Source organism: Hyla sarda, chromosome 8 (assembly GCF_029499605.1).
Source record: "Hyla sarda isolate aHylSar1 chromosome 8, aHylSar1.hap1, whole genome shotgun sequence".
NCBI classification, from domain to species: Eukaryota; Metazoa; Chordata; class Amphibia; order Anura; family Hylidae; genus Hyla; species Hyla sarda.
Genome location: NC_079196.1, coordinates 229477521 through 229599416, shown reverse-complemented (window position 1 = coordinate 229599416; position 121896 = coordinate 229477521). Strand labels below are relative to the sequence as shown.

At 44.5% G+C, this 121896-nt stretch overlaps 3 protein-coding genes across 3 annotated transcripts; 1 reads left to right on the top strand and 2 right to left on the bottom strand.

Moving 5' to 3' along the window:
• Positions 1–5233: 5233 nt before the first annotated feature.
• On the bottom strand, positions 5234–64502 carry LOC130285365 (transmembrane protease serine 9-like). Its single transcript, XM_056536725.1, has 11 exons — positions 64421–64502; positions 56671–56866; positions 56288–56566; positions 52101–52266; positions 49698–49946; positions 30607–30721; positions 27589–27781; positions 22706–22977; positions 20959–21125; positions 18158–18383; positions 5234–5685 (listed from the first exon to the last, which is right to left on the bottom strand). The coding sequence occupies exons 1-11, from the start codon at positions 64500–64502 to the stop codon at positions 5594–5596; spliced, it is 2037 nt and encodes a 678-aa protein (XP_056392700.1). The 3' UTR covers positions 5234–5593.
• A 2807-nt stretch (positions 64503–67309) lies between these two features.
• On the top strand, positions 67310–76163 carry LOC130285364 (serine protease 33-like). Its single transcript, XM_056536724.1, has 5 exons — positions 67310–67355; positions 71870–72080; positions 72477–72748; positions 73064–73233; positions 75927–76163. Exons 1-5 carry the CDS (start codon positions 67310–67312, stop codon positions 76161–76163), a joined length of 936 nt encoding a protein of 311 aa, XP_056392699.1.
• Positions 76164–79332: 3169 nt separating this feature from the next.
• LOC130285363 (uncharacterized) lies at positions 79333–119578 on the bottom strand. The gene is made up of 11 exons (XM_056536723.1): positions 119536–119578; positions 116403–116513; positions 112762–112987; positions 107833–108104; positions 105217–105386; positions 102248–102522; positions 96169–96452; positions 87276–87471; positions 86845–87119; positions 83691–83860; positions 79333–79772 (listed from the first exon to the last, which is right to left on the bottom strand). Exons 1-11 carry the CDS (start codon positions 119576–119578, stop codon positions 79494–79496), a joined length of 2301 nt encoding a protein of 766 aa, XP_056392698.1. The 3' UTR covers positions 79333–79493.
• Positions 119579–121896: the final 2318 nt, after the last annotated feature.

The window sequence follows — 121896 nt, the reverse complement described above, 5'->3', positions numbered from 1 at the left end:
GGCCAGTGCACCAATAATTGGTGCATGTCCCAAACCTACCCTATTTAGTTCTGGCACGTCTTCCTTTTCCCTGCCGGATCTTTTCTGATCCCTTGCTACGTTTACTGACCTTGCTCCTGTTCCGCTTGCCTTCTGACCTCCTGCTACATGACCAGACCTTGTTTCATTACTGCCTGTCCTGACCTCCTGCCAGTCTTGACTATGTCTGTGCCTCATCCTTCCAGTGCCTTGTTATACCTCGGCTGCCTGTGGGGATGAATCGTATCAGGGGTAGCGACCTGGGTGCCGCCTGCTGCAGCAAGTCAAACCCGCTTTGCGGCGAGCTCTGGTAAAAAACAGCGGCACCTTAGACTCTGCTCCAAGGTAGGGCCCACGCCATCCTCACAGGTCAGTGGATCCACCTACCTCAGCTGTTACAACCAACCGGGACAGGGGCCCCAAAACAGCCTCATGGTCTCCACTATGGTTGGACAGATCTGAGGTGTAAAGATGTCCTGTAGATGAGTTCTGGGGGGTTCAGGTGACCTATTAACCCAGCATGGAACTGGTCCAAATGTTCTGATAACTGTGAAGACCCCAATGTTCTCCCAGTATAATGTGGTTATGTTACCTACCTATGTTCACCAGAAGTAGTGCCCGTGATCTCCTCATTCCTGCGGTGTGACGGCTCCGAAGAACATGAGATTCCTCACACCTGACACTTCTGTTCTCATCTTGCTTCATAGAATAGACATTATTTAGGCCGTAGAGTAATTCGAGTCCTCAGAATCCTCTCCTTCCATTGGATGGTGCCTCTGGCACCGAAGCAATGAGGTAACACATGAGTTTTGTGTATGAGATGAAATATTAAAGAGGTCACCATGATCCTTCTATACATCAGAACCTGAAGACAATGTGAGGAGCTGTAGATATATCTCAAGTCTATCATGGACCCTATGTATGAGCAGCACATGAAAATGGTTAAAGGGGTATTCTGATTTCTCCAAGAAGCAGACTGGCGCATGGTAGGGCTATAGCAAAAACAGCACTGTACTAACCTTTCCCGCGCCGGTGCTCTGGGTCACCCTAGTATCTACCTGATTTTGTGCTGTCCCGGCGCTCCAGGTGATATACCCATTATACAGTAATTGGGCCAATCATTGAAGCTGACATGTGATCGAAACGTCATCAGGGGAGGTGGGACAGGATATAATTAGGCCATATAGACACCAAGGTGGACTGACGTGCAGGTGCTGGAGCAGACGAGGTGAGTACGGTTCAGTTTATTATTATTATATTGCTCTATAATGCATATTGGAGAGCTCTCTAAAGGGGGGTACTCCACCCCTAGACATCTTATCCCCTATCCTTCGGCTGTGGCACCCCAGACATCCGGTGCACGGAGCCAACTTCGCTCTGTGCCAGATGACTGGTGATGTGAGGCTGAGGATCATGGCATCATGCCCCTCTCATGAAGTCACGGCCACCCCTCCTCAATGCAAGTCTATAGGAGGGGGCATCACAGCCATCACACCCCCTCCTTTATACTTGTATTGAGGGGGGGTGGCCTTGATGTCACAAGCCTTTGGCACTGCACCCGACGCTCTAAAATGAACGCCAGGTGCAGCAGGGAGATAGGGGATAAGATGTCTAGGGGTGGTGTACCCCTTTAAGATTGGGAATGGCTGTATATTGGATCTGTTTTGTACATATAAAATGTCTTTATTTATATATCTGAAATGCATTACATCACTCACATCCCTCCCTGTCCCATTTTGGATTCATCTATTGGAAAAAAAAATTCGGAGTGTGGGCGAAAATGCGGAAATCATACAAACTTCGTGTATATGTTGTTCTTAATGGGATTTGACTCCAGCGCTGCATGGAAACAGCACTAACCACTGAGCCACCATACTGCTTCCTGTATAGAGCTTTATTACGGTCCCCGCTGGGGATTCATATTGTTCCTCTCTAGGCCCTTGATTTTTGTGGGAAGTGGAAAAAACTAAACAAAATACATTTAAGTATATCAGATTTGTCAGTCGGACAAGATCAGGCCCAATATAAATAAGGCTGGGGTCACATATGTCAGGCATCCAGCATAGGTGAACTCAAGGCAACCGATGCCGCAACTGATGCCAACATGCATCAATTGTCATCAGTTGTATGGCATTTGGCATCCATTGTTTCTGGATGCCAGACAGGGCAATGCAGCAAGCTGTGTTCTCCTGCCCGGTGCCGCCAGGCACATCCAACCATTTGGTGTCAAAATTGAGATGCTAGATGATTGTGATCTGTCCCATTCAAATGAATGGGATCAGTTCTAGCATCAGTTTGCCCCCCTGCACACCAAAGGTAAACTATGCCGGAAAATTGATATATGTGAACCCAGCCTAAGAATGTTGCCAAGTTCTGACAGCAAGAAGAGATCTTGTAAGGGAGGAAGAATTGCTACTTCCTCTGGAGTATACAGCAGCTGGTAAGTACTGGAAGGGTTAATATTTTTAAATAGAAGTCATTCACAAATCTGTAGAACTTTCTGGTACCAATTGATCTGAATTTTTTTTTTACACTGGAGTACCCCTTTACATTTTTCCCCTGTTTTTGTCTTCAGAGAAGCTTAAGATGCTGTCTGTCTGTCTTCTAGGCATCTCAGGGCAGGAATGTGTAATTGATAATGTTTTAGTCATTGCAAAAAAATAAATAAAGCAGACAAAAAAAAACAAAAGGTGGAGAAATAGTTTGTTTATTTTTTTTTTACACTGATACATTGTTACATGTCACATGGAAAAGAAGAAAATCCCCATCCCCGCTTCATGAGAAGACACTGCGTTCATCCAGAAGAAGCAACAATACAACCAGCGGTGAGACCAATAAGGTGAGACAAGTAATAAGAAAGTAATAAGATATCACGGATCTCTAGTCTGCTGCCGGTATAAAAAGTAATGTCAACACTGACAACAATCTCATTTACTTGTGAAACAAGGACAAAATCTGATTATGGCTTCTAAATGTTCTTCAAAGAGAAGTAAAAGATATGTGACAAAGGCTGTGAATCATGGTGATGTATAAATCATGGTTAGCAAAGCATTATAGTGAGCTGTGAATCAGGGAGCACTGAATAATCATGGTGATGTAGAAATCAAAGTGATGTATAAATCATAGTGAGCAGAGCATTATAGTGAGCCGTGAATCAGGGAGCACTGAATAATCATGGTGATGTAGAAATCAAAGTGATGTATAAATCATAGTGAGCAGAGCATTATAGTGAGCCGTGAATCAGGGAGCACTGAATAATCATAGTGTTGTAGAAATCAAAGTGATGTAGAAATCATAGTGAGCAGCTAGTGAGCCATGAATCAGGGAGCACTGAATAAGCATGGTCTTGTATAAATCATGGTGAGCAGAGCATTATAGTGAGTCATGCATAAGGGAACACTACAGTAAATAATGGTGATCTATAAATCATGGTGAACAGTAAATCATGGTGATCTATAAATCATGGTGAACAGTAAATCATGGTGATCTATAAATCATGGTGAACAGTTAATCATGGTGATCTATAAATCATGGTGAACAGTTAATCATGGTTATCTATAAATCATGGTGAACAGTAAATCATGGTGATCTATAAATCATGGTGAACAGTTAATCATGGTTATCTATAAATCATGGTGAACAGTAAATCATGGTTATCTATAAATCATGGTGAACAGTAAATCATGGTGAACTGTTTATCATACTGATCTATACATTATTATAATCTACAAATCATGGTGATCTATAAATCATGATTAACAGTAAATCATGGGGATCTATAAATCATGGTGAACAGTAAATCATGGTGATCTATAAATCATGGTGAACAGTAAATCATGGTGATCTATAAATCATGGTGAACAGTAAATCATGGTGATCTATAAATCATGGTGAACAGTAAATCATGGTTATCTATAAATCATGGTGAACAGTAAATCATGGTGATCTATAAATCATGGTGAACAGTAAATCATGGTGATCTATAAATCATGGTGAACAGTAAATCATGGTGATCTATAAATCATGGTGAACAGTAAATCATGGTGAACTGTTTATCATACTGATCTATACATTATTATAATCTACAAATCATGGTGATCTATAAATCATGATTAACAGTAAATCATGGGGATCTATAAATCATGGTTAACAGTAAATCATGGTGATCTATAAATCATGGTGAACAGTAAATCATGGTTATCTATAAATCATGGTGAACAGTAAATCATGGTGATCTATAAATCATGGTGAACAGTAAATCATGGTGATCTATAAATCATGGTGAACAGTAAATCATGGTGATCTATAAATCATGGTGAACAGTAAATCATGGTGAACTGTTTATCATACTGATCTATACATTATTATAATCTACAAATCATGGTGATCTATAAATCATGATTAACAGTAAATCATGGGGATCTATAAATCATGGTGAACAGTAAATCATGGTGATCTATAAATCATGGTGAACAGTAAATCATGGTGATCTATAAATCATGGTGAACAGTAAATCATGGTTATCTATAAATCATGGTGAACAGTAAATCATGGTGATCTATAAATCACGGTGAACAGTAAATCATGGTGATCTATAAATCATGGTGAACAGTAAATCATGGTGATCTATAAATCATGGTGAACAGTAAATCATGGTTATCTATAAATCATGGTGAACAGTAAATCATGGTGATCTATAAATCATGGTGAACTGTTTATCATACTGATCTATACATTATTATAATCTACAAATCATGGTGATCTATAAATCATGATTAACAGTAAATCATGGTGAACTGTTTATCATACTGATCTATACATTATTATAATCTACAAATCATGGTGATCTATAAATCATGGTGATCTATAAATCATGGTGATCTATAAATCATGGTGAACAGTAAATTTTGGTGAGCTGTATATCATAGTGATGTATACACAATAATGATCTACATATCATGGTGATGTTTCCATAATGGTGAGCAGTAAATCATCAATGATGAATGATGGAGCACTGTAAACCATTGTGTGAATCATGTTGAGATGAAGACATTTGGGGTTCTTAGTGCACATTCTGGGACCACCTGATACCACAAGATGACCTTGTACAGATGGGTCCTTACCCCTCACAGTACAATAGAAGACTTAATGTAGGTTGGAACCATCTTTATTCTATACGTTATGTATACGGCCGGGGGCAGGTGGGAGGAGATGCTGTAGACTTACACAATATATAAGAAGATCACATATAAAGGCAGAATACACATAGCAGAAATGTAATAAAAGGTAATAAAGCACAATGTTTGCTATAACTCGGCAGGTGCTCATTTAACCCTTTGTTAGCTTTTAGCAGATTATTCCCCATTATTTTCTCTTTGTTGCTCACTGTGCTGTTGACAAGGTGTAAATCACGGAGATGAATAAATCATGGAGGGTCATAAATCACGATGATGAATAAATCATGGAGGGTCATAAATCACGGTGGTCCGCCATCATTCCTTTCATGTTCTCGTGACTCGGTTACATATCAGGTGACTGGCGATGGTTATATCAACACCTTGTGGAGCACATGACCCTATAAAGCCCAAGAGGACCACAAGGTGCAGAACATCACAGAAAAAGTCAGTACGACCAAGGTTCCTTGTCCAACCCAGAGCGGAGAAGATGCTGAAAATAGATAAAGTCAATGGGGCTGATATTAGACGTAGTAACAGAGAACAGGTCAATGGTAGAACATTAAGAACATTCTTGTAGAAAAGAGAACTCAATAGTACAACAGAATTACTGCTCACAGGGGGTATACAGTCCAAAGGCCCAATGCCTGCCTCCTCAGCTAAAACAGGTAAGCACAAGGCGTACACAAGAACCTTCACAATATTCTGTAATAACAGTCTATGCTGCACTATATAAGACAGTGGTCTCAAACTGTGGCCCTCCAGATGTTGCAAAACTTTAAATCCCAGCATGCTCAGAAAGCCATTGGCCCCTATAGAAACCCAGACACCAGACGGGCCACCTAAGTAAATTCAGATTGCAAACCCCATAATTAACTAAGACTCAAGAATTGACCCAAATTTATTTCATAACCCTCACCACACCTCAAAATGAATTCAGACCCTAGACCAGGCCCCCTAACAAATACAGATCCCAAATGAATTCAGTGTGGATGAAAACCCCCAATGCCTGCCTCCTCAGCTAAAACAGGTAAGCACAAGGCATACACAAGAACCTTTAAACTTTTCTGTATTAACAGTCTATGCTGCACTATATAAGCCAGGACACTCAAACTGTGGCCCTCAAGATGTTGCAAACCTTCAACTCCCAGCATTACTGGAGAGCCAAAAGCCTGTATGCCTTCTCCAGAGGACCGACACTGTCCTTAAAAAGTAAATCAAGGCTTCCCTCTCATCTCATCCCTTTGTGCAGTGGTCTCAGACTGTGGCCCTCCAGATGTCGCAAAACTTCAACTCCAAACATGCCTGGACAGCCATTGACTGTCCAGGCATGCTGGGAGTTGAAGGTTTGCCACATCTGGAGGGCCACAGTTTGGGACCACTGATCTACAGCCATATAATACAGGTGGGTATGAATAATAAATGAACAGATGAGTAAAATATATAGTAAACTTGGGTCACATATTCTCATACATGAAAGCACAGACTGCTGGGAATAGAGATGAGTGAATTTTTGAAAAATTTGATCCAAATTTGATTCGCCAAATTTTCGGAAAAAATGTGGTTCGGTCTGAATTTATTTGCGGCAAATCTGTATTAAAAATGGCTATTTCTTGCCTACATACAGCCTCTATAGGGGTGTAGAACACTTTGCTGTGTCCTAAAACGCATATGGAGTGTGCTGGGGTAGTGAAATAATACTGTTATTCAGAATAACATGCAGATTACCGGCATCGCTCATGGAATCACTGCCGCAGAGCAGCACAATGACAGAGCCTGGTGGTGGCATCAGTGTCAGGAGAACATATAGTGACTGAATGACACAGCGTGGAGGTGTTGGCAGCATGAAGAGACCATATAGTGACTGAATGACACAGCGTGGAGGTGTTGGCAGCATGAGGAGACCATATAGTGGCTGAATGACATAGCGTGGAGGTGTTGGCAGCATGAGGAGACCATATAGTGGCTGAATGACACAGCGTGGAGGTGTTGGCAGCATGAGGACACCATATAGTGGCTGAATGGCACAGCGTGGAGGTGTTGGCATCATGAGGAGACCATATAGTGACTGAATGACACAGTGTGGAGGTGTTGGCAGCATGAGGAGACCATATAGTGACTGAATGACACAGCGTGGAGGTGTTGGCAGCATGAGGAGACCATATAATTGCTGAATGACATAGTGTGGAGGTGTTGGCAGCATGAGGAGACCATATAGTGGCTGAATGACACAGTGTGGAGGTGTTGGCAGCATGAGGACACCATATAGTGGCTGAATGACACAGCGTTGAGGTGTTGGCAGCATGAGGAGACCATATAGTGGCTGAATGACATAGCGTGGAGGTGTTGGCAGCATGAGGACACCATATAGTGACGGAATAACATAGCGTTAAGGTGTTGGCAGCATGAGGAGACCATATAGTGGCTGAATGACACAGCGTGGAGGTGTTGGCAGCATGAGGACACCATATAGTGGCTGAATAACATAGCGTGGAGGTGTTGGCAGCATGAGGACACCATATAGTGGCTGAATGGCACAGCGTGGAGGTGTTGGCAGCATGAGGACACCATATAGTGACGGAATAACATAGCATGGAGGTGTTGGCAGCATGAGGAGACCATATAGTGGCTGAATGACACAATGTGGAGGTGTTGGCAGCATGAGGACACCATATAGTGGCTGAATGACACAGCGTTGAGGTGTTGGCAGCATGAGGAGACCATATAGTGGCTGAATGACACAGTGTGGAGGTGTTGGCCGCATGAGGAAACCATACAGTGGCTGAATGACACAGCGTTGAGGTGTTGGCAGCATGAGGAGACCATATAGTGGCTGAATGACATAGCGTGGAGGTGTTGGCAGCATGAGGACACCATATAGTGACGGAATAACATAGCGTGGAGGTGTTGGCAGCATGAGGAGACCATATAGTGGCTGAATGACACAGCGTGGAGGTGTTGGCAGCATGAGGAGACCATATAGTGGCTGAATGACACAGCGTGGAGGTGTTGGCAGCATGAGGAGATCATATAGTGGCTGAATGACATAGCGTGGAGGTGTTGGCAGCATGAGGACACCATATAGTGACAGAATAACATAGCGTGGAGGTGTTGGCAGCATGAGGACACCCTATAGTGGCTGAATGACACAGCGTGGAGGTGTTGGCAGCATGAGGAGACCATATAGTGGCTAGTTGCACAACACACTGACTGATATATTTCAGCCTTTGAATACTGTAGTAGTTAGTTGTTTGAAGGAACTTAAGTTTTATACTGGAGTACCCCTATTAACCAGCGGTTCCCTCCCAACCATGGTGCCTTCAGCTGTTGCAAGCCACATGGACTGATATTTGAGCGCTAAAAAGGGCTTTTTTGGGTGCTGTCCTTAAAGCAGATGTTACACTAGTGCTTTAGGAGTAAACTGGACCCTGAATACACCACCTAGCAGCAACCTAGCTATCGCTTTCCCTATACAGCAGGAGCAGCTTCTCTGACCCTCCAGTTCCTAAGCCTGCAGCATGCTGAATCAGGGTAAAATGGCATCCGTGCAAGAGGTAGGAGGGTCTGGAAGGGAGGGATATAGTGACTTAATGACACAGCGTAGAGGTGTTGGCAGCATGAGGACACCATATAGTGGCTGAATGACACACAGCGTGGAGGTGGCATCAGTATGAGGAGACCATATAGTAGCTGAATGACACAGCTTGGAGGTGTTGGCAGCATGAGAAGACCATATAGTGGTTGAATGACACAGTGTGGAGGTGGCATCAGTATGAGGAGACCATATAGTGGCTGAATGACACAGCTTGGAGGTGGCGGCAGCATGAGGAGATCATATAGTGGTTGAATGACACAGTGTGGAGGTGGCAGCAGCTGCATGAGGAGACCATATAGTGGCTGAATGACACACCGTGTGGAGGTGGCATCAGTATGAGGAGACCATATAGTGGCTGAATGACACAGCTTGGAGGTGGCGGCAGCATGAGGAGACCATATAGTGGTTGAATGACACAGTGTGGAGGTGTTGGCAGCAGCAGCATGAGGAGACCATATAGTGGCTGAAGGACACAGCATGGAGGTGGCAGCAGCATGAGGAGACCATATAGTTGCAAAATGAGACAGTCTGGAGGTGGCAGCAGCATAAGGAGAACATATGGCGGCAGGATGAGACAGACCTGGAGGTGGCAGCGGCATGAGGAGAACATGTGGTGGCAGTGTGAGACAGCCTAGATCTGGCATCAGCAAGAGGAGAACATATGGTGGCAGAATGAGACAGCCTGGAGGTGGCATCAGGAGTCCTAAAAGTGACCCGGGGACAGAGTGGGGCGGTGGGTGGCAATACCAGTACCCGGTGACAAAGGTGGGTGAAAAAAAAAAGGATAACTTGGCATCAGATGTGTGGCAACAGGCAGGTGGCAGGATCAGAATAGTAGCTGAGGCAGGTAGGCAGAAGAAAACAGTCTCTTTTCTAAAAGTGTTAGTGTGCACAAGTAAGTATTGAGGATATGCATTACGTAAAACATAACTTTTAATAATATTCTTAGGATTAAATATATGTACCCAAATTTTTTTTAAATCAAACAAAAGGAAAGTTGTGCAAAAAACACCATGTACTACTGACACCACCAAGTATTGATGTGATGCAAAGACCTCTAAAAGGTGGAAGGGAATATTATCCATTGTAACCGGTGGGAATAAAAACTTCCCCTGTAAGCCCCTACTCTGCCATTATTAATTCCCTTCTTGGCAAGTGTTACTCGCCCTAAAAAGGGCAGCACCACACAGGTACCTCTCCCTATTTCTACCTACAATCACTGCCATTTCCCACGGTTTTTAGGTGGAAATAGGGATTGGTTCCTGTGTGGGGCCGCCCTTGTTAAGACAAGTAACACTTTCGTCGAAAAGGAGGAAGGGAACAACGTATTATCCACTGTAGCAGGTGGCGGTAAAAACTTCTCCTGTAAGGCCCGACTCTAGCCCTATTAATTCCCTTGTTGGCAAGTGTTACTCACCCTAAAAAGGGCAGCCCCACACAGGAACCTCTCCCTATTTACACCTAAAAACCCTGGGAAATGGCAGTGTTTGTGGGTGGAAATAGGGAGAGGTTCCTGTGTGGGGCTGCCCTTTTTAGGGCGGAAAACCGTTGCCAAGAAGGGAATTAATAGTGTGAGAGTAGGGCCTTACAGGGGAAGTTTTTACCCCCACTGGTTACAGTGGACCATACGTTGTTCCCTTCCACCTTTTAGAGGTCTTTGCATCACATCAATACTTGGTGGTGTAGGTGGCACATGGTGTTTTTTGCCCACCTTTCCTTTTGTTTGATTTAAAAAAATGCTGGGTCCATATATTTTATCCTAAGAGAATTTAAGTTTTAGTTAATGCATATCCTCAATACTTACTTGTGGTCTGATGCGGAGCTCACGTATGAGCTGACACTGGTTCACAAGTTACACAGGGGAGTCCCCCTATCCGCTTGGATCATCAAGAAATCGGTGATGGCTTTTCTCTGTTCGTATAGTCTGTCCAACATATGGAGGGTGGAATTCCAACGTGTGGAAACATCTCAAATCAGACTATGTTGGGGGATACCGTTCTGACGCTGCAGCTCAAGGAGGATGTGCTTTGCGGTGTACGAGTTGCTGAAGTGCATGCAAAGTTTTCTTCACATTGTTAGGATGTCTTGCAGATGGGGGAAACACTTCAGGAACCGCTTGACAACCAGATTGAACACGTGTGCCTTGCAGGGTGCATGGCTCAGCCTTCCCAGTAGCAGCGCAGACAAGATTTTCTACCCCTTGTCAGTTAACATGGTTCCCATTTCCAGATTTTGTGGAGTAAGCCATGCTCTGATTTCTTAACGAATGACTTTTAGCAGTTCCTCCCCTTTGTGACTCAGTTCGCAAGGGCAAACCATGTGAAGAACAGTGTAACACAGCCGTGCCCTGCACACATGGTATGCTGAAGGGGCACTGAGACTTGTCCTCGTAGTGGAGGCTGAGGACACGGTGGAGGATGAGGAGGCAAAGTCGCCCACTGTCACAGGACCAACTGCCTGAGAGCGTGGCCTGTCCAAGTTGCTGTAAAGGGTGTGCAGGAACCACATTAACCCAGTGGGCCGTAAAGGACATGTATTGTCCCTGACCATAGTTCCAGCTCCACACGTCGGCGCTGCCGTTTACTTTGGTGCATGCTGACAGGCTCAAGGACTGGCCCACCATCTCTTCCACAAAATTGTGCAGGGCTGGTACTGCCTTCTTCGCAAAGAAATGACGGTTTGGGACTCTCCACCTCGGCTCGGCACAAGCCATCAATTCCCTGAAAGGTGCAGAGTCCACCACTTGAAAAGGGAGGGACTGCAGCACCAGCAACTTGGACAGGAGCACATTCAACTTCTGCGCCATTAGATGAGTGGGCGCATACTGTTGTCTCTTGGACATGGCTTCACGGATGGATTGTTGGCGGAATGGATGACTAAAAGCAGGAGCAGCAGGAGCATCTGGAGCGACAGAAGGAGGGTATGACACACAGCTCCCTTCAGCTGAGGTGGTGGAGCCTTGCAAAGAGGGAGCGGCTGGCCACTGGGTGATGCAGCAGGCTGGACCACCACATCTGAGCCACCGTTCCCAGGCTGCTTTATGGTGACGCTGCATATGTTGATGCAGGGCCGTGGTGCCAACATTGGGACCCGGGCCACGCTTCACCTTCTGCCGACATATCTTGCATGTGACCATGTTAACCCCCGCCGGATGCCTTATGAAAAACTGCCACACCGCTGAGTAGCTTATTTTCCCACCACCAGTCCGCACTAATGGACTGCTACTGCCACCATCTCCAGGAACCCATGTTCCACTACCTCCCGGGAAGGTAGGCTGCCGCAAAGCCTCCCACGTCACTCTCCTCATCACTACTTTGCCGCCTAGCGGAGCAAGCGGCACATGTCTCCTCCCCTTCTTGGCTGTCCAGTAGCTGCTGACTGTCCTCTATTACATCGTCCTCAGTAAATAGTGGAGCTGAACCCACAGCATAAGATACTTCGCTAGGATAGGGAACAGCATAGGACAAAGGCAATGGGAGGACACGGACTGCTCCCGGGCCATGCCAACTGAGGGTTGTGTCTGAGGAACCCACCAACTGTTGACTGGGGGTGTCAGATGTCACTTGTGAAGATGTGGATGAGCGTATTAACCAATCGATGACGACAGATGGGTTGCTGGCCTCTCGCTGCGACACCTGCTGCTGCTCGCCCCTAGTCTGCTGCGACACCTGGTGAATTTAGGTCTCTGCCACTCCTCTTCTCTGCCTGACATACTTAGTGCGCATATGAGGGGAGTACAATGCGCTCCACTACGCTTAAACAGTATTTGTCTACAACACCAGCAGGTGTGTACTTTTGTTTGGCCTTTCACAGTATCTAGGCCCTTAAGACTTTAAGAGCACCCCTCACCTACGGAGTGTAAGGAGTTAAGTGGCAATACATATTATTACCACTTATCTCCACAGACCATTAAAGAGTGATACAAAGCAAATATCTGTTTACTATGTAAGAGCAGGGACTCCCGTCAAAATGACAGAAGTCCCTGCTCTGTATCTAGTTTAAGCAGCATTCACACCACATTGTGCGCCTCCATGACACAGATCTGGCGGGAGGAGCTTAAAACCACTTGCTGGTGTCTCAATATCTGGAAGCGTGCCGGAACCCATTCAACCCAATGACCCAAACGGAGTCACGTACTGACTCTATTCGGGACATTTTCTGACCGTATCCGACTTTTGATCTGGACTGAAAACTGTAGTCTGCTGCGGTTCTCAGTCTAGGCAATAAGTCAGGTACGGTGGGAAAATGACCCGAACAAAGTCGCAAGGTGCCTCTGTATGGGTCATTGGATACATCGGCAGGTGATTTTGAGATTGTCCCGCAGGATCTGTGCCACAAAATGTGGTGTGAATGCACCCTTAGTCTAGCGTAGTGCACCATAGAAAATATGTACTGAGCAGTAGGCATACATTGTTTACCTCTTGCTTAATGTTAGGCGTTAGGTAGTGACACATAGTTCACACCTGCTTACTGTAAAGGAGCAGGAAAACCTGTCAAAATGACAGGAGTCCCCTCTCTTCTGCAGGGTACAGTAAACAAGACACCTGCTCCTACGTTCAGACCCAGACCAGCATTTTCCTCTGCAGCCTCTAGAGGTCACTAAATGGTCACTAAAGACCGAAGAGAAAGACACCCATCCGGGCTAGGTCAGGTCATGGGTCATATTTTTAAAGCAAACACCACACCCTGGCCAGATTACACAAATCCAAAAGCAAATTACAAAAAAAAAAAAGGATTTTTAAACAGATTTGATTATTTTGTTTGAAAATTTTAGAATTTATTTGATAACAGTTTTTTTTCTTCAAATCAACTGGTTCCAGATTTGTAAATTATTTCTATAAAAAAATCTTAATCCTTCCAGTACTTATCAGTTGTTGCATGCTGCACAGGAAGTTGTGTAGTTTTTTCCCATCTGACCACAGTGCTCTCTGCTGACACCTCTGTCCATGTCAGGAACTGTCTAGAGCAGGATAGGTTTGCTATGGGGACTTGCTGCTACTCTGGACAGTTCCTGACATGGAGGTGGCAGCAGAGAGCACTGTGGTCAGAATGGAAAGAACTACACAACTTCCTGTGGAGCATGTAGCAGCTGATAAGTACTGAAAGGTTTAAGATATTTTTAACCACTTAAGGACGCAGGGCGTATCCATACGCCCGTGGGAATTCCGGTCAGCAGGCATCCCGGCATATCGCCCAGGGGGGTCATTATGCCCCCCCATGTCGGCGATCGTCGCAGATCGCTGGACAATTCAGTCCAGCGATCTGTGGCGATTCCCGGTCAATCGGGTCTCCAGTGACCCGGTGACCCGGAATTACTGGCTGTTCGGGGCCGTCTCTGACGGCCCCGAACAGCCAGAGCCTGCAGGGGTGAGGTGGCACTGGTGCCACCTCACGATCGCCCTGATTCGTCGGCCGGATTACCGGCCGACCAATCAGGGCGCCTGCTGCGGGTGTCACTCCCGCACCCGCTCCGCCCCTCTTCCGGAGGGCGTGAGCGGCTGCGGGAAGACGACCCCGGGTGCTGGGGACCCCGATCCCCGGCGTCCATGTTGGGATCGGGGCCCCAGGAGCGACGGCGGCGGCGAGGGACAGCCTGCGATGGAGCAGCAGCAGGAGGTGAGTTACAGTTAGCAAAAAGGGCATGCTGGGAGCTGTAGTTATGCAACAGCAGGAGGCAGACCACCACAACTCCCAGCATTCCCTTATGGGCATGCTGGGACTTCTGGTTTTGCAACAGCTGGAGGCACATTTTTTCTATGTAAAAGTGTACCTTCAGCTGTTGTATAACTACAACTCCCAGCTTGCACAAACAGCTAAAGTGCATGCTGGGAGTTGTAGTGGTGCATCTGCTGGTTGCATAACTACAACTCCCAGCATGCCCGTTGGCTGTCGGTGACTGCTGAGAGTTGTAGTTTTGCAACAGCTGAAGGCACACTGGTTGTGAAACTTAGAGTTTTTTTTTTTTTACCTAACTCAGTGTTTCACGACCGGTGTGCCTCCAGCTGTTGCAAACTACAACTCCCAGCAGTCACCTTACACCATGCACCGTACATGCTGGGAGTTGTAGTTTTGCAACAGCTGGAGGCACACTGGTTTTGAAACACTGAGTAAGGTCACAAACTCCGTGATACATAACCAGTGTGCCTACAGCTGTTGCAAAACTAAAACTCTCAGCATATACAGTCTGTCAGCGCATGCTGGGAGTTGTAGTTTTGCAACAGCTGGATGTCCCCTCCAATGTGAATGTACAGGGTACACTCACATGGGCGGAGGCTTACAGTAAGTATCGGGCTGCAAGTTTGAGCTGCAGCAAATTTTCTGCAACAGCTCAAACTGCCAGCGAGAAACTACTGTGAACCCCCGCCCGTGCGACTGTACCCTAAAAACACTACACTACACTACCACACAATAAAATAAAAAGTAAAAAAACACTACATATACACATACCCCTACACAGCCCCCCCTCCCCTCCCCAATAAAAATGAAAAATGTCTGGTACGCCACGGTTTCCAAAACGGAGCCTCCAGCTGTTGCAAAACAACAACTCCCAGTATTGTCGGACAGCCGTTGACTGTCCAGGCATGCTGGGAGTTTTGCAACAGCTGGAGGCACCCTGTTTGGGAATCACTGGCGTAGAATACCCCTATGTCCACACCTATGCAATCCCTAATTTAGGCCTCAAATGCTAATGGCGCTCTCACTTTGGAGCCCTGTCGTATTTCAAGGCAACAGTTAAGGGTCACATATGGGGTATCGCCATACTCGGGAGAAATTGGGCTTCAAATTTTGGGAGGTATTTTCTTCTTTTACCCTTTTTAAAAATGTAAAGTTTTTGGGAAAAGAAGCATTTTAGGTAAAAATTATTATTTTTTTTTACATATGCAATAGTCGTGAAACGCCTGTGGGGTATTAAGGTTCACTTAACCCCTTGTTACTTTCCCCGAGGGCTCTAGTTTCCAAAATGGTATGCCATGTGTTTTTTTTTTTGCGGTCCTGGCACCATAGGGGCTTCCTAAATGCGGCATGCCCCCAGAGCAAAATTTGCTTTCAAAAAGCCAAATGTGACTCCTTCTCTTCTGAGACCTGTAGTGCGCCAACAGAGCGCTTTTCACCCCCATATGGGGTGTTTTCTGAATCGGTAGAAATTGGGCTTCAAGTTTTGGGGGGTATTTTCTGCTTTAACCCTTTGTATAAATGTAAATTTTTTGGGAAACCAAGCGTTTTAGGTAAATTTTTTTTTATTTTTGTTTACATATGCAAAAGTCGTGAAACACCTGTAGGGTATTAAGGTTCACTTTACTCCTTGTTACATTCCCCGAGGGGTCTAGTTTCCAAAATGGTATGCCATGTGTTTTTTTTTTGCTGTCCTGGCACCATAGGGGCTTCCTAAATGCGGCATGCCCCCAGAGCAAAATTTCCTTCAAAAAAGCCAAATGTGACTCCTTCTCTTCTGAGACCTGTAGTGCGCCAGCAGAGCACTTTTCACCCCCATATGGGGTGTCTTCTGAATCTGGAGAAATTGGGCTTCAAATTTTGAGGGGTATTTTCTGCTATTACCCTTTTTAAAAATGTAAAACTTTAGGGAAACCAAGCATTTTAGGTAAAAAAGTTTTTTGTTTTTTTTTACATATGCAAAAGTCGTGAATCACCTGTGGGGTATTAAGGTTCACATTACCCCTTGTTACGTTCCTCGAGGGGTCTAGTTTCCAAAATGGTATGCCATGTGGTTTTTTTTGCTGTTCTGGCACCATAGGGGCTTTCTAAAGGTGACATGCCCCCCAAAAACCATTTGTCGCTCCTTCCCTTCTGAGCCCTCTACTGCGCCCGCTGTAGACATAGACATATGAGGTATGTGCTTACTCGAGAGAAATTGGGTTTCAAATACAAGTAAAAATATTCTCCTTTTTACCCCTTGCAAAAATTCAAAAATTGGGTCAACAAGAACATGCGAGTGTAAAAAATGAAGATTGTGAATTTTCTCCTTCACTTTGCTGCTATTCCTGTGAAACCCGTAAAGGGTTAAAACGCTTACTCAATGTCATTTTGAATACTTTCGGGGGTGCAGTTTTTATAATGGGGTCATTTATGGGGTATTTCTAAAATGAAGACCCTTCAAATCCACTTCAAACCTGAACTGGTCCCTGAAAAAAAGCGAGTTTCAAAATTTTGTGAAAAATTGGAAAATTGCTGCAAAACTTTGAAGCCCTCTGGTGTCTTCCAAAAGTAAAAACTCATCAATTTTATGATGCAAATATAAAGTAGACATATTGTATATGTGAATAAAAAAAAATTATTTGGAATATCCATTTTCCTTACAAGCAGAGAGCTTCAAAGTTAGAAAAATGCAAAATTTTCACATTTTTCATAAAATTTTGGGATTTTTCACCAAGAAAGGATGCAAGTTACCAAAAAATTTTACCACTACGTTAAAGTAGAATATGTCACGAAAAAACAATCTCGGAATCAGATTGATAACTAAAAGCATTCCAGAGTTATTAATGTTTAAAGTGAAAGTGGTCAGAATTGCAAAAAATGGCCGAGTCCATAAGGTGAAAAAGGGCTCAGTCCGTAAGGGGTTAAATAGAAGTAATTTACAAATCTGTTTAACTTTCTGGAACCAGTTAATTTTAAAAAAATAGTTTTTTACTGGAGTACCCCTTTAATAATCCTGGTCCCTACTATGCCTGTGGACTGTGATACTTTATCACATATCTAACTTGTTATAGTCAATCTGACATTTTAAATGTTTTATCATTTTAGGTCTAAGTGTTCAGACCCCGACTGATCATGAGAACAAAACAGGAGAAGTCTGTGCTTAGCGTGTCCTCCCCTGACTTTGTGTCACATGACCTGAACGGACTTACAATGTAAGTCTATGGGGCCGTCCACAGAGCAGGGGGGAAGCACACAGCAGCCTGCTTCTCTCTTGCCTCGTTCTCATCATCCGTCGGGTCCTGAACACTCAGACATTCGTGATGAGCGGCAGGGGCCATATTCGAATTTACGATATTTTGCGAATATATGGATTAATATTCGTCCTATGTTCGCGAAATTCGCATATTTGCTATGTTTGTTAAAAAATCGTAATAAAATTCACATAGTGCGCATGCGCGATAAAATCTGTCACCTAAAAGAAGGGAGGGATCAGTGTCCTCTGACTGGAAGTGCCGATATTTGCATATTCACATATATCTGCATATACGCAAGAAAATTATATATTTGTCATTGCGAATATATATCGCTATATTCTAAATAATAACAAAATCGCGAAGTGCCGATATTCAAGGTAAAAATTAGCATTTTGAATATTGGCGCTGAACACTATCAGACATGTCCCTACTGTACGTACAACCTCTGAAGTCCATGTTACCTGGGTCGGAGACGTAGTTGAAGCAGCCCGCTCTTGTTGAAGGGACGGTCGGCACAGTTGAGAACACCACATCCGGCACATACTGCTTAATCCAGTTCTGGTAGATCGCTACACGAGAATAGACTCCAGGACGGAAGGGGACGCCACAGTCTTCTCCCCAGCTCACAACGCCGGCCTGGTACCAGACGTTTTGTATATTACATACTAGAGGTCCTCCAGAGTCGCCCTGTAAAAGACAATTGTCGCTCATGTGGTTAGTGGGGATACGGACCTTATTCTCATCCTTTCCAACAACAATCAGACTCTGTTCACACTACGGAATTTCTGGGCGAGATTCTGAAGGCACCCAGTGGCGACTGAATCAGTCATGAATAGGACCGCGCGGACAGTGCCTTCCCCATAGACGGCAATGTCTGGGACACTAATTCCACCTAAAGAATTGTCAAGCTTATTATTTTGGTGCCAGAATTTCAACAGTGGATTATCTGCCGCTGACATCGCGTAGTGCGCACCGTGTAGCGGAATACCACTGCCGCAACAGGAATTCCAAAGAAGATTTATTCCCAGACAATTCAAGTCGAATTCCACTTTGAAATTTTACTCCATAATGTGAACCTAGTCTAAAAGTCATTGTTCTTATTTTTTATCCTACCCTTTCAGTACTTATAAGATGCTGTATGCTCCACAGGAAGCGCTTTTCTTTTTTAATTTCTTCCAGTATGACCACAGTGCTCTCTTCTGACACCTCTGTCCATGTCAGGAACTGTCCAGAGCAGGGGAGGTTTGCCATGGGGATTTGTTCCTGCTCTGGGCAGTTCCTGACATGGACAGAGGTGGCAGCAGAGAGCACTGTGGTTGGACAGAAAATAACTACACAACTTCCTGTGGAGCATACAGCAGCTGATAAGTACTGGAAGGATTAAGATTTTTTAATAGAAGCAAATTACAAATCTGAATATACTTGTGGTGTCAGCACCAGTAAGTATATTGATACTGTGGTTATAGATGTCTTGCGGTGCTGAGAACGGTATACGGGCTGTCAGTGCTATAGTTACATTAACCTTATATTTTTTATTTATGCAGAGTGATATGCCTTGCTGTTACGTGAGATGGTGAAAATAATGTATTTGGATTTTTATTCACTTACATAGTCGGTGTGGCAATCCGAATATTTTTGGCTTCAACTTCAAGCCTTTGATGTGATCGTTGTGCTCGTGTTTGATGCGATGTCTAAGGTGGCGCGCGCCAGGAGACTGCTCCGGCCGTTGGCGTCTACAACTGGCAGTTTGCGCTCCGGTGGGATAGTTTGAATGACCTAGGGCTGATAGTGATGTCACTACAGTACCCAGTATGGGTCAATCTTTGATCCATACTGGGTACTGTAGTGACAAATAAGTGAATAAAAATCGGAACAGCAAGGCATATCACTCTGCATAAATAAAAAATATAAGGTTAATGTAACTATAGCGCTAACAGCCCGTATACCATTCTCAGCACCGCAGGACATCTATAACCACAGTATCAATAATACAGTGACCCCCGACCTACGATGGCCCCGGCATACGATAATTTCAACATACGATCACTCTCAGAGGCAGCATCAACATACGATGCTTTTGTATGTCGGGGCCATCGCATAAACGGCTATCCGGCAGCGCAGACTGCTTCAGCTGCCACCGGATAGCCGTTTATAGTGCCCCGTGTGGTCCGGTGATGGTCTCCTACCTTTCCTCAGGGCTCCGGAGCGTCCTCTTCAGGATCCCCTCCATCGCCGGCGCTCTCCATCGTCGTCATCACGTCACCACACACGCAATCCCGTCATGCAATAAGAGCGGCGTGCGTAGTGACGTGATGACGGCGACGTGAGAGCGACGATCCCGGGCAGCAGAGACGTTCCGGAGCGGCAGGGACATCACGGGGACGCGGCGACAGCGATGAAGCACAGCATCCAGGGCAGCTGTGACGAGCAGTGACGGTCCGGAGCGGCGGGGACAGGTGAGTACAACTTCCTATACTTTACATTGCACGGATCCCTCAACATACGATGGTTTCAACAAACGATGATTCATTTGGAACGGATTACCATCGTATGTTGAGAGACCACTGTACTTACTAGTGCTGACACCACAAGTATATTCTGTATATCCAGTGCAAAGATGAAGAAAAATGGAGCACTCACCCGATCTTTAGTGTAGAAAACTTATTTATTGCATCAGATAAATCTTAGCGTTCTCATGGAGTGCGGGAGAGCGGACAGGAACAGGGGGGTGGGGAAGTGGGATGGGCATTGCCCATCCCACTTCCCCACCCCCCCTGTTCCTGTCCGCTCTCCCGCACTCCATGAGAACGCTAGGATTTCTCTGATGCAAAAATAAGTTTTCTACACTAAAGACCGGGTGAGTGCTCCATTTTTCTCCATCTTTGCACTGGATATATATCTTACCTTTTATGCGAGCACCGGGAGTTTGATGAGTATTCCCATATGTGAAGTAACAGTGCCGGGTCCTGTGTTGGACTGACAAGTATATTCTGTTTTATTATTATTATTCTTACTACTTAGTGGCTCCGCAGGGAACCACTAATGTGTGTCTGAGCAGCTGCCAGTAATCCCATAAGCGCCAGCGTTCACAACCTACTTGTAGTGCACCTAGACAATTTACAAATCTGTTTTACTTTCTGGCTCCAGTTGATAAAAAAAAAAAAATATATATAGTTTTCCCACTGGAGAACCCCTTTAAATTTAAAGTGAACAGAGTCTTTAGTATTTCTACCACTTATAGAACATCTCCTTAGATACTTACTTGGCAAGAATCCTTTTTTCCATCAACGAACCCAGCACAAATTTCGTAGTCATGGATCACGACGGTGCTGGCATTGTAGGGTGAATCCACGTGGTACAGCTGGTCACATGTCTTATAGTTAATGAGGGGGACGGACACCTTCTGGAGGATGCCATTAGAAGGAGATGCTGGAAGACAGACCATCACATTATCATTTACAATTGATCTATAGGTTGTGGTATTTATCTACAAGATACATTTATTTATATCGTTATATCAACTACCTTAAGAACTTAAAGGGGTACGCTGCCTCTAGACATCTTATCCCCTATACAAAGGATAAGGAATAAGATGTCTGATCACGGCGGTCCTGCCGCTGGGACTCCTGTGATCTCCGTGCAGCTGGGTTCCCGTTTCGGGGGTTATGACGTCACACCGCTCCCCCTCCATTCATGTCTATGGGAGGGGGCGTCCCGCCCCCTCCCATAGACATGAATAGAAGGGGTGTGGTGTCACAGGGGGTGTGGCGTGACGTCACGACCCCCGCTGCAGGAACCCATCGTTCTAAACATACTGTTTAGAATGCCGGGTGCTGCAGTGAGATTGTGGCGTCACGAATACAGAGGGTTAATGCCATCTGCCCCTAGGGTAATAACATCTGCCCTCATCACACTCTCATCACAAGTATATGGACAGAGGTTGTAATGGGGACCTCCATAGAAGTAGAATAGCATAGATAAGTGTCAGCACTTCGAAGGTGGTGGTGCACATGGCGGTAGGTGCATGTAAAAAAGTCAAGGTCCCAGCACCCATCAAGTTCTCCTTGAAATGTTGTTTATTGACCTCTCACAAATAAAGGTTTATGGGGCACGTTTTGGCAGATACCAATGACAACCGAAGGCAAGGTGCTTCACCAACACTGATCCTGTATTCCCTTGTATGTGAGATGAACAATGTTTTTTGGAGAACTTGGTGAGTGCTGAGACCTTGACTACCCCGGATGTAGGGACCTGGGAAATTGCACATCCTCTTGGAGAGGAGGGTTGAAGATGATGAACCCACAATCCCTTAAAGGTGATCTGCAGTCCAAGACACTTATACATTATCCTCAGTATCGTGTCTGTCACGCCCCCTCCCATAGACTTGCATTGAGGGGGTGGGGTGTGAAGTCACACGGGGGGTGGAGTCTTGACATCATGATACTCAGTCCCCGTGGTCGGGAGGCATAAGACTTGGAGCCTCCAGCGCTTCCTTCAGTGCTCACAGGTGGGTGCTGCATGCTAGATTATGGGGGTCCCCCACTATAAGACATCTTATCCCCTATCCTTTGGATAGGGGATAAGATGTCTTAGGGCCGGAGTACCCCTTTAATCATATTATGGTGTCAGAAAAGTGAAATGCCCTTAGGGCCGATGAGATGGCACGGTTTGAGAAGACTTGGCAGCCTTGGGTTGCCTATCCACATGCTCCCGATATGTCTCCTTATCTTTCCCTGTGAGTTCTTTGCTCCCTATACCTTCTCGTTGCTAGGTAATAGTACTATGACAGTACCAGACCCTTCCCTGAACCTACCCTGGCCCTATGTTCAGGTCCCTGACGTATGTTTTACAGTTGTTGTTTTTGTGCTGTACACATTTGTATTACATTGTATTTATTGTATTTTTATGCCTTTCTTGTGCTTTTCAATAAATTTCTCTTTTTTTGACACTAAAAATAATCTAAGCAAACAGATCTTGTCCGTGTATAGGAATAGAAAGAAGAGACTTACAGGCATTCTCGGTGGCCCCCCAACCGGTGACCCAGCAGTAGTAGCCGCAGGAGAAGATGGAGGACTCGTCCGGTAGGCGGATTGTTTGGATGTATTGGTTGAGGCTTACAGGGCTGGACAACTTTATGAGCGCCATGTCCCCTTTGTCTCTAATCTTCACAAAATCGGGATGAGGAATAATCTGCTCCACATTGGCGGTGATCTCATACGAGGTCGGACTATTCAGATTGTACAAGCCCAGTTTGACTTTGTAGGAGGCGGGGTCTAAATTCCTGTCACAATAGAATAATGTTAGAGTAATTGGTGGAATTATGTAATGTCTTTATTCAGAATACAGTCTATGTGAAGCCTTAAAGGGGTACTCCACCGGCCAGTGTTCAGCACATTTAGTTCCGAATGCTGTGTGCCCGCTGCGGGGGTTGGCCACGCCTCCTCTCACCCTCAGTCCACTCCCCTCAATTCTGGTCTATGGGAGAGGGCATGACGGCCACCACACCCCCTACCATAGACTTGCATTGAGGGGGCATGGCCGACCCCCGCAGTGCGCACACAGGGTTCGGAACTAAATGTTCCGAACGCCGGCCAGTGGAGTACCCCTTTATTAGATTATGTCCACTGGATATTAAAGTGGTACTTTGCCCCTAGACATCTTATTCCCTATCCTTTAGATAAGGGATAAGATGTCTAGGGGCAGAGTACCCCTTTAACATTTTGTGTTATTGAAGCCAGATTGCATATTTTTTTCGACAGATTTTCAGTCCCTTAGCAGGTATTTGTGGGGCCACATCAGACGAGTATCAACAGGGCCGACTCTTTCTATAGGCAAAATAGGCAGCCCCCTAGAGCGCCCTCTTGATGAGGGGTGACGCTCTGCCTGCAACAAGCAAAGTTAGACATCCAGCATTCGAATCACCCGCTCAGCCAGCAACATGAGGAGGAGGTTTGTTACAGTGTGTCACCCCAGTAGTAAGAAGATTACATGAGGAGGAGGTTTGTTACATTGTGCCACCCCAGTAGTAAGGAGATTACATGAGAAGGAGGTTTGTTACAGTGTGTCACCCCAGTAGTAAGGAGATTACATGTGGAGGAGGTTTGTTACAGTGTGTCACCCCAGTAGTAAGGAGATTACATGAGGAGGAGGTTTGTTACAGTGTGTCACCCCAGTAGTAAGGAGATTACATGAGGAGAAGGTTTGTTACAGTGTGTCACCCCAGTAGTAAGGAGATTACATGAGGAGGAGGTTTGTTAGAGTGTGTCACCCCAGTAGTAAAGAGATTACATGAGAAGGAGGTTTGTTACAGTGTGTCACCCCAGTAGTAAGGAGATTACATGAGGAGGAGGAGGTTTGTTACAGTGTGTCAATCCAGTAGTAAGGAGATTACATGAGGAAGAGGTTTGTTACAGTGTGTCACCCCAGTAGTAAGGAGATTACATGAGGAGGGGGTTTGTTACAGTGTATCACCCCAGTAGTAAAGAGATTACATACGGAGGAGGTTTGTTACAGGTTGTCACTCCAGTAGTAAGGAGATTACATGAGTAGGAGGTTTGTTACAATGTGTCACCCAGTAGTAAGGAGATTACATGAGGAGGGGGTTTGTTACAGTGTGTCACCCCAGTAGTAAGAAGATTACATACGGAGGAGGTTTGTTACAGTGTGTCACCCCAGTAGTAAGGAGATTACATGAGGAGGGGGTTTGTTACAGTGTGTCACCCCAGTAGTAAGGAGATTACATGAAGAGGAGCTTTGTTACAGTGTGTCACCCCAGTAGTAAGGAGATTACATGAGGAGGGGGTTTGTTACAGTGTGTCACCCCAGTAGTAAGGAGATTACATGAGGAGGAGGTTTGGTACAGTGTGTCACCCAAGTAGTAAGGAGATTACATGAGAAGGAGGTTTGTTACAGTGTGTCACCCCAGTAGTAAGGAGATTACATGAGGAGGAGGAGGTTTGTTACAGTGTGTCAATCCAGTAGTAAGGAGATTACATGAGGAAGAGGTTTGTTACAGTGTGTCACCCCAGTAGTAAGGAGATTACATGAGGAGGGGGTTTGTTTCAGTGTATCACCCCGGTAGTAAAGAGATTACATGAGGAGGGGGTTTGTTACAGTGTGTCACCCCAGTAGTAAGGAGATTACATGAGGAGGAGGAGGTTTGTTACAGTGTGTCAATCCAGTAGTAAGGAGATTACATGAGGAAGAGGTTTGTTACAGTGTGTCACCCCAATAGTAAGGAGATTACATGAGGAGGGGGTTTGTTACAGTGTATCACCCCAGTAGTAAAGAGATTACATGAGGAGGAGGTTTGTTACAGTGTGTCACCCCAGTAGTAAGGAGATTACATGAGGAGGGGGTTTGTTACAGTGTGTCACCCCAGTAGTAAGGAGATTACATGAGGAGGAGGTTTGTTACAGTGTCACCCCAGTAGTAAAGAGATTACATGAGGAGGAGGTTTGTTACAGTGTGTCACCCCAGTAGTAAGGAGATTACATGAGGAGGAGGTTTGTTAAAGTGTGTCACCCCAGTAGTAAGGAGATTACATGAGGAGAAGGTTTGTTACAGTGTGTCACCCCAGTAGTAAGGAGATTACATGAGGAAGAGGTTTGTTACAGTGTGTCACCCCAGTAGTAAGGAGATTACATGAGGAGGAGGTTTGTTACAGTGTGTCACCCCAGTAATAAGGTGATTACATGAGGAGGAGGTTTGTTACAGTGTGTCACCCTAGTAGTAAGGATATTACATGAGGAGGAGGAGGTTTGTTACAGTGTGTCACCCCAGTAGTAAAGAGATTACATGAGAAGGAGGTTTGTTACAGTGTGTCACCCCAGTAGTAAGGAGATTACATGAGGAGGAGGAGGTTTGTTACAGTGTGTCAACCCAGTAGTAAGGAGATTACATGAGGAAGAGGTTCGTTACAGTGTGTCACCCCAGTAGTAAGGAGATTACATGAGGAGGGGGTTTGTTACAGTGTATCACCCCAGTAGTAAGGAGATTACATGAGGAGGAATTTTGTTACAGTGTGTCACCCCAGTAGTAAGGAGATTACATGAGGAGGGGGTTTGTTACAGTGTTTTACCCAAGTAATAAGGTGATTACATGAGAAGGAGGTTTGTTACAGTGTGTCACCCCAGTAGTAAGGAGATTACATGAGGAGGAGGTTTGTTACAGTGTGTCACCCCAGTAGTAAGGAGATTGCATGTGGAGGAGGTTTGTTACAGTGTGTCACCCCAGTAGTAAGGAGATTACATGAGGAGGGGGTTTGTTACAGTGTTTTACCCAAGTAAAAAGGTGATTACATGAGAAGAAGGTTTGTTACAGTGTGTCACCCCAGTAGTAAGGAGATTACATGAGGAGGAGGTTTGTGACAGTGTAACCCCAGTAGTAAGGAGATTACATGAGGAGGAGGTTTGTTACAGTGTGTCATCCCAGTAGTAAGGAGATTACATAGGGAGTAGGTTTGTTACAGTGTGTCACCCCAGTAGTAAGGAGATTACATGAGGAGGAGGTTTGTTACAGTGTGTCACCCCAGTAGTAAGGAGATTACATGAGGAGGAGGTTTGTTACAGTGTGTCACCCCAGTAGTAAGGAGATTGCATGTGGAGGAGGTTTGTTACAGTGTGTCACCCCAGTAGTAAGGAGATTACATGAGGAGGGGGTTTGTTACAGTGTTTTACCCAAGTAAAAAGGTGATTACATGAGAAGAAGGTTTGTTACAGTGTGTCACCCCAGTAGTAAGGAGATTACATGAGGAGGAGGTTTGTGACAGTGTAACCCCAGTAGTAAGGAGATTACATGAGGAGGAGGTTTGTTACAGTGTGTCATCCCAGTAGTAAGGAGATTACATAGGGAGTAGGTTTGTTACAGTGTGTCACCCCAGTAGTAAGGAGATTACATGAGGAGGAGGTTTGTTACAGTGTGTCACCCCAGTAGTAAGGAGATTACATGAGGAGGAGGTTTGTTACAGGTTGTCACCCCAGTAGTAAGGTGATTATATGAGGAGGAGGTTTGTTACAATGTGTCACCCCAGTAGTAAGGAGATTACACGAGGAGGGGGTTTGTTACAGTGTGTCACCCCAGTAGTAAGGAGATTACATGAAGAGGAGGTTTGTTACAGCGTGTCACCCCAGTAGTAAGGTGATTACATGAGGAGGAGGTTTGGTACAGTGTGTCACCCAAGTAGTAAGGAGATTACATGAGGAGGAGGTTTGTTACAGTGAATCATCCCAGTAGTAAGGAGATTACATGAGGAGGAGGTTTGTTACAGTGTGTCACCCCAGTAGTAAGGAGATTACATGAGGAGGAGGTTTGCTACAGTGTGTCACCCCAGTAGTAGGGAGATTACATGATGAGAGGGTTTGTTACAGTGTGTCAGTAGTAAGGTGGGGTGTGCCAAAAGGCGGACATATGGGCGGAGTCCAGAGGTTGGCAAAATTAGCTTTTACCTCGGGTGACAAAAATCCTTGCACAAGCCCTGAGTATCAATCTACATTTGTCTGGTCTACCAGGACGCAGGTAAAGGTGAGGTTACCCAACACCCATGACCCAATATCATCTGTCAGATCTGTTGATCGTATAGATGACTTATAGTGAATCAACTCCAACAAGTGACTCAAAAAATTTAGGGATATATATTATGTGAGAAAAGTGCAAAATCCTACAAAAAAGGGGGATTTCTGTCATTTACAGATATAAGGTTAATATGTGAGACTTTAAGTGACAGGGTTGGTGCCAATAGTCCCCTTCCTGGGTGTCAGAGCCCACATAGATCCAGTAGGGTATACAGCAGGATAAGATGTCATTTTTGGAAGGCACTAGCCTAGGACACCAGGGTCTATGTATTTTTAGTCACTAGTTTAATGTAGTCCACACTGTGTTGGGATTTACTTACCCTTCAAAACAGTGAGCAGCGGACAACACCCACTGACTGGAGATGAGCGACCCCCCACAAAAATGGGAGCCATCGGCTTGCAAGCTGACTTGCCATGGCCACTCCCCTTCCTGGGCGTCAGTGCCCCCATAGATCCTGTTAGAGTTATTTGGGTCTGTTGAGTCGACCTTAGATCCAACTAGGACATAAACAACTAAAAGAGAAAACAGAGAAAATAGTTATCAGGTAGGTAGTTACATTGTAGTTACATTATTGTTGCATCACAATGATGAAATACGCTTAGAAATATGAAGGTTTTATTAGATGCCTCCCAAAAAGGAATAAATCAACCGGTGCCAGAAAGGTAAACAGATTTGTAAATTACTTCTATTAAAAAATATTAATTCTTCCAGTGCTTATCAGCTGCTGTATGCTCCACAGGAAGTTGTGTAGTTCTTTCCAGTTTGACCACAGTGCTCTCTGCTGACACCTCTGTCCATGTCAGGAACTGTCCAGAGTAGAAGCAAATACCCCATAGCAAACCTCTCCTCCTCTGGACAGTTCCTGACGTTGACAGAGGTGTCAGCAGAGAGCACTGTGGTCAAACTGGAAAGAACTACACAACTTCCTGTGGAGCATACAGCAGCTAAGTAGTGGAAGGATTAAAGATTTTTATATAGAAGTCATTTACAAATCTTTTTAACTTTCTGGCACAAGTTGATTTTTAAAAAAAATATGTTTTTCACCGAAGTACCCCTTTAAGGCTCAGTCATGTTGACATACGGTAACCCATGGTAACTAACTTCTAAATATGCTCTTGATGATTTTTTAGGCTTATTAACACTGAAATAAAGTGTCATAAAGTATCCCTGGTTGTCGGTAGATGCTGCCGTTGTTAAAATGCACACATAGGTATCGGAAGACGCAATGGCCTTTTCCAAGCATTCCAAAAATTATCAATTTTTGGTAGTTGCATCAGGATTGATGTCCAGAAATGGTGAAGAAGTAATAGCTTTTTTATGAAAAGCTGAAAGAATTACCCCTTTTCTTGGGATTATGGGTTTTGTATGGCTGATAGACCTGACTGGTAGCAGCAATAGCAGGGGTAGTGGACTGGTGGTAGTTTTAGTAGCCAGCGGAAAGTTATGTTAATCCCAGCCAGAAATACTATATGTTTGACTTAACCCAGAAAATACACGTAACTTGGCCTAAAATGCCTTTACCACGTTCACAACCTTTTAATGTGTATTTCTGTTAAATAACAGGTCAGCCCACTGTTTTGCTCAGCTTGCTAGGTATTATAATGTGAAAGCTTTTATGGGCTCATTCTGCAGTCAGACTGCTGGGATTTGTAGTGCTCCAACTGGACATAGTAATGCAGGCGACAGGGGGTTTCTGTCTGAGGTTAGACCACTGCTCAATGCTTTACTCAGCTTGTAATGTGATGGCTTTTATAAGCTCGTTCTATAGGGACACTGCTGGCTGGAATTTGTAGTGCACAAACTAGACACAGCAATGCAGGTGACAGGAGGTTACTGTCTAAGGTCAGAGTACTGCTCCATGCTTTGCTCATATTGCTCTCAAACTCTATTAGACTCGTCAAGGCTTTCTGGAATTAGTAATTGCTGTGCACGGTCTGCTCTCTCTCTCAGCTTCCTCTCTCTCCAAGATGGCAGCCGCAACGCGTCTTCTGATTTTTAAGAGAGATTATAATAGGGTATCTCCAATTTACCCTAAAAGTTCACCTGAATACAGGAGAAAGGGGGAGTTCATCAATGTCGGAACACACTACAAAGACCTTAGATAAGAATGAATTACATACTCAGGATTAAACCCTTCCCTGATAGCCCACAAGGTCACATCACTATAGTTGTGTAATACTGCACATTATACATCACAAAAAAAATGAAAAAAAATTCCTAATTAAAGGGGTACTCCACTGCTCAGCGTTTGGTACAAACTGTTCTGAACGCTGGAGCCGGCCCCTGGAGCTTGTGATGTCATAGCCCCACCCCCGCATGGCATCATGTCCCACCCCCTCAATGCAAGTCTATGGGATGGGGCGGGGCGTGACATCATGAGGGGGTGGGGCTATGACATCACAAGCTCCCGCTGCCAGCTCCAGCGTTCGGAACAGTTAGTACCAAACGCTGAGCAGCGGAGTACCCCTTTAATGGCTGGAAACTTTAAAGGGGCTCTCCAGTGGAAAATCATTATTATTATTTTTTAAATCAACTGGTGCCAGAAAGATAAACATATTTGTAAATTACTTCTATTAAAAAATCTCAATTCTTCCAGTACTTATCAGCTGCTGTTTGCTCCACAGGAAGTTGTGCAGTTCTTTCCAGTCTGACCACAGTGCTCTCTGCTGACACCTCTGTCCATGTCAGGAACTGTCCAGAGCAGGAGAGGTTTGTTATGGGGATTTGCTCCTGCTTTGGACAGTTCCTGACATGGACAGAGGTGTCAGCAGAGAGCACTGTGGTCAGACTTGAAAGGACTACACAATTTCCTGTGGAGCATACAGCAGCTGATAAGTACAGGAAGGATTAAGATTGTTTAATAGAAGTAATTTACAAATCCGTTTATCTTTCTGGCATCAGTTGATTTAAAAAAATAAAATAAAATGTTTTTCCATTTTTTTGTGATGTATTATGCAGTACTACATAACCAAAGGGATTCCACCTTGTGGGCCAGCAAGGACGGGTTTAATCCTGAGTATGTAATTTATCCTTATCTAAGGTCTTTGTGGTGTGTGCCGACATTGATGAACTCCCCCTTTCTCCTGTATTCAGGTGAACTTTTAGGGCAAGTTGGAGATATCCTATTTTAATATCTCTTAAAAATTAGAAGACGCGTTGTGGCTGCCATCTGACCTTAGACAGTAACCTCCTGTCACCTGCATTGCTGTGTCTAGTTTGTGCACTACAAATCCCAGCCAGCAGTGTCACTATAGAACGAGCTTATAAAAGCCATCACATTACAAGCTGAGTAAAACATTGAGCAGTGGTCTAACCTCAGACAGAGACACCCTGTCACCTGCATTACTATGTCCAGTTGGAGCACTACAAATCCCAGCAGTCTGACTGCAGAATGAGCCCATAAAAGCTTTCACGTTGTAATACCTAGCAAGCTGAGCAAACAGTGGGCTGACCTGTTATTTAACAGAAATACACATTAAAGGGGTTGTGAACGTGGTATAGGCATTTAGGCCAAGTTACGTGTATTTTCTGGGTTAAGTCAAACATATAGTATTTCTGGCTGGGATAAAAATAACTTTCCACTGGCTACTACAACTACCACCAGTCCACTACCCCTGCTATTGCTGCTACCAGTCAGGTCTATCAGCCATACACAACCCATAATCCCAAGAAAGGGGACCCAATTTTCCAGCTTTTCATAAGGGTTAAAAAATTTAAATAGATCTACCGTATTTATCGGCGTATAACACGCACTTTTTAGGCTAAAATTTTTAGCCTAAAGTCTACCTGCGTGTTATACGCCGATAAGCCGTTGCAGTTCAATGATTGAAAGCGGGTGCTTTAAATCAATGAACTGCAGCGGCTTTGCAGGTGCAGAGACCGCCACCGCTGCTGGCTTCTCTGCCCCTGCCTGTCCTGGGGTCTAGAGCCCTGCTGCTTGCCCTTCTCTCCCCCTAGCTATCAGTGCCGCTGCCCGTTCTCTCCCCCTGGCTATCGGCACCGATAGCCAAGGGGAGAGAAGCGGCGCCGGCAATGGGGCAGCGGCGCCGACAGACAGGGGGAGAGAAGGGGCAGCGGCACCCATTGCCGGAGCTGCTGCCCCGTTGCCTCCCCCATCCCCGGTTGTATAATTACCTGTTGCCAGGGTCGGGTCCGCGCTGCTTCAGGCCTCCGGTGTGCGTCCCCTGCGTCGTTGCTATGCGCTGCACGACGCAATGACGTTACTCGTCATTGCGCCGCGCCGTGCAGTGCATAGCAACGAAGCATGGGACACACACCGGAGGCCTGAAGTAGCGTGGACCCGACCCTGGCAACAGGTAATTATACAACCGGGAATGGGGGAGGCAACGGGGCAGCGGCGCCGGCAATGGATGCCGCTGCCCCTTCTCTCCCCCTGGCTATCGGCGCCGGCAATGGGGCGCAGGCACCGATAGCCAGGGGGAGAGAATGGGCAGCGGCGCAGATAGCTAGCGGGAGAGAAGCGGCGGCAGCAGGGCTCTAGACCCCAGGAAAGGCAGGGGGAGAGAAGTGGGCAGCGACGGCCTCTCTCCCCCTGCCTTTCCTGGGGGTGTATCGGGGTATACGCATGCACACACACGCACCCTCATTTTATCAAGGATATTTGGGTAAAAAAACTTTTTACCCAAATATCCTTGGTAAAATGAGTGTGCGTGTTATAGGCCGGTGCGTGGTATACCCCGATAAATACAGTAATTTACAAATCTGTTTAACTTTCTGGTGCCAGTTGATATGAAAAAAAAAAAAAAAGTTTTCCACTGAAGTACCCCTTTAAATTAGATGACTGCTGAAAAGGTAAATCCCTCATTCAGCCCTTGAGGGATCAGGTTGTTAAAGAGGTACTCTGCCGCAAACATCTTATCCCCTATCTAAAGCTAGGCTCTCTGTCGATCGGTGCACAGAGCAAACTCCACTCTGTGCCCGATGACTGGTGATGCGTCCGCCACGCCTCCTTCCATAGAAGTGAATGGAGGGGGAAGCTGCAAGCTTCTTGATGTCGCCGCTGCTGGCAAGGAGATCTTGGGGGTCCCCAGCGGCAGGACCCCTGCAATCTAAAATCTTATTCCCTCTCCTGTGAATAGGAGATAAGATGTTTGCGGCTTAGTACCCCTTTTAGAGTATAGATCCAAATTGCCAATTCTCGATGCAACTTTGAACCTAAATTTTCTTGTCTGAGGCCTAATTTTGGCTCAACACATCTCCTTCATGAAACTAAGCAAAAGTCTAGCCTGGGGTGTATCTGCTCCAGATCGGTAGGGGTATCTGTATTCAGGTGTTTGGATGGCCTTTTTCTCAATTGTTGAATTATTTTGCCCATGAAGAGCTTGGGACACCCGCATTGGGCAATATACACCAATCCTGCTGTCTGGCAATGATTAAAGTCCCTGATGACACATCTACGTCCATGTCTAGGGTTAACAAACTCCTTTTTTTGGAATCCTAATCCTAAATCATTGGTCTATGTAGGTGTATCCTAAATCCTTGGTCTATGTGGGTGTATCTTAAATCCTTGGTCCATATAGGTGTATCCTAAATCATTGGTCTATGTAGGTGTATCCTAAATCATTGGTTTATGTAGGTGTATCCTAAATCATTGGTTTATGTAGGTGTATCCTAAATCATTGGTTTATGTAGGTGTATCCTATATCCTTGGTCTATATAGGTGTATCCTAAATCCTTGGTCTATGTAGATGTATCCTAAATCCTTGGTCTATGTAGGTGTATCCTAAATCCTTGGTCTATGTAGATGTATCCTAAATCATTGGTTTATGTAGGTGTATTCTAAATCCTTGGTCTATATAGGTGTATTCTAAATCATTGGTTTATGTAGATGTATCCTATATCCTTGGTCTATATAGGTGTATCCTAAATCCTTGGTCTATGTAGATGTATCCTATATCCTTGGTCTATGTAGGTGTATCCTAAATCCTTGGTCCATATAGGTGTATCCTAAATCATTGGTTTATGTAGGTGTATCCTAAATCCTTGGTCTATGTAGGTGTATCCTAAATCATTGGTCTATGTAGGTGCATCCTAAATCCTTGGTCTATGTAGGTGTATCCTAAATCCTTGGTCCATATAGGTGTATCCTAAAACATTGGTTTATGTAGGTGTATTCTAAATCCTTGGTCTATGTAGGTGTATCCTAAATCATTGGTCTATGTAGGTGTATCCTAAATCCTTGATCCATATAGGTGTATCCTAAATCATTGGTCTGTGTAGGTGTATCATAAATCCTTGGTCTATGTAGGTGTATCATATATCCTTGGTCTATGTAGATGTATCCTAAATCCCTGGTCTATGTAGGTGTATCCTAAATCATTGGTTTATGTAGGTGTATCCTAAATCCTTGGTCTATGTAGATGTATCCTAAATCCTTGGTCTATGTAGGTGTATTCTAAATCCTTGGTCTATGTAGGTGTATCCTAAATCATTGGTCTGTGTAGGTGTATCATATATCCTTGGTCTATGTAGATGTATCCTAAATCCCTGGTCTATGTAGGTGTATCCTAAATCATTGGTTTATGTAGGTGTATCCTAAATCCTTGGTCTATGTAGATGTATCCTAAATCCTTGGTCTATGTAGGTGTATCCTAAATCATTGGTCTATGTAGGTGTATCCTAAATCATTGGTCTATGTAGGTGTATCCTAAATCCTTGGTCTATGTAGGTGTATCCTAAATCCTTGGTCTATGTAGATGTATCCTAAATCCTTGATCCATATAGGTGTATCCTAAATCATTGGTCTGTGTAGGTGTATCATAAATCCTTGGTCTATGTAGGTGTATCCTAAATCCTTGGTCTATGTAGATGTATCCTAAATACTTGATCCATATAGGTGTATCCTAAATCATTGGTCTGTGTAGGTGTATCATAAATCCTTGGTCTATGTAGGTGTATCATAAATCCTTGGTCTATGTAGGTGTATCATATATCCTTGGTCTATGTAGGTGTATCATATATCCTTGGTCTATGTAGATGTATCCTAAATCCCTGGTCTATGTAGGTGTATCCTAAATCCTTGGTCTATGTAGGTGTATCCTAAATCATTGGTTTATGTAGGTGTATCCTAAATCCTTGGTCTATGTAGATGTATCCTAAATCCTTGGTCTATGTAGGTGTATCCTAAATCCCTGGTCTATGTAGGTGTATCCTAAATCCTTGGTCTATGTAGGTGTATCCTAAATCATTGGTTTATGTAGGTGTATCCTAAATCCTTGGTCTATGTAGATGTATCCTAAACCATTGGTCTATGTAGGTGTATTCTAAATCCTTGGTCTATGTAGTTGTATCCTAAATCCTACGTGGATGTAGGTGTATTATAAAGTCTTCACCTATTTGGATGTATACATGTAGGTTGGTCAGTGGGGATGAGTGACAAATTCTTGGCCTGTGTGGGTATTTCCTAAATATTTGTTCTATATGGGTGTGTCCCTAATGCTTGGTATTAACGGGTACACCCCAAATTCTAATCCTTTTTGTGGAATTCAAAGTTTTTGTTCTATATGTCATATTTGTCATATTGGAAATGGCACTTGTGAGTTCCACCCTAATACAATGGGAGGATTGTTAAAAAATTGGATGAACTGTAGGAAGGAAGCAAAGACAAAGGCTCCATACCGATAAGACCATAGGATGACATTGTCAGATGACTTTTTAACCCCTTAAGGACTCAGGGTTTTTCCGTTTTTGCACTTTCGTTTTTTCCTCCTTACCTTTAAAAAATCATAACCCTTTCAATTTTCCACCTAAAAATCCATATTATGGCTTACTTTTTGCGTTGCCAATTCTACTTTGCAGTGACATTAGTCATTTTACCCAAAAATGCACGGCAAAACGGAAAAAAAAATCATTGTGCGACAAAATCGAAAAAAAAACGCCATTTTGTAACTTTTGGGGGCTTCCGTTTCTACGCAGTGCATATTTCGGTAAAAATTACACCTTATCATTATTCTGTAGGTCCATACAGTTAAAATGATACCCTACTTATACAGGTTTGATTTTGTCGCACTTCTGGAAAAAATCATAACTACATGCAGGAAAATGTATACGTTTAAAAATGTCATCTTCTGACCCCTATAACTTTTTTATTTTTCCACGTACGGGGCGGTATGAGGACTCATTTTTTGCGCCGTGATCTGAAGTTTTTATTGGTATGATTTTTGTTTTGATCTGACTTTTTGATCACTTTTTATTCATTTTTTAATGTTATAAAAAGTAACCAAAATACGCTTTTTTGGACTTTGGAATTTTTTTGCGCGTACGCCATTGACCGTACGGCTTAATTAATGATATATTTTTATAGTTCGGACATTTACGCACGCGACGATACCACATATGTTTATTTTTATTTTTTTTACAGTTTTATTTTTCTTATGGGAAAAGGGGGGTGATTCAAACTTTTATTAGGGAAGGGGTTAAATGACCTTTATTAACACTTTTTTTTTACTTTTTTTTTGCAGTGTTATAGGTCCCATAGGGACCTATAACACTGCACACACTGATCTCTCATACTGATCACTGGCGTGTATTAACACGCCTGTGATCAGCATTATCGACGCTTGACTGCTCCTGCCTGGATCTCAGGCACGGAGCAGTCATTCGTCGATCGGACACCGAGGAGGCAGGTAAGAGCCCTCCCGGTGTCCGATCAGCTGTTCGGGATGCCGCGATTTCACCGCGGCGGTCCCGAACAGCCCGACTGAGCAGCCGGGATACTTTCAGTTTCACTTTAGAAGCGGCGGTCAGCTTTGACCGCCGCTTCTAAATGGTTAATACAGCACATCGCCGCGATCGGCGATGTGTGGTATTAGCCGCGGGTCCCGGCCGTTGATTAGCGCCGGGACCCACGCGATATGATGCGGGATCGCGGCGCGATCCCGCTTCATATCGCGGGAGCCGGCGCAGGACGTAAATATACGTCCTGCGTCGTTAAGGGGTTAAGTCTTAGTCTCCACTGTGGCCCCCATGGTACAAGAAGCCAGGATGTATCCTCCTTATTCATGGCTCTTTATATATATATATATATATATATATATATATATATATATATATATATATATATATATATATGGGCCCTGGGAGAAAGCAGCTGGAAATGTCACATTGAGAACATTGTAGGATTTTTTTTTATGACCTTACAAGGGTTGGACAAATAAGTAGAACACTAACATTTTTACATAGTGAGGTGGAACTCTTCCTGACATACCCACCATTAATGGCAGTGGGCCACTCTTTCTCTAAGTCACATGGCTTATACCACTGCTGATAAACCCTTTTACTTGTGCTGTCCAAAAAATTCATTTATTTTTGGGTGTGATATGTCAGACCTGGGAAATGATTGTTGTTGAGTCTGTGACCCCAAGCTGCTGTGTTGCTGGATATGGGGAGATCAACTGTTTCCTAGATGACATTATAGTAAGTAAAAACACTCAGAACACTCACAAAAGTAGATGTGGTCAAAAGTCAAAGCTTAATGTGAAGACAAGAAGAGAAAAAAACTTTGTCTAATTTTAGCCAAATTCCACATCTATGTGCAGGGTGTGTGTGTGTGTGTGTGTGGGAGGACAGGGTATGTGTGTGTGTGTGTGTGTGTGTGTGTGGGAGGACAGGGTATGTGTGTGTGTGTGTGTGTGTGTGGGAGGACAGTGTATGTGTGTGTGTGTGGGAGGACAGGGTATGTGTGTGTGTGTGTGTGTGTGTGTGGGAGGACAGGGTATGTGTGTGTGTGGGAGGACAGGGTGTGTGTGTGTGTGTGGGAGGACAGGGTATGCATGTGTGTGTGTGTAGAGGGGGGGGGGGTATTTAAACAGGGGATTAGAATCTGTAGGAAGTCCCAGAATTATAAATTGACCTATAATACGTTACCAATGGGGTGAGATGCTTACTATCCTCTATTGGCCATTTACAATGTAGATATTTAGGTACTTGAATGGGATGAGCACAATAACCTGAAACTCAATAACACTAAAATGACTTATCATATGAAGGTGATGCCGCAGCTTGGATGGATAGGTTTCTATTGTTTCTCTGTTTTCTTATTAGGTTGCTTTTAAATGTTGTTCTTTAGTTGCTGCTTTTCCCAATCTGTCTTGCTGAAATATCCCGAATGTATGGCCAATAGGAACACTTCCCAAAAACTTGGTCTAAGAGGGTGCATCCCAAATTCTTACCATATATTAGTGTATCCAAAATACCTTTTGCTTATGTGGGTCTGTCCCAAACACTTGGCCTATGAAGGTGCATCCCAAATACATGCTTTATATATGTCACAACTCTGGCTGATGTGCTGGTATACTTATTTTAAAGCAATGTAGGTTCATCTCTAATGCTTGGCCTATTTGGGGTCTTTACCAAATGTACAGTATGTATGCTAAATCCTTGGTATTCTAAATGCCTAGTTTATGAAGGTGTATCACAAACGATTGCCTAGTGGGGAAAGATTCTTAAATTCTTCCCCTATGTGGGTGTATACATGGCCTACGTAGGTTGGTCAGTGAGGGTGTTTGACAAATTCTTGGCCTGTGTGGGTTTCCTAAATACTTGTTCTATATGGGTGTTTCCCAAATATGCTTGGTCTAAGTGGGTACACCCCAAATACTTAACCTTTCTGTGGAATCCAAAGCGTTTGTTCTATATGTCAAATTGTCATATTAGAAATGGCACCAGTAAATTCAGTCCTAATACAGTGTGGGGTGTGTGTAAAAAATCGGATCAACTGTAGAATGGAATTTAATGAATTTTCAGTAAAGACAGAGGTGCCATACCATACAATACCATAGGATGACATCGTTACTAAGTCTTTATCTCACGTAGGTTCTTGGTGCCTTAATGTCTATCACTTTTTAAGAATAATTCTACTTCTAATAATAGTTTCACTTGTGTCCATTATACTGAAAATATCCCAATAGAGGACATAGAGGATTAGGATTTTTATGAGTTTTGAGTAATTTAGTTACATTGATTTTATAGACTTTCGATAAAAGTGCAACCTCCTCTCACCAGTCAATGTAGATTGTGGCCCCCTTGGTAGAAGAAGCCTATTTATTGTTCTTTACCTCTGTGTATATATAAGGGCCCTGTAATAAATCAGCTGGAAATGTCATTTTAAGAACATTGTAGGATTAAAGTGGCTGAAGGACAGAAAACAGAGGATTGTGGTTAATGGAGAGTATTAATTAATTAATAAAGAGCAAGGTCTTGTTACCAGTGGGGACCTCAGAGATCTGGACCTCAGGGGATATGGACCTCAGAGATCTGGACCTCAGGGGATCTGGACCTCAGAGATCTGGACCTCAAACATCTGGACCTCAGGGATCTGGACCTCAGAGATCTGGACCTCAGGGGATCTGGACCTCAGGGGATCTGGACCTCAGAGATCTGGACCTCAGGGGATGTGGACCTCAGAGATCTGGACCTCAAAGATCTGGACCTCAGGGGATCTGGACCTCAGAGATCTGGACCTCAAAGATCTGGACCTCAAGGGATCTGGACCTCAGAGATCTGGACCTCAGGGGATCTGGACCTCAGAGATCTGGACCTCAGAGATCTGGACCTCAGGGGATCTGGACCTCAAAGATCTGGACCTCAGGGGATATGGACCTCAGAGATCTGGACCTCAGAGATCTGGACCTCAGAGATCTGGACCTCAGGGGATCTAGACCTCAAGGATCTCTACTGGGATTTCTTATTAGTGTTGAGCACGAATATTTGTAATGCAAATTTTATTGCGAATATCGGCACTTCACGATTTTGCAAATATTTAGAATATAGTTCTATATATTTGTAATGACAAATATATTTTTTTTTCACAAATGCTAATTTTTATGAGAATTTTTATGCAAATTTTCCATGGGAATTTTCAAAGCGAACGAACATAGCGAATATGCGAATTTCGTGAACCTAAGACGAATAGTCTTCAATATATTCGCGAAATATCGCAAATTCGAATATGGCCCCGGACGCTCATCACTATTTATTATCTTTAATATCTTTTCAGTGATATTACAGAAGGTCTCAATGGTTCGGTCTTGGTCAGAACTCTGGACACTGACATTTAATGTGGATAAGTGCAAGATGATGTAATAGAGCAGCAGGAAATGTTAGCACAATGCTTGGGTGTATAGGGAGAGGTATTGGTAGTAGAGGAGGTGCTTATGGATGTATAGGTTCAATGAAGAAAGAAGCAGTGGATCGCACTCACCCAGATTTTAACACTTTATTCCGTCACCGATACGACAGGTAGGTACATAGGTGGAGGCGGGGGGAACAGGAGCTCTCCCCCCCCCCCCCCCTCCGCCTCCACCTATGTACCTACCTGTCGTATCGGTGACGGAATAAAGTGTTAAAATCTGGGTGAGTGCGATCCACTGCTTCTTTCTTCATTGAGCTTTCGCTTTGTCTATTTATGGAGTTACGCACCACTGCAATCAACCCTCTAGCTAGCCGTGCTGCTGCTACCATGCATTAAGTGCTAGTTGCCCATAGTCCTGTCAGTGCTGGATCCACAATCTCTTTGTGTGTACACATGGATGTATATGGAGTGGCATTAGCAGTAGAGAGGGAAGTACTCATGAGTGTATAGGGAGAGGTATAAGCAGTAGAGGAATGGGCTCATGGGTGTAAAGAGAGAGGTATAAGCAGTAGATGATTTATATAGGAGAAACACTCACAAAAGAAAACATGGTGTCACATATAGAGGACATAGTGCTATATAGAGGACATTATGTTAAATAGAGGACATAGTGTTATATAGAGGGCATAGTGTTCAATATAGAGGATATAGTGTTATAAAGAGGACATAGTGTTATATATAGAGGACATAGTGTTATATATATAGAGAATAAAGTGTTATACTGGGGACATAGTGTAATATAGAGGATATAGTGTTATATAAATGACTTAATGTTATATAGAGGGGGAAGTGTCTGCAGCAATATCAGAAAGTATTACTTTATTGAGAGAGTAGTGGGTGCATGGGATAGCCTTAAGGTTAGAGATACGCATAAGGTTATCCTTTAAATGAGATAGAGATAGGCATAAGGCTATCCTTCATATAAGATAGAGATAGGTATAAGGCTATCCTTCATATAAGATAGGGATAGGCATAAGGCTATCCTTCATATAAGATAGAGATAGGTATAAGGCTATCCTTCATATAAGATAGGGATAGGCATAAGGCTATTCTTCATATAAGATAGGGATAGGTATAAGGCTATCCTTCATATAAGATAGGGATAGGTATAAGGTTATCCTTCATATAAGATAGAGATAAGCATAAGGTTATCCTTCATATAAGATAGAGATAAGCATAAGGTTATCCTTCATATAAGATAGGGATAGGTATAAGGCTATCCTTCATATAAGATAGTGCTAGGAACAACTTTCTCACACAAATAACTTATTTTATGGATAAATTGGAAGAAATATCTAAACCATAAAGCTGCTTTAAGATCTATATTAATAAATTAGATATAGACACAGTGAAACAAAAATGGGGACTTATTCCGTATGACGTCCTAGAAGAGCTGTTTATAAAGGAGATAATGGTACTTTCCTGGGGCTGCATCGGGCAGCATGCGGAGTGCCTACAGCTTTATAATATAGGACCATAGACAGTCCATGTGTGGTCTCCCTACATCATGCCTAACCTGTGCCCGCTCCTCCCAAAAAAATACACACCTTTATTTATTGTTACAGAGAGTGGGCAGAATTCTCATTTTGTGGTAGTCCTTGACTATTAGCGTGAACTTTTACTTAATTTATTGGATTAATATTTAAATAGAAAATTTTTAAATGTAAAACCGTATTTTAAAATTAAAAGCCAAAGTTCAATTATACAATACCATTAAAAGTCCCAAAATTTGCCAACTTTAAACTCAACATTGCATTTGTATAAACTATAAGGTAAAAAAATAAAAAATAATGAAAAAAATATAAATATACGGTATATATTTTTAAAAACAATTGAAAACTTCACAAGTGCACGAGAATCCAGTCTAAGATAAGTAGTGAATCCAAAATTTGTAAAAAGAGAAAAAAATTATATTAATTATTTTTTATAGCATTTTTCATTCTTTGATATGTTCAATAAATGTGAATTGACTCTCACAGTCACTCAGTTACCCTAATATATTTTATCATTTCAGGAGAGGATCCTGAATCTCATTTGTTATATGTCAAAAAATATTTAACCTTATTAAGTCTTAATAGACTTTTTGTCAATCTAATAATTAAACCAGTAGATTTCTAAAGTCTATAGATTTTTTTTTTTGTTTTTAAAAAAAAATTCTTTAGAATCCTATGGGCACAATTCTTCTCATGCCGGTCTCTAATGAATCTTCCCCCCATGATAAGTCTTCCATGATCAGGATAATACATACCTACACCCAGCAGTCTTATCATTAGTGGTGGAGCCATCCGTGAAGAGTGTTAAGACGCTGATGTCTCTTCATAGAACGTCTCTTCTGCACCTCTGGAAGATAGTGGATCGGGCTGTATTTAAGGATGTTCACGAGATTATGTCACCCATTCATCTTAAATATCAGCATTCAACAAGAAAATGTTGACACACCTGAATGTTAATCTATGTACAATAACACTTGAAGAGTAACATACATCGCTGATGGTTAATCCCATAACTTGTCACCAGACGTAATCCTTTTTGTTATGTCAGGAATCTTGAAGAAAATGTTTATTGTGTTACTACATTTATTAGAATTTTTACTTAATTTATAAACATCGAGTTTAGTCTTTGATATTGAAGATTCAGAAGTCAGAGCCCTGGTGACATTTTTCTCAGGGGCCTCATAGGAGGATGAGGAGATGAGACAATATGTAGGTGAGATGTGACATGAAGTCAAGGGGCAACAGGAAAAAGAGTAAAGTCAAGGACAATACAAAGTCAATAAAGCCAGACCATCACAGGACAAACCAAGGTCAATAAAGCCGGACCATCACAGGACAAACCAAGGTCAATGATAGAGCCGGACCATCACAGGACAAACCAAGGTCAATGATAGAGCCAGACCATCACAGGTCAAACCAAGGTCAATGATACAGCCAGATTATCACAGGTCAAACCGAGGTCAATGATACAGCCAGACCATCACAGGTCAAACCAAAGTCAATGATACAGCCGGACCATCACAGGACAAACCAAGGTCAATAAAGCCGGACCATCACAGGACAAACCAAGGTCAATGATACAGCCGGACCATCACAGGACAAACCAAGGTCAATGATACAGCCAGACCATCACAGGTCAAACCAAGGTCAATGATACAGCCAGATTATCACAGGTCAAACCGAGGTCAATGATACAGCCAGACCATCACAGGACAAACCAAGGTCAATGATACAGCCAGACCATCACAGGACAAATCATGGTCAATGATACAGCCGGACCATCACAGGACAAACCAAGGTCAATGATAGAGCCGGACCATCACAGGACAAACCAAGGTCAATGATACAGCCAGATTATCACAGGTCAAACCAAGGTCAATGATACAGCCGGATCATCACAGGACAAATCATGGTCAATGATACAGCCGGACCATCACAGGACAAACCAAGGTCAATGATAGAGCCGGACCATCACAGGACAAACCAAGGTCAATGATACAGCCAGATTATCACAGGACAAACCAAGGTCAATGATACAGCCGGATCATCACAGGACAAACCGAGGTCAATGATACAGCCAGACCATCACAGGTCAAACCAAAGTCAATGATACAGCCGGACCATCACAGGACAAACCAAGGTCAATGATAAGGCCGGACCATCACAGGACAAACCAAGGTCAATGATACAGCCAGACCATCACAGGACAAACCAAGGTCAATGATACAGCCAGACCATCACAGGACAAACCAAGGTCAATGATACAGCCGGACCATCACAGGACAAACCAAGGTCAATGATAGAGCCGGACCATCACAGGACAAACCAAGGTCAATGATACAGCCAGATTATCACAGGACAAACCAAGGTCAATGATACAGCCGGATCATCACAGGACAAACCGAGGTCAATGATACAGCCGGATTATCACAGGACAAACCGAGGTCAATGATACAGCCGGATCATCACAGGACAAACCAAAGTCAATGATACAGCCAGACCATCACAGGACAAACCAAGGTCAATGATACAGCCGGACCATCACAGGACAAACCAAGGTCAATGATACAGCCGGACCATCACAGGTCAAACCAAAGTCAATGATACAGCCAGACCATCACAGGACAAACCAAGGTCAATGATACAGCCGGACCATCACAGGACAAACCAAGGTCAATGATAGAGCCGGACCATCACAGGACAAACCAAGGTCAATGATACAGCCGGACCATCACAGGACAAACCAAGATCAATGATACAGCCGGACCATCACAGGACAAACCACAGTCAATGATACAGCCAGACCATCACAGGTCAAATCAAGGTCAATGATACAGCCAGACCTTCACAGGTCAAACCAAGGTCAATGATAAGGCCGGACCATCACAGGACAAACCAAGGTCAATGATACAGCCAGATCATCACAGGACAAACCAAGGTCAATGATACAGCCAGACCATCACAGGTCAAACCAAGGTCACTGATACAGCCAGATCATCACAGGTCAAACCAAGGTCAATTATACAGCCAGACCATCACAGGACAAAACAAAGTCAATGATACAGCCAGATCATCACAGGACAAACCAAGGTCAATGATACAGCCAGACCATCACAGGTCAAACCAAGGTCAAGGATACAGCCAGACCTTCACAGGTCAAACCAAGGTCAAGGATACAGCCAGACCATCACAGGTCAAACCAAGGTCAATGATACAGCCAGACCTTCACAGGTCAAACCAAGGTCAATGATAAGGCCGGACCATCACAGGACAAACCAAGGTCAATGATACAGCCAGATCATCAAAGGACAAACCAAGGTCAATGATACAGCCAGACCATCACAGGACAAACCAAGGTCAATGATACAGCCGGACCATCACAGGTCAAACCAAGGTCAATGATAGAGCCGAACCATCACAGGACAAACCAAGGTCAATGATAGAGCCGAACCATCACAGGACAAACCAAGGTCAATGATACAGCCGGACCATCACAGGACAAACCAAGGTCAATGATACAGCCGGACCATCACAGGACAAACCAAGGTCAATGATACAGCCAGACCATCACAGGTCAAACCAAGGTCAATGATACAGCCAGACCTTCACAGGTCAAACCAAGGTCAATGATAAGGCCGGACCATCACAGGACAAACCAAGGTCAATGATACAGCCAGATCATCACAGGACAAACCAAGGTCAATCATACAGCCAAACCATCACAGGACAAACCAAGGTCACTGATACAGCCAGATCATCATAGGTCAAACCAAGGTCAATGATAAGGCCGGACCATCACAAGTCAAACCAAGGTCACTGATACAGCCAGACCATCACAGGTCAAACCAAGGTCACTGATACGGCCAGATCATCACAGGTCAAACCAAGGTCAATGATACAGCCAGATCATCACAGGTCAAACCAAGGTCAATGATAAGGCCGGACCATCACAGGACAAACCAAGGTCAATGATACAGCCGGACCATTACAGGACAAACCAAGGTCAATGATACAGCCGGACCATCACAGGACAAACCAAGGTCAATGATACAGCCAGATCATCACAGGTCAAACCAAGGTCAATGATACAGCCAGACCATCACAGGACAAACCAAGGTCAATGATACAGCCAGATCATCACAGGACAAACCGAGGTCAATGATACAGCCAGACCATCACAGGTCAAACCAAGGTCAATGATAAGGCCAAACCATCGCAGGTCAAACCGAGGTCAATGATACAGCCAGGTCATCACAGGTCAAACCAAGGTCAATGATGAAGCCAGACCATAATAGAACAAACAAGGGTCAATCATAAAGCCAGAACATCACAGGACAGACAAAGGTCAGTGATAGAGCCAGACCATAATAGAATAAACCAAGATTAATGATAAAGCCAGACCATCACAGGGCACACCATAGTCACTGATAAGGCCAGACCATTACATGAAAAAACAAAGGTCAATTATAGAGCCAGGGATACAGATGCGGAAGTTGGGAATCTCGGCAGGGGTTCCCTGGTTCTTCCAGCAGGCAAACAATTTCGGCACTCGGAGCGCTACACCGGTGGCAGGATGGCACAGGAGTCGGGTGCAACTTGGTGGTTAACTTTTTATTAGATTCATAAAAAATGGTGATACACTGGGCAACGCATTTCAGAGGGGCTCCCTCCTTCCTCAGGTCTAAGTGCTAATAGAGCCAAACCATCACAGGACGAGCCAAGGTCAATGATAAAGACAGACCATCACTGGACATGTTAAGGTCAATCACAAAGCCAGACCATCACAGAACACAATATGTCAATAATAAAGCCAGACCATCACAGGAAAAGCCAAGATCAATGATAGAGCCAGACTATAATAAAATAAACCAAGGTCAACAATAGAGCCAGACCATAATAGGATAAACATAGGTCAATTGTGGTGTCTCGGTACCATATTTCATACTGTACCTTTGTAGAAGTCCCCGTAGTAAGAGTTACTAGGAACGTCGGGGTCCCTCTTCTTTAGTTATCCCCTCGTCACTTTTTTGTCATTCTTCTCTCCAGATCCTTTCTGGCTCTGTCAGGTTGGATGTAGATCTTTGGTGAATCAATTTTCAGGTCTCTGCAGAGATGTTCAGTTGGGTTCTGGCTCTTGTTGAGCCACGCAAAGGACATTCACAGAGTTGCCCCTAAGCGGCTTCTGTGTTGTCTTGGTTGTGTGCTTAGGGTCATTGGGGGAGAATTATTAAAACCTGTGTAAAGGAAAAGTTGACCAGTTGCCAATAACAACCAATAAGATTGTTTTTATTTTTCACTGTCCCTTTTTAAAATGAAAGAAGCAATATGATTGGTTGTAATGGGCAACTGGTTAACTTTTCCTCTACACAGTTTGTGATTAATTTCCCCCATTGTATCCATGGAAGGTGAACATTCAGACCAGTCTGAGATCCAGAACTCTCTGAATCAGGTTTTCATTAGGAATATCGCTGTCATTTTCTCCATTCAGCTTTCCTTTAACCCCAAGTCTCCCGGCCCCACCATGCTTCACTGTGGGGATGGTTTTGCGCAGGTGATGGGCAGTGCCTGGTTTCCTCCAGACATGATGCTGCCCCCACCATGATCACTGTAGGGATGGTATTGGGCAGGTGATGGGCAGTGTCTGGTTTCCCTCAGACATGATGCTGCACCCACCATGATCACTGTAGAGAGGGTATTGGGCAGGTGATGGCAGTGCCTGGTTTCCTCCAGACATGATGCTGTCCCCACCCTCATCACTGTAAGGATGGTATTGGGCAGGTGATGGGTAGTGCCTGGTTTCCTCCAGATATGATGCTGTCCCCACCATGATCACTGTAGGGATGGTATTGGGCAGGTGATGGGTAGTGCCTGGTTTTCTCCAGACATGATGCCCCCACCATGATCACTGTAGGGATGGTATTGGACAGGTGATGGGTAGTGCCTGGTCTCCTCCAGACATGATGTTGCCCCCACCATGATCACTGTAGGGATGGTATTGGGCAGGTGATGGGTAGTGCCTGGTTTTCTCCAGAAATGATGCCCCCACCATGATCACTGTAGGGATGGTATTGGACAGGTGATGGGTAGTGCCTGGTCTCCTCCAGACATGATGTTGCCCCCACCATGATCACTGTAGGGATGGTATTGGGCAGGTGATGGGCAGTGCCTGGTCTCCTCCAGAAATGATGCCGCCTCCACCATGATCACTGTAGGGATGGTATTGGGCAGGTAATGGGCAGTGCCTGGTTTCCTCCAGACATGATGCTGCCCCCACCATGATTACTGTAGGGATGGTATTGGGTAGGTGATGGGCAGTGCCTGGTTTCCCCCAGACATGATGCTGCCCCCACCATGATCACTGTAGGGATGGTATTGGGCAGGTGATGGGTAGTGCCTGGTCTCCTCCAGACATGATGTTGCCCCCACCATGATCACTGTAGGGATGGTATTGGGCAGGTGATGGGCAGTGCCTGGTCTCCTCCATACATGATGCTGCCTCCACCATGATCACTGTAGGGATGGTATTGGGCAGGTGATGGGCAGTGCCTGGTTTCCCCCAGACATGATGCTGCCCCCACCATGATCACTGTAGGGATGGTATTGGGCAGGTGATGGGCAGTGCCTGGTTTCCTCCAGATATGATGCTGCCCCCACCATGCTTCACTGTAGGATAGTATTGGGCAGGTGATGGGCAGTGCCTGGTTTCCTCTATACATGACGCTGCCCCCACCATGATCACTGTAGGGATGGTATTGGGCAAGTGATGGGCAGTGCCTGGTTTCCTCCAGATATGATGCTGCCCCCACCATGCTTCACTGTAGGATAGTATTGGGCAGGTGATGGGCAGTGCTTGGTCTCCCCCATATATGACACTTAACATTGAAGCTATAAATGTGTAAACTCCAGGTGTCTTTCATGTGTCTTACCAAGGAGAAGCTTGTTTCTGCCCAGATTGTGGAGGCTGCAGTGATGGTTCTGAATCTTCTGAAAACCTTCTCCTATCTGTCCACAGAATCTTTAATACTGATCTATTTTGACCATTGGATAGGAGATAAGTCAATGTATGGACATGTAAGTAATGTGAAGACAAACAGTATATATCGCTGTACAGCAAGCTCACTGAGAAAATGAATAATCGTGGTATTTGGTTCCTACATGACAATCACATGACTGGAGAAGCAGCGCAGTTTATTCACCAAATGGCAGCAAGAAATCTGTGCTCCGATGTGTTCAGAAGCTTCATATAGCCATATCCCTACATGTGTGGAAAAGGACAAGGGGCGTTCATTCCCACCTTCGGTGGTGTCCCAGCAGATAAAGCCCCATCAGTCAGCAAGTTGACACCTGCTATTGGATCAGGACACTGATCAGACAGTTACCCCCTATCCTGTGGACAGATGATCACTATTAATCGTGAGAGAGCCCATATATTGTCCTACTGATCTCGCGGCCAATGTGGCTGCAGGGCAGGAAGGGTTTTCTGTGTTCAGTAGAGGAACATTATGTAACAAAGTAAGAATAATCATGGAGGAGATCAGTGAGGATGACTGTGCTGCACAAGCTGGTGCAAGGATAGCGAAAGCTAATTGTGCCGCCCCTTGACCCCACCCATTGGCTCCACCTTTTGACATGCCCCACTTTACTACTGGGGTGATACACTGTATCAAACCTCCTTCTCATGTAATCACCTTAGTACTGGGGTGGCACACTGTAACAAACCTCCTCCTCATGTAATCTCCTTCCTACTGGGGTGATACACTGTATCAAAACTCCTTCTCATGTAATCACCTTAGTACTGGGGTGGCACACTGTAACAAACCCCCTCCTCATGTAATCTCCTTACTACTGGGGTGACACACTGTAACAAACCTCCTCCTCATGTAATCTCCTTACTACTGGGGTGACACACTGTAACAAACCTCCTCCTCATGTAATCTCCTTACTACTGGGGTGACACACTGTAACAAACCTCCTCCTCATGTAATCTCCTTACTACTGGGGTGACACACTGTAACAAACCTCCTCCTCATGTAATCTCCTTACTACTGGGGTGACACACTGTAACAATCCTCCTCCTCATGTAATCTCCTTATTACTGGGGTGACACACTGTAACAAACCTCCTCCTCATGTAATCCCCTTACTACTGTGGTGGTGGGTTTTGCTGGATGGGTGGATGTTTTGGATTCTGGCTAACTTTATTGCTGCGGGCAGAGCCGCGCCCTAATCAAGACTGCGCTCTAGGTGGTTGCCTATTTTGCCTATAGACAGAGCCGTTCCTGATGCTACAATACCCTGGACCCTCCAATATATTAGCAATTCTGACTAGAATTAATTTTTTTTCCTATTTTAATAAGTTCTTATTGAATTTTACATATAAACATGAAACATTTTTACATAAATAGCAAAAAGAAAAATATAAAATGTAAGTAATAGAATTTAGTTTTCTACATCACATATATTCCGTCACGCCCCCTCCCATAGACTTGCACTGAGGGGACATGGCCGTGACGTCACGAGCCTCCACCTCGCATCGCCAGTCATCCGGCACTAAGCGAAGTTCGCTCCAAGCACCGGATTTCTGGGGTGCCGCAGCCGAGATACTTTGGATCGGGGCTAAGATGTCTATGGGCGGAGTACCTCTTTAAAAATTGTGTCCCTTTGGTGGAGATTTCATGGGGATTCAATGACTACGATAAAGACTGGAACGTGTGTTCTTCAACAAAAAGCCTTGATTTCTTCATTGCTTGGTCCTGTACATTATAAGCTAGAGATATCGGAGAACTGAGGCCGCCATTGGGAGAAGCGTCAGCACATAACGCGACATGTTCATGTAACCACTGCTTTTTGATGTCGTTGTGGTCGTAGTTGGTATCAGCCCTGGTATGAGTGACTGGATCAGGGACTGATAAGCGGATACCAGGGTGTACACCCCAGGACGGTTGGATTTGGCGCATCCTTCTCCCCAGCTTACAATGCCAACCTGGTACCAGACTCCATTGACCTTACACATAAGAGGACCTCCGGAGTCTCCCTGAAAGACAATAGAAAACAGGGAACATTGTTCTCATGACATAATCTCTTCTGATTATGGGCACATCAAGCCAATATGATGTTCTTTGTTTCTTATACAGTGACCCCCGACCTACGATGGCCCCGACATACGATTATTTCAGCATACGATCACTCTCAGAGGCCATCGCATGGTGAAGGCAGCATCAACATACGATGCTTTTGTATGTCGGGGCCATCGCATAAACGGCTATCCGGCAGCGCAGACTGCTTCAGCTGCCACCGGATAGCCGTTTATGGTGCCCAGTGTGGTCCGGTGATGATCACTTACCTGTCCTCGGGGCTCCGGCGCGTCCTCTTCGGGATCCCCTGCATCGTTGACGCTCTCCATCGTCGTCATCACGTCGCTGCGCACGCCGTCCCATCATCCAATAGGAGCGGCATGCGTAGTGACGTGATGGCGGCGACGGAGAGCGAGGATGCCGGGGAAGCAGAGGCCTTGCCGGAGCGTCAGGGACACACCAAGGACGCGGCGACAGCGATGGACAGCGACTTCCAGGGCAGCGGTGACGAGCGGTGACGGTCCGGAGCGGCGGGCACAGGTGAGTACAACTTCCTATACCAGTGGTCTTCAACCTGCGGACCTCCAGATGTTGCAAAACTACAACTCCCAGCATGCCCGGACAGCCGTTGGCTGTCCGGGCATGCTGGGTGTTGTAATTTTGCAACATCTGGAGGTCCGCAGGTTGTAGACCACAGTCCTATACTTTACATTGCACGGATCCCTCAACATACGATGGTTTCAACAAACGATGGTCCATTTGGAACGGATTACCATCGTATATTGAGGGATCACTGTATTTCCGTTCCAAGGGGAACATCTATCAAGAATTTTTAATTATTTTAATCTACTTCCTTGTCTTCCGTCTGTACCTTCCTGTTTTTGTGCATAGTTAGATGAAGAAGAGGATTTGTTGAACATTGTGAGCATCTGTCAGACCAGAGGAATCAAAGGGGTACTCGGCTGCTAGACATGTCCAAAAGATAGGGGATAACATGTCTGATGGAGGGGGTCCTGCCACTGGGACCCCCGCGATCTCTGCACAGCACCCGCCATTCTGAATGAACGCTGGGTTCTGGCGGCAGTGGTCATGATGTCACTGCACGTCTCTCCTAGAGACATGCATAGAGGGGGCATGTGTGAGATCACAAGTGGGCGTGGCAATCACTGCATCCGGAACCCAGTATTTGTTCAGAATGTCGTGTGTTGCGCAGAGACCTTTGGATAGAGGATAACATGTCTAGCAGCTGGGTAACCCTTTAAGGGTGATGACTTGGTTAGAGCCCTGTCCTTCCCCAGGAGCTGTCCAGCTGTCTCCTTACATTACTAATCACATGCATAGTACCTCAGCGGAAGCTTATATATGAAAGAGACCCCTCCCCTGAGGACCAGTGAATATATTCTGCTGAATTTGTGAAGCTAGGTAACTGTTCAGTATTCATATCTCCTGAGACTTCAGCTGAGACTGTGAAAACTCGGTTATCACTGATATGTACTCAGACAACTGTAATTTACAAATCTGTTTAACTTTCTCGCACCAGTTGATTAAAAAAAAAAAATATTCCACTGGAGTACCCCTTTAAATTACTTGATGCATAGGGCAGCCAAATGAAAAGAGAAATATAAATTACAATTGTTTTACAGGAATATTGAGGTTAATAAATCCCCCTTTAAAGAGGTCCCCAGGATAGTACTTTTTCATTTTGTAATCTGCCTAGAATGTCACCATTAAAAAAAAAAAAAAAATTGCCTTACGTCCCGCAGCTCTCCTGGTGCCTCCGGCATCCAGCTCCCGTCCTCTGCAGTAATCCTCTTCCTGCTCCTTGTGGTTGGATCATCACTGCGGGTCAGCTGGTGTCGGGACCCAATACATAACAGTGCAGATCAGCCAATCACTGGCCTATGGGGATATCATTGTGGCCGGCATTTAGCTAAGATGCAGTGTGACGGGTCAACCACGAGATACATGATACCTGAGGCACTACCGGGGAGCAATGGGAGGTAAGTCCGTTTTTCTTTTCTTTATGCAGACATTCTGTGCAGGTTACAAAGAAAGTTTAATCCAGAAGTACCCCTTTAATATGACTGCTGGAAAATAATATAATGATTCCTCACCTGACAGGAGCCCTTCCCTCCAGCCGCATATCCAGCACATCTCATGGTGTTATAGACTAAGGTAAGGAAACTGCTGTACGTTGAGTTCATGTGATACATTGTGTCACACGTCTTGTAGTCGATCAGTGGGACCATCACCTTCTGAAGTGTCAGCGGGTACGCCAAGCTCAGTGAGAAAATGAGTAATCGTGTTATTTGGTTCATTCATTCATTCTCTATAAGGCTTCGGAAGAGAGAAGAACTCTGTAGTCGGCTGCATTCAGAAGCTCTATATATGGAAAGGTGTGGTAGCTCAGCAAGTGTGGAAGGGGACAAGGGGCGTTCATTCCCACCATCGTTGGTGTCCCAGCAGTTGGATCACCATCAGTTGGCAAGATGTCACCTGTCTCATGGATCAGGGACCCCCACTGATCAGATAGTTGTCCCCTATCCTGTAGACAGATGACAACTTTTAATCATGGGAGAGCCCCTCCATGGTCCTACTGATCTCTTGGCCAATGTGGCTGCAGGCTGGGTTCTCTGTGTGTAACAAAGTAAGAAGAACCAAGAAGGAGATCAGTGAGGAGGACTGTGCTGCAGCTTTATGGGGTACTCCACCCCTAGACATCTTATCCCCTATCCAAAGGATAGGGGATAAGATGTCTGATCACGGGGGGTCCCGCCACTGGGGACCCCGCAATCTCCTTGCTGCACCCAGCATTCATTTAGAGCGTCAGGTGAAGTGCCGGAGGCTCGAGATGTCTGAACATCTGAAGTGAACAAATCCTATAGGGGCTATGCAAGGATCCACAGCAAAGTGATAATTCCCAACCTCTGTGTGTGGGTTGACCATAGGGGGACCTCCTGTGCATTCCTACACAATCCTCATTGTGAACCACAAAGCCCAGCAAGACTTTTTTGAAGGCTCAGACCTGTATGATAGCAAGACATATTGAAAGTGCCATGAATGCAGTATAGCGCCTTTACTCACATATACAGGGATTCATTGCGTAAACAGTATACCTACAGATTTTGACATAGCAGCAGACTTAATTATGTGCAATTAAAATGCATCAATATTATAAAGACATTGTACATTTATTTTCCTGGTTCAATGAAACTTGAGTAAAGAAATGAAACACAAAGAGTGCATACAAGTGACACACATTAGCCCTGTTAACACAGTGTTCATATAAATATTATTGGTTTCATCAAACACACATTATATCTTCCTATTTGAGACATAGCAGCACACTAAAAAGTGTGACCCACCAGCTTGCAATAGCTGGGACCGTAATTCCACAATGTGTATGGTCACATCGAAAATGCAACTGAGGTCCGAATATGAAAATAGCTTTGAATTTATTTCACACCACAAAGTGTAGGTGTGCAACGTTTTGGCAAAGTGCCTTTATCAAGCATCCAACGCACATTACCCTTCTAAAGCAACTGTACCTTTATAGGTTTGGGTTCATCAAAATTGCCTTATACCTACCTGGTTGTAAGATAACAACGCAGTTCATTGTGTTTAGAGTTAACGTTGACTGGTAAGTGAGTGCAAAATCACCCTAAAATGATCAAAAAACATCAAAATCTTTTACAATAACCAAAAATGTGTTTGGTAAAGAAATTATTCTTCCTAAATGCTCTGTTTCCTCATCTATGTCCTTGCTTCACCACGACTTTAGCATAGCAATGTGTGTGTATGGGGGGGGGGGGTTGCGGGTCGGTCGGGTGGTGATGTACAGGGGCACAGTTGGGTGGTGATGTACAGGGGCACAGTCGGGGGGTGATTTATAGGGGCACAGTCGGGTGGTGATGTACAGGAGCACAGTCGGGTGCTGATGTACAGGGGCACAGTCGGGTGGTGATGTACATGGGTACAGTCGGGTGGTGATGTACAGGGGCACAGTCGGGTGGTCATGTACAGGGGCACAGTCGGAGGGTGATGTACAGGGGCACATTCGGGTGGTCATGTACAGGGGCACAGTCGAGTGGTGATATACAGGGTCATAGTCGGGTGGTGATGTACAGGGGCACAGTCGGGGGGTGATGTACAGAGGCACAGTCGGGTGGTGATGTACAGGGACACAGTCGAGTGGTGATGTACAGGAGCACAGTCGGGTGGTGATGTACAGGGGCACAGTTGTGTGGTGATGTACAGGGGCACAGTCGGGTGGTGATGTACAGGAGCACAGTCGGGGGTGATGTACAGGGGCACAGTCGGGTGGTGATGTACAGGGGCACAGTTGTGTGGTGATGTACAGGGGCACAGTCGGGTGGTGATGTACAGGAGCACAGTCGGGGGTGATGTACAGGGGCACAGTCGGGTGGGGATGTACAGAGGCACAGTCGGGTGCTGATGTATAGGGGCACAGTCGGGTGGTGATGTACATGGGTACAGTCGGGTGGTGATGTGCAGGGGCACAGTCGGGTGGTTATGTACAGGGGCACAGTGGGGGGGTGATGTACAGGGGCACAGTCGGGGGGTCATGTACAGGGGCACAGTCGAGTGGTGATATACAGGGTCATAGTCGGGTGGTGATGTACAGGGGCACAGTCGGGTGGTGATGTACAGAGACACAGTCAGGTGGTGATGTACAGGGGCACAGTCGGGGGGTGATGTACAGGGGCACAGTCAGGTGCTGATGTACAGGGGCACAGTCGGGTGGTGATGTACAGAGGCACAGTCGGGTGGTCATGTACAGGGGCACAGTCGGGTGGTGATGTACAGAGGCACAGTCGGGTGGTGATGTACAGGGGCACAGTCGGGTGGTCATGTACAGGGGCACAGTCGGGTGGTGATGTACAGGGGCACAGTCGGGTGGTCATGTACAGGGGCACAGTCGGGTGGTGATGTACAGGGGCACAGTCGGGTGGTCATGTACAGGGGCACAGTCGGGTGGTGATGTACAGAGGCACAGTCGGGTGGTGATGTACAGGGGCACAATCGGGTGGTCATGTACAGGGGCACAGTCGGGTGGTCATGTACAGGGGCACAGTCGGGTGGTGATGTACAGAGGCACAGTCGGGTGGTCATGTACAGGGGCACAGTCGGGTGGTCATTTACAGGGGCACAATCAGGTGGTGATGTACAGAGGCACAGTCGGGTGGTCATGTACAGGGGCACAGTCGGGTGGTCATGTACAGGGGCACAGTCGGGTGGGGATGTGCAGAGGCACAGTCAGGTGGTCAGGTACAGGGACACAGTCGGGTGGTCATTTACAGGGGCACAGTCGAGTGGTGATATACAGGGTCATAGCCAGGTGGTGATGTACAGGGGCACAGTCGGGTGGTGATGTACAGGGGGTACAGTCGGGTGGTGATATACAGGGGCACAGTTAGGTGGTGATGTACAGAGGCACAGTTGGGAGGTGATGTACAGGGGCACAGTCGGGTGGTCATGTACAGGGGCACAGTTGGGTGGTCATGTACAGGGGCACAGTCGGGTGGTCATGTACAGGGGCACAGTCGTTTGTCATGTACAGGGGCACAGTCGAGTGGTGATATACAGGGTCATAGTCGGGTGGTGATGTACAGGGGCACAGTCAGGTGGTAATGTGCTTAGCTATGTATGCTGGCCACTAACAGAGCGTCTAGAGCGTCTTCTATTTGAAGCATACAGCAAGGTAGAATTTTTTTTTTCCAAATTTGAAAACTTCATTTTAAACATTGAAAATGTAAAACATCTATTTTACTGTCGAGATGGTTTTCATTTTAAAGTAAACATTCCCTTAAAGGTTGAATTTTAGGATTTTTACAAATTCTGTTGCTACTTCCAAAGAGGGATCATTTTTCCAAATTCGTCTTCCGATACCTCCGTGTCCATTATAACACCGGCAGCATCTGCAGAAAACCTAGGATACCTGATGCTGCTGTACTTTAGTGTGAATTAGACTAAAAAATCTACATATTAAAGAAGCTGTTATTTACCATGAGTTACCGCATGTCGCCATTACATACTTAAATACATTACTAGCAGTTTGGCAGTGTTATTCACGTGTTTAGGAGTTTATTTAATTGCGGGTTCTTGTTGAACCGAGCCGCATCTAAACGACAATTTTGAAAAAGTTTGACAAAACCGCCAATTCAAACTTTTCAAAAGTCTAGTACTGAGCTGCAATACTGCACACATGGACAGGTGGGGATCTGTTTTTGGAAGAAAATAGTCAGGTTTTACTAATTCTGGACAACTTCTTTACTTTCACTCACCATTATAGCCAATATCTCCCCAACCGGAGACCCAGCAGTCCATTCCAGTAGGAAAGCTGAGGGAGGATGACGGCAGACAGATGGGCCTGATGTAATTGGTGTAGGTGACGGGAACAGAGAGCTTCAGCAGGGCGATGTCCCCTTGAATGCCCTTTGAATTTATATACTGGGTACTAATTCGAACATCTGACAGACTGTATAAGGCTTCATTGAAATTTTTGAGTTGAAGTTGGTAGGCGCCCAGCAGCACGTAATAGCGTGAAATGGTAACATCACTGTGGAGTAGAGAATATGATCAAATAAATAAACTAAAAAAAATTAAAAAACACAAATTAATAAAAACATAGAAATTCCCCAGATGTGTGAAGCGGGCAATTACTTTTGAAAGCAATGGGCAGCGGACATGACCCATTGGGATGAGATCAGGGACCCTCCACATATGTGGTAGAGTTTCCCCTGTATGTTATAAAGCAGGCTGACCTGCCACGGCCATTCTCCATCCAGAGCATCTGTGCCGCCAACTATACGCCCGGAGACCACTGGAGAACCACAGACAGAACTGGCGTCCACCGCAGCTGGAAGGAAATATTTGTACACATCAGTCATACATTGGCCACCAACTCTACATCACCAAAGATCATTTTATAAAGGTAAGAACGGCAAAGGATGCCAACACTAGGGCACATCTGGGATTGGAACCTTGGGCCTCTTCCACCCAATACAAGAATCATATCTCTAGACCAGCAAGATGACCAAGTACCAATCCCAGACGAGCTCTGACTATGGCTAAATGTGTCACCTTACCTGTAGAAAATCCTTTCACCTGGTCTTTACCAGAGGGGTCTGCTCACTTTGGAGTCTCATATACCAAATCAGAATGATATAGAGAAGATGTCCCCTCTACAAGGATGGCATGACAAGTCACATGCTGGATCAGTTCCTTCCTTATTGCCTTGTAGAATCAGGGACTTTTCCCATCTACAATTCTATAGAGCCCTGCTGTATCTCTGTATGTCTCCAATATCTCATCGTACCATTATACAGAGGTATAAAGCATTGCTTCTGGGGGGAGATTTTCTGCATCATGTGGTGCTGTATGGAGGTACCATATAGTGAGAAATCTGGGAGGTACCACATAGTGAGGAATCTGGGATCTACAACCTGGGACCTTAAGGACTCCTGCTGGCACTGTACAGCCTCCATTTGAATTCCCCCATTTACCATAATGATGTTATTATATGATGATTCGTTTCTATAGCCTCTATGTCTAAGCCTGGAATTTGAACTTTGTTTCAGTAAAAACATGCCATAAGCAATGGGGGGTAAGACAGGGGCAGAGAGTACCCTCTATCACCCAATCATCCCCAACCCCCAGGATGCCACAAAAGGGTGCCATGAAGTTAAATGGGCACTTTAAAAAACTGTTGACATGTTGACTGATGGCGAGAGCGATTGTACTAAGACAAACAATGTAAGTGTTACGCCGAGCGCTCCGGGTCCCTGCTCCTCCCCGGAGCGCTCGCGGCGTTCTCCTCTCTGCAGCGCCCCGGTCAGACCCGCTGACCGGGAGCGCTGCACTGTCACTGCCGGCGGGGATGCGATCCGCGTAGCGGGACGCGCCCGCCCGCGGGTCTGCTCAGTCCCGGCGCGCGCGGCCCCGCTCCCTAGGGCGCGCGCGTGACGGCTCTCTGAGATTTAAAGGGCTAGTGCGCCATTGATTGGCGCCTGGTCCAATCAGCACCTGCACCTATACCTTCACTATAAAAACCCACTTCCCCTTCCTGTCATCGCCGGATCTTGTTGCCTAGTGCCCAGTGAAAGCGTTTTCTGTGTTCCCAAGCCTGTGTTCCAGACCCTTGCTGCCTGCCCTGACCTTCTGCTATGTCCGACCTTGCTCTTGCCTTGTCCTTCTGTACCGCGCCTGTCTCAGCTGTCAGCTGGGGTTGAGTCGCTATCGGGTGGAACGACCTGGGGGTTACCTGCCGCTGCAAGTCCATCCCGCTTTGCGGCGGGCTATGGTGAAAACCAGTAACCCCTTAGACTCCGTTCCCCTGGTACGGCCCACGCCATCACCCCACTGACACAGAGGATCCACCACCAGTGTCCTCGCTGCATACCTATCCGGATCCTGACAGTAAGTCTATGGGATTGTCTATGTGCTAAGGCAAACAATGTAAGTCTATGGGATTGTCTATGTGCTAAGGCAAACAATGTAAGTCTATGAGATTGTCTATGTGCTAAGGCAAACAATGTAAGTCTATGGGCTTGTCTATGTGCTAAGGCAAACAATGTAAGTCTATGGGATTGTCTATGTGCTAAGGCAAACAATGTAAGTCTATGGGATTGTCTATGTGCTAAGGCAGACAATGTAAGTCTGTGGGATTGTCTATGTGCTAAGGCAAACAATGTAAGTCTATGGGATTGTCTATGTGCTAAGGCAAACAATGTAAGTCTGTGGGATTGTCTATGTGCTAAGGCAAACAATGTAAGTCTATGGGCTTGTCTATGTGCTAAGGCAAACAATGTAAGTCTGTGGGATTGTCTATGTGCTAAGGCAAACAATGTAAGTCTGTGGGATTGTCTATGTGCTAAGGCAAACAATGTAAGTCTATGGGATTGTCCATGTGCTAAGGCAAACAATGTAAGTCTATGGGCTTGTCTATGTGCTAAGGCCAACAATGTAAGTCTATGGGATTGTCTATGTGCTAAGACAAACAATGTAAGTCTATGGGATTGTCTATGTGCTTAGGCAAACAATGTAAGTCTATGGGCTTGTCTATGTGCTAAGGCAAACAAAGTAAGTCTATGGGATTGTCTATGTGCTAAGGCAAACAATGTAAGTCTATGGGATTGTCTATGTGCTAAGGCAAACAATGTAAGTCTATGGGATTGTCTATGTGCTAAGGCAAACAATGTAAGTCTAAGGGATTGTCTATGTGCTAAGGCAAACAAAGTAAGTCTATGGGATTGTCTATGTGCTAAGGCAAACAATGTAAGTCTATGGGATAGTCTATGTGCTAAGGCCAACAATGTAAATCTGTGGGATTGTCTATGTGCTAAGGCAAACAATGTAAGTCTAAGGGATTGTCTATGTGCTAAGGCCAACAATGTAAATCTGTGGGATTGTCTATGTGCTAAGGCAAATAATGTAAGTCTGTGGGATTGTCTATGTGCTAAGGCCAACAATGTAAGTCTATGGGATTGTCTTTGTGCTAAGGCCAACAATGTAAGTCTGTGGGATTGTCTATGTGCTAAGGCAAACAATGTAAGTCTATGGGATTGTCTATGTGCTAAGGCAAACAATGTAAGTCTATGGGATTGTCTATGTCTCCAGCACAGAGAACACATTCTAGCGATTGGTTGGAGTCTTAACATCCAGACCAAGACAATCAAAACTTTTGACATGTCTTTATGACTGGGTTACTAATGCTGTATTTGGGGGGGGGGGGGGTTGGGGGGTTGATTATTACTGTATGAGAGACCCGGAAAGCACTAATACTGCATATACTGTATGAGGAAGGCCGGGGATATAATACTGTATAAGGGGGCAGGTAGCATAATTACTGTTTTGGCCACATGGAGCATTTTTACTGTATGGAGGCACAGTGGGAATTATTACTGTTTTGGGACATTATTAGTGTTGGGGGCACAACTGGGCATTATAAGTTAATGAGGACATGGTTGGGCATAATTAGTGAGTGGGGACACGGTTGGGCATTATTAGTACGTGGAGGGCACAGTTGGGCGTTATTATTATTAAGTGGGGGCACAGTTGGACATTATTATTAAGTGGGGGCACAGTTGGGCATTATTATTAAGTGTGGGCACATTTAGGCATTGTTAGTGAGTGGGGACACAGTTGGACATTATTAGTACGTAAAGGGCATAGTTGGGCATTATTAATAAGTGGGGTCACAGTTAAGCATTTTTAGTGAGTGGGGACACAGTTGGACATTATTAGTACTTGGAGAGCACAGTTGGGTATTACTAGTATGTCACCAAAGGTACATATAACCCTACATATATAGTAGGTAAAGGTATGTGATTGTAATTATAACACCGAAAAGAGAACCATACCACAGAATAAACAGCAAGATAATAGAATATACAAAATCAATCTTTATTAATACAATTTAGTGATAAAAAATATATTAAAATTTGAAAAAAAGAGAATAAATAGGCACTGGTGGACATACAAAGATATAGGACAATGGTAGGACACAAATACATCAAAATATGCAAATATAAGGAATAAATGCCACAATAGCTGGTAGGATACAAGGGTGATGCCTGCCAAAAATATGCAATAAAGGGTGCCAAACCATACCTACACCTGAACCCCAACGATCGTTTCGCTGTTATGCCGCTTCTTCATTACTAGTATGTGGAGGTCACAGTTGGGCATTAATAGTTAGGACAAAGTTGGGCATTATTAGTGAGTGGGGGGCACAAATGAGCCAAAGAAAGAGAATTAGGAAAATGGACAATACTAATCTTGAACATGATGCCTGAAAACTCTGATGAAGGGCAAAACATTATGGGGAAGGAAGAAACTGACCCGACAGTATTGGCTAAGCGGCCTGTGAGGTAACGTCCATGAATCCAGAAGAGCAGCAGGGACCGGAGCTCCATGATCAGACAGCGGCTGGGGGAGTGAGGAGGGTGAGTGGATGTTTTTGTTTTTGTTTTTTGAGTACAAGTATAAAGAGTATTACTGCCCAGATAACCCAATAACTATGAGCAGCCCTATTGTATGAATGTAACTTACCAAGGTGCAGTACTATAAGCGCCCCGATAACTCTCAGCTCCATCCTGCTCTTTGTTGGCTCGGATCTATGGGTCCCCCCATTATATAGGCTCCGCTTCTCAGCATTACTTAGTAACGGGCGGATTACAATACAAAGAATGTAAACACATAAATTACTACAAGCTGAAAAATGTAAATCATACATGAATATAAATAACGCTGCTAAGAAAACAGAGACAGACAAAGGGCCGACACCAGTGACCATCTATACAGTGAAGCTGCGGAGCGTTGTTTACAGACACTTCCATCACTGAACGTCACCTTTTACATTTTACTTCCTCTTGATTTTTTTACAGTCGTCAATATTCATTTATGCTGAAAAATCTGAGATTGAACCTGAACCATGACATGGAGGTTTTGATGTTTTTTTTGTGCCCACTGGTTACAGCAGAGTAGTGACCCTTTATATGCCAGAAAATGTTCCTTGTTGTTTTGGTTCTACTAATCTTTTATGAACCATAACCTATTTTTCCATCCACACAGCTGTAGAGATTAAAGGGGTACTCTGCCCCTAGACATCTTATCCCCTATCCAAAGATTAGGGGATAAGATGTCTGATCTCAGGGGTCCCATTGCTGGGGATCCTTGTGATCTTCCTGCTGCATCTGGCATTCGTTTACAGTGTCGGGTGCAGCGCCAGAGGCTCATGATGTCACGGCCACACCCCCTTAGTGCAAGTCTATGAAAGGGGCATGATGTCCAACACGCTCCCTCCCATAGGCTTGCATTGAGGGGGCATGCCCATCACGAGCCTCCACCCCGCATCACCAGTCATCTGGCAGGGAGCAAAGTTCGCTCTGTGCACCAGATGTCTTGGGTGCTGCAACCGAGATTGCGGGGGTCTGAGATCGCAGGGATCAGACATCTTATCCCCTATTCTTTGGATAGGGTCTAAGATGTCTACGGGCAAAGTACCCCTTTAATGTTCGGAGAAGAGTCCTTTCCCAGCTGATTCCAATGTATCCACTTTACCGTTTGTTTTAGCCCTTAAGGGGTATCCCAGCCAGTAATATTTATCCGTTATCCACAGGATTGGGGATAAACGTCTGATCACTGGGGTCTAACTGATGGAATCCCCCATTATCTCAAGATCAGGGTCCTGAATCCCCCTTCAGAATGATGAGACAGTCGAGGGTGTGCTCTACTGTTTCTGGCAGCTCCAATAGACATTGAATGGAGTGGGTGTGCGCATGTGTGGTGACCACCCTATTCATTCACCCAGGACCCAATTCTTTAGACTGTGGGATGTCCCTGCAGTCATACACTTATCTCTAGCCTATAGATGGGGGACACATGTCAACACCTGGAATACACCTTTTATAAACTGCAGCAGGCAGTGTGTGACCAAACATAGTGATTTGTACTGACTGATGCCCGTCCAGTATCTCTAGATGGTGCTGTAACTACGGGGCTTAACAAAAATAGTCATTGTTTTTAATTTGACCAGTAAGAAGACTTAAATCTCTATTGTCACATCCTTGTCATCTTCAATTATAATAAATTACCAGACATAACACATAGGTTCCTGTGTTGGACCTTCTCTGGTCTCCTTCTTGCTGTGTGAAGTTTACACCCAGAGTCCTCAGGAACGGACACTAGGACCTGAACAAGATGGCGTTCTGCTCAACTAACTGGGTCGCCTCTCTGGTTCTGACCCATGCCACAATGTGGCATTATTAGTGGCAAAGTTTTACCATTACTAGTCAATGGGGGCACTGTTGAGCATTATCAGTGAGTAGGGGCACAGTTGGGCATTATTAGTGAGTGGGGGCACAGTTGTTTATTAGTGAGTGGGGGCACAGTTAGGCATTAAAAAACAAGTGGGGGCACAGTTGGGCATTATTAGTAAGTGGGGGCAAAGTTGGGCATTATTAGTGAGTGGGGGCACAGTTGGGCATTAATAGTGAGTGGGGGCACAGGCATTATAAAACGAGTGGGGGCACAGTTGAGCATTATTAGTGAGTGGTGGCACAGTTGGGCATTATTAGTGAGTGGGGCACAGTTGAATATTATTAGTGAGTGGGTGCACAGTTAGGCATTATAAAATGAGAAGGGGCACAGTTGAGCATTATAAGTGAGTGGGGGCACAGTTGGGAATTGTTAGTGAGTGGGGGCACAGTTAGGCATTATAAAATGAGTAGGGACACAGTTGAGCATTATTAGTTAGTGGGGGCACAGTTGGGCATTGTTACTGAGTGGGAGCACAGTTAGGCATTATAAAATGAGTAGGGGCACAGTTGAGCATTATTAGTGAGTGGGGGCACAGTTGGGCATTGTTAGTGAGTGGGGGCAGAGTTGAGCATTATTAGTAAGTGGGGGCACAGTTGGGCATTATTAGTGAGTGGGGCACAGTTGAATATTATTAGTGAGTGGGTGCACAGTTAGGCATTATAAAATGAGTAGGGACACAGTTGAGCATTCTTAGTGAGTGGGGGCACAGTTAGGCATTATAAAACGAGTAGGGGTACAGTTGAGCATTATTAGTGAGTGGGGGCACAGTTGAGCATTATAAGTGAGTGGGGGCACAGTTTGGCATTATTAGAGATTGGGGGCAAAGTTGGGCATTATTAGTGAGTGGGGGCAAAGTTGGGCATTATTAGTGAGTGGGGGCACAGTTAGGGCATTATTAGTGAGTGGGGGCGCAGATCGGCATTATTAGTGAGTGGGGGCAAAGTTGGGCATTATTAGTGGGTGGGGGCACAGTTAGGGCATTATTAGTGAGTGGGGGTGCAGATCGGCATTATTAGTGAATGGGGGCACAGTTCGGCATTATTAGTGAGTGGGGGCACAGTTCGGCATTATTAGTGAGTGGGGACACAGTTTGGGCATTATTAGTGGGTGGGGGCACAGTTTGGGCATTATTAGTGGGTGGGGTCACCTTCTTGCTGTGTAAAGCTTATCCACAGAGTCCTCAGGAACAGACACTAGAATCACCTGTCTGGCTCTGACCCCTAACACGACCTCCTTTTCCTCCTCTAGCTGTATCTTCAGGCCAGGTTCTTTATCTGTTTAGACAATGCATTCTTTTGAATAAAGTTTTTTTTTTACACCTTGAACACACATTCATCAGGAACAAGCGGATATTGTGGTATTTCTTGAAATGTCTGGCCAGAAGCTACAGCTGAGAGCTTGTTTCCTGGGGAAGGCTACACACATATGGCTTCACACCGGGCTGGGAACTAATACATGTTGTCCTGTAACGTTCCTGTTTCAGACATATTCACACCAATCATATCTGGTGATATCTGGTGCAATATGAAGACACGATGGCCATGGACTCATGGACACGACGGAGACCATTTCACAAGGGGACACATCTTGCCTTGGTCACTAAAAGTCGTGACTTTCAGGTTACAATGTCCCTTTTTGAGGTTGCAGACCTCCAGATTCAAACTCTCCTCCATGGTGTAGGTTCCTCACAGCCTCCCTTGCTAACTGGCTGTCACCTAGTTTTAAAGTTCAGTGATGAGCTGTCCTCAGCACCTGTGCTGATCTGGGCTTATCTGAAAATATGGACTGGCCTAGGAAGCAGGATGATACCAATCCTGCCATGCATCCAATAAAAATCCAGGTCCGATAACAGCACCTACCAAGGTCCCTAGAAATCTAAGTCTCACCAGGGATTTTAATATTTCTGGAATACCCATAGATCACCCAGATTTTTCAGAAATCCAAGTACCTTGGGGAAATAAAGGAATCCACTACAACCTTTCTTGTCCCAGTTTCACAATGGACCCACCAAACTCAAATTTCCTTGCAATAACTGTATCCCTGTGCGTACAATGAAACCCAGAAACACTCTTGGTATTCTTCAGTAATATATGCATCTTCATGGAATCTCTAAGACCCTGACAGTAATGGCCGATGGACTCATGGGTCACCTATGACCTTGGGCAAATCATGTTCTGAGCCAAAGTTAAAGGTCAGAGTGACTGTACTTGGCCATCCATTTCCATGGTGAGTGATAAAAGTGGAACCATGTATCCCCTGCTCCAGACACTTGGGGTACAAAGTCCCCTGCATTAATGGTCCCAGGACCTAATGACATAGACTGGGGTGATGGGACCATAGATACTTTCAAAAGCTAAAAAACTAAATGAAAAAATAATTTGCTCTCTGTAGCCTCAAGACTCAGGTAAAAAATACTTCCTGTTCTTAAGAGACACAGAAACAACTTAAATAAATTAGAAACCGAAACCTTGGGTTGGGTCTCGACCAGTCCAAACTGGTTTCTATTGCAAAAGTAATGTCCCCATTTAGAAAAAAGGATTATTCATTACATGAGGGTCAAAGGTCCTTGGGAAAACATACAAATAAATATAAAACTTGACAGAAGGTCAATACCGAGCTGTGACTACACTACGGCCTCCAGCAGGCCCTGTCTACTCCAGCAGTGGATGGGACATATAAGGTTAATCTAGAACTAAAGAAATAAAATTGTGAAAGACTAATGTGTGAGATACGGGCCCTTGGGTCATGGGTTTCTCACTGATATCCCAGTGTATATTCACATCTGACATTTCTTTTGCACACATCAAGCAGCCAAATCATAAAACTGCCCTAATTTATTGTGTAGATCCTTCTCATGCAGCCAAAACGGGGGGGGGGGGGGGGGGGGCTGGGGGGGTACAGTGCCAGAGGCTTGTGATGTCATGGCCATGCCCCCTCATTGCAAGTCTATGGTAGGGGGCGTGACAGACGCCACGCCCCTCCCATAGACTTGCATTGAGGGGGTGTAGCCATGACGTCATGAGCCTCCGCCCCACATCACCAGTCATAGTGAAGTTTGCTCCGTGCACCAGATGTCTGGGGTGCCGCAGCTGAGATTTGGGGGGTCCCCAGCAGTGGGACCCCCGCGATCGGACATCTTATCCCTTTATCCCCTATCTAAAGATGTCTAGGGGCAGAGTAGGTTAACACGAGCGGATTTACAGCGGATTTTACAATGCAGATCAGCCGCTGAAGAACCTCTTCTGTAAATGCTGGCTTTACATGTGCCTGCTCGGAGCGGCAATACGCCACTACGTTCAGACACACTGAAACGATGTGTGAGTCGCCGCGCATGCATCGCGGCCGCTCCCCCTGCTCAATGAACTGCTGCGATGTGCGAGTATACTGCGCATGCATGCGGCGACTCGTGGCTCGTGCTCGTGGCGGTGTATTACCGCTCCGAGTAGGCACATGTAAAGGCAGAATACAGAGGGTCCTTTAGCGGCGGATCCATAGCGAAAAATGTTCAACTGGTGCCATAAATTTATACCGATTTATAAATTGCTTCTATTTAAAAATCAGCTGCCATATGTCCTAAAAGAAGTCATGTGGTCTTTCCCTCCAGATGATGCTCTCTGCTGACACCTCTGTCTGTTCCAGGAACTGTCCAGAGCAGGATCAAATCCCCATAGCAAACTCTACATTATTTCCGCCCAAACCCCCCCCCCCCTCCCCACACACACTTTGGCCCTGATTCCCTGATTTACTAAAAGTGTTGTGTAGTTTTTTTTTTGTGTGGGTTTTCCTCAGCTCAAATCCATAACATTTTCTGTGGAAACCTTAGTGAATATGTAAGGTTTTTGCGAAAATGTCGGAGACCCTTTTCAGCACCCACGCCCACTTTTCCTGCCCCCTTTTTTGGGTTTTCTCAGTAAAATGGAGAGTTAGACGTTTTTTTTTTTATTATTAAATTCTGGCGCAAAATCTGGTGCAATGTCGGGTTTACAATATATCAGGACCACTGTGTATTTAAAACTGTATATATTTTTGTAAGCTCTCCAAAATATCCCCAAATATCCTGGGTAAACGTATCATACACATCTGCCATCAATGTTTGATTTTTGTTTTCCTTATTTTTTTAATAATTTTTAAGTTCGAACTCAAAAAATTGACATTTAAAAATAAACATAAATGTGAAGAAAACAAAAAAAAAACTAAAGAAAAAGAAAATGTAATAAAACAATGCACCTATGCAACAAGCTTTATTTGCTGTGTGATGATCTCACCACTGTGACAATGGTCACGGCCGTCCCCTCTTTATGGTCAAATAAACTCTGTCCTGAACTGGTCCAGCCAGATTGTGCGCTCAGGACGAGGGATTCAGTGACTGTGCCGTCAATGTGAGGAAAACCTGATGGCCCATGGTGGGGGGATAATTCTTCATAAAGGACATTGTATGGGAACATCAACCACAAAGAGACACCGACAAAGCCAAGAGGCCATGAACGGCATCCGGCTACTCACCAGCCTCCTCCTCCTCCCGACAGGTAAGTGGCTTCTACCATCATCACTGACATTTATGAAGATCCGTCAGGAATGGGACGGTTCTGATTCTTGGTCTGTTGGTTGTGCCGACGGTGAATCAGATCATAGAACAATAGAAAATAGACTGATCACTTTGCTGATCAGTTATCGCATCTTAGAAAAATTATATGGGGGCAAAAACTGGGAAATAACAGAATCTCCTTTGTTTTAATTTTTTTGTTGTTTTTTTTAACCAATTTTTGTTAAAATAGAATTAAAATAATTGATATACATAAATGAATACATAAATATACAGATAAACAGAGGAAATAAAATCCTGCAACTCGCCACAATGTGTAAATCAACGTTCTGAAGCCGCCATGTATGACCGGGATGGTGCAGGAAGCTCAGAGGCTACAAACCGGTAGGTTTCGTTCAGGTGCACTTCTTCCGGCCTCATCAGTAAAATCATCATAAATATGTTCTCCACCAGGTGGTCACTTTACTGTTGGGTGACATTATGCTGCTCCTCAGCTTTGTTTGGTGCTTGTGATCGTCCAACTTCCTCTTAATCAAAGTGCAGAGGTTTTTGATGGGGTACTCCGCCCCTAGACATCTTAGGATAGGGGATAATTTGGCTGCAGCACCCCAGACATCTGGTGCACGGACCGAACTGGGGCGGAGGCTCGTGACGTCACGATCACGCGCCACTCGTGATGTCATGACCACACCCCCTCAATGCAAGTCTATGGGAGGGGGCGTGACTGTGATGTAATGAGCCTCCGGTGCTTCACCTGATGATCTAAACGAACACGGGGTGCAGCAGGGAGATTCAAAGAATAGGGGATAAGATGTCTGATTGTGGGGGTCCTGCTGTTGGGGACCACCGTGATCAGACATCTTATACCCTATCCTTTGAATAGTGGATAAGATGACTAGGGGTAGAGTACCTCTTTAAAGATTAGGCCTGCCATGACAGGGTCTTGACCATGATAGGCCTGGTTGTGTGGCATGGAACATTGTCCTGATGGAAAAACTATTCTCAGGGTTGAGGAACTTTGCTAGAGCAGAAGGAAGCTGGTGTTCCTCACAAATACAAATCTGCCCTAATACAGTCCTGCTGAAGCACCCAGAGATCATCACCGAATTTCACAGTGGGTGCGAGACCCAGGCCCTGATTTACTAAGAGTGTTGGGTTGTTGTTTTTTGTGGACAGTTGTTTGGACCTCCATCATTGCATTCTATATACCATGAAGACGCACCAGCCGGAAAAGAAAAAAAGTTGGTGAGAATTTCCTGCCACGTATCCACATGATTTTGGGTGAATTTATTAGTAAATAAAACGGGATGGTCTGAAATCCTGAATCTACGCCCTCATTTCAGGAATACTGGTTAGTGTGATATGGAAGTCGGTTTGTTTTATTTTTTTAGCACAAACTTGCTGCACAATCACATAAAAAACAGTTGAGAACACAATAAAAACGTAATAAAAGAGTAAAGTAATTAAGGGCCGCTCTGGCTTGTTAATCTTTGCAGATTGTTGTACATATACAGTTTTTTTTTTGTTTTGTTCTTTTGTTTGTTTTTATTTTGCTGCCTCCCCAATTCTTCAATTGAGATCCTTAAAGGCGGTACTCCTTTGGAAACCTTTTTTTTTGTTTTGTTTTTTAAATCAACTGGTGCCAGAAAGTTAAACAGATTTGTAAATTACTTCTATTTAAAAAAAAATCTTAACCTTTCCAGGACTTATCAGCTGCTGTATGCTCCACAGGAAGATGTATAGTTCTTTCCAGCCTGACCACAGTGCTCTCTGCTGACACCTCTGTCCATGTCAGGAACTGTCCAGAGTACGAGCAAATCCCCATAGCAAACCTCTCCTGCTCTGGACAGTTCCTGACATGGACAGAGGTGTCAGCAGAGAGCACTGTGGTCAGACTGGAAAGAACTACACAACTTCCTGTGGAGCATACAGCAGATGATAAGTACTGGAAGGATTAAGATTTTTATAAAGAAGTCATTTAGAAATTGTTTTAACTTTCTGGCACCAGTTGATCGTAAAAAAAATAGTTTTCCACCGGAGTACCCCTTTGATAGTCTAATATATTAATTACCAAAACATACTGACTAATTTTAAACTCAATTTTATGGCCTAATCTTTGTGTAAAATGGCTCGTTTTAGACTGTGTGACCATCACCTGGGGGAGTTTGGGGAAAGATTTCCAGACTCCCAGAGGTCGGTGGGTAAAAAGTATCACCTACAAGTTTTATTTAATTTTTTATTTATTTATTTATTTTTTATTTCTGGAACATTTTTGGTGATGAAAGGGGTAGTCCGGTGAGAAAAAAAATGTGTTTTCAAAACAACTGATGCCAGAAAGTTAAACAGATTTGTAAATGACTTCTAAACAAAAACCTAATCCTTCCCGTACTTATCAGCTGCTGTATGCTCCACATGAAGTTGTGTAGTTCTTTCCAGTCTAAATACAGTGCTCTCTGCTGACACCTCTGTCCATGTCAGGAACTGTCCAGAGTAGGAGCAAATCCCCATAGCAAACCTCTCCTGCTCTGGAGAGGTTCTGTCACTACAATATTTCTTCGGAGATGAATTAATTCTCTGTCCTGACATGATGGGGGGCGCCATAGCTTCTCTCCGTGTATGCTGCATCTGGGTCCTATGAACAGGTTTATCATGTAAAGTGAAAGCTTTCCTCACATACACACTACACATAGGGGCATGACCTTATGTGGATGGGGTCAAACCCATAAGGAAAAATGTGCAAGGTGTAAAGTACAGTGTAACGGACGCAGGCGGTGAAAGCCGGTTGCACACCATCACGGTGAAGTGTTACTGACTAGCGAGTTTGTTGTTGTGAAGAACCATGGAGAAGACTGGCACCTAATTCTCGGAGATCTTACGGGATCCACTTATGTGAGTTCTTGAAAGGCTGCAGGATTCTTTTTTGTAAGAGATGTGGTGCCATCTAGTGGAGGTGCGAGAGACACTCTAGATTTACGATAGAATTTTAATTGCTTCTTCAAATTCATTTAATCTCTTCCTCTACTTAAAGGAGTACTCCGGCGCTTAGACATCTTATCCCCTATCCATAGGCTTGCATTGAAGGGGGCGGAGCCTTGACATCACATGGGGCGGAGCCTTGACATCACAACGCTCCGGCCCCGTGATCGACAGTAATCAGACCAGGAGTGAACATGCTCCGGGGACTGATTATAAATGGGGTGTGGCATGCAAGATCACGGGGGTCCCCAGCGGTGGGTCCCCCACGATCAGGCATCTTATCCCCTATCCTTTGGATAGGGAATAATATGTTTAAGCGCTGGATTACCCCTTTAACACTTTTAAGGACTAGGATAGTGGATAAGATGTCTGATCGCGGGGGGTCCCCGTCTGCGGGATGGCAAGAAACTTGGAGCTTCCGCATTTGTGACGTCATGCCACACCCCCTCCATTCATGTCTATGGTATGGGGCGTGATGGCTACATAGTAGCCATCACGCCTCCTCCCATAGACATGAATAAAGGGGGCCTGGCAGCTGGCACGGAGCGGAGTTCGCTCCAAGCGCGGAAGACTGAGGTGCCACGCCAGAGATTGCTGGGGTCCCCAGCATCGGAACCCCCATGATCAGACATCTTATCCTCTTTTCTTTGGATAGGGGAATATGTTTTTTTTGGGCGGAGTACCCATTTAATGATTTAAATTTTACATTTTGGAATTGTTTTCCTTTTAGGACCATAACTCTTTTTTCTTCCATCAATAGAGCCATATGAGGCTCGTTTTCTGCGGGGCCAATTATACTTTGTAATGACACCATTCATTTTACCGTAAACCCCTAAACTGTTTTTTTTTTTTTTTTTTTGTATCTTTATTATATGATTCCAAAAATGTAAATATAAAATCAGGGAGAAACAAGGAGAAAAGGGTAATTGGCTAAAAGAAATGATGTATTGTTGTCTAGTTTCCTTCTTTCCCTACTTTTTATGTAATTTTATAATTAAATATTTGAAATAATAATATATATCAATTTTTTTTTCTGAAGACCTGCGTGTGATTGAATATACTTTTGGATTTATTTTGAATTTTTTTTATTTTTTTATTTTTTTTTTTTAAGCCCACTAGTCGGTATTTTCTGCAGTATTAGGACAGGACCTCAGTCATTGCGCTTCTTCTCTGCAGAGAAAATTCCGAGGCCATCCACCAAACACAGGACATTATATTATGAACTACACTAACTTTACAGCCCCTGTGACACAGTCAAATAAAAAATAATAATAATCCCGAAATACCCCTTTAAATGCCTGGGCATATTGTATATTCTGATACTGGGAAAACAGATTTTTTTTATTGTAGATCACAGCAAGGTGGCAGCAGATGAATCATTCATAAGGATTTAGCATTTTTCCCCCTTCATGTGATGCCCCTCAACACTGCTGCCAAGGTACAAACCCACAGGTGCCTAAAACAGCCCGGGTCATAAAGTAGGAGACACATGAAGCTAAAATGTTCCTTTCTGTTTTCCAGTCTTCCCCACTCCAGTGATCTCCGATGTCACCACCTCTGCCCAACCAGCGTGTGGAAACCTAGTGATCAGCAGTCGGATTGTTGGTGGCACAAATGCAAATGAAGGAGCATGGCCATGGCAGATCAGTTTACGGTACCGTGGCTCCCACAGCTGCGGCGGATCCTTGATCTCCAACCAATTGGTGCTCACCGCCGCACATTGCTTTTCAACGTAAGTTAATGCAGATAGAATTCTATGACTTAGTGTATCCTGTAATCAAACAAGGCACAAAGTGACATAAAACAATTCAATGTTTATTATGAGGAGCCATGATAGGCTGGGAAAACTGACTGCAATGCCCTCTACTGGAACAGCACGATATGAAGCAGAATCAAATCTGGTCAATGGGATGGAGATGGCCTGGCTCAAATCTATTCTATATATTCCTTCTGACCACCAGGACTGTTTTCTAGTGTAGTGGGCTAAGTATATTGGGTGGTCCTATCAGTGGACTCATACCTGAAACTCTTATAAGAAGACCTCAGTTCCTTCTGCTACATGGATAACATTGTAGAAGGTAAAGATGCTCCTCATCATTGTGTAACATGGTGTTTGGTTTCATTCCAGGTCTAAAAGTCCCTCTGACTACACAGTCGTTCTTGGCGAGTACCAGCTGGACACCCTCAGTCCTCACCAGGTTGAGTCTAATGTAGAAAGTATTATTGTGAACTCAGAATATAATGGAGCTGGCACCCCGGGGGACATCACCCTGATAAAGCTCTCCAATCCTGTTACTTATACGGAGTACATTCTGCCAGTGTGTGTCCCATCGGCATCTATGAGCTTCTTGGCTGGCACCAACTGCTGGGTTACTGGATGGGGCAATATAGAATCTGGTGGTAAGTATTCTAAACTCTTCATGTGTAATACTGTCCCAGGGAACCACACTACATCTCCCATCATTTACCATCTAAGCAATGTGTTAGACTCCTCCAGACAGAAGACACCACAAAGGAAGATCCCCCAATATTTTTCAGTGTATCTAAGCATATCATATATGAATTGTCCATGAGTACCACGCAGCACTACCTTTTTCACTAAGCAAAATCCCATGAGGCATCTAGATGGATTTTCTTTATGTCGTGACTTTGGTCTTGGTGTCTCGGTTACCATATTAGGGCCGGTCAATCAATAATTGCTCTTCTTCTCTACAGTGACCCTTTCGTACCCACAGACTCTCCAGCAGGTCATGGTTTCTATTATAAACAATAGTGACTGTGATGCTATGTACCACATTGACTCTGAAGTTAGTGCCAGCCAACAGATCATTCCCAGTGACCAGACCTGTGCAGGGTACCAAGATGGAGGGAAAGACTCCTGCCAGGTGGGGGAATTATTTTTCAAACCTTTTCTATTAATATGAACTTTTTTTTAGAGATCTTATTCTCCATTGTCCTGCCACCCCTTCAAGGAGGATAAATTGTGGTGTAAACTATACAAATGTGAATGCTGAGGCTAAATGGGTGGTGGTAATGGGATGCCAGAGATATGAGCATGAACATATACACAAGTACAATGAATAAGTACATTAAAAAGTACACAAAAAAGGACACACAAACACACACATATATATATCTGCCCCTTTGTCTCGGTTCTGAGGGATCCAGCTACTAACATGCAGGAAGCATCGCCTCATCTAAATAACAGGCCAAAGTGGGTCAGCAGGTAGCACTGCCCAGCCGGGGTTGGAAACTGTTGGGAAAACCCCTTTAAAGACCATGTGATACAGGTCAATTATTAAATCAATAAGCTTTCCTAGGAATGCTGATTCCCAATAAGTGGCCTATGCAAAAGGGTAGTGGGGAGTCAGGAGGACCTAGAGCAAAAGGAGGAGGTGAGGAGTGGTGGGAGCCAGGATGACCTAGAACACAAGGAGGAAGAGAGGAGTGGTGGGAGCCAGGAGGACTGAGAGCACAAGGAGGAGGAGAGGAGTGGTGGGGAGTCAGGAGGACCTAGAGCACAAATAGGAGGTGAGGAGTGGTGGGGAGTCAGGAGGACCTAGAGCACAAGGAGGAGAGGAGTGGTGGGAGGCCAGGAGGACTGAGAGCACAAGGAGGAGGAGAGGAGTGGTGGGCAGTAAGGAGGACTGAGAGCACAAGGAGGAGGAGATGAGTGATGGGGAGCCAAGAGGACTGAGAGAACAAGGAGGAGGAGAGGAGTGGTGGGGAGTCAGGAGGACCTAGAGCACAAGGAGGAGGAGAGGAGTGGTGAGAGCCAGGAGAAGTGAGAGCCCAAGGAGGAGGAGAGGAGTGGTGGGGAGCCAGGAGGACTGAGAGCACATGGAGGAAGAGAGGACTGGTGGGGAGCCAGGAGGTCTGAGAGCACAAGGAGGAGGAGATGAGTGGTGGGGAGCCAAGAGGACTGAGAGAACAAGGAGGAGGAGAGGAGTGGTGGGAGCCAGGAGGACCTAGAGCACAAGGAGGAGGAGAGGAGTGGTGGGGAGCCAAGAGGACTGAGAGAACAAGGAGGAGGAGAGGAGTGGTGGGGAGCCAAGAGGACTGAGAGAACAAGGAGGAGGAGAGGAGTGGTGGGGAGCCAAGAGGACTGAGAGAACAAGGAGGAGGAGAGGAGTGGTGGGGAGCTAGGAGGACTGAGAGCAGAAGGAGGAGGAGAGGAGTGGTGGAGAGCAAGGAGGACTGAGAGCACAAGGAGGAGGAGAGGAGTGGTGGGGAGCTAGGAGGACTGAGAGCACAAGGAGGAGGAGAGGAGTGGTGGAGAGCAAGGAGGACTGAGAGCACAAGGAGGAGGAGAGGAGTGGTGGGGAGCTAGGAGGACTGAGAGCAGAAGGAGGAGGAGAGGAGTGGTAGGAGCCAGGAGGACTGAGAGCACAAGGAGGAGGATATAATGTACAGTAGATAAGCTTTAAAGATTATTTAGAATTATCAAAATGTCCAAATAGAAATGGACAGGACACTTCCCATAAGTTGTCTTAGTAGGTGCTTATTTATTCAGCTACCAGGGGTAGAGTTCAAAATGCAGCAGGTAAGAAATGGACAGGTGAGGTAAGGGGGCATTTTCTGGGCGATGGTCTGTTTCACGCTCAGATAGCATTTCATTGGGGCCACACGTCATCACATACAGAGACACGTTTAAATAGTCTGTGATACACAAGTAACCATGGTTACATACTGACATACTGTATATACAAAGACGCTAATTCTTAAAGGATATGTCTAAAAACAATGGAACAGCGATGTCCATTGTCCAACTCTTTTCCCTCCTTTTTGCTTTTAGGATCCTTTTTCTAAAGGGACTGGTTGACGGAGCAGAGACCGGTAGAGGACTTTCCCTGTGGTACTTGTTCTTCTTTCAGAAAAATTCCAATCTTAAAGAAATAATACTATCTGGATATACAGTAAAAATAAAGCAACGTATAACAAGGCCCCCAACATACACTGTATCTAATTTTTTGTTTTAGCAAAACAAGTCCGTGAGCTTGTCTGCTCCCTCAAGACCGGGATTGGCGCTACCGGCCTCGTCTCCCATATAAATGATGTGCATGGAGGGGATCTGGCCGAGGGGGTGGAGATGCCACAGAAAGCTGTAAATCACCAAAAACTGTTGTTGATGAAACAATTCATATGGATCATGGGGCTCCAAGCAATGGGACCACTTGGTCTAAATGAACGTAATTAAATTAACGTATTTTTGTAAACTCTACTGAACGCTGCTCCATTGTTTTTAGACATGTTTTTTTAAAGAATTAGTTTCTTTGTTTATATGTAACCATGGTTACTAGTGTGTCACAAACTATTTAATCGTGTCTCTGGACATGATGACGTGTGGGTCCGATGAAATTCTAACTGAAACAGAGCGTGAAACAGACTGTCACCCAGAGAATGTCCTCCTCTTTTTCATCCATCCAATACCGGCTGCTGTAGGTATGGGGCACAGGTGTGTTTGTGTGTTGAGCTGTGAGAAGGTGGATGGTGCAAGGCTGAGTTTATCTTCTACATTTTGGATTGTGATACTTCGTATTAGGATAATTATCAGACTTCTTACCATTACTCGTTTCAGGGTGACTCCGGGGGACCCCTGGTCTGTAATGTCGACGGGGCTTGGTATCTCGCTGGTATTGTAAGTTGGGGAGATGGATGTGCCCTACCGAACCGTCCAGGCGTCTATACCTACGTCCCTGATTACTACAACTGGATCAACACAAATAAAGCCATAAACGTTTCTTCATCATCATTACTATTAACCACCTGTGTACTGCTGCACGCAGGGCTGAGTATACAGGCGGCGCTGCCCTAGGCCTCAAGTCTGTAAACACCCGGTATTAGCCGATTGTTTTCAGTGATCTACATGGAGAACACAGTGTAGTTTTGCCTAAACCATTTTGTCATTTAATCCTTTTAAGCCAAGACAAATTTCACAAATCTACTATATATAAAAAAAATAAAAAAAAACATCAGGGAATTTATATGAATTACATTTTACATTTGTTTTGTTGGTAAAAGTACAATTCGCTTTCTTCACCATCTTTGTTTTGATGTTAATTTCTGTAAGTCGCCTCTGTATATATTACTCTGCAGATCTGTTAATACATTTATATACTGTATATTTTTTTTTATTTGAATACAAATATTTAAAAAAAAAATTCAAAATCTGACTCTGCTTTAAGAATTTCAAAAGTGATCGGAATTGAAAAAAATTGTGCGATAATATTGGAGTTCATGGTCCTGGCCAAAGTTTGCGTAGGCGGAGAAGTAAAGGAACAACATAAAATCCAGGTTTTCTGTAGAAGATATCCTGTGGATATTCCATGAATGTTGAGTTGGGAATACCCCTTTAAGGTTTTATTCTCTAATTGTAGCGTGCATGTTGATGGTAATGTTTTTTTTTTTACATAATTATCGATTAAAAAGTGTAAAAACTCTAAAGATTTTTGCTCAATGTATACCTAATTTTTCCTACATAATAAAACGTAATCCCCTGTTATTACCGTATTTTTCGCCGTATAAGACGCACTTTTTCTTCTCCAAAACTGGGGGGAAAAAGTCGGTGCGTGTTATACGGCGAATACACCCCTATTGCGGTGGTCCCTGTGGCCATCAACGACCGGGACCCGCGGCTAATACAGGACATCACCAATCGCGGTGATGCCCTGTATTAACCCTTCAGACGCGGCGATCAAAGCTGACCGCCGCGTCTGAAGCTAAAGTGACACTAACCCGGCTGTTCAGCAATTTCACCGCGGCGGTCCCGAACAGCCCGACTGAATAGCTGGGTTAGTGCTTACAGGACACCGGGGGGGAGGACCTTACCTGCCTCCTCGGTGTCTTCTCCATTCAGGGATCCCCTGTATGCAGGCGCTCTCCTTCCTCATCATCACGTCGTCGCGTACGTGCGTCGGCATGCGTAACGACGTGATGGCGGCGACGGAGAGCGAGGACACCCGGCCGGCAGCAGAGACGTTCCGGAGCGGCGGGGACACCGCGACAGCGATGGAGCGACATCCAGGGCAGCGGTGACGGGTTCGGAGCGGCGGGGACACGTGAGTATTACCTCCTCCTGCAGTGGTCTTCAATCTGCGGACCTCCAGATGTTGCAAAACTACAACTCCCAGCATGCCCGGACAGCCAACGGCTGTCCGGGCATGCTGGAAGTTGTAGTTTGGCAACATCTGGAGGTCCGCAGGTTGAAGACCACTATTGGGTTCAAAATCTTTATTTTTTTAGATTTTGCCCCTAAAAATTGGGTGCGTCTAATACGCCGGTGCGTCCTATAGGACGAAAAATGCGCTTGTTTTCAAGTCTGCCCTACACATATCATTGGAGGACATACAGAGGAGAAGCAATGAGGCGTAATCATGGGGGGGGGTGAGGTGGGGGGGTGGGCTTTATCTGTGCTAATGACTAAGTCTTGTTAACAAATCAGATGTCAATGGTGTCAAGCTGGAGACATTTTATACAGCACCAAAGTCTAATGAAAATGCTAATTTAATGCAGCAATTGAAGGGGTGACCTTTCTCCTTGAGCAGACCTCCGTAAAGATGTGTGGAGATGAATAGGCTAATTTTTAGACAATGTAATTCACTGTTTGTACTCAGATTCCTTAAAGGGGTACTCCACTCCTAGACATCTTATCCCCTATCCAAAGGATAGGGGATAAGATATCTGATCGTGGGGGTCAGAGTCCACAGGGTTTGGTTAGCTGAACATAAAAACATCCTATTTGTCCCAGGGAAGCTGGCGGAGTCCCTGCTCCTATATACTGTTTGCCTTGACCATAGTTAACATAGAGCACCCGACCCAGCGATTCCACTGGACATGAGCTTCACCGTCTACACTGACTGCATTCACAGGACCAGATATTCTTTGTCCAAAGTCCAGCACTGCTTTAAAGTAAAAACTTCATTTTTATTATATATATCATAAGAAAGATCACGTATTCATCACAATAGAAGGTATTTCACCAATGCAGAGGTTTATTAGACCAGGTTTGTACAAAACGTTCAGTTTTTAAAGGAGTGAACAATAATTTATTAATTTTTTTATGCATAATATCTATAATCATCTAAGTGACACATTTATGACAATATAAAGCTTTTCTGTAAGGTAGATGGCATCTTTGAGGTGCCAGAGTCTGATCAGCCCACCCCCATTATACCTAGAGATTTTGAGTCAATAACCCTTTAAAGTTTTTTTCTAATTATTTAATATTAATTATTCATATTTAATACTGCATAGCTTAGGACAGTGCCATATGAAAGGTATTAAAGGAAAACTGTAGGGGAATATAACTTATCCCCTATCTGACCGCTGGAACAACACGCGATCTCCTGCATGGGGCTGCGGCCGTCCGCAGGAAGGGGGCGTTCCGTCCCCAACATGACACTACGGCTGACACGCCCACTCAATGTATCCCATAGAGTTACATGGAGGGGGTGTATCTGTTACGGCTTCCTGCTGGGGATGGCATGGCGTTTCCTGCAGACTGATTGAGGGGGGGTGTGGCCATGACGTCATGAGGGGGGCATGGCCTTGACATTAAGAGCCTTAGGCGTTGCACCCAGTGCACCAAACGAATGCTGGGACCCCCCGCGATCTCCTGTATGTCCCTTACAGGAGATCGCGGGGGGTCCCAGCGTTTGTTTAGTGCGCTGGGTGCAACGCTTAAGGCTCGTGACGTCAAGGCTTTGCACCTCTCACGATGTTATGGCCACACCCCCTCAATACAAGTCTATGGGAGGGGGCGTGGCAGTCATGACACCCCCTCCCATAGACTTGAATTGAGGGGGCATGGCCGTGACATCACGAGCAGGGCGTGAATGTGATGTCACGAGCCTTCTCCCTGCATCGCCTTTCATTCGGCGTGCACTGGATGTCTGGTGGGCAGGACCCTCACGATCAGACATCTTATCCCCTATGCTTTGGATAGGGGATAAGATGTCTAGGGGAAGAATACCCCTTTATGTCAAATTCACTCTTAGGGGACTTTGAATTTTGTCCACTCTTAGAAGATTCCATAGTGACTCCGTGACTACGATGAAGATTTGGGCATGTATTGTATTCTTCTACGACCTTAATTTCTGACACACCATTAAGATTTTCTTCATTGCTTCATCCTGTACGTTATAGGCTAGAGATATCGGAGCACTGAGACCGCTATAAGGAGAAGCGTCAGCATATAACACGACATGTTCATGTTTCCACTGCATTTTGTGTTTGGTTGTGGAATATTGGTCAGACTTTGGAAGCTCTGACTTGGTATGGTTGACTGGATCAGCGACTGATAAGCAGATACCAGGGTGTACACCCCAGGACGGTTGGGTTTGCCACATCCGTCTCCAAAACTTACAACACCGGCCTGGTACCAGATGCCATTCACCTTGCACACAAGAGGACCTCCGGAGTCTCCCTGAAAGAAAACATCCATACAATAGGTAACGGGAAACATTGTCTTCAGGAGATAATCTCTTCTGGCTATGGGCACATTAAGCTGATATGAGGCTGTCTATTTCTAACAACACACATATAATATTGTCTATTTCTAATATTTCCATCAGAGGGGAACGTCCATCAAGAATTTTTTACATTTCAAACTTGTTCCTGTCCTGTGTCTATGTGTGTCATAGTTAGATGGAGGAAAGGATTTTCTCAATAATCTCTGTCAACGGTGCTGAGGGCAGTAACCCCAAGCCCCGCGCCACCCCCAGGACAGGAGCTGTCTAGCTTGTAGTCATTTATAAGAAGTCTTGAGGACTCCTTACATTACTATTAATATTCTGTACCTCAGTGGGACCTATATATGAGACCCCTCCCCTGAGGGTCAGTGAATTAGTTTTACAGAGACTAGGGTAGGTGGGTTATCATTCTTTGATGATATGTACTGAGACAGCTGGTGAGAATGGAGAAGCTGGGTTATATAGCTCAGTGACGAAGCATTGTAAAACTGCAGCTGAGACTAGAAAGGCTGGATTACTAAACATTGATTCAACTTTTCTCCTGTCGGTTCCCCTCTCTGTCTAGGGGTTGCGAGGCTCCTCCAAGTAATGACAGACTTGTAATTTATTTAAATCCTCCACCACTAATATATTTACACAAAGAAAGTTAATGTATCAGCTCACCCCAAGCCCAAAAGTCGAGCACGGAGCAGGGCACTGCACCCTAACCTTGCAGGCAAACGAAAATGAAGAAATTATGGTATGGCTATGTCCCAGTCATTACTTTCATTAAACCATGTCTCAGTTACAGCCACTAAATCAACATTCTCAGATGCCATTGATTTTATTACCTAAACTGCGAGCATTTAAAAACACGACTCTGAGCTTGTCATTTCTTAACTTCTGTGCTACTGACATGTTCTGGCATTGTTTTTTTTTTTTTTTTTTTTTTGTGGGGGGGGGGGCAATTGGACTCATGGATTATTACTCTTTTGCTCCCCTCCCCCTTCCTAGTTTAAATACTCCTTAGCAAATTCTTGGAATTGTTCACTGAGTACATTCATTCCCTTAAGAAAAAGATGCAAACCATCTTTTTTGTACAGTTCCTTTCTATTCCAGGTAAAGCTATCATGAGACACAAAGCCAAATCATTACTCTTGACACCATTTACTAAGCCATAAGTTGAACTCCTTAATGGGCCTCTGCCTATCATTCTGAATGTTATGCACAGGCAGAACTTCAGAAAATGAAACAGTGGATGCAAAATCCTGTACATCATTACCAAGTGTGATAAAAGATTCCTTCACCTCTGAAACTTCATAGCAAGCCAGATCATTTGTCCCTAGATGGAGAAGAACATTCACATCCCCTTCCTGCTTTGCTTGCTTAACAATATTACGAATACGTCTTCTATCTCTTCTAGCAGTAGCTCCCGGGAGACATCTCACAAAACCATTTTTCTTAAGCTCCTCACTTATTATGATTGAATCATCCAGCAACAGCTGCTTCCTTTCAGACTTTAATTTATCTTTTTTGTTTGGAATAGCTGCAGTCTTGCATACATTAGACATAGGAGTCGATGGTTCCTCACCCTCTGTGCTTGAGCCAATATCCATATTGCACATACATTCTGAAAGTGCTGCAAATGAATTATGGAGAACCATAGACTGTGGGACACGTCTTCTATCCACAACTCTAAGTCTTCCCGAACCAACAGTAACCCATCTGCCATTTCTAGGGGTCCTCTGTGGCAGTGGCATTGCAGCAGTCCCAACCTGAGTTGGTTTAACAGATAATTTAAACATCTCAGACTTCAAAAATGCAATTTCCTGCTGCAGTAAGGAGAACTGTCTACATATCTGACAGCATCCAAACCTTCAAAGAGTGGAACCTGAAATAAATGCACAACAATACCTGCACTGAACCAAGTCTGCCATTTTAAAGAGGAGAAAATTGAGTAGAAAATTAAAAACAAATGAAATCTTACTTTTTAGATTGTATCCACCTCCAGCCTAACTCCTGACTGTCTCCTGCAATATCTCTCCAATGCACTTATAATAGCAGCACTTTGAATATGCAGCTAATGAATAATAGTAGCGTCACCAGGCTCGTGCGAAGAAAACCTGCCAAAGTTCTAATGTTCACCGAACATCATTTGAGGCAAAGCTCTAAGCAAAACCAGTTTCTACTCACCTCTAATCGGAATAAAAGAATAAAAACACTAAAGCATCAAGCTGTGAACACCAAAATTTGTGTCAATCTCAATTTTTTTTTGCCATGACTGGAAAACAATGGTATTTTTCCTGGTATTCAGGGGCATTAAGCTTCTTATAAAACAACAAGACTTGGTATTGAATGACAAAGTGCAAAATACAACAAGAATTTTTTTTCCCCCAATAAATATTAAGTTAAAAAAAATCTTTCCTTCTGGCTGATGGTTCCTTTAAATGGGCACTGTCATTAAAACTAATGTTTGCTTTTGCACTCCTTATGGTAAATAAAAAATCTTTCTAATATGCTTTTGTGGTGAAGCACGGTGTGGAAAGCCTTGTGGGGGTGTAGGGTAGTTGGGGTGTTGTTGTTCAATATAATAAAGGGCGCTGTTAACCCTTGTCACTTGTGACGCCAGAGTGAGGGTTAAAACTCTGTAATGATGCTGGGCCTATCGCCACCCTTCCCAAGAGTGATAGGTGGATGTAAAATAAATGGATTGTCCACAGCAGTGCTGAACATAAAACTTGCAGGAACATTACTGAAGATTTTCTGTACATGCAGTATCGGTAACAGTCCAGATAACAGAGTCTACATAGACAGCACAGCAGTGACTGACAGATGCTTAGGACCGGAAAGTTCTCTTTAGATTATGAGGATTGTATTTGCATAGATCCGCTGGATTTAGGGGGTAGATTAGGTCCGGAGATCTTGCGGAGATAGCGGGGAATTGTAAGAACTATCCGTCTCTAGCGCAGGCCGAGGCCGCAAGGCTTTGGCCTAGTAATTGTCTTGAAAGCTGCGGAGGTCCTACCTCATCCAGAGTCAGCAACCCAAGAGAGAGATAAAATGGCGCAGCTCCCTTATATGGGCAGGGGCTGGCTGTTTTGGATTGGTCCATATCAGCTGTCACTCACCGTTACATTGCATTGTGGGTGATCACCTGACTAAAACCACCAAAGGCCCTTTAGCAAACCATAGAGTTTTGAACTAAGTAACATGACCCGCAGGTCCTGCGACGCGAAACAAGGTAGGAATATTAAATATACATCGTTACATTTGTATTTACATAAATTCCAGCTTACTGAGGGGTGACGAGGGGTTAACTAAGGAAGAGGACCCCCACCATTCCTAGGGACTCTGACTTTGGGAACCTCACCACAAGGTAACGTATGTAATACAGTACCGGGACACCACACTTTGTTTAAAATAAATGAAGTTTTCTGTTTTAGTTGTGTTTACAAAAGCTGCCACTAGGTGTCTCTTCATTTGTCCACAGCACATTTCCCCCATCTCTTGCACAGACTTTGGACTCCTTCTGGCCTGGCAGAAGTCTAAAATCAGGAAATGCCGTCTGGAGTGCTGAGGAGGGGGGGGGGGGGAGGGGTGCAGCCTTATCCAGTTATAGCTCATCTCAGACTGAACTTCTCTGGGCTGTATGTAGAAAAGTGAGGGAGGAAGTTCTCCCCTGTATGGCTTCAGATGATGTCACGCCTGATGGGGAACGCCCCTTCCCAGTCTGTGAATCAGACTGAGCAGAAAATACAGAGGAATATCAGGGAAGAAAACTAACAAATAATAAAAATAAAGGCCGGGGGTGGTTTATCATGATGGGGGCAGTGACCTGGGAGGATTATAAAATGTAACAAGATCATGACAGGTTCTCTTTAATGGTTCCTCACCTGACAGGAGTCCTTCCCTCCGGCGGAGTATCCAGCACATATCATGGAGTTATAGATAATGGTGGTATAACTGCTGGTCGTGGAGTTGATATGGTACATGGAGTCACACGTCTTGTAGTCGATCAGTTGGACCATCACCTTCTGAAGAGTCCTGGGGTTCGGCAAGCTCACTGAGAAAATGAGGAATCACGTTATTCGCTTACAATGTTACATCATGTGACTGGTGCGGTGGCGCACATGGGCGGTCACCATTCTATTCATTCTCTATGGGGCTTCGAAAGATAACTGAATGTTGTAGTAAGCGACTGTATGTATGAAAGTCCAATCATTCAGAGGACAAGAGACTTCTGTCCCCATTATTCAAATGCTGGAACACTGACTGGTCAGCGAGATGTCATATATACTGTGAATCAGGGGACCCCGCCAATCAGCTTTTAAAGGGGTACTACCACCCTAGACATCTTATCCCCTATCCAAAGTATACAGGAGATACAGGGAACACGCTAGTTACTGGAGCTGAAAGACTCCTTCACAGGCGCTGACTGAGAGCCAACTGCTGGGTTATATAGGTAACCCACAGGTGCTCACATCAAGGCGTAACCCGGCAACAAAAATAAACAAAGAACCTGTCAGAACCTATTAACCCTGTAGGTTCTGACACCTATCCCTTTAAAGGGGTACTCCATGGAAGAAAAAAAATGTAAATCAACTGGTGGCAGAAAGTTATACAGATTTGTAAATTACTACTATTAAAAAATCTTAATCCTTCCAGTACTTATTAGCTGCTGTATGCTCCACAGGAAGTTATTTTCTGTCTGACCACTGTGCTCTGTGCTGACACCTCTGTCCACGTCAGGAACTGTCCAGAGCAGGTGCAAATCCCCATAGCAAACCTCTCCTGCTCTGGACAGTTCCTGCAAGAGAAGAGGGCAGAAGGCGCACCGTGTGTAAAACCTTTCGGTTAAATAAGGTAGGGGGTGGGAACCAACCACAGCCGCTTACCAGAAGGAGTTGTGTGGAGTCACACACAACAATGTTTAGCGTATGGAGGTATAAACCCAATCGTCCGCAGCCTTCCTGGAAGTCGAATGGACCAAAGAGTTACCGAAAACAGCAGGACTAGTGTAGGCACCTGGACGATAAATTGCAGGAGAGCAGCAGGTAAAATAACCAGGTGGGTTTATTCAGCATAGTTGCAACGCGTTTCGCTGCGCATGCGCAGCGAAACGCGTTGCAACTATGCTGAATAAACCCACCTGGTTATTTTACTTGCTGCTCTCCTGCAATTTATCGTCCAGGTGCCTACACTAGTCCTGCTGTTTTCCGTCACTCTTTGATCCACTAGACAGTTCCTGACATGGACAGAGGTGTCATCAGAGAGCACTGTGGTCAGACAGAAAAGGAATTAAAAAAGAAAATAACTTCCTGTACAGCAGCTGATAAGTACTGGAATTAAAACATTTGTAATAGAAGTGATTTAAAAATCTGTATACATTTCTGCCACTAGTTAAAGGGGAACTCCCGTGGAAAACTTTTCTTTTTTGAATCAACTGGTGCCAGAAAGTTAAACAGATTTGTAAATCACTTCTATTAAAAAATCTTAATCCTTCCAGTACTTTTTAGGGGCTTTATACTAAAGAGAAATCCAAAAAAGAAATGCATGTCTCTGCTGACCTCTGCTGTCCATTTTAGGAACTGTCCAGAGCAGGAGAAAATCCCCATAGCAAACATATGCTGCTCTGAACAGTTCCCAAAATGGACAGCAGAGGTCAGACATCATAGGGGATAAGATGTCAAGGACGGAATACCCCTTTTAACCCCTTAAGGACGCAGGACGTAAATGTACGTCCTGGTGCGATGGTACTTAACGCACCAGGACGTACATTTACGTCCTGTGCATAACCGCGGGCATCGGAGCGATGGCCGTGTCATGCGCAGCTGATCCCGGCTGCTGATTGCAGCCAGGGACCCGCCGGCAATGGCCGATCTCGCGGGCGTCCGCCATTAACCCCTCAGGTGCCGGGATCAATACAGATCCCGGCATCTGCGGCAGTGCACGATTTGAATGAATGATCGGATCGCCTGCAGCGCTGCTGCGGGGATCGGATCATTCAGAACGCCGCACGGAGGTCCCCTCACCTTCCTCCGTGCGGCTCCCGGCGTCTCCTGCTCTGGTCTGTGATCGAGCAGACCAGAGCAGAAGATGACCGATAATACTGATCTGTTCTATGTCCTATACATAGAACAGATCAGTATTAGCAATCATGGTTTTGCTATGAATAGTCCCCTATGGGGACTATTCAAGTGTAAAAAAAGATGTAAAAAAATTTAAAAGTAAAAGTAAACAAAAAGGGAAAAATCCCCTCCCCCAATAAAAAAGTAAAACGTCCGTTTTTTCCTATTTTACCCCAAAAAGCGTAAAAAAATAAATTTTATAGACATATTTGGTATCGCCACGTGCGTAAATGTCCAAACTATTAAAATAAAATGTTAATGATCCTGTACGGTGAACGGCGTGAACGGAAAAAAAAAAAGTCCAAAATTGCTACTTTTTTAATACATTTTATTAAAAAAAATTATAAAAAATTTATTAAACGTTTTTTATATGCAAATGTGGTATCAAAAAAAAGTAAAGATCATGGCGCAAAAAATGAGCCCCCATACCGCCACTTATACGGAAAAATAAAAAAGTTAGAGGTCATCAAAATAAAGGGATTATAAACGTACTAATTTGGTTAAAAAGTTTGTGATTTATTTTAAGCGCAACAATAATAGAAAAGTATGTAATAATGGGTATCATTTTAATCGTATTGACCCTCAGAATAAAGAACACACATCATTTTTACCATAAATTGTACGGCGTGAAAACAAAACCTTCCAAAATTAGCAAAATTGCGTTTTTCGTTTTAATTTCCCCACAAAAATAGTATTTTTTGGTTGCGCCATACATTTTATGATATAATGAGTGATGTCATTACAAAGGACAACTGGTCGCGCAAAAAACAAGCCCTCATACTAGTCTGTGGATGAAAATATAAAAGAGTTATGATTTTTAGAAGGCGAGGAGGAAAAAATGAAAACGTAAAAATTTAATTGTCTGAGTCCTTAAGGCCAAAATGGGCTGAGTCCTTAAGGGGTTAAGACATGTACTCACCATTATAGCTGATATCTCCCCAGCCGGTGACCCAGCATTCCATGCCACAAGGGAAATTGACGGTGGATGACGGTAGACAGACGGGCATGATGTCATTGGTGTAGGTGGCGGGAACGGAGAGCTTCAGCAGGGCGATGTCCCCTATAACGCCATTTGAACTTACATATTGGGAACTGATATAACCGTTCGACAGACTGTATACGGCTTGGTTGGAATTGTTGACTTGGAGTTGGTAGGCGCCCAGCAGCACGTAATAGTTTGAAATGTTATTATCACTATGGAGCAGAGAATATAAACAGATGTTATTAAATTCACGAAAAAACTAAATAAAATAAAAAGAGAAAGAATGAAAAAAAAAAGAATAAAAGAATGAAAAGACATAAAAAGAAGAAAGGAATGAAAAGACACGGATGTGTGAAGTGGGCACCTACTTTCCGAAGCAATGGGCAGCGGACATGACCCATTGGGATGAGATCAGGGACCCTCCACATATGTGGTAGAGTTTCCCCTGTATGTTATAAAGCAGGCTGACCTGCCACGGCCATTCTCCATCCAGAGCATCTGTGCCGCCAACTATACGCCCGGAGACCACTGGAGAACCACAGACAGAACTGGCGTCCACCGCAGCTGGAAGGAAATGATCAAACACATGAGTGATAGATGGGTCCAGGCCCCCAATGTCACATGACTGAAATAAGTCACCGTTCACACCGCACATGTGAGATTAGTGCCTTCACGCTTCCCTGTATAGTCTACACCAGTGATCTCCAATCTGCGGACCTCCAGATGTTGCAAAACCACCACTCCCAACATGCCCGGACAGCCGTTGGCTGTCCGGGCATGCTGAGAGTTGTAGTTTTGCAAAATCTGGAGGTCCGCTGGTTGGAGACCACTGTTCTACACAGTCATCGTAAATACTGTGTTTCCCTGAAAATACACCCTACCCCGAAAATAAGCCCTAGCTGGATTATCGGGGTGGGCTGCAATTTAAGCCCTACCCCGAAAATAAGACCTAGACCAGCGGTCTCTAACCTGCGGACCTCCAGATGTTGCAAATGTTTGCAACATCTAGATGTCCGCAGGTTGAAGATCACTGACCTAGACAATGCCCGGGCTGCCAATATTAAAAAACCAACTTGAACTTTACCTTCGTCCTCCATTCCCCCGTTGCTAAGGAACCGGCCTCACTCAACGTCATAGAGCCTTCAGCCTATCACCGGCCGCAGCGATGTCCCGCCTCTGCCGATAATAGGCTGACATATACCACAAATACAAAAGGAGTCATTTGAGTAGAATATAAAATATATAATTTTATTAATGATATTAAAAGCATGTAATTCATAAAACATGGGGGAAGGGGAGGATTACAACTACTGGGGGAGACTAGACAAAAGGGGCGACACTACCTGCTTGTGCATAATACATTAATACAAAAATAAAGTGCATCACTGGTAGACAAATATAAGGTGCATGATAGGGGCTATTACAGCTTCCATAGAGTGCATAATCATGTCTAAAAACCAACATACATACCAAGGAACTATAGAAAAACAATGCAGCAGCTGACCCAAGCAGGAGTGTCGCCCCCTTTTCTCTAGTCTCCCCCAGTAGTTGTAATCCTCCCCTTCCCCCATGTTTTATGAATTACATGCTTTTAATATCATTAATAAAATTATATATTTTATATTCTACTCAAATGACTCCTTTTGTATTTTGTGGTATAACTAATTGTATGGAGATCATATATGAAGCCGCAGTCACTTTAGTGCCATTACTTTTTAGAGATCTATGATATCATAATTATATAGCACAGGCACTACTGTTTGTATGCTGCTGATTGCGTTTATACGATACTAGGCTGAGCGCATTGTCATGTGAGGAGCCGGCTTCTTACATGACAATGCGCTCAGCCTATTAACGGCAGAGGCGGGACATCGCTGCGGCCGGTGATAGGCTGAAGGCTCTGTGACGTTCCCATCCCCAGGACCGCAGCGATAACAGCGGAGGAAAGTGAGGCCGGTTCCTTAGCAACGGGGGAACGGAGGACGAAAATAAGTTAAAGTTTGTTTTATAATACTTGCAGCCCGGGCACAGGAATACAGAGTAGTGCGCAGCAGCTGATAATTGTTTGGCAGGGGGGGGGGGAGAGAAGCAGCGCTCGAGGGTGACAAACTATTAGTCCCCCGATGTGGGTGCAGCGCTGGGCTGATAAACCGGCGGGGGGGGGGGGGGGAGACGTTGGGGGGCAGAGCTGCGCCCATCACATGATGATAATGGGGGGGTGTAAATACTGTTAAATACCGTGGAACCGCCATGTTGTTCAATGTACATACCGTAAATAAATAAGCCCTACCCTGAAAATAAGCCCTAGTGTGTTGTTTTTGTGACTAAAATTAATATAAGGCCCGGTCTTATTATCGGAGAAACACGGTAGCACAGCAGGGATGTCTCACTATTGTATCTGTAGTTGTGTAAAGCCGCACTGCACCTCTGTACCCCACATGTTCTGAAGGATTCCATCTTATGGGAGTAAAATAAAAAAGAAGAAGAAGAAGAAGATGGCGTCTGGGGGAGATATTCTGCTTAATGCTGAGGAACCATTCAGTGGGATATATGGGGTCTACAGCCTGGGACCATAAGGACAGGGCTGGGGCAAGGATTTTTGCCACCCTATGCAAAATCTAAATTTTTCTTCCCCCTTGTCCATTGGCTCCACCCTTTCACATGCCCCACCAAACTACTGGGGTGACACACTGTAACAAACCTCCTCCTCATGTAATCTCCATACTACTGGGGTGACACACTGTAACAAACCCCCTCCTCATGTAATCTCCTTACTACTGGGGTGACACACTGTAACAAACCTCCTCCTCATGTAATCTCCATACTACTGGGGTGACACACTGTAACAAACCCCCTCCTCATGTAATCTCCTTACTACTGGGGTGACACACTGTAACAAACCCCCTCCTCATGTAATCTCCTTACTACTGGGGTGACACACTGTAACAAACCTCCTCCTCATGTAATCTCCTTACTACTGGGGTGACACACTGTAACAAACCTCCTCCTCATGTAATCTCCTTACTACTGGGGTGACACACTGTAACAAACCCCCTCCTCATGTAATCTCCTTACTACTGGGGTGACACACTGTAACAAACCCCCTCCTCATGTAATCTCCTTACTACTGGGGTGACACACTGTAACAAACCTCCTCCTCATGTAATCTCCTTACTACTGGGGTGACACACTGTAACAAACCTCCGCCTCATGTAATCTCCTTACTACTGGGGTGACACACTGTAACAAACCTCCTCCCCATGTAATCTCCTTACTACTGGGGTGACACACTGTAACAAACCTCCTCCTCATGTAATCTCCTTACTACTGGGGTGACACACTGTAACAAACCTCCTCCTCATGTAATCTCCTTACTACTGGAGTGACAAACTGTAACAAACCTCCTCCTCATATAATCTCCTTACTACTGGGGTGACACACTGTAACAAACCTCCCTCTCATGTAATCTCCTTACTACTGGGGTGACACACTGTAACAAACCTCCTACTCGTGTAATCACCTTACTGCAGGGGTGAAACACTGTAACAAACCTCCTCCTCATGTAATCTCCTTACTACTGAGGTGACACACTGTAACAAACCTCTTTCTCATGTAATCACCTTACTACTGGGGTGACACACTGTAACAAACCTCCTCCTCATGTAATCTCCTTACTACTGGGGAGACACACTGTAACAACCCCCCTCCTCATGTAATCTCCTTACTACTGGGGTGACACACTGTAACAACCCCCCTAATCATGTAATCTCCTTACTTCTGGGGTGACACACTGTAACAAACCTCCTCCTCATGTAATCTCCTTACCACTGGGGTGACACACTGTAACAAACCTCCACCTCATGTAATCTCCTTACTACTGGGGTGACACACTGTAACAACCCCCCTCCTCATGTAATCTCCTTACTACTGGGGTGACACACTGTAACAACCCCCCCCCCCCTCATGTAATCTCCTTACTTTTGGGGTGACACACTGTAACAAACCTCCTCCTCATGTAATCTTCTTACCATTGGGGTGACACACTGTAACAAACCTCCGCCTCATGTAATCTCCTTACTACTTGGGTGACACACTGTAACAAACTCCCTCCTCATGTAATCTCCCTACTACTGGGGTGACACACTGTAACAAACCCCCTCCTCATGTAATCTCCCTACTACTGGGGTGACACACTGTAACAAACCTCCTCCTCATGTAATCTCCTTACTACTGGGGTGACACACTGTAACAAACCTCCTCCTCATGTAATCTCCTTACTACTGGGGTGACACACTGTAAAAGACCAACTCATCATGGTTGAGGGAGCACCAATGAAGTAAGGAGGCTTAAGACTGGGTGAGGAACAGCCAAACTCTGCAACAAAGCTAAAGCACCCGAGCCAACCAGGAGGTGGGAGCTAGGGCCAATCAGCTGTGGTGCTGGTGTTCACACCTCTCTACAGCAGGATAACAGATCAGCTGCTCAATCCTATGACTGTGATTGTGGATTCATCCCTTCACCATTGTTCCTTTTCCCTGTGTATTCTCCAATGACCTAATCTGACCTGACCTGCTTGTAACCTGACATTTCCTTTGCCTGCTGACTTTGTACTGTGCTGCCCTCTATGCCTGGCCGTTGCTTGTCCTGACTCTGCTTCTGATTTTGTACTTCACTTCCCTCTAGGTTTTGACTTTCTGGCTTCTCCCTGGTTATTTAGTACGATTTTTGCCTGTGTGTTGCTGACCTGGCCTGTTTGGCTTTCTTTGGCACCGCATGATAACTGATAAACATAAATGATAAACACTTTTATTTTGGAAAGCATTTTTACTTTGCAGCATGTATTTCTACACTAGTGTTGAGCGGCATAGGCCATATTCAAATTCGCGATACAGTGGTCCCTCAACATACGATGGTAATCCGTTCCAAACGGACCATCGTTTGTTGAAACCATCGTATGTTGAGGGATCCATGCAATGTAAAGTTTAGGACAGTGGTCTACAACCTGCAGACCTCTAGATGTTGAAAAACCACAACACCCAGAATGCCCGGACAGCCAACGCCAACATGCTGGGTGTTGTAGTTTTGCAACATCTGGAGGTCCGCAGGTTGAAGACCACTGGTATTGGAGGTTATACTCACCTGTCCCCGCCGCTCCGGACCGTCACCGCTCGTCACCGCTGCCCTGGATGTCGCCGTCCATCGCTGTTGCCGCGTCCCCGTGGTGTCCCCGACGCTCCGGCAAGGCCTCTGCTTCCCCGGCATCCTCGCTCTCCGTCGCCGCCATCACATTGTTACGCACGCCGCTCCTATTGGATGATGGGACGGCGTGCACAGCGACGTGGTGACGACGATAGAGAGCGCCGACGATGCAGCGGATCCCGAAGAGGACGTGCCGGAGCCCCGAGGACAGGTAAGTGATCATCAGCGGACCATACAGGGCACCGTAAACGGCTATCCGGTGTTAGCTGAAGCAGTCTGCGCTGCCGGATAGTCGTTTATGCGATGGCCCCGACATACAAAAGCATCGTATGGTGATGCTGCCTTCACCATGCGATGGCCTCTGAGAGTGATCGTATGCTGAAATGATCGTATGTCGGGGCCATTGTAGGTCGAGGGGTCACTGTATTTTGCGAATATATGGATGAATATTTGTCATATATTTGCATATTTGTAATATTCGCGTTTTATTTTCGCATATGCGAAAATTCGTACGCCAGTCTCACACAGTAGTATTAGAGCCTTCTTTACACCACACAATCTGGAAGCAGAGAGGGATGATCACTGTGAAGAAAAAAAAACGAATATTCGTAATATATAGTGCAAAAATTTGCATTGCGAATATTCGCAAGCAACACTATTCTTCACCAGCCAAAAACTGAGAACTGATCTCACTCTTCTTATACCGTGACCTAGTGAACCTCAGATGGCAACATACAACAGGCCAAAAAAGCAGAACGATGGACATGACTGATCCCGAAGAAGAAACTTGAAAACCCCCAATAAAGGGCGAAATATTGTAGAGAAGGACGACTCAGCTGAAACGTCGACTATGAATGTAACTTACCAAGGTGCAGGATTATGAGCGCCCCGAGAATCCTCAGCTCCATCCTCCTCTCTCTCTCAGCCCAGATCTATAGGTCCCCCCATTATATAGGCTCCGTCTCTAAGCATTTCACAGGGAGACTCCATTACTTAGTAACAGCGGTTTATAACACAAAGAATGAAAACTCATAGATGGCTGCAGGATAAAGAAATATATATAAGGAAATGTCATTGTCGGCGGCAGACAATGGGCCGACACAAGTGACCCTCTATACGGGGAAGCAAAATGTTGTTTGTTTACGGAAATTCCTAAACGTCATTTTTTTCACAATTAGGTCGACATTATTCATTTATGCAGCAAAAACTGAAAGTATTAACCCTTTTTATACCAGAAATATTCTCTTTTGTTGTTCCATTTTTTTCTCCTATTAATCTCTGAACCATAACCTATTTTTTCCATCAACACAGCTGTAGGAGGTTTTTTTTTTGTTTGTTTGTTTGTTTTTGGAAGACCTATTGTATTTTTTAGTGGCACCTTTCATTTTACTATAAAATGTACAGCAAAATTAAAAACATATAAAATAAATAAATATTTGTGGGATGTGATGCCAACTAGGAGGATAGGGGGGAGCAATCCAGGCTAAACAATCGCTGTGGGGACCAGAGCAGGATATTGGGGGCATGGCAGGAGCGCTGGAAGTAAGTAAAGGTTTATTTTGTTATACCCCACACAATGAGCATAGTTGGATAACCCCTTTAAAGGGGTACTCCACCCTTAGACATCTTATCCCCTATTCAAAAGATAGGTGATAAGATGTCTGATCACTGGGGACCCCTGTGATCTTGGCTGCGGCACCCCAGATATTCGGTCACTCCGTGCCAGATGACTGGCAATGCGGGCAGAGGCTTGTGACGTAACGGTAATGCCTCCTCAATGCAAGTCTATGGGAGGGGGCATGACGGCCCTCACGCCCCCTCCCATAGACTTGCATTGAGGGAGCGCGGCCATGACATCATGAGCAGGGCGCGGCCGTAACATCACAAGCCTCCGGTGTTGCACCCAATGCTCTAAGGAACGCTGGGTGCACCAAAGAGATCGTGGGGGGTCACTAGCGGTGGGACCCCCGCGATCAGACACCTTATCCCATATCCTTTGGAATTTGGGCACTGTTTCCTTTAATAATCTTTTGTATTTCTTCAACTATGGCTATGTTCACACAGAGAAAAAAATTGTGGCATATTTTATTTTCATTTTCATTACATTTTGGTCAAACTTAGCCTTAGGTTGTTAGTAGGGAGGCAAACTGGCAGTAAAATAAGCCTCACACACAAACACCTGCATAACACTAAGAGCTCTAGAGCCTTGTATAACATTGCTAGGGTCACCGAAGAATGTATTCAGGTAGTTTTATAGTGTTTTTAAGGCTCAGTTATGGCGACATGTGGTAATTCATGGTAACTAAAAGATTGTTTAATGCGCTAAACAATTTTGTTTGTTTATTAACCCTAAAATAAAGCTGCATGAGGTATCCCTGGTTGTCAGTAGTTTTCTGGTGGTTTTAAAATTCACACAGAGGTATCAGAAGCTGCAGTGGCTTTTGCCAAACATTTAAACAATTATCCATTTTTAGAAGTAGAAACAGGATTGGTGACGGTGTCTTACAATAGTGAATAAGAAGAAGCTTTTGTATGAAAAATTATCCCTTTTTTTTTGTTGTGTATATATACGCCTGGCTGGAAGTAGCAGCAGCAAGGGTGATGGACTGGTACAAGTGTAGTAGACAGCATACAGCAGGAGGTGGCGGAATGTTGAACGCATAGTAGGCAGCATACAGCAGGGGTGGTGGTAGTACTATCTAATCAGTGGCATCTGACACAGGAGGTATAAAGTCCTCACTGATGCATGCCTAAATCATTTTAGCAAATGTGAGTTTTTCCATGATACTGGCTGACAATGTTGCTCGCTTCAGGAAGACAATGCTGCCTGTTGTGCTGAACACTCTCTCCCAAGCTACTCCAGAGGGTGGACAAGACAGAACACAAAGGGCAAACTGGGCAAGTTCTGGCCAATGATCTAATCTGGTGACCCAGTAGTCCATGGGGTCTGGGCTCATGGTGTCTGTCAGAGAAAGGGCCCTGCTGAGGTAGGCCTCAACAAGGTTGTTCTGGTGGGGGTTTAAATCCCTTTGGGATGATTCATGTCAGGATGGAATACCAGATATAAAAAACTTTGTCATTATGTACTCCAACATGAAGATGCCACTGTTGCTTCTGCCTCTTGCAGGCGTAGTACTGGCAGAGGGAGTTGAGCGGGGAGTGGAGGATGGACCCACGTTCGGCAGATGTTTGGTGCTCCCTATAAGATCCAATTTATCCTCCTCTTTTTCCCCCCATTCCGGCTGTTACATCCTGCGCTCTGGCCAGACACACTGGCTGTGATCGCTCCCCTGCTCTGTCTTCATCTGCCAGCGGGGCTGGGATTTGCATCGCGGGACTCACCCGCATGCGACTCTCAGCCCGTCACTCACCTTCCCAGTCTGTTGTCCTCTGGTCCTCTCGCAGCGCTGGCGTGCATGCCCCTGCCTCTCACACATGCACCTTTTGTATAAGTATCTGCACCTCCCACTAATCCCCGCCGGATCTTTGTTTGCCTTAGTGCCATAGAGAAAGTGTTTGTAGTCTTGACTTGCTGTGTTCCCGAACCCTTTGTTCCGTGACCTTGCTCCTATGCCGCCTGCCTATTGACCTCCTGCTACGATCCTGACTTCACATCTGTGCCGCCTGCCTTGACCTCCTGCTATCCAGACCACAAGTTGCTGTATACCTCCAGTGCCTCGAATCTGCTCAGCCGCCTGTGTGGTCGAGTCATGCCAGTGGTAGCACCCTGGGTGCCGCATGCCGCAGCAAATCCATCCCGATTTGCGGCGGGCTCTGTGAAAACCAGTGACAGCTTAGACTCCGCTCCCTGGCACGGCCCACCTCATCAGCCACACAGGTCCAGCAGATTCACCACTACCCTGAGTGCTACAGCCTACTGCTGTGAGTCTTACACTGGCTTTATACCGAGGGTCTAAGAGTGTGACTATCTAGTACTCATTTTTACCCTTTGAGTGCAATATGCCTGTCACTGTGCAAGCAAGAAAGCATACAGCTGGCCATTCTTGCTAGCTTGTTCCGCCTCTGCCCCATAGTGCCAAGATTGGTCATCATGGTCCTCACTGTCATGATCAAAATCACTGTCACCTTGTCCTTGTTCCTTGTCCCCTATCCATTCGACAGATTCCAGCTCCAAATTCTCTTTAGGTCCCACTTTCTCATCCTTCTCATCCAACTCCTCCTCAAAAAGAATATCCATACTGCTGCCAGCCAGATGGGAACCTTCCTCCATCCCTCCTTCCTCAATCATCACCATTAGTGTTTTCTCTACAAGAAATATCAGCGGCATAACATAATTAATTCCACTGTTGTTCTTGCTGACAAATCTTGTTGCATCTTTGACAGGCCTGAGAATGAGACAAGTGTCTGGGATTTGCTGGGAATGCCGCAGCTGAAAGTCATTCTGGCTCCAAAAGCTGTCTGTCTGCTGCACCGCTTGGCGCTGTTGGTACAATCTGTGTAATATTGTTTTCCACAGTGTTTCCACAATGTCGCAAATGAGGTGGTGTTAAAGGGGTACTCCGGTGAAAACCTTTTTTCTTTTAAATCAACTGGTGCCAGAAAGTTAAACATATTTGTAAATTACTTCTATTGAAAAATGTTAATCCTTCCTGTACTTATTAGCTGCTGAATACTACAGAGGAAATTATTTTCTTTTTGGAATGCTCTCTGATGACATCACAAGCACAGTGCTCTCTGCTGACGTTATTATAATAATAAGTCTTTATTTGTTGTTGTCCTTTGTGGGATTTGAACCCCAAGTCCTCAGCACTGCAAGTCAGCAGTGCTAACCACTGAGCCACCATGCTGCCCTTAGCATACATCTCCTATCCACGGTTGCTAAAATGGACAGAGATTTCAGCAGAGAACACTGTGCTCGTGATGTCATCAGTGTTCCAAAAATAATGCAATTTCCACTGTAGCATTCAGCAGCTAATAAGTACTGGAAGGATTAAGATTTTTTTAACAGAAGTAATTTACAAATATGTTTAACTTTTTGGCACCAGTTGATTTAAAAGAAAAAAGGTTTTCACCGGAGTACCCCTTTAAGGAAGACTATTTTGGTTCTTTATGTCCAGGAGGACATGTTTAAAAGCATACGAATGGTTAAATCAAGCGCAAAGTTTCTTGCACATGTGACGGAGACCCCACAATAAGATTTAGCACATGACATACCGGGCTACTATGTCATGTGACCTATATGCAGTGCAGCCACAATGTTTGTGCTTTTATCGGCGACCATAAACTTTATATTATGAAGAGAGTCAGTGTGAAACTTCCTGTTGCAGACAGGGTGGCAGCTCCTCCACTTTGTTGCTTTTTTTAATATTTTTTTATTAATAATGACTAAAGGCCATTGAGCCTGAAACATGTCGGTTATGAAGTAATTCTTAAAGTTTTTGTCTGGACTTCATTGTTCCTTGTTCCCTTGCTGCTGTACATATGGTATTTTAAAGATTACAATAAATCAAAAGTTTTAACAGGTGCTGGCTGTTGTTCCAGTTGTATAGTTATCCATAACCTTGCATCAGTGTATTCATTACCCAGCACCTGGCCCAGGGGAAGCTATCTCAACCTTGGACCATGTAGGTTAATGGTACCCTGGCATCACAAATCGATCTTAACACCCTGCACACAGCCACTAGCCTGCCCTAAACTTTGGCACCACACAACATGATGACTTACAGTATACCCTCCACTCCTACCACAACCAGTGCCCCTAGTACTATGCTCAGCAGTTTCCACCTCCACCACCGCTGCAGCACACTCCAAAGGCTCACTCACTGCCCTCACACAAATCCTCCTTGTGGATAATGTGGATAAGAAAAGAAATCAGTCGACAACTCACCGCATCTTCATTGTTCTTCTTTTATTGTAGCATACTCACATATAAAGACAGTACAAGTCGGGGAGGGACACGATGGGGGGGGGGGGGGGTACAGTAAGGTAACAGCAGCCGGTGTTTCGCACTGACTTAGTGCTTCCTCTGGCCTCAAAGATCATGGAAAAATACCTGGATTATAGACAGGTGTGATGGTCAGGTAACCCTTCACCATTGGACGGGGACACCACGTGGTTAAAAATTTAACAGGTAGGAGGATTGAGTTTGGTCAATATACATCCCACTTGAATACATTGTAATAATGTACATCCTTAGACTTTTAGAAGCGCACTGATATATCGATTCTGTCGTTAAGTTCAAGTGGACCTGTTGCTTCAGTCTCGATAATCCAGTGCGTTTCTCTTTGTAACAGATACTTATCTGTCTGTATTCCGGGTCTTGTAGTCACTCTTTCGATCTCTGCAAATCTGAGGACTTCAGGATTGCCTCCGTGCATTTCTCTTACATGTGAAATAAGGCGGGGAGCCCCTTTTCCTGAATGGAATGAGTAAAAATGTTCCCTAATATGGGTGCAAAGTTGCTTAATAGTTATTACTATATAGAAAAATACCATATTCGTGTGTCCCAATCTCAATGTTTAAGATTCAAGATTATGCGAAAATTACAATCCCTGCATGCATAATTCCCCACTGGGGTTATATCATTTAACCAGGTGGAATTCCGTTTTTTATTAGTTTTTTTTACTGTTAGTTTTAAGTGCATCACCTATAGTACGATGTTCTCTATATGCTACAAGGAGTTTGTTTTCAGCTATTTTTTTTTTTGCATCTTCATCGGCTTCAATAATATACCAGTTACGTCTGATCACTTGTTCAATTATTTTATTCACAAGAGAATTATTAAATGTAAAGGCAAATCTTATTTTAAAATACATTTAATATACATTTACAGCGCCGATAACACTGATCAATGCTATGCTATGGCACAGAACAGTGTATGCAGGCAAAAGATTGCATGTAATAGTCCCCTCTGAGGACCAAAAAAGTGTGTAAAAAAAGTAAAATACAAAAGTTAATAAATGTGATTTAACCCCTTAAGGACGCAGGACGTAAATGTACGTCCTGGTGAGGTGGTACTTAACGCACCAGGACGTACATTTACGTCCTAAGCATAACCGCGGGCATCGGAGCGATGCCCGTGTCATGCGCGGCTGATCCCGGCTGCTGATCGCAGCCAGGGACCGGCCGGCAATGGCCGACGCCCGCGATCTCGCGGGCGTCCGCCATTAACCCCTCAGGTGCCGGGATCAATACAGATCCCGGCATCTGCGGCAGTTCACGATTAAAATGAACGATCGGATCGCCCGCAGCGCTGCTGCGGGGATCCGATCATTCATAACGCCGCACGGAGGTCCCCTCTCCTTCCTCCATGCGGCTCCCGGCGTCTCCTGCTCTGGTCTGTGATCGAGCAGACCAGAGCAGGTGATGACCGATAATACTGATCTGTTCTATGTCCTATACATAGAACAGATCAGTATTAGCAATCATGGTATTGCTATGAATAGTCCCCTATGGGGACTATTCAAGTGTAAAAAAAAATGTAAAAAAATGTAAAAGTAAAAGTAAAAAAAAAGTGAAAAATCCCCTCCCCCAATAAAAAAGTAAAACGTCCGTTTTTTCCTATTTTACCCCCAAAAAGCGTAAAAAACATTTTTTATAGACATATTTGGTACCGCCGCGTGCGTAAATGTCCGAACTATTAAAATAAAATGTTAATGATCCCGTACGGTGAACGGCGTGAACGAAAAAAAATTTAAAAAGTCCAAAATTCCTACTTTTTTAATACATTTTATTTAAAAAAAAATTATAAAAAATGTATTAAAAGTTTTTTATATGCAAATGTGGTATCAAAAAAAAGTACAGATCATGGCGCAAAAAATGAGCCCCCATACCGCCGCTTATACAGAAAAATAAAAAAGTTATAGGTCATCAAAATAAAGGGATTATAAACTTACTAATTTGGTTAAAAAGTTTGTGATTTTTTTTAAGCGCAACAATGATATAAAAGTATATAATAATAGGTATCATTTTAATCGTATTGATCCAGAGAATAAAGAACACATGTCATTTTTACCAGAAATTGTACGGCGTGAAAACAAAACCTTCCAAAATTAGCAAAATTGCGTTTTTCGTTTTAATTTCCCCACAAAAATAGTGTTTTTTGGTTGCGCCATACATTTTATGATATAATGAGTGATGTCATTACAAAGGACAACTGGTCACGCAAAAAACAAGCCCTCATACTAGTCTGTGGATGGAAATATAAAAGAGTTATGATTTTTAGAAGGCGAGGAGGAAAAAATGAAAACGTAAAAATTTAATTGTCTGAGTCCTTAAGGCCAAAATGGGCTGAGTCCTTAAGGGGTTAAACCCTTCCCTAATAAAAGTTTGAATCAGCCCCATTTTCCCATTAAAAAAATATATAAAAATATAACATTAATTAGACTGCATGGTCAATGGCGTTTATGTAAAAAAAATTCCAAAGTCCAAAATTGCAGATTTTTGATCATTTTGCATACCCTAAAAAAATTATAAAAAAAGTGATTAAAAAAAGTCCCATAAAAAATATGGTCAGAATATGACAATTTTAAACATTATATAGTAAAATAAAAACCTATATGAATTAAGTGTCCTTGTGACCGTATGGACCTACAGAATAAAGATAAGGTGTTATTTTTATCTAAAAGTGCACTATGTAGAATTGGAAGCCCCAAAAGTTACACATTTTTTACATTACTTTTTTGTTTTGTTTTTTTCAATTTTGCCCCACAAACCTAATTTTTTCTTGTGTGGCTGTAGATTTTGTGGTGATGTCATAAAAAAGTAAAACTGGCGGCGCAAAAAAAAAAAAATAAATAAATAAAAAAGCCCACATATGGGTCTGTAGGTGGAAAATGGAAAGCGTTATGAGGAGGAGGAAAAAACAAAAGTGCAAATATAAAAAATGGCCCGATCCTTAAGGGGTTAAGAACTGGTCAATCCTGGTCCCCTGGCATCTTAATTAAAGGGGTATTCCGGGGAAAAAAACTTTTTTTTTTTATATCAACTGGCTGCAGAAAGTTAAAAAAAATTGTAAATTACTTCTATTAAAAAAGCTTAATCTTTCCAGTACTTATTAGCTGCTGAATGCTACAGAGGAAATTCCTTTCTTTTTGGAACACTGATGACATCACGAGCACAGTGCTCTCTGCTGACATCTCTGTCCATTTTAGCAACCATGCATAGCAGATGTATGCTAAGGGCAGCATGGTGGCTCAGTGGTTAGCACTGCTGCCTTGCAGTGCTGGGGACTTGGGTTGAAATCCCACTAAGGACAACATTAAATAAAGCGTTACGTCAGCAGAGAGAACTGTGCTCGTGATGTCATCAGAGAGCATTCCAAAAAGAAAAGAATTTCCTCTGGGGTATTCAGCAGCTAATAAGTACAGGAAGGATTAAGATTTTTTAATATAAGTAATTTACAAATATGTTTAACTTTCTGCCACCAGTTGATTTAAAAGAAAAAAGGTTTTCACCGGGGTACCCCTTTAATCCTTCCAATAATTATCAGCTGCTGAAGTTGAGTTGTTCTTTTCTGTCTGACAACAGTGCTCTCTGCTGACATCTCTGCTTGTCTCGGGAACTGCACAGAGTAAAAGAGGTTTGCTCTGGGGATTTGCCTCTACTCTGGACAGTTCCCGAGACATGTGTCATCAGAGAGCACTTAGACAGAAAAGAACAACTCAACTTCAGCAGCTCATAAGTACTGAAAGATTAAGATTTTTTTATAGAAGTAATTTATAAATCTGTTTGACTTTCTGGAGCCAGTTGAGATATATATATATATATATATATATATATATATATATAGATAGATAGATAGATAGATATATGTGTATATATATATATATATATATATATATATATATATATATATGGTTTGTTGGGATAATTAAGAAGTAAAATGGAAAGAATGAGAGTGTGAGGACCAGGATAAACTATCGACCGATCTCTACGGACCCAGCAGATAAAAGAGATAAAAACAAGCAAATATCTAAGGCTTCAGTCCTATAGCATAAAAATAGATCTATAACTCAGAGAGGTCTCACGGGTTCCCAACCCAGACCTCAAGGCCACCAACACTCCAGGATTTGAATTTTTCCTTGTCCTAAACCAATGGAGTAACTGAAAAAATCCCAGAATGTATGTGGCCCTATGGACTGGGTTTGGGGCCACTACTGTATTATATTAGATAAATTACAGATATCGGAACACTGAGACTGCTATAACAAGAAAGGTCAACAAATAACAGGACATGTTCACGTTCCCTCTGCATTCTGCGGTTGGTTCCGGGATATTAGTCAGAGTTTGGAAGGTCAACTCCGGAATATAAGACTGGATCCAGGACTGAGAGACGGTGACCAGGGTGTACAACCCGGGGCGGTTGGGTTTGGCACATCCATCTCCCGAGCTTACAACACCGGGTTGGTACCAGGCACCATTAACCTTACACACAAGAGGACCTCCGGAGTCTCCCTGAAAAAAAAAATCAACGGGCAATGAGCAGAGGGTCACATGACTCCTGGTTCACCCTCCATTTCTATATATAAAAGCTCTAAGTCAGTGGCCTCAAACAGTGGCCCATCCAGATGTGGCAAAACTTCAACCCCCAGCATGCCCAGACAGCCGTTGGTTGTCCGGGTATGCTGGGAGTTGAAGTTTTGCCACATCTGGGCGGGCCACAGTTTGAGACCACTACTCTAAGTCATGTGATCTCCACAAAATGATAATAAGAAAAAAAGCCTTGGAGGACAACCTGGTCCTCACCGGTCAGTCAATAGAAGTATCAGAGGTGACGGTTCACAGGACATATATGCGGCACCCACCTGTAACGGCTTCCGGAACCACTGAAGGGCCCTCAGGCTAATACCTTCCCGACCACGCGGACGGAAGACCGTGACATCACGCCCCCTCCCATAGACTTGCATTGAGGGGGTGGAGTGTGACGTCACACGGGGGCGGAGTCATGATGACACGATCTTCCGTCCCCGTAGTCAGGATGGTGTTAGCCTGAGGGCCTCCAGCGGTTTCGGAAGCCGTTACCGGTGGGTGCCGCATGGTAGAATGTGGGGGTCCCCAGCGGCGGGACCCCCGCGATCAGACATCTTATCTCCTATCCTTTGGATAGGGGATAAGATGTCTAGGGGTGGAGTACCCCTTTAAAAATAGTAGAATTGTACATCAAGTATCCAGAGTTCCCATAAAAATATACCGTATGTGCTCTATATGTGCCCACAAGAGCGGTATAATAGTATGTATTCTATAGTATAAAGTATGGAGGAGCACTCACCGATACCTGAAAAGTCCAATCAAACTTAGTGCAGAAAGGGTAGATGTGGGGTGGTGGTGGTGATGGTGGTGGTGGTGGTGGTAGTGGAAAGGTTGGTGGGCGTTTCAGGCTCAGTTCACATCCGTCGAAAACGGGATGCCAACGTGTACTGTTGATGGGAGTAGCGGACCCCTTTCACGCCTATGGCCGGACGGAGTCATCTATTTTTAAGCTTGCCCAAAAACAGGGGTCTGCTGTGCTTTAAAAATAGCGCATATGCCCCAAAAAGAGTCCATAGAAGAGAATAGGGTCCGCTGCTCTGGGGATGTATACGTGGGCATCCCGTTTTCTGCACAAAGCCTACAGCTAGGATTAACGGGGCAGTAATGTAGTGTGGACATAGTCTAAGAGACCATCGTTTCACCCAAGGAGGTGATTCCTCACACTGACTCAGACCCTGGAACGCGGGAGCAAATACGTTTTTTCCCCGCATGAGCTGTCTGAACATGCTCCATAAGTCTTAGGCAGTCAATCCCAGAGGTAATGGATTTAAAGGGGTATTCTAGTGAAAAACTATTTTTTTCATATTAACTGGCTCCAGAAAGTTACACAGATTTGTAAAAATCTTTATCCTTCCAGTACTTATCAGTAGTGTTGCTCGCGAATATTCGCAATTCGAATAGTATTCGCGAATATCGCATATTCGCGAATTCGCGAATTTCGCGAATATAGCGCTATATATTCGTAATTACGAATATTCTTTTTTTTTTTCACAGTACACATCACAGTGATCATCCCTCTCTGCTTCCAGCTTGTGTGGTGTAAAGAAGGCTGTAATACTACTGTGTGAGACTGGCGTGCTAAAATTCGCACATGCGAATTTTCGAGTTTGTTAATTTCGTGCATGCAAATGTTCACATGTTAATTTTCGCATATGCGAATGTTCGCATATGCGAAAATAAAACGAGAATATAACGAATATGCTAATATTCGCGAGTATATGACGAATATTCGTCCATATATTCGCGAATATTCGCGAATTCGAATATGGCCTATACCGCTCAACACTACTTATCAGCTGCTGAAGTTGAGTTGTTCTTTTCTGTCTGACAACAGTGCTCTCTGCTGACACCTCTGTCTGTCTCAGGAACTGTCCAGAGCAGGAGAGGTTTGCAATGGTGATTTGCTCCTATTCCTGACAGTTCCTGAGACAGACAGAGGTGTCATCTGAGAGCACTGTGGCTCAACTTCAGCAGCTGAAAAGTACTGGAAGGATAAAGATTTTTTTTTTTTAATAGAAGTAATTTACAAATCTGTTTAACTTTCTGGAGCCAGTTGATATGAAAATAATTCTTTCTCTCTGGAATAGCCCCTTTAAGGGGATCCTTGAATGGAGTGACCATGGGTCTTGTCCAGGTGTTTCCATACCAGGGTGCCTCCAGCTGGTGCAACACTACAACTCGTGGGATGCTGGGAGTTGCAGTCTTGCAACAGCCGGAGGCACACTGGTTGGAGTATTGTGATAGTTATATTGTTGTACAAAGGAGACAATATCTCAGTAGTTATAGTCTAAAACAGTGGTCTCCAATCACTGACCTCCAGATGTTGCAAAACTGCAACTCCCAGCATGCCCGGACAGCCAACGGCTGTCCGGGCATGCTGGGAGTTGTAGTTTTGCAACATCTGGGGGTCCGCAGGTTGAAGACCACTGGTCTAGAACATCCTATAGGGACATTGCCTTGAGATATAATAGGAGAGATGGTTCTTACGCCTTTCTTACCTATTGTTCCTATGATATCACTGTAACCTTAGTAAGAATAACAACAAACGTTTTATGACTTGAGGTTATTTAATTTTCTGTAGATTCTGCAGATTTTCTGTATCAGAACATGGGTTCTCACCTGACAAGAGTCTTTTCCTCCTTTGGAGTATCCAGCACATACCATAGTGCTATCCACAATGACAGTAGAGCCGCTGACCTCTGAGTTTATGTGATACATCTTGTCGCAAGTCTTATGGTCAATTAGTTGGACTTCAACCTTCTGCAGTGTCTGAGGAGATGGTAAACTCACTAAAAAGAGGAACGAAGAGGAGTCAGTCAATCCCATACATCTGCACTAACCTACAACCTCAATACAGTGATAAGAATCTGTGACGTATGGAGTCTACGTCTTCCGGTGAAAGTTCTCCGAGAATTAATGGCCTTTCAGTGTTATAACATACTAGGGTTTTGTTATCAATGATGCATGGACTCTAGCTTGTCCCTTACAGAAGGCTTCATCTCATAGAGCTTCTGCCATTTGGCTGACCAATGAGTAGTTGGCAATAAGAAAGGAAAAGCTGGACTTGGTGTGTACCAGTATTTGGCCATAGTGGCAGGGCTTGTGCAAGGATTTTTGCCACCCTATGCAAAAGCTAATTTTGCCACCCCCTTGACTTCGCCTATTGGCCTGCCCTTTGACACACCCCTCTTTACTATTGAGGTGACACACTGTAACAAGCCCCCTACTCATGTAATCAGCTGCTATGTCTGCTGCTGGCTGAACGAGTTTATAGCCGAGGCACGTGCTCTCTATTAGTGTTGAGCGGCATAGGCCATATTCTAATTCGCGAATATTCGCGAATATATGGACGAATATTCGTCATATATTCGCATATTCGTTATATTCTCGTTTTATTTTCGCATATGCGAAAATTCGCGTATGCGAAAATTAACATATGTGGAAATTAGCATATGTGGAAATTAGCATACGTGAAAATTCGCATATGCGAACATTAGCATATGCTAATATTCGCATATGCAAATTTTCGCACGCCAGTCTCACACAGTAGTATTACAGCCTTCTTTACACCACACAAGTTGGAAGCAGAGAGGGATGATCACTGTGATGTGTACTGTGAAGAAAAAAAAAAAAAAAAACGAATATTCGTAATTACGAATATATAGCGCTATATTCGCGAAATTCGCTAATTCGCGAATATGCGATATTCGCGAATAATATTCGAATTGCGAATATTCGCGAGCAACACTACTCTCTATCACCCAAAGTGCAAGAAAAAGTGCAAACGTGTCACACTAAAAAAATGTGCACAAAGGATGCGGTCTATCACTAAGCCCTACTCCAACAGAAGACTGGCCCCCAACAAGCCTACCCTTCACCTCTGGGCCAAAAGGCACCTGCAAGGGTCCAGGGTCCAGGTTTTGCCAAAGCTACTAAGGGGCCACAAATGCACCTGGGTTCAACCTAGGCGTTAACCAAGGTATCCGCCAAGGAGCCATATACTGATGGCATCTCGACCGAAGCCAAGATCCTCGGTGGTTGTAGGAAGGTGAGGAACCTTATGGCCACACCCACCTACCCTAGACCGCCAGGAGGGACACCCGGAAGGGCTACCGCACTCTGAAAAATCCTGTGTACAAAACAAACACATAAAAGTGGAACACTGACAAAAAAAAGTGGATGAGTGCTGATATACTGCCCAGTCATCCGGCTGGATCTATAAAAAAATTTCCTTATCCTTGCAAGAAAGCTGGGATACCAAGGGTGAGTGCCAAAGGTGAAGAGTTAATGGTGCAGTGCTTCCACTCAGTGGGGCATCCATCCAGTGAGTTTAGGCCCCTCAGGGTCACCCCTCCCCAAGGCACAAAAGTATCTCGGCTCTACACCCCCGGCCCAATGATCAGACCAGGGCAGCCATTGACCTGGTTACATAGCACCAGCACCGGAACGCCCCGGTACACCTGCGCCTCCATGCAGCCATCCATTCTTACCAGTGGACTGCCTGATAAGGACAGATACTACACTCGATCTTAGCGAGTGGTTCGGGTGCTGATTGTATAACTTTCTTGCAGCTAACAGAGCAAGAGTAAATCCAAATGACCCTAGGGCAGAAAGGGGCCCTTATTATTGACAAAAACCTAACCCCAGGGCAAAATCCCGGGGTAAAAAACCCCTTTAGAATCAACCCCTTAAAAATTAACTTTTATTGTATACATTTAAAACACTGCTCTGTGCCCCCAATGGGTTAAAATGTTATCAGGACAGACCCTGTATACTGTGAATATATATGGAGTTAACACTCCCTTTCATTAAGTAGTATGGGGCTCTGCAGTGCCATTATGATTTTAATACATCAGTACGGACCTCATAATGGCACTGCAGAGCCCCATACTACTTAATGAAAGGGAGTGTTAACTCCATATATATTCACAGTATACAGGGTCTGTCCTGATAACATTTTAACCCATTGGGGGCACAGAGCAGTGTTTTAAATGTATACAATAAAAGTACATTTTAAGGGGTTGATTCTAAAGATGTTTTTTACCCCGGGCTTTTGCACTGGGGTTAGGTTTTTGTTAACAGAGCAAGAGGGCGCTCTAGTCGGCTGCCTATTTTGCCTATAGGCAGAGCCGGCCCTGCATGGTGGGAGGGAAGATATGTGTCTTCATATCATCTCCTCAGCTATGAAAATATACCATGTTGCATGCTGGGATAAATTCATAAGTGATCACCTACCCTCATAGTCTGTATCTCCCCAGCCGGTGACCCAGCATGCCAGGCCGCAGGGGAAGCTGACGGAGGCGGAGGGCAGGCAGATGGGCATGATGTAATCTGTGTAGTTGACCGGACTATTGAGCTTGATCAAAGCGATGTCCCATTCATATGTTGTAGTACTATAGCCAGGATGGATATAAACTGAGTTGATCTTCTTGAAGACGCTGTGCGGATTGTCCAGGGACAGTTTGAATGCTCCCAGCTGCACCTCGAGGTTAACAAGGGGTAAAAGTCTGAAAGATGACCGAGACAAAATTCACACTTTATTCACTTATTTTTTTATTTTAGATTAAAAAAATAGTCAAAGCTGTGCAGATTATTTAGAAGAAAAGTGTTCTAACCTTATAGGTCACTTATTATCTCAAGTAGTAGAAGTGTGCCGTGTGTGATGTCATAGACTAAGGTTACACATTCTCCACTTAACCACAAACATTTACATAGTATGGTCGGGAAAAAAACATATGTCCATCAAGTTCAACCAAGGAATTGAAGAGCAGAGGTGTGGTGGGATGAAGGGGAAGGGATGTAATTATATTTCTTCATAAGCATCAATGTTATTTTGTTCCAGGAATGTATCTAATCCTGTTTTAAAGCTTTCAACTGTTTTAAAGCTTTCTGCTATGACCAGTTCCTGAGGTAGACTGTTCCATAAAATGTATATGTTGTTAACCTAAATTCTTTTTACATTTCTATGTAAAACTTGGTGTAATATTTCTAGGCTGTGCCATAAATAACCTAATAATGGGGCAAAACCACTAACCCAGGGGATTCCTACAATGAGCTGGTAGCTTGGAGAGCATAGGGCCACCTCAGTATCTGTCAACTCTGTTTTTTCCTGAAGACTGCATGGTTGGTGTTACGCCTAGCGCTCGGGGCCCCCGCTCCTCCCCGGAGCGCTCACGGCGTCTTTCTCCCTGCAGCTCCCCGGTCAGTCCCGCTGACCGGGAGCGCTGCTCTGTCATGGCCGTTGGGGATGCGATTCGCACAGCGGGACGCGCCCGCTCGCGAATCGCATCCCAGGTCACTTACCCGTTCCCGTCCCCTGCTGTCATGTGCTGGCGCGCGCGGCTCCGCTCTCTAGGGCGCGCGCGCGCCAGCTCCCTGAGACTTAAAGGGCCAGTGCACCAATGATTGGTGCCTGGCCCAATTAGCTTAATTGGCTCCCACCTGCTCCCTGGCTATATCTGGTCTCCTCCCTTGCACTCCCTTGCCGGATCTTGTTGCCCTTGTGCCTAGTGAAAGCGTTTTGTGTGTTTAAAGCCTGTGTACCAGAACTTCTGCTATCTCCCCTGACTACGAACCTTGCCGCCTGCCCCCGACCTTCTGCTACGTCCGACTTTGCTTCTGCCTACTCCCTTGTACCTCGCCTATCTTCAGCAGTCAGAGAGGTGAGCCGTTGCTAGTGGATACGACCTGGTCACTACCGCCGCAGCAAGACCATCCCGCTTTGCGGCGGGCTCTGGTGAAAACCTGTAGTGGCTTAGAACCGGTCCACTAGCGCGGTCCTCGCCATCCCTCTCTGGCACAGAGGATCCACTACCTGCCAGCCGGCATCGTGACAGTAGATCCGGCCATGGATCCCGCTGAAGTTCCTCTGCCAGTTGTCGCTGACCTCCCTACGCTGGTCGCCCAGCAAGCTCGTCAGATCGCCCAACAAGATCACCAGCTGTCGTACTTGACCACCATGACACAGCAACTCCAGTCACAACTACAGCAAGTACAGTCACAGCTACAGCAGCAACAACCATCTCCTCCGCCAGCTCCTGCACCCCTTCCGCAGCGAGTGGCCACTCCTAGCCTCCGCCTGTCCTTGCCGGACAAATTTAATGGGGACTCTAAGTTTTGCCGTGGCTTTCTTTCGCAATGTTCCCTGCACTTGGAGATGATGTCGGACCAGTTTCCTACTGAAAGGTCTAAGGTGGCTTTCGTAGTCAGCCTTCTGTCTGGAAAAGCCCTGTCATGGGCCACACCGCTCTGGGACCGCAATGACCCCGTCACTGCCTCTGTACACTCCTTCTTCTCGGAAATTCGAAGTGTCTTTGAGGAACCTGCCCGAGCCTCTTCTGCTGAGACTGCCCTGCTGAACCTGGTCCAGGGTAATTCCTCCGTTGGCGAGTACGCCATACAATTCCGTACTCTTGCTTCTGAACTATCCTGGAATAATGAGGCTCTCTGCGCGACCTTTAAAAAAGGCCTATCCAGCAACATTAAAGATGTTCTGGCCACACGAGAGACTCCTGCTAACCTGCATGAACTCATTCATCTAGCCACTCGCATTGACATGCGTTTTTCTGAGAGGCATCAAGAGCTCCGCCAGGAAAAAGACTTAGATCTTTGGACACCTCTCCCACAGTCTCCACTGCAATCTGCGCCTAGGCCTCCCGCCGAGGAGGCCATGCAAGTGGATCGGTCTCGCCTGACCCTGGAAGAGAGGAATCGCCGTAAGGAAGAGAATCTTTGTCTGTACTGTGCCAGTACTGAACATTTTTTGGTGGATTGCCCAATCCGTCCTCCACGTCTGGGAAACGCACGCTCGCACCCAGCTCTCGTGGGTGTGGCGTCTCTTGATGCTAAGTCGGCTTCTCCACGTCTCACGGTGCCTGTTCGGATTTCTACTTCAGCCAGCTCTCCCCTCTCAGCCGTGGCCTGCCTGGACTCTGGAGCTTCTGGGAATTTTATTCGGGAGTCCTTAGTGAATAAATTCCGCATTCCGGTGACCCGTCTTGTCAAGCCACTCCACATTTCCGCGGTCAACGGAGCCAGGTTGGATTGCACCGTGCGTTACCGCACGGAGCCCCTCCTAATGTGCATCGGACCTCATCACGAGGAAATTGTATTTTTTGTCCTTCCTAATTGCACTTCTGAAGTTCTCCTTGGACTACCCTGGCTTCAACACCATTCCCCAACCCTGGATTGGTCCACTGGGGAGATCAAGAGTTGGGGTTCCTCTTGTTCCAAGGACTGCCTTCAACCGGTTCCCAGTACTCCCTGCCGTGACCCTGTGGTTCCTCCTGTATCCGGTCCCCCTAAGGTCATTAAGGACTCTGCCTGCCACAGGAAATGCCTCTCCCCCCCTCCCAGTCCCATCAGGCAAGCCTCTGTGTCCCCTCATGGCCCTCGTCCTGGTGTCACACTGCCCCGTGCCAGGTCTCGCCCTCTGCCCTCTCTCCCCATTCCTACTCCTGCTGTTCTGCCTGCCGTTGAGGAATCCCTCCATCCTTTCCCGGTGTCCTCATCCCAGGGGAGGCAGTTACCGGACAAAGAGAAGGGGAGACCTAAGGGGGGGGGGTACTGTTACGCCTAGCGCTCCGGGCCCCCGCTCCTCCCCGGAGCGCTCACGGCGTCTTTCTCCCTGCAGCTCCCCGGTCAGTCCCGCTGACCGGGAGCGCTGCTCTGTCATGGCCGTTGGGGATGCGATTCGCACAGCGGGACGCGCCCGCTCGCGAATCGCATCCCAGGTCACTTACCCGTTCCCGTCCCCTGCTGTCATGTGCTGGCGCGCGCGGCTCCGCTCTCTAGGGCGCGCGCGCGCCAGCTCCCTGAGACTTAAAGGGCCAGTGCACCAATGATTGGTGCCTGGCCCAATTAGCTTAATTGGCTCCCACCTGCTCCCTGGCTATATCTGGTCTCCTCCCTTGCACTCCCTTGCCGGATCTTGTTGCCCTTGTGCCTAGTGAAAGCGTTTTGTATGTTTAAAGCCTGTGTACCAGAACTTCTGCTATCTCCCCTGACTACGAACCTTGCCGCCTGCCCCCGACCTTCTGCTACGTCCGACTTTGCTTCTGCCTACTCCCTTGTACCTCGCCTATCTTCAGCAGTCAGAGAGGTGAGCCGTTGCTAGTGGATACGACCTGGTCACTACCGCCGCAGCAAGACCATCCCGCTTTGCGGCGGGCTCTGGTGAAAACCTGTAGTGGCTTAGAACCGGTCCACTAGCGCGGTCCTCGCCATCCCTCTCTGGCACAGAGGATCCACTACCTGCCAGCCGGCATCGTGACAGTTGGTCCATTGTGTCCAAGGCTGACCATGAGGCCTACAACTAAAAGCTGAACTTTATCATCTGAAAGAATTTATACATTCTGTACTCTCCGCATAGACGTCTAAGCATATGGGGCACTGCATTCATGGGGAGGCATAGCAAGACAATGTGGAGCACTAAGAGGCGAATGCCGGCTGTTTCACACAATACGAAGTATCGTGCGAAACGGCCGGCAGTTGCCTCTGAGCGCTCCACACCGTCTTGCTATGCCTCCCTGTCAATCCAGTGTCCGTATGTTTATACGTCCTTTGCAATGACTGCTTACCTGTCTCCTTTACTACTGAGCTTCTGGTATTGGGCTACCTTTTCTTTATGGTTTAAAGGACAAGTATCTTCTCCCCTATCCTTTTTTCATGATACTTGTCCTTTAAAAGTTTTAGATCGCAGGGGGTCTGAGCGCCAGCTCTCCTTCACAGTGGTGCGTCACGACCCCTGCCTGAAGCAGGGGCCTCCACGCCCCCTCCATATAGCTTCATGGGAGAGCCATTCGGCAATCTTTGGCTCCCGCATTGAACCATATTGAGGGGGCGTGATTCGCCACTGTGAATGAGGGCCGAGGCTCTAAACAGGCAATCATGGGGGCCCCAGCGCTCTGACCCCCCCCCCCCTGCGATCTAAAACTTATCCCCTATCCTTTGGATAGGGGATACCTTTTTTTTTTTCACAGTACTTGTCCTTTAAGCACCCCGCCAGCATCACATGAATATCTGTCTGGCAACACTTCCCGCTGGAGCGCACTGTGTGAACCATGGCTGGCGAGTAGGACGCATAGTGCTCTCCACTCTAACCCTTCTCCTCCATCTCGGTGAGATGTGAAGTGAAGAGCATAATGGAGATGAGAAAACACTTACGGTTCGAAGCAATGGGCAGCAGTCAGCACCCACTGACTGGAGATCAAGGACCCACCACAGAAATGCTGGCCCAGATACTGAAAACTGGCCTGCCATGGCCACTCTCCATCCAAGGCATCCGTTCCACCAACAATCCAACTGGAGTAGACTGGAGACCCGCATGATGGCTGAGATCCAGAGGTGACAGAGGCTGAGGAAATACAGAAAGGAAATTGATCACATGATGCTTCTTACTTACATTATGGTCTACAGCACAAATTACTATCGTACCCCCATATCTCTCAATGAGTCATCGTGAAGTCCTGTGTTTCCTCTGTCTTCATGTCTCCTCATACAGATCCCTACCATAAAACATTAAAAGTGGTTGCTTTGTGTGTAATGAGTGTTAGTACATCACATACACATAGGCATCAGCACATGGAGACCACAGGAGAAAAAGACTGTCCACGTAGGGGGAGGCCCCCAGATGCTATGCCAATGCGCTGACCAAAGCAGACAGGGAAGGGTTAATGGAGTTTTTCCATCATTGTGGCAGATCAGGGAGTCTGTCTACTGGGACATTAATTACTCACTAGACAACAGGTTGAAACTATCCCTTCAATTCCTCAATACGTTCTCTACTCGATACCACCATGGGCACAACTATAACCTCATTATTGCCCACAAATGCCAGGTTATTGTAGTGACAATTTTCTTGACCCCTCTTCTCCCACACGTTAATGTCCTGGGGCAATGATGTGACATGGCGCAACTAAGAATACTACCCGAGCCACCCACATAGAACATCCCATGAAGACATAGAACAAAGTTAAAGAAAAAGGTTTGCTAGGTCTTCACTTTTGAAATCACCATATCTGTGGTTCTTCGTAGGACTGAAGATCATTCTACTGAGTTGTCTTTACTTGACAAGTTTCCATGGTGCACAGTAAAAAAGAAGCAACCTGGCCCAATCTTATCTAGAATTTCCCTGATATCTACATGCGCACTTTGACCCTTATTATTCACACGTCCAATAACGTTTATCAGCCTTTATGGCATTTCTCTGGCACTGATTTCTTCTTTCTGGCTCATTACAATGCAATAAATCTCATAAACATACTGTAAAATATTTGCTAAATCCAGGGTAGATACAGCTAAACTACAGTACAATAAGGAAGTATCAAAGAAACAGTAACTGGGGTACTGCGTGCCAGCCAACCAGATACCAATAAGGCGTCAGTCCATGGTATCATGTAGATAATGAAAAATCAGATGGAGCACCGACCATATTATCCAGTCTTCTTTATTTTATTAAAAATGTAACATGAAGATTTGCGGGGAGACATCACAGAAGGACGGGGGTCGTGGCAGGGCAACCATTTCGCACCAACTGGTGCTTCATCTGGAGGCTTGACGAAGCACCTTTTTTGGTGTGAAACGGTTGCCTTGCCACGATCCCCGTCCTTCTGTGATGTCTCCCCGCTACATCTTCATGTTAAATTTTAAATGAAATAAATAAAATTGGGTAATATGGTGGTCCTCAAACTTTACAGCCCAGTCACTCAATGGAAACGTACAAGGGGACATGATTGGCTGCAGTATCCTGTGCACTGTGTGAGGTGACTAGTGATGAGCCCCATAGGCCATATTACATTTTGCGGTATTTCGTGAAAATATGGACCAATAGTCATCCTATGTTTGCAAATTTTGCATATTGATTCACTTTTTTCCATGTGAAATTCGTAATGAAATTCGCAAAATGCGCATGCGCGATTAAATCTTTCAACTAAATACTTTCCTATTGGTTTCTAGGGATGCTGCTAAGGTCTGACAACTGTGTTTGCATCCTTCTCATTGACTCACAAGCTAAAAGAAGGGAGGGATCAGTGTCCTCTGAAAGTGCCGATATTCGAGAATTTTTGCATATTTGCATATTTGCCTTCTTTGGACCACAAGCTGAAAGCAGGGAGGGATAATCACTTTTCATTTACACAGTACAGATCATTGTGATGTGTACTGTGAAAAAAAAAGAAAAACAATTATGAATATTCGTCATAACGAATATATTTCATGATATACTAAATATTCACGAAATTGGGAAGTGTCGATACTCGAGGTAACAATTCGCTATTCAAATATTCACGCTCAACACTAGGAGTGACATCACCATGATACTTCTGCCTGGGACTCTGGAGCAAGCAGAGGGGTGAGTATGGGGTTTTTTCATTCTTCTACCATCTCATCCCTCTTAGAAAATGTATTTTGATTAACCCAGAAAAGCTCTTTTTGGCCAAAATTTCATTAGTAAAATAATGAAACAATCTTATTGGCCACATACTATTATATCAGAAGAGGAATAACAGTAAAGAGAAAGAGGTCCACCATATATGAGATGGCAATGAGATGATGTCCACTGAACACACCATTCGCTATGGTTGACCTCGCTCTACAGGACAACCACTAACAGAGAATCTGTGCTGGGGGTTTGGGTCACTGGATGGTTATAGTGTGAGATTAGATATTTTCTCCTTTCAGGGAAAGAGTTCTGATTGTCGTTGTGACATGATGCCAGGACACAAGGCCTCCAGTAGAACATTGCCAATTACACTGCCCCCACCGGCTTGTCTTCTTCTCATAATACACCCTGGATCCATCTATTTCCCAGGTAAGTGACGCACACACATCGGACCTTCCATATGCTGGAAATGTGATTCATCAGACCAGACACCTTCTTCCATAGCTCCATGGTCCAGTTCTGATGTTCACACGTCCATCATAAGTTTTTTTTTTATGGTGGACAGGGGTCACTGGGTGCTCAGACCAGTCTTTGGTGCCCAATACACAGCAAGTTGCGATGTCCTGTGTGACCAGGCTCCTTTCTATAATAAGCAGCAAAAACTTTTTAGCAGCTCTTCTATGGGATCGAACCAAATGCCAATCCCCCGCCCGCCCCCTCACCCACACACACACATACATATCAATGAACGTTGTCACTCGGACACAGGTTGTAGCTTCTTTGTAGCCATTTTAGCTCATAATAGCTAAATATGAAAAAAACATCCCAAGATTAATTTCAGGAGAACTTGAATTGGGCCATCATATTGATTTCAGATATGTTCCCTGGTACAGGTCCAGACCATCTGGCTCCTGGGGTTTAAAGGGGTATTCCAGGAATTTATTTTTTATTTGACTATGCTACAGGGAAGATAGTGAAGATAGTGCAGTACATAATATTGTGTCTGTACCTGGGTGTGACGGTTTTCTCACAATTCTTCTGTGATTATTGCCCCAATATTTATTTTTAACAGCATACAAAATTACTCATATCTCAGGATTTCCCAGGTTTAAGTGCATCGAGACCTGACATCACTAGTCAGGTGATCAGAGGGAGCCTGTCCTGCTTCAGTTTTGTAACAGCTGTAGGCCCCCTGGTTAGAAAACACTGTGTTTCAATGGGTGTGGTGGCTGATGTGTGGAAGGAAGGAAAGTGATCTCAAACTTTCAAGCATGGAACTGTGGGATGTGTAGTTTAGAGAACAAAATGCAACAGGAAATGCCTAGTTCTGGCAGGGAAGTACTAAAATCACCTTATGGTGGAAAACCCCTTTAAGGAGATAAAAGCATAATGTCTGATCCTCTGCTTGCTTTGGAGTTATACTTACCTGCTCCCCACTCCTGTGTGTGGCAATGCTTGAAACAGAGTTCTTCTCTACAGCTTCTAGCGACCATAAAGGAATCACAAGAGCCCTGCAGGGCAAAAGGCCGGTCTGAACCTGACCACAGACAGGAGCAGAAAGCAGCTGAGTATTCTATTATTTAGGGGCTGATCAGCCAGGCACACTGCTCAGTAAGTAGAGAAGTGGGGACTCCTGTCTTTAATAGGAGTCCCTGCTCTGGTATTAGAATAAAAAATGCAAATCACAAAAAAATCTGATTTAAATACTAGTACTAAGCACTACATACTATAAACACCCCACAAGACCGTCCATTCTGGAGATGATCCATCTCACTCATCTACACATCACAGCTTGGCCCTTGTCACTCAGCTCCTAACATTTGCAAATTTTTTATGCTTTAACACATGACCTTCAATAATCTGATGCATTTTTGCCCAATTTATCCCCCCGATTGGTGCCATTTTCTCTGGAAAATCCATATCTATATTCTACACTTACAGCTGAGCTGAAGTTGTCAATTAACTCAATGGGGCTACATTGTATGTGTATTATTTATATTATATGTGTATTATTTACATTATAGGTGTATTATTTATATTATATGTGTATTATTTACATTATAGGTGTATTATTTATATTATATGTGTATTATTTACATTATATGTGTATTATTTATATTATATGTGTATTATTTATATTATAGGTGTATTATTTATATTATCTGTGCATTATTTAAATTATATGTGTATTATTTACATTATATGTGTATTTTTTATATTATATGTGTATTATTTACATTATAGGTGTATTATTTACATTATATGTGTATTATTTATATTATATGTGTATTATTTATATTATATGTCTATTATTTATATTATATGTGTATTATTTATATTATATATGTATTTTTTTATATTACATGTGTATTATTTACATTATATGTGTATTATTTACATTATAGGTGTATTATTTACATTATAGGTGTATTATTTATATTATATGTGTATTTTTTATATTATATGTGTATTATTTACATTATAGGTGTATTATTTACATTATAGGTGTATTATTTACATTATAGGTGTATTATTTACATTATAGGTGTATTATTTATATTATATGTGTATTATTTACATTATATGTGTATTTTTTACATTATAGGTGTATTCTTTACATTATATGTGTATTTTTTACATTATAGGTGTATTCTTTACATTATATGTGTATTTTTTTACATTATATTTGTATTGTTTATATTATAGGTGTATTATTTATATTATATGTGTATTATTCACATTATAGGTGTATTATTTATATTATATGTGTATTATTTACTTTATATGTGTATTATTTACTTTATATGTGTATTATTTACTTTATATGTGTATTATTTACATTATAGGTGTATTATTTATATTATATGTGTATTATTTACTTTATATGTGTATTATTTACTTTATATGTGTATTATTTACATTATAGGTGTATTATTTATATTAGATGTGTATTATTTACTTTATATGTGTATTATTTACTTTATATGTGTATTATTTATATTATATGGTAAATTATCCTTTATAGAACATCACCGATAACAATGATGATACCACATCTAGCCTGTTCTCTCACTCTGAGGAATTGCATATCCAATATACACCTCCAAAAATCGTCTCCTTATTCTATAGTTATTTGCTGGGTGCTGTGCCGGATACCACGTTGATGTTCAAAAGGGGGAAGGGGAATATGGTCCAATCTAAAGCAAACAGTCACAAATCATAGAATTTCAATCTCATTGAGGCACCATTTTTAATCTATGTAATACCTTCTCATACCTCTTCCTAAATTTTTCTTTTCTGAATCCTTCCCTGTCCCATTTATCTCATTGTTTAATAAAACTTTGCAAAAAACTAACAAACAAAAAAAACTCACAATGACCTTTGTTCCATCCCTGTGCTATATACATGGTGGTATTAAAAGTCTCACTACCTTTCCGGCTAAGATGACGATATTGGTTGGAGACGGAATGGTTTGGAGAGAAAGAGGAATTTAAACAATTAAATCAAAGGATGTGGCCACCCCCTCCTTGGAAAAGTCAGTCAAGTGGGGCTTGAGGAAAGCCATGAGTTGGCAGTACGACAGGTACCGACCTCCGCCATCTGAGAAACAGTCTACTGTGTTTCCCCCGAGGAAACTCGGGATGTGTCCATAATGGCATGTGCTTTGAGAGTGAGAAAGGAAGATGCATTAACACTCGGCATTGTTTCCAAGCAACTATGGTGTCCCTGACACCAAAACGCTCCTGCAAATGAAGACAGGTAGAGTCGCAAATTTAGCATGTAGTATCCCAAAGAGGGACCATGGTGAAACCATATGGGACTCCAGAGTGGTTTTGGAATACCCAGATTCGCCACATAGACAATCTATACAATGTCTGTAGATGCAGGATAGGTTGTATTGGTGGACGTCTGGGAAGCCCACCCGCCCTTCTCTTTTGGAGCATAAGTTTGCTGAGAGCTATGCGCTGGCGTTTGTTTACCCAAATAAATTTGCTTAAGGTTGTGTTGAAAAATTGGACATCAGACCTTTTGAGTAGGACAGGTATTGTCTGCATGGGGTATAACAATTTTGAGAAACTCAGCATCTTAATCAGATGGCATCTGGCCAGTAAGGGTAGGGGTAAAGACGTCCAACACCGAAGCTCATCAGCAATCTTATGGAGAAAATGAGTGAACTTAAGAGAGTAAAGGGAGGTGTTCTCCCCACCCAAATGCCCAGGTATCTAAACAGGTGCGTGAAATAGTGATAGGCAATGCAAAAGACCCCTCCATGAGAGGGGTAGCACTGGGGGCGGGGTAAAGGAGAACGCTTTTCGAGACCTCCCAAAGTCAGTAAGGCAATCAAAGACACGGGTCTGATCCCTTCTAGGGTTGGCCAAGAAAAGGAGCAAGTCATTGGCAAATAATGTATGGGAAATCATGTGGTTCCTAACCCTGATACCCTCAGCATCCCTACCTTCCAATAGGCGTCTCGACAAAGGCTCAATTGCCAAATTGAAAAGCATGGGGGACAGAGGGAATCCCTGTCGAGTTCCTTTTTTCCTTTAAAAGTCTCTTACCGAGGTGCAGCATGGCCATCACATAGACCAGAGTCTTCTCCATGTCTCCGGCAGACGATCACTTTGCTGTCTAGTCTAAAAAGGTGAGTAGTGTACTCTGAACAGCACATCAGATATCAGAGGAGGGTGGGATGTTATCACACTAGAACTTTGGTCTTTAAGGAAACATTAACAGTATCTCCTCCTCATATTGTACAACTTCATAGGAGTAATTTCTCAAATACAGTAGAATTTCCCTATAGCACACACAGACAGGGAAGAAAACAGTGTCCACTATTGAGAGATGTCTGCCATTGGGAAAAAAGGCTTCAAATTCTTACTAAATGATGGAATACTGTACTATACTTACTCGGGAATATAATTGCCTATAAAACATGACAAAAAGCAACATTATAGTAGAATCTCCCAGTGTCGTTTAATCTCTCCCCCCCCCCGTATCCTTTCATCCCCGTATTATACCCTGTGTCATCTTATTCCCCCTTGCAATGTGCCAAATGATTCCTCCCCTTTCCTTCCCATGCCATTTCATTCCCCCAAATCCCCCCAAAAAGGGCGGGGAGGAAGATGATTTGACACAGGGGAATAAAGTGTCACGGGGGGTATCAGGGAAGGAGGGCAGTGAATGATGTGGCCGGTGGATGTACAGAAGCAGGAGACCACTGTTTAAACATTGGTCTTCTACTTCTATGCTGAGGCTTCTGCAGGGGGGTGCAGAAGGGGCCTGGGCCCCTTACTGGGGTATTGGCTGTACCCCCTGACAGGGACCCTGTGTACAAGGTAGTACCGGCCCATTAAGCCTTATTGTCCCCTATTGGGAGTGTTGTGTCCCCTCATGGGAGTGTTTTGTCCCCTATTGGTAGTGTTTTGTCCCCTATTGTAACCTATTGGGAACGTCCCCTATTCAGAGTGTGCAAATACATTAAGTCTTATGGGACTTTGCCGGGGATTTAAAAACTGTCCACTATTGGGAGATGTCCCCTATTGGGAGGTGTCACCTATTGAGGGGTGTCTGCTAAAGGAGATTTTACTGTATATACGCCTACACTAGAAATGCATCAGAAATGCAAGTTATTTTGTAGTCAAAGCATAAAATCCTGACTAATCAATATGAACCATAGTGAAAGCTGCATCGGGGTAGAAGGTGAATGTCTAGAGTTGTAGTTAATCTCATCATATTCACTTATGATTTCTGGAGTCTTCCACTTTAAAATCCTTCCCCTGTAGAGCCATTCCTTTTTAGAGTGCTTCTTCTCTAAAGACTCTCCTCTCTAAAGTTTTTCCCTAAAGTCTTTTATTTATAGAGTGCTTCTTCTTTAAATTCTTTCCTCTCTAGAGTGCTTCTTCACTAAAGTATTTCCTCTCTAGAGTGCTTCTTTTCTGAAGTGCTTCCTCTCCCACTCTTTCCCATCTAGAGTGAATCTATTCTAGAGTCTTTCTAAAGTGCTTTTTTTCTAAAGTTTTTCCTCTATAGAGCGCTTCTAATCTCAAGTGATTCTCTCTTAGGTCTTTCCTTTCTAGAGTGCTTTGTTTCTTGTTTAGGATGCTTCTTTTTTTATATTTTTTTTAAACATATTTTTATTAACTTTTTACATTTTTACAATAATGCAAACGGGGCATACCCCAAAAAACACCGAAATGCATAAGGGAAAAAATGACAATAAATGCACAGTAAAGATGACACGTTCTCGCTTTCCGAGACCTCCTAAAGTCGGTAAGGCAATCAAAGACATGGGTCAGTTCCCTTCTAGGGTTGGCCAAGAAAAGGGGCAAGTCATTGGCGAATAACGCCTGGGAAATCACGTGGTCCAAGATTTTAGAAACCAATTTGAGGTCGACATTGATCAAAGAAATGGATCTATAACCCCCCGGCGTGAGAAGGTCTTTCCCCGGCTTAGGCAGGACCTTAATGTAGGCTGTATTAGATGAAGCTGGAATAGGAGCACCAGAGAGGTAGGAGTTGAAAAAGGAAAGCAGATTGGGGCAATCTCAGGAGGAAAGATTTTATAAAAATCCCTGGAAAACCCCTTCTGGACCGTGCACCTTGTTGGTCTGTAAGCCCCAAACTACCTTCTCCATCTCCTCTCTCTTGCTCGGCTGACCCAAGAAATCCCTCTCTTCTGTCGAGAGAGAGGGCAAAGAACCCCAGGTGAGCCACGATTCAGAATTCCCTCTCTCCCCCAAAGAGTCAGGGTACAGGTCACAAAAATAGTGTGAGAGGATATCAGTGATCCTCCTGGGGTCCCTGTGTATTATGTTCGTGGTATCCTTTAGAGCTGATATGTTGTTAGAGAGGAACACTGCTTTGGCGAATCTTATTGCCAAACCGAAAGAGAGAGGCTTCAAAGTGGGATTGCTTCAGAT

Bases quoted from the DNA above. Each gene is read 5' to 3' on its own strand.
- LOC130285365 (XM_056536725.1), bottom strand. From the start codon at position 64,502: ATGGAGGAGAGTTTGAATCTGGAGGTCTGCAACCTCAAAAAGGGACAT. The intron at 56,867-64,420 runs GCAAGATGTGTC...ATTTCCTTCCAG, and splicing joins CACGACTTTTAGTGACCAAG to CTGCGGTGGACGCCAGTTCT. The intron at 5,686-18,157 runs GTAACATGGACT...ATCTATTTTCAG, and splicing joins CAACTACGTCTCCGACCCAG to CATCTTCTCCGCTCTGGGTT.
- LOC130285364 (XM_056536724.1), top strand. From the start codon at position 67,310: ATGAACGGCATCCGGCTACTCACCAGCCTCCTCCTCCTCCCGACAG. The intron at 72,749-73,063 runs GTAAGTATTCTA...TCTTCTCTACAG, and splicing joins GGGCAATATAGAATCTGGTG to TGACCCTTTCGTACCCACAG. The intron at 73,234-75,926 runs GTGGGGGAATTA...TACTCGTTTCAG, and splicing joins GAGGGAAAGACTCCTGCCAG to GGTGACTCCGGGGGACCCCT.
- LOC130285363 (XM_056536723.1), bottom strand. From the start codon at position 119,578: ATGGAGAAGACTCTGGTCTATGTGATGGCCATGCTGCACCTCG. The intron at 105,387-107,832 runs GTAGGTGATCAC...TCCTCTTTTTAG, and splicing joins GGGAGATACAGACTATGAGG to TGAGTTTACCATCTCCTCAG. The intron at 87,120-87,275 runs GTAGGTGCCCAC...TCTGCTCCATAG, and splicing joins GCTGCCCATTGCTTCGGAAA to TGATAATAACATTTCAAACT.